The sequence below is a fragment of the Glandiceps talaboti genome, chromosome 8 (assembly GCF_964340395.1).
Source record: "Glandiceps talaboti chromosome 8, keGlaTala1.1, whole genome shotgun sequence".
In the NCBI taxonomy this organism is placed as follows: Eukaryota; Metazoa; Hemichordata; class Enteropneusta; family Spengelidae; genus Glandiceps; species Glandiceps talaboti.
This window is the reverse complement of record NC_135556.1, coordinates 3593932-3697406: the sequence shown is the minus strand read 5'-3', so window position 1 is coordinate 3697406 and position 103475 is coordinate 3593932. Positions and strand designations below refer to the sequence as shown.

The window sequence follows — 103475 nt, the reverse complement described above, 5'->3', positions numbered from 1 at the left end:
AGCACTAATTAAATAGATATCGGATAAATAAGTAAGGATTATCATCACTTTATAGCTTTGTTGCTTTTATGAAAAAATCCATAATAGCAGGTAGGAGAACTTATACGTTCTTTCGGTGTTCGATGTCACCCATATGTTGGTGTTGTTACAGTAAATTAACTATTTACTTTTAGTATTTCTTCATCAAATAGTACCATGTAAATGCATTCTTTACTCCTCCACGTATATAGTAGTGTAAAAGTTAAGTATTGCACATTAGCATATACTAATATAGGTCTACACAAACTAACACTATTCTACATTAGTGTATACTAATATAGGTCTACACAAACTAACACTATTCTACATTAGCGTATACTAATATAGGTCTACACAAACTAACACTATTCTACATTAGTGTATACTAATATAGGTCTACACAAACTAACACTATTCTACATTAGTGTATACTAATATAGGTCTACACAAACTAACACTATTCTACATTAGCGTATATACTAATATAGGTCTACACAAACTAACACTATTCTACATTAGCGTATACTAATATAGGTCTACACAAACTAACACTATTCTACATTAGCGTATACTAATATAGGTCTACACAAACTAACACTATTCTACATTAGTGTATACTAATATAGGTCTACACAAACTAACACTATTCTACATTAGCGTATATACTAATATAGGTCTACACAAACTAACACTATTCTACATTAGCGTATATACTAATATAGGTCTACACAAACTAACACTATTCTACATTAGCGTATATACTAATATAGGTCTACACAAACTAACACTATTCTACATTAGTGCATATACTAATATAGGTCTACACAAACTAACACTATTCTACATTAGCGTATACTAATATAGGTCTACACAAACTAACACTATTCTACATTAGCGTATATTAATATAGGTCTACACAAACTAACACTATTCTACATTAGCGTATACTAATATAGGTCTACACAAACTAACACTATTCTACATTAGCGTATACTAATATAGGTCTACACAAACTAACACTATTCTACATTAGCGTATATACTAATATAGGTCTACACAAACTAACACTATTCTACATTAGTGCATATACTAATATAGGTCTACACAAACTAACACTATTCTACATTAGCATATACTAATATAGGTCTACACAAACTAACACTATTCTACATTAGCGTATACTAATATAGGTCTACACAAACTAACACTATTCTACATTAGCATATACTAATATAGGTCTACACAAACTAACACTATTCTACATTAGTGTATACTAATATCGGTCTACACAAACTAACACTATTCTACATTAGTGTATACTAATATAGGTCTACACAAACTAACACTATTCTACATTAGCGTATATACTAATATAGGTCTACACAAACTAACACTATTCTACATTAGCGTATATACTAATATAGGTCTACACAAACTAACACTATTCTACATTAGCGTATACTAATATAGGTCTACACAAACTAACACTATTCTACATTAGTGTATATACTAATATAGGTCTACACAAACTAACACTATTCTACATTAGCGTATATACTAATATAGGTCTACACAAACTAACACTATTCTACATTAGTGTATATACTAATATAGGTCTACACAAACTAACACTATTCTACATTAGCGTATACTAATATAGGTCTACACAAACTAACACTATTCTACATTAGTGTATATACTAATATAGGTCTACACAAACTAACACTATTCTACATTAGCGTATATACTAATATAGGTCTACACAAACTAACACTATTCTACATTAGTGTATATACTAATATAGGTCTACACAAACTAACACTATTCTACATTAGCGTATACTAATATAGGTCTACACAAACTAACACTATTCTACATTAGCATATACTAATATAGGTCTACACAAACTAACACTATTCTACATTAGCGTATATACTAATATAGGTCTACACAAACTAACACTATTCTACATTAGCGTATACTAATATAGGTCTACACAAACTAACACTATTCTACATTAGCGTATATACTAATATAGGTCTACACAAACTAACACTATTCTACATTAGCGTATACTAATATAGGTCTACACAAACTAACACTATTCTACATTAGCGTATACTAATATAGGTCTACACAAACTAACACTATTCTACATTAGCATATACTAATATAGGTCTACACAAACTAACACTATTCTACATTAGCGTATACTAATATAGGTCTACACAAACTAACACTATTCTACATTAGTGTATATACTAATATAGGTCTACACAAACTAACACTATTCTACATTAGCGTATATACTAATATAGGTCTACACAAACTAACACTATTCTACATTAGTGCATATACTAATATAGGTCTACACAAACTAACACTATTCTACATTAGTGTATACTAATATAGGTCTACACAAACTAACACTATTCTACATTAGCATATACTAATATAGGTCTACACAAACTAACACTATTCTACATTAGCGTATACTAATATAGGTCTACACAAACTAACACTATTCTACATTAGTGTATATACTAATATAGGTCTACACAAACTAACACTATTCTACATTAGTGTATACTAATATAGGTCTACACAAACTAACACTATTCTACATTAGCGTATATACTAATATAGGTCTACACAAACTAACACTATTCTACATTAGCGTATACTAATATAGGTCTACACAAACTAACACTATTCTACATTAGCGTATATACTAATATAGGTCTACACAAACTAACACTATTCTACATTAGCGTATACTAATATAGGTCTACACAAACTAACACTATTCTACATTAGCGTATACTAATATAGGTCTACACAAACTAACACTATTCTACATTAGCGTATACTAATATAGGTCTACACAAACTAACACTATTCTACATTAGCGTATATACTAATATAGGTCTACACAAACTAACACTATTCTACATTAGCGTATACTAATATAGGTCTACACAAACTAACACTATTCTACATTAGTATATACTAATATAGGTCTACACAAACTAACACTATTCTACATTAGCGTATATACTAATATAGGTCTACACAAACTAACACTATTCTACATTAGCGTATACTAATATAGGTCTACACAAACTAACACTATTCTACATTAGCGTATACTAATATAGGTCTACACAAACTAACACTATTCTACATTAGCGTATACTAATATAGGTCTACACAAACTAACACTATTCTACATTAGCGTATACTAATATAGGTCTACACAAACTAACACTATTCTACATTAGCATATACTAATATAGGTCTACACAAACTAACACTATTCTACATTAGTGTATATACTAATATAGGTCTACACAAACTAACACTATTCTATTGTTTCGACATGTTGATATACAATGTAAAGTTCTAGCTATTGAATCGACGTTGGCTTATACTCAATGAGGAGGGTGGCATTTGTTATGATTTCCATGATCTCTCATGACTGTTGGCGACCTCCCCCTTTTTCCACCATCTTGATTACAGGGTGATTATATCTGCACTGCAAAGTTACCGCCATCACCAAATTACATGTGCAGTCTACCACATTAAATAACAATAAGTTTGTGTGTAAGTTGAAAGCACGGTTTCCGCAGTAGTATTTAACTATTTTGTCGGAAAAATACTATTTACACTTTTGCTATGTCGTATAACGCCTACTAAATGGTAAGGAAAACAAACTGGAAATTGCTTCTGTTGAGTTTTCAGTATGTAAAGTGATTATCTACATTGGCCCAAACATATCAGATGAAGACAAACAAATTATCATGCACGCGCGGAAATCTCTACTCTTTGATAAAACCAAACCATGGGTAAAAAAGAATAGCAATGGATCATTTGACGTCACAATGGGAAGCAACGACGGGGCCGAAATATGCGAACTGGTCGGAATATTCATGCTACACAAATTAGCCAAAAAATACGGTAAAGAAAACATAGGTCTATATATGGACGACGGACTAGCCGCCTTCAAGAACATCACCGGAAGTAAATCAGAAAGTATCAGAAAAGACATAACTAAAACCTTCAAAGCCATGGGGTTAAAAATAACCATACTCACCAATCTGAAAACCGTAAACTTTCTAGACATAACGCTCAACCTCAACAACGGTAAATATTACCCTTACAGGAAACCCAACGACAACCCCATGTATATACACACGCAGTCTAACCACCCACCCAGCATCATCAAGAACATATCGTCAGCCATCGGCCGTAGAATTTCCGACATATCATCCGACGAACACATCTTCAACCAGGCAGCCCCACTGTACCAAAATGCACTAAAAACCAGCGGCCACAAAGAGAACATCACGTACACCAGCACCCCGACGCAGAAAAACAAGAAAAACAGAAATAGAAACACCATCTGGTTTAACCCACCATACAGCAAAAATGTAGCCACCAATGTAGGCAAACGATTCCTCAACCTAATCACAAAACATTTCCCAGCAGACTCTAAGTTACACAAAATATTCAACAGAAACAATGTCAAAGTCAGTTATAGCTGCATGCCAAACATGGCTACCATAATCAAAGCGCATAACGCCACCATCTCCAACAGCGAAACTAAACCCACTCAAAAACCCTGTAATTGCAGACAGAAAGACACCTGCCCTCTGAACGGCGAATGCCAAACGGAAAACATCGTATACCAAGCCACCGTCCACGGAAAACAAACAAAAGTATATATCGGTCTAACCATGGATGTATTAGTGAGACTAATACATCCATGGTCTAACAGAGAACAACTTCAAACAGAGATACGCCAACCACAAACAGTCATTCAAACATGAAAAACACGAAAACAGCACAGAACTATCAAAACACATTTGGAAACTGAAAAGAAACAATGAGCCTTTTTCCGTATCCTGGTCCATCAACAAGAAAGCCCAAGCATACACCAATAAAACAAAACGATGCAACCTGTGTTTAACCGAAAAACTAACTATTATTAAAGCAGACAAAAGCTCCACACTAAACAAAAGAACTGAGTTGATATCCAAATGCCGACACGAGAATAAGTTTTATTTGTCCAGCTTCAATAGAGCATCTATCACCTAAACTACTAAACCCGTTAACTAACGGAACATCAAAGCCCAACATGGAACAACCCGCCAACACTTACTTGTCCGCACCCAATAACCCACACAATAACAACCAACACCTCCACACATACAACACCTACCCACCGACATAGACAATAGTGATGGTATTTCTATTGTCTACACTCTATATATACAGCACACCCAGAGAGTAGGCCTCAGAGTGTCTGATGATCGCAATATGCGTGAAACTCCGAGTTACACCCAAGAAAGAGTTCCAGTACTACCAAAACTATATATATATATATATATATATATATATATATATATATATATATATATATATATATATATATATATATATATATATATATATATATATATATATATATATATATATATATATATATATATATATATATATATATATATATACAAATTAATAACATGAATGGGCTCCGTCATACGCGCGTTCGTCCAATACATACGGATGCATTTAGCAGTCGACTGAAATTAGGATGAATATCAAATTTTTAATAATTATCTTAAATAATTATTCACAACAAAAATTATTTAAAACGCTGGTAACATCAGATCTTGACAATGTTTGTTATTTGTGTGATTATAAGTTGTAATTGTCTGCAAAAGCGAAATTAAATTAGTTAGTAATCTGAATAGATGGTAAAGATCTATCTTAAGTGCTGGTAACCTCTGACCCCAGATTTAAATACGAAATCCAGGAATATTTAAATTTGAGTTGCCAAATGAATCTGGAATCTCGATAAGTTCTATCCCGACGGTGGGTTAAGTGCTGGTAACCTCTGACCCCATATTTAATACGAAATCCGGGAATATTCAAATTTGTGTTGTCAAATGAAGGTGTAATCTGGATAGATGGTAAAGATCTATCCCAACGGTGAGTTTAAGTGCTGGTAACCTCTGACCCCATATTTAAATACGAAATCCGGGAATATTCAAATTTGTGTTGTCAAATGAAGATGTAATCTGGATAGATGGTAAAGATCTATCCCAACGGTGGGTTAAGTGCTGGTAACCTCTGACCCCATGTTGAAATATTAAATCCTGGAATATTCAATTTGAGTGGTCAAATGAAGATGAAATCTGGATAGATGGTAAAGATCTATCCCAACGGTGGGTTAAGTGCTGGTAACCTCTGACCCCATATTTAAATACGAAATCCGAGAATATTCAAATATTTCGAGTCAAATGAAGATGAAATCTGGATAGATGGTAAAGATCTATCCCAACGGTGGGTTAAGTGCTGGTAACCTCTGACCCCATATTTAAATACGAAATCCTGGAATATTCAATTTGAGTGGTCAAATGAACATGAAATCTGGATAGATAGTAAAGATCTATCCCAACGGTGGGTTAAGTGCTGTTAACCTCTGACCCCATATTTAAATACGAAATCCTGGAATATTCAATTTGAATGGTCAAATGAAGATGAAATCTGGATAGATGGTAAAGATCTATCCCAACGGTGGGTTAAGTGCTGGTAACCTCTGACCCCATATTTAAATACGAAATCCTGGAATATTCAATTTGTGTTGTCAAATGAACATGAAATCTGGATAGATAGTAAAGATCTATCCCAACGGTGGGTTAAGTGCTGGTAACCTCTGACCCCATATTTAAATACGAAATCCGGGAATATTCAATTTGTGTTGTCAAATGAAGATGAAATCTGAATAGATGGTAAAGATCTATCCCAACGGTGGGTTAAGTGCTGGTAACCTCTGACCCCATATTTAAATACGAAATCCGAGAAAATTCAAATATTTCGAGTCAAATGAAGATGAAATCTGGATAGATGGTAAAGATCTATCCCGACGGTGGGTTAAGTGCTGGTAACCTCTGACCCCATGTTGAAATATTAAATCCTGGAATATTCAATTTGAGTGGTCAAATGAAGATGAAATCTGGATAGATGGTAAAGATCTATCCCGACGGTGGGTTAAGTGCTGGTAACCTCTGACCCCATGTTGAAATATTAAATCCTGGAATATTCAATTTGAGTGGTCAAATGAAGATGAAATCTGGATAGATGGTAAAGATCTATCCCGACGGTGGGTTAAGTGCTGGTAACCTCTGACCCCATGTTGAAATATTAAATCCTGGAATATTCAATTTGAGTGGTCAAATGAAGATGAAATCTGGATAGATGGTAAAGATCTATCCCAACGGTGGGTTAAGTGCTGGTAACCTCTGGCCCCATGTTGAAATATTAAATCCTGGAATATTCAATTTGTGTTGTCAAATGAAGATGAAATCTGGATAGATAGTAAAGATCTATCCCAACGATGGGTTAAGTGCTGGTAACCTCTGACCCCATATTTAAATACGAAATCCGAGAATATTCAAATATTTCGAGTCAAATGAAGATGAAATCTGGATAGATGGTAAAGATCTATCCCAACGGTGGGTTAAGTGCTGGTAACCTCTGACCCCATATTTAAATACGAAATCCTGGAATATTCAATTTGAGTGGTCAAATGAACATGAAATCTGGATAGATAGTAAAGATCTATCCCAACGGTGGGTTAAGTGCTGGTAACCTCTGACCCCATATTTAAATACGAAATCCTGGAATATTCAATTTGAATGGTCAAATGAAGATGAAATCTGGATAGATGGTAAAGATCTATCCCAACGGTGGGTTAAGTGCTGGTAACCTCTGACCCCATATTTAAATACGAAATCCTGGAATATTCAAATTTGTGTTGTCAAATTAAGATGAAATCTGGATAGATGGTAAAGATCTATCCCAACGGTGAGTTTAAGTGCTGGTAACCTCTGACCCCATATTTAAATATTAAATCCTGGAATATTCAAATTTGTGTTGTCAAATGAAGATGAAATGTGGATAGATGGTAAAGATCTATCCCAACGGTGGGTTAAGTGCTGGTAACCTCTGACCCCATATTTAAATACGAAATCCTGGAATATTCAATTTGTGTTGTCAAATGAAGATGAAATCTGAATAGATGGTAAAGATCTATCCCAACGGTGGGTTAAGTGCTGGTAACCTCTGACCCCATATTTAAATACGAAATCCTGGAATATTCAATTTGTGTTGTCAAATGAAGATGAAATCTGGATAGATGGTAAAGATCTATCCCAACGGTGGGTTAAGTGCTGGTAACCTCTGACCCCATATTTAAATACGAAATCCTGGAATATTCAAATTTGTGTTGTCAAATGAAGATGAAATCTGAATAGATGGTAAAGATCTATCCCAACGGTGGGTTAAGTGCTGGTAACCTCTGACCCCATATTTAAATACGAAATCCTGGAATATTCAATTTGTGTTGTCAAATGAAGATGAAATCTGAATAGATGGTAAAGATCTATCCCAACGGTGGGTTAAGTGCTGGTAACCTCTGACCCCATATTTAAATACGAAATCCGAGAAAATTCAAATATTTCGAGTCAAATGAAGATGAAATCTGGATAGATGGTAAAGATCTATCCCAACGGCGGGTTAAGTGCTGGTAACCTCTGACCCCATATTTAAATACGAAATCCTGGAATATTCAATTTGAGTGGTCAAATGAAGATGAAATGTGGATAGATGGTAAAGATCTTAAGTGCTGGTAACCTCTGATCTCATTTTCAAAATTAATACGAAATCCTGGAATATACAAATTTGTCCTGTCAAATGAACATGAAATCTGGCCATGGATAGATGATAAAGATCTATCCCAATGATATTGTAAGTGCTGGTAACCTATGACCCCATAGTAATATGGAATCTTAGAATATCATAATTTGTTTGGTCAAACGAAGATGAAATCTGGATAGTTGGTAAAAATCTATGTCAATGGTGGATTAAGTGCTGTTAACGTTTGATCCCATGCTACTTTTAAAATCTTGGAATATTCAAATTTGTTTGGTAAAAAGAAGGTGAAATCTGAAGACATGCAAGAGATGTATCCGACGGAGGATGGGTCAAGTGTTGGAAGCCTGTAACTCCATATTATTCATAATACACTTTTTATCATACCTCATTATATAAAAATATATTTGTACTTCTCAATCAGTAAAGAATTGTGCATTTCAATAATTTCATGTATTTTTCGGCATCCACATTTAATCAGTAATAAAGACAACTCTGTCAACTTTTGAGCTACATTAATTGTAAATATTGTTGTGATGTGTTTTATTGTATGTGTGTTGGTTATATGCACTCCTGATCACAAAAGAATAACATGAAATGATTAAGACATTGCGAAAGATAAGAATGGATTTGCATTGTGTAATATTGCATGTCAGTATTCATTCCACAATTATTGACTATTACAAATGTTAAAGTAAGACATAGACTGAACATTCTGCCGTTGTGGGCGCTCTAGCTGCTCACCAGTGAGAATGCCAAATTTCAGGCTTTCCGTGTAGGTTTACTATTGATGGGGAATTTATCTGATTTCAAGACAATATCACGATATATTAAGTGTTTTTTTTTTATACAAATAGAGAGTCACCAGATGGAGATTGAAGCTCCTCTCGATTTAGTCTCAACAGTTCTTTTGAAAAATATACAAAAATTCAGTATTTATCAATTGAAAATATACTATAAATCATAATGCTGTGCTGATGTCAAGTATTCTTAAAAGTGAAATATATCATTAAAGTGAGACCAAACAACACTTTTAACTATTAAAGTTGAAACTTAAGTTTTTGCTATGATTCAATGTGGTTTACTACAAGAAGGATGTATTGTTCGACTCCAATTTCAGCATGCCTAAACCTGTAACCACCTGTTGCATAAAATAGCAATTTCTGTTTATTAATTTGTTTGCAATAGACGTTGCCTGAAGAGCTAAATTTTACAACAGGCAAAACTTAATTATCTGTCGCACACTTCTATTTGTATAGAAAACATACATAAACATGGCCATGGAAGTATTTGGTCCAAGAAGTCTGATAACAAAAGGGGATAAACGCATTTTTTTGCATAAATTACGCCATAAAAATTATTTTCGGGGGTGGGGGTGGAGAAGACCCATGAAATGACTAGGTAACAAAGTTAGATTTTATCCAATTATTACATGTAACAAAAAACAATAAAATCGACACAAACAACCCATTCACTTTAAGACTAAAAGTGGTTTATTTCAAGATATGAATGTCCCTTGACAGAAAGGAGAAACGTACACTATATAAACAACACAATATTTCACTATTATGCTAGAACTACGTTAGGACGAAAGTATCAACTTTTTAAAGAGAAAATACACAGTGTTTATATACAGTACATTTCGATAGAATGCCTTCTAACTGAAAGGACACTTTTGGGGTAAACACACTGAACATCAGAACAAATGTTATAATTTTCATTTCAAAAGTGGTTTGTAAAACTGTATATTGATATACTCCATAGTACAGGCTGAGGTTTTTGATGTTAGAAAGTTGTGCTGTTTTCTATTTGAATTCAAATGTTACAGCCATTAGTTTACTGTATGAGCCGATGTGTATCATACATGTATGTGTAGCAGACTCTCCAGGTTTGGCCTTATACAAATTTGTTTAAAACTAACACAAAGGAGTGAAATATTACACGATATTACATTTGAACTTGCCACAAGACAGACAATCTTAGTAGGTCAAATGCTACTGTTTGTATATGTGTTGAAACACATTTATAACAGTAAAAATTGTCATACTTATTTAGAATGAGGATCTTTCTGTCTCAGAATCTGTATACTATTACACACATGGTTGTCATGAATGTGTAATTACTGTGTTTGGGTTTCATGACATGGTATTTAATATCAGTCCATGTCTTGTTATTCACAACTGAATATCTCCTTTACAGGCTTCAGATTCAAGTTTCCCACGTACTTTAAAAAAGTCATTTTCTTTTTCAAAATGTTCAGCAACTACTAGCTAAATTGCTGGCATACAACAAATACACAGACACGTTGCAACAAAAGTAAACAAACCCAGACACGTCTTGTTTGGCAAGGATTGGAGGTGCTTTATTGACCAATAAACCAACAAAAGAACACTGTTCAGTCAAAATAAAGCACCCCACCTTACTGACTAGGCAGAAGGTAGAATGTAAACAATTGTCGACACCTACACTTCTGTCAATACACGTGAATGTTTCTTTCAAACAGTTTAATTTGTAACAAATAAGATAAACGCAAGTTTTAAGCTCATATAATTATGGAGGTGGGAAATTTAAATATGTACAGTATCTGTCCAGAGCAAAATTACAAGAGATGTCTAGAACTGAAAATGGGAAAGAAACATTCCTGTGTATTAGCATAGCCGACCGGAAGTGTAGTTGTCGACATTAGAACGCGTTGTCGCGCGACTTCGTTCCATTTGACTCCACAGTGATGTGTATTGCAGGTAGCGAGAACCAAATTTCTACCTTGTACTAAATTTAACACCATGCTCAAAACCTACCAGGTAGAAAGGGAAAAAACAAACATGGAAAAACGCAATGCTAGCACTTCATGTACATTAACTATAAAAATTGTTCTGTCGAGGACACTTCAAGCTGTATGTGATAATCAGTCAATTCATGGCTTGCTGTCACAAGCACTGTGTAGTGAGATCCCGGGGTGAGTTATTATTGTCGTTGCTGCCAATAGCGCTTAATTACGACATAACGTCATACATGTCATGTATAGTTGGTCAATGTCCAAACACCTTAAGTCAGTGCGCTACCTTGTGTTGTTGTGATATCAATCAGGAAATATAAAAATCTGATAGCAAAGTATTGTTTTCACCGTTTCACGTAAAGTAATGTAAGTATATATCAACCAATCATTTGTCATGAGTATTTCCCTTTTGAAAAAGGTAACCACTGGTAATATCTTGTGTACACAGTTATACCGGTACCATTCACATGTCGTCATTTAGTACTGTGGTAATATCTTGTATACACAGTTATACCTGTACCATTCACATGTCGTCATTTAGTATTGTGGTAATATCTTGTGTACACAGTTATACCTGTACCATTCACATGTCGTCATTTAGTACTGTGGTAATATCTTGTGTACACAGTTATACCTGTACCATTCACATGTCGTCATTTAGTACTGTGGTAATATCTTGTGTACACAGTTATACCTGTACCATTCACATGTCGTCATTTAGTATTGTGGTAATATCTTGTGTACACAGTTATACCTGTACCATTCACATGTCGTCATTTAGTACTGTGGTAATATCTTGTGTACACAGTTATACATGTACCATTCACATGTCGTCATTTAGTACTGTGGTAATATCTTGTATACACAGTTATACATGTACCATTCACATGTCGTCATTTAGTATTGTGGCAATATCTTGTGTACACAGTTATACCTGTACCATTCACATGTCGTCATTTAGTACTGTGGTAATATCTTGTATATACAGTTATTCCTGTACCATTCACATGTCGTCATTTAGTATTGTGGTAATATCTTGTATACACTGTTATACCTGTACCATTCACATGTCGTCATTTAGTATTGCTTTGATTTTTGAAAGAAGGGGTGTGTTGCGCAAATATTTTCTTTCGTATGCATGTTTGCTACAATTGTCAATTTTCATTCATTTAAATAATAAATTATTGTCACCATCCTAACGAATCAGGTTTGTCTTTTTATACCACACGTATCACAGTCACCTTGGTTATATATATATATATATATATATATATATATATATATATATATATATATATATATATATATATATATATATATATATATATATATATATTTATATATACATATACATATACATATACATATACATATACATATACATATACATACACATATACATATACAATGTGTAATCAACTTTGTAATCACATGCCCAGATGACTTTATGGTTGATTAATAATTCAATCAATAAAACCCTGATTTATATTCTATTGTTAGGTATAGAATAAATATGATACAGAACAATGGGAGGAGTGTGCTGTTGTTACCTGTAATGCTTCACAATATGTTGGTAATGTATTGTATTTGGTTAATAATAATAATTTATTATACTTTATTCCAGCAACTAGTCGAGTCCGTACTCCAGTCACTCTTACATTATATTGCGTTAAACTCATTCTGGGCAAACTGTTCATATGTAAATTAACTGATAACTCAAATAAAACAAAAACAAAAATACACATCAACTAAACTCCTGTGAAAACAAAATTATAAAAACACATGAAACAGAAAATAACAACATATATCTTATTCGATAGACTGAAGGTGTTTTTTGTACATATTTTTAAAGTTGTGTCTACACTGTATGTTCCTCATGCTGCTAGGTATGCTATTCCATACTTTTGTAGCAACATACTTAACTGTGAACTGTCCTGCGTTGTGTCTGTATTAACAAGCTCGTTATAAATAACAAGACATTCGTAATAATTGTCTTGTGAGTTCTGTATCAGTCTTATCATAAAACACTTATTAATTTCATACCAATCTCAGTGTATAATTATTAGGTGTTTTAGTAACATCATATCGTTTTTGTATTGATTTAGTTTCTGACTTTATTCTTTTTTACAGAGGGGGCTGCAGATGACGATGTTGTACCTTGTCATAGTTGCATTTATTGCTGCATATTCTTTTTTCGTTAGCTGCCATTATGCGCTCTTCATAGGATGTCTTCGAAATGAATCAACAACTTCAAACTGTGATAATTTCTCTGTCATTTCCGAAAGTTTTACCTATGTCAGTGAAGTGTGTAATGTGATGGCCATAATAGTCCTTGGTGTTCTGTGGATCATACTTGTACTTCTTAAAGAAGATGTTTCCTGCAAAGAGTGTTGTTTATACTTTCGAGATATGGTGAAATATTACGTTACTCGAGTTTACTTCTGGCAATTTAATTTCCTATGGTTTATAATGATCGTGTACTACATTGAACTTATCACTGGGTATCTAGAGGACGCCAATGATCCACTTGCTAACAATCGGAAATGGAATCCCGGTACTGTAAGTTATGCAATCCTACCCTTCGCGCTGCTTACCCATACAACTGTAATGTATTTTTTCAACCGTCGACGAGCTCCCCGTGAACCTAAGTATTTACATGGTGTGTTGTTCTTGATATTCGCAGTTGATAATCTGCTTCAAATTATCAATGATCTGATCTACATCTCATTACAATTAACAACGTTTAAAGTACACGTAACTGAAGACATTATCCCCAAATCGTTCAATTTCGTGGCTTTGGTGGTTGCTCCTGACTACAGGTAAGACAATGTTAAAAGGTTGTAGTCCTTTGATGTCTTCAAGACCTTTTGACACATACTTTTGATACATATAACACTCGATTATAGTAACAAGCATGTTACAGTACACGAGATGACAATTAAATGCCAGGCGGGATAGTCTTTAATAGTACGTTTTTTAAGTCTTAAGAAGTCGTGTCGTATCTCACTGTATAAATATAAACTCAGACCACTAAAAATTAGTTAGTGGTCTGAGTTATAAGATAATATGCCAAGACCAGATCATCCTCTAAGGAAAAATTTAACACACTCGTTCAAGACTGGGTGGTCTTTATGGGTGACTTTAGGCTACAAGGGAGTCTTCAGTACCTACATGGGGGTGGGGTGGGGGTTGTTCAAGCACAGTATGTCACATAAAATGGTATCCTCCCGATTTCATTTCTAAAAGGTGCCCTCCTTCAGTTTTCTTTCTCTAAAACATGACCCCCCACCCCATGTTCAAATAGTTCTAAAAGATGGACTAAAATGCTGTCAGAAATGAAAAAGGTCCCCAGTCTGAGACTTAATGGTAATGTCTAATGACTATTTTCCACTTTCCCACTGCATGTTTAATAGGGTGAATCTGTATTGATTGATCCCTAGCCTGTAGAGCTGGAGGTACAACCCACCCCCACCCCCACCCCCAGCCTAGACAAGTGTGCTAGCGACATTGCCTGGACTCTTCTCTCAGTATCACCAATATTTTACCACACTATTCCCCTTCTTTCCTGTCAGTTCCACTCCCCTCCCCACACTTACAATTATTGCATATTTGTCAACAACGATTTCACTGAACATGTTCTCAGTTGATGTAATGGAAAAATGGTGACAGTGTTGGAATATGGCAAGTGACAGAGTAAGCAATGGTGTGATACAAAAATCACAGAAAAATGCAAAGTTAGATATTAAAGTTAGGAAACGAGTAGATTTTACGGCGGGGGGGGGGGGGGGGGGGGGCTGAGGGGAATAATTTGGTTAATTTTTTTTCTCAGCCTCCACCTTCGCGCTCTCAAAAAATGTCTTGCCTTTCCCGGAAATGAACGCAAGAGTTTTCAAAGCCCCCTCCCCCAGATTACACATATTTTAATAGGTGTAATTATAAATTACCCCCGCCACATACTGGAGATGTGCAATTGTATTGCACACTTCGGTAAAATAACAATGGTAATCGATCGGACTTCACCATCCATGCATGACAATAATATATTTCTTTCCAAAAAATGGGCTTTGCAACAAGAGGTCTCACGTTAGATTGTAACCTGTACTTGGAGATAAGTAGCCAGCAGGGTTTTTTATTTTAATCTTGATTTTTGGCAGAATCGGCATCCCCATGATAGCTAATGGGGAGAATGTGAGAGGGTGTGTCTCAAAGGATATAAAAATCGCGTATCCTACATATCGAAATTGTCACTGATGAGGGAAGCTGAGCTTTCAGCATGACCTAGTAAACAGATCTATGGGTGGGAAGGGGGGGGGGATTATAGGGCACTACCTTTGTAGTCTCTGGATCTAATCTGAACAGCCAATCACAGTGTTTTTGGAACCCGACTTTATTTAGTTAGGCCGGTTATAAAAAAGATATTGGTTTGTGAAATAAAATCTCCTTTTGGGAGGGGCGTTTAGCTGATTAAGGCTACACTAGCGTTAAGGTTTAGTAAGAATTTTGACATCGTATATTATATTCTTTGACACACTTCAGTGAATCTTGTTTTGTCTTGTTTTCAGATACATACTGTGTAACTTCTTTGTAAAGAAATTCAGCCATCTCGTTAAAAATAAAGATTATTATATATATCGTGATGAAGACGATCCAGTAAACATTGCCAATTATGACAACGAAACTGAAGACTTTGTGGATTTTAATGACAACGAAACTGAAGACCTTATGGATTTTACTGACAACATTGAACTTGTCATCGAAAATAATGTCTGAACTGACTTCTAGTTAGTACGTTTTAAAACTAGCGATTTATCACTACCTTAGAAAACTTTTGACATATATATGTTCTAGTTTCCTATATGTGTTTTGTTATATGCATCTAACAATACATAACTATCGCATCATATTGTAAACATATGTTCCTCATTTATCTGTTTTCCTATTACAAACTCAAACGTCATCACATCCATTGCAAACAAGAAAGGGCGTGAAGAGAGAGATAATAATCACTTTTGGTTTTACGTCAGACCTCGTACCTGGGTAGTGTGCCATAAACCATGCCTTGAAAGCTTTTTTGAAGTTTGCTACAAAGATTGCATGTTTTTTAAACACCTTTTCGTTTTAAATTGTACATTGTATATCCGAATCGACTGTGCACGTGTTTGCAGTGCACGTTTGTGGTTTGTTTTTCTGCGAAGTCATATATCTAACTGCGCTGGTATGTGTTTAGAATTAATGATCACGGAGTCCGGTGTTCCACTGAAACACACCGCCACACGTGCACGATATTAACAATTTATTTTCCTGTGGTTTTGTTTACGGTTAAGAATTGTTAATGTAATGGTTGCCAAATGTGTTCATTGAATCTACAAAGATTGTACATGTCCCCGTCATGATGCTGAGTGGGCACTATAATTTCATAAATTGCAGTGATAGATTGAATATATAGTGTCGGGAAATTACTTGTAAGATCGCCCTCTTTAGGCCTAAGTGGGAAATGTGTTCCAGAAAAGGTTTCGCCTCAAACTTTCAGTTCACTTTCCTTGAATTAAAAGTTGTATAATGTTTTAGCATAGGACCTTTTGTGTGATGAATTCCACTATTTCCCCTCATTAATGAATTCATTGCACAGAACGGGCTGTAAACAGGGGTATATGTGGTTCTACTTGTTTCTCCCTTTCATATATTGAATGCAATGATAATCACTATAGCTAGTTGGATCAGAAGTTTACTGTAACATATTGAATTACCAACACAGATGAAGACAATAACAATCAGTGTGCTTAGTCTCTATACTGAATAAACCTAGTACTGTAATTACCTACATTGTCAGCAACCAATACATTTATACTTTTGAATATTGTCAAGTTATAAACTACTAGCTGTATTTGAATCACATGTATTCACATTACCATCTAGCTATTTATATCACTTGAGGTTGTCATTAACCACCTACTCCAAAAATGTAGATTATGTAAACAGCACCCTCTATCATACAGTGAAAGACTAACACTGTAACAGTTTGCAGTCAACAGCTCCCAGCTGATAATAATGCATCTCAATTGATTACATTTCTAATAGTTCGTAGATGTAATATGTATTTCCATCATACCAGTATTTCATCTTATAGTATTGACAGCCCACATTTTAATCAGGAACACAGTGACAGATAAGTTACATCATGCCAGATAGATCAGACACACTGCAATAAGAATAAGGTCCAGACTGTTGTACACTCACACAGTACCAAATGAAGTCAAAATAAGAGAAAGACACGACTTGACCTTTTAACATTAATGTGTTTATTAAATACACTCACTCACTCAATTAAACAGAACCAGTCGTTGTACACCAAGCTAAACAAAATGTTTAGGAATGAAAAAAACAAAACAGTTTTATTAAACACAATATGGTATTCTACTGGCTACTGTACAAATCTCTTCAAGGAGCAACACCATTGGTTAGTCTCTGTCACATGACTTTACTCATCATTAGCATACACTGATGGGTCTTTTCTCTTCAGCTGTGCATTTGTATCCTTGGTCCACTTGTAAACCATGTAGTACACAATGAATGCTGAAACAAATTACACAGAAAAAATTACCAGAAAGTTGAGAAGGTTTAGGGCAAAGGGGTATGTAGTATTTCTTAGATTGTTGTTTTCCTTGTCTACAGGCTAAATATAACAATGTTATGGCTTGAACATAATTTCCCTACAGTTTGGAAAGAACACAAGGGGAAGAGGTTGGGGTGGGGATAAACAGCAAAATGTTGTGTAAAATCATTAATTATTGGATGATTTTACCGTCAATCAGCATAAGTACAAGATAAATAAATCCTAGCTAAAAATGGCACTAAATACATGTAGTACTCTTAACTTTAAAAATGCAATAATTTTCATCAATTGTTGTCTGGAACAAACTCTTCTGTATGCAAGTAAGCATTACGTGAAACCTAGTGATGTAGCCATCAATAGCAGTCTACTGACTGGCTAAGAATGGGGGCAATGGTTAATGACCTCACGATGGTTAAAATGTTAATTTGCATACAGAGGAGTTAGTACCAGACTTTTGGTTCAGTGTCCACCCTTTACTTATCTTCTGGTATAGAGCGTATATTGATACTTTTGTAGTAGCAGGATTCATGAGATATTTTCCTTAGGAAACCAACAATCTAAGCAATAATATGTGTCCCTGGGGTTTAGGGGAGGTTTGTGGGTTTGTTTCTGAATTATCATTTAGGGGAGGTTTGTGGGTTTGTTTCTGAACTATCATTAATAAACTTATATACATACAAGTACATGTATGTAGTTGATGAACATGCTATTGTAAATTTTCTCCACATGATTAAACTGAGCAAAAAATGTCAGTCAATTCACCTCTGAGTCCTTATCATATTTGTATTCCAATACCGTTGAGTGATTGGTCTACAAACATAATAAGGAGATTCTCACCTATTCACATCACATAACTCTTGGATTATACTGATATACTGTATGAAGTTGGAAACAGTCACCTCAGCCTCACTTGCACATGGCTGAAAACATAATATAGTGCATGTGTGTACAATGTATGTTGCAAATTATTGCCTGTATCTTCATGTTCAGATCTGGTGTCTATTGTATGTGGAAACCAAAACAAGAATGAAGGTCTTTTTAAAATGATTTCTGCATTTAGAAAAGTTAAGTTCTGTGAAAGAATACCCCAAACTTACTTAATCCTCTTTCTACCATAGGGCCGAGTATTTGTTTGAATGTATCGAAAACTGGATTAAACATGTCAGTCTTGTCACTGTTCTCACACACCTTCACCTATGATCAATAATCATTTGATGGCAAGAAATAAAGATTTCAAAGTTCTTACTTTGTAATTCTTAACTTGCAAATTCTATAGACACGACTCCAGGAACCCCTTTTTGTGACCTATGCCCTGTGACTTATACTTACGTGGTGCTACTCTGAAAACACAGCTATGAAACCTTCTCCACACATTTGGTAATCCATCTTTAATGACACCAGCGAATGCACGCTGTTCAAATGGTGAGAGGCTGTAGGTGATGATTCCTTTGGCCTTGATTAAGTTGCCGAAGTGTAGCCCCATCTTATCTTTCAAATGACCTGTAAAATATATATGGTGGATAATATACACAAGTAGACAGTGGAATTATAATTGATAATATTACAGAAGTCAATGTTTGGTATCAGGGATGAGGTGATATAAACAGTGCAATGGACATTATTTGACTAGCAGAAATAAAATGTACATTTTGTAATATGACTGCAGTAAGCAAATTAACACTCTAATAAACACATACATTGTAGACAGAAGTGGCAATAATATGAATTTCATGACATTCTTTAGTTTTTGTATGCATGTACATGTACCATTAGTTCAAAAAGTTAGGGAAACCAAAATTAACGTCTTTTCTTAGTATCAACCACATTAGCTACAATAATTGTAGCATTTGTTGTGATTTTGAGGGTTTTTAATTCTGTTTTGTGGTGGGTTTTTTTCATTCTGATGTTTAACTGGAAGCAAACACTACGATTTCTGCTGGGCAAACACAAATAGATGAGATTATGCTGAAAACGTGAGACAGATGTCAGTGTACTACTGTGTCAAAATGCTGTATGTATTGCTACTTTTCCGATTTTGACAGGATTGGGGTACCTCTGAACATTTCTTGGGTCTTGAATTGTTGGAGTTATGAAATGTCAGATTTTTTGGCAGGTAAGGTATAATTTAGTAGAAAAAGTCCACCTAACTTGGCGATTCAGATCTGAATCGCTTCTGTCTATACATGTATTTGCATTAACATAGTAACAGGAATTGTAGCATTTGCTTCCAGTTAAACATCAGAACAAAAAAAGCACAAAAACAAGAAAAAATCTCAAACCATAACAAATTATTGCAGCTACAGCCATATAGAATTATGGAAAACACTATATTAAGCTGATAAATTTGACATCTTAGAATAAATTAGACTGACATCTCAAGGTAATAAAACGTTCAGTCAAATCAGAAAAGTCCAGTCTGTTTCTAATGATGTGATTTGTAATGTGATGATTATTACCTTTTGCGTTTACTATTAGGATTGTACATGTATATGCATGTGGTCACGACTGGTTTGGGTGTGAAAGTACAAAAAAAGCACTTCCATGGTTCTGGTATAGAACTTTTGGAAGTATTAACCATGGATCTACACTATAATAGATCCTGCAATGCAATCGTTTGGGTATACATAATTTCATGGCTAATAAACTGTAAAGTATGTGTGGATCAGGGGAAATAACTCAAAAATGAAGATTTTATCATTCTAATTTCAAACAGATGACTCTTCTTATGTAGTAAATACAAGTTTAATGAATTTTATACGTATCGTGGCGTTGAATGTGTAACCTCTGTACGACTATCACTAGTATCAGGAGATTCAATCGATTCGTGGCATGCATGTAACGTGAACTTCACTCAAAATCAAATAATTTCCACCAAAGACGCTATTAGTATCTACTCGAAAATATCACAGCTAAATAATTACATGTAAAGTTTGATAAATCAATATGATTTTCAACAATTTAAACTGTAAAATGTTTAGAAAAAAGAGACTTTCCTTACCGGCGGCGTCAGAGCATTCGGATTCCTGTTACCAAATCGTCCAAGATGGCGTTGACCTCAGGCCACCTATCCTTTTAGCAAGAATTAAGGTCACGTCTGGTCACTAAAAGAAATAAGAAAAATAAAATAATGTTTCAAACTGATTCTCACTTCTGATCGAATCTAGAAAAATATCTTACCCAGGTGTTACAACATAAAACTTACATAAACTACGAGATAAGACGGAGTAAGTCTGAACAATTTCAATCAAGTTAGAGGTCCTGGTTTACAAAGGATGCCGGGATACCAATGAATATAGCCGACGACGACAAACCTTTCCATGTATCTGGGATCGGAAGAAGTGTCTACGTGCTAGCGACGGGCAATAGCAAGAATTCTTTACATTTTAGAGAACAAACCCAGCCACAGCTCAGGAGAATAATGCTATAAGTACATATACAAATAGGAAGATGAGGAGCCGAAGTAATTCGGGTGTGCGGTTGGATTACTACCAACGGATCGTTCAGAAAGTTATCCTGTCAAAACAGGTAACAACTAACATGTTCTTTACGCGTATGCTACAATGTACCTAACGCATGAACGCGATACGTACGTACGTACAGTGACCGATCTTTTTCTCGTTGTCTACCGTACCCCTCGACAGTAGCTTTATTTAACATATTCTACCCATCTTATTGAATGAAATATATAATATACAAACATAATTTAGTTATATAATAGTGAACCAGAAGTGATTGATTCCATGGATGTATTAGTGAGATCTGACCATATTTTGGCTACTTCCGAAAAATCGGGCCATCATTTGTGGGCGTGTGGTTTTTCTTTGAGTGGATGCGATCGCGATCCACGCCGTAGCTCTCACTGTATCAGGCTCCGTGTACCGAATAGTATTAAATATGACAACAGTATTACCGTGGGTTATACTTCCATGGTATTACCAAGCATGACACACATATATAGTGATCGATCTAATGCAGTACAAGGTATTATCTGACCCACAGGTACCCAAATCAATCTATGATTTTTTATAAATGTATGGTAAATATTTACCATACACATTTTTTTTAAATCATACAGACTGATTCGAGTACTTGTGATCTGACCGATTCATGACGTGAAATGTAAACAGAGCACCAAAACAAGATGCTGTAACAGTGTTGAGCAGCATAACAGATGCAGAGCAGATTTTATTTCAAAACTTGATGTAACAACTTCAAATCATATTTGTAGTGAAATACCTTCAGTTTAATATGTGAAATCAAATATCAAATTATTTTTCCACAAAAGTTACATGCTACTAGTTAATTTCTTAAAATGTAAATTGTTTTTTATGTTCATAATACTTTGATGAGTCATCATTAATAGAATCTGTTAAAGCACAGTCCAGGGTATGAATTAATTTTCAGAATTGTATGCGAAAAATGTTTGTGTGAGCCACAGTAATGTTAGGCGCAAAAAAAATTGTGTGTTTCCAATTATATTCAGTTTTAAAATAGATGGGGTAGGCAGATTATTTATTTTATTTTTATTATATCTTTTTTTTCATGTGTGAGTGTCTAGTTCAGGTTTTCCATTGTTTTCCAAATGGTCTCTGTGTTATTTATTTCTTCCTATCAGATGTACATGTACAGCCATTACAGATTGGAAGAAAAGTTTATCTTGTCTTTTTAAATTGATGTCAGTTTCCGCACCACTATTTCTTGCGAGACTTCACGATTTTCATGATTTCATTATTATTTTTCTTGAATACATAAAAAAAAAAGTTTAGGGTGGACTTGAAAAACTAGTTGGGGTCGGGTAACCCAAACCAAACAACTTTTTTTATTTGGCCTTAGCATTGGAAAAAAAAGCACACGAAAAATATGTGTTACTGTTGCCATACCTAGGCCTTGTGATTCAGGAACATATACATGTACAAATCGTCATTGCATATTGGTAAACAAATAAGTGAGGGAGCAATGTCTTTAATTAGGAGCCTGTAAATGGTACTTGCTCCTGTTGGTTATCCTGGAAAATAAAAGATTGAAAAAAGTCCAACTTAGGGACTAGATTTGGCTACTTGTAATATCTGAAACTTAAACACTGGTTTTTCTTCAATTAGAGCCCTGTGTCAGGACTGTTACCATCAAGTAATGAAGTTAAGCATGCCTGGGTAAGAGATAATGTCTATAGTATTTTGGCTGTATGGGGTCTTGCCTTGTCATACAGGAAACATGCTGAGCTTGATGAAGATAGGGCTAAAGCCTTTGAGCTGGAACAAGTAAGTATGACACTAGAAAAGAGTGGTTTCTTGAGGAAACCAAATATTCTGAACTAGGAAATACAGAACCCAGGGGTTCAGTCCATTAGACAACAGAACTTTCACCCAGGATAATATTACATTGCATACTTGTGAATTTAAGTTCTATATCTAAGATGAGATGAGTCAAATGGCTTGGGCCTATTTTGTAGACTGAAGCATAAATGTCAACAGTACACCCAGTTGGCCAGTTTTATGCACCACTGGCATGTAACACTTTATTATGGTGTACCAAACTTTGGTGTATTCCTACCCCGTACCATACAAAATGTAGTAATAGAGTAGCCTAAATGTACAGGTTACGTATACATCATGTTATTCAGCCCTAGTCTGCAGCATGACGTCACATCTTGTTATTTAGCCCGTCTGCAGCATGATGTCACATCATGTTATTCAGCCCTAGTCTGCAGCATGACATCACATCATGTTATTCAGCCCTAGTCTGCAGCATGACGTCACATCATGTTATTCAGCCCTAGTCTGCAGCATGACATCACATCATGTTATTCAGACCTAGTCTGCAGCATGACGTCACATCATGTTATTCAGCCCTAGTCTGCAGCATGACATCACATCATGTTATTCAGCCCTAGTCTGCAGCATGACGTCACATCATGTTATTCAGACCTAGTCTGCAGCATTACATCACATCATGTTATTCAGACCTAGTCTGCAGCATGACATCACATCATGTTATTCAGCCCTAGTCTGCAGCATGACATCACATCATGTTATTCTGCCCTAGTCTGCAGCATGACGTCACATCTTACTGTGACTTACAAGAACAACCTGTTTGTATCAGTTTGATCCTCAACAAATCTTGTTGTGTTTTATTAAAAGGTTCATTACACTCTATCTTGTATGTGTATAATGTTTTGCATTGTAACTGACCAGAATTTGTGTTTTGTCATTACAATAGGGATATTATACAAACATACAAGAGCACACCATGTGTAGTACTGTTATCCTTCACTTTTAAGTAAAACAAGACAATTGATGCAATCAACTGTGTGGTTGTATTTTTTTAGAGTAAATTTGTTGAATTCTTGAACTGCACTGCACCTTCATCAATTAACAAGTACAAAAAAGTCAATTATTGCATCATTACATGTACATCAGGGACATATGGAAAGAAATTTAATTTATCCTGCATGCATATTGTGTATGACGCATACATGTATGTGTTTAAATTATGTAGTCTTTTAACTAAGATTCAAGAACCCTCGTAATACAGAACAGGAAATCTGGTAAAATTCTTATTTTCTAGAATTAATTTTTAATCTGACTTTAATACAAAGGAACCCGTGAAATCAGGTAGATTTGACAATCTTACATTGATGTGTGTACAATGTATATTGTAGGTGGTAATATTGCATTAATTAAGAGGAGTCCCATTAGATCAGATAGATTTGACAATCTTAGGTTCAGTGATGTGTATAAACAGTAGGTGATAATTCTTTGACATTTAAAGGGTCATACATTGACATTTGACCTGTTTCTTTAAAAGCCTCAAGGTGAGAGTATTATTGAGTTAGACCTCTAAACAATTAGACATAGACACACATTGTCATGAGGTAGAACAACCACAATATATATTCCATATTTTTCTTTCAACTTGACTGTGTATGCCTGGTGTAATGCTACTACTGCACAAAGTCCACTACAGCAGTTGTTGCTTTTACTGTCAGTGCACTGTAATCAGAGAATACTTGAGATTTCAAAAGTGGATACTTCACAAATGTCAAACTTGACACAAACATTGTGTTCAGCTGTGATATTTAAATTGTATTGTGAATGTATTGAATGTAGTTGGTCTCATTTGGTTAGATCATAATGTCAATTATACATGTTTATCAAAACTTTATAAGGGGGTCTGCATAGCTTTATTATTTAAGGGGACCATGTATCTCTAATGAGGCCAATTTGTTTTTGATGACATTTGATGACAAAAATATACATAATGTATAATAGAATATATTAGACATGAACAAAAATTGTGCGTTTCATAGAATATTTCTTAAGTTTATAATAATCATTACTAGGTCAAATCTAGTTTTAGTGTTTGCAATTATTTTGAAAAAATCAGGGAATGTTACAAGTTTTATTCCTGCATGTTTGATTTTACCATCTGTTATGTTTCCTATATGTATGTACATTGATTCTTTGTACTAATTGTATCAACAGAGTGTAGTGAAGCTAATGAGAGGCCTGTTACTTGCTATGATGAAGCAGGTAAGTGTCACTTTCAGGCCATCCCAAGGTCATTCTGAGGTCACACTGAAATAATGTACATCCAGAGAGTTCAAAGTATCACTTCAAGGTCATTCCTAGCTTATGCTAAGGTTATCACAACATCCCAGTGTTCTAAAAATTATGAAAAGAAAAATGTTCCAGTTACAGCTACTGGGGCTATTATGGTAAAGGTGAAATATTAGCTAAATTAATGAACAGATGAATGAATTGATTGTATATGTGATGTGATTGAATGAATTTGTATTATACAGAAAAGGAATATTTTTATTTATTTTGTTTTCAAACGGTATTCCAAAGTAAAGTTGTAGAAAATCAGTACCACAATTGAAATAAACTTATGAACAAACTATTCTGTTACATATACAATGTATAAATTATACTATATAGCAGAATAGTTTTTCATAAGTTTATTTCATTGGGTTCACATCTTTCAGGACTCACTCACAAGACTGAAATAAATTCTGTAATGATTATTTTGTATTTTATATTCTAGGTGGACAAAGTAGAAGCTTTTAAGTCTTCTCAGAATCCCAAAGATTCTCTACATGCAAAGTTTTCCATACACACAGGTGATGCAGTAGTAGGGGATTATGAATGGGGACATTTACAGATTGATGCTACCTCCTTATACATGCTGATGTTAGCACAGATGACTGCATCAGGTAAATGCTATAAGTTTTACCAGTATTGTGGCCCAGGTTTGGACAATCTAAGCTTACACACATTATTGTGGCCCAGGTTTTGACAATCTAAGCTTACACACATTATAGTGACATACATCAATGCATGATAATGGGATATTGGTGTCTTAGTATTATGGAAATAATCATTCAGTGATCAGGGTTAAAAAAGTCACTGAAAATTTACATTTGAAGTCTACACAAATAAAGTGCTGTCAAAAGTTATTTTGTAAAGAGCCATGTTTTCATGTTGTATTGATTGTATCCATGGCTGGCATTGCTATGTTCAATATGCCATATTCCAATTCTGGCCATTTTGCGTACATTAATTGTAAACATGTACAGGTCACAATAGGATGCGTCAAATTTGACAAAGTGAGAACTAAAATTTGGTAATGGCCATATGATAATGCACAAAGTCTTAAACAAAGTATGTGGAAAAGACCGTCGTTATTTCTTAAAGTTCATACATTAGTGGTTAGGCAAGTTTTGATTACTGGTACATGAAGGATCTAATAAACACATTTAGTGTGAACAACATGAAAGTTCAATGGTAACTCACAGTGTTTGCTGTCTTTACACTACTGGTATATGACTCAATTATTGTAGCCCTCACTTCTGGCTCAAAAACAGCTTGTCTGTTGTACTCCTAGTGGCTAAACCATGAAATCTTTTATTTCTTTGATAACTGGCACATGTTGTAATGCATCAAATAATGCTACTTAATCTAATTTTATCATCTTTGGGCTGAATGGAAAATGTAGTCTGCAGAAAATGTACAGATCCTTTCAACAGAAAGTACAATATCTTCTTCCATAATCTGAAATAAAAATTCTATTCTGAAGTGAAATGTTTTGATGTTTTTATGTAATGTTGGAACTTGGAATCTGATACCTCAATATAAAAAGGTATATAGAAAATCTACACTGTTGCCTGCAAATAGTTTGGTGTTATAATCTGTGGTTTAAAAAATGAAAGCAATATAGAGACTAACAAATGTAAAATACAGTAAATAGTCTAATTTTATCTAAAAATAGAAAGGAACCCAGAAAATGTCAAAATACTGTCGTTATGATCTGTGATCTTAAAAAATATAGTAAAGTTTTATCAAATGTGAACTTAAAAATGGACAAAAAAAAATCACAGAAAATATTATCTGCATTCATCAGACAGTCCGATTTTCTGACCCCATCTAAAAAACTAAAATATTGATGAAATCCCTATAAGCATACATGTGTAGCTGCCATCAGATTTGATCTAATAGTTCATTATGTCATGTATATGTATTTCTACAGAGGAAATTGAGAAAATGGAAATAGTGTTTTTGTTAAGGGCGGTAATTAGGTAAATCTACCTGAGTACCCCTGTCATTTTACCAATGTTCCCCAACAAAATTATGGTATAATATATAGGAAACTATACCAGTTTACCCAGATTTCCCCTTTCCTGTTTACCGGTTTCCAGCCCTTAGCAAAACACGGTAAAACCTGTACATTCAATATCTCAAAGGGTAAAAGAACTTTCACTTTAAGATGAGATGAATTTTGAAAATATTTGTACACAGGCATTGTAAAGATATATATGCTTTGACACTAAAAGAGACAATATTGAATAATCTATAAAAAAAAAAAAAAAAAAAAGATGGGGGAGGGAAGATTACAGGATATAAGACTCACAATTGCTGTCATTTTACTAAATGGATATGAAATATTGCTGGTGATGTGCACATATATTTATCTTTTACATTAGAATAGCCACAGGGAATGGTATATAATATATTTAATTTAGTAGTATTTTGAATGCATGCTTCTTATGAATGGGGTCATACATCATATGGTACATGTAGTTGCCATGGTGATATGTCAATGAGAGATGTGTTTGTGTGAATAAATTGTTTGGACATACACATGTACTGAATTTTTGTACCAATATTTAAATGAAACCAAAATCATTAATTTTGCACCAAAATTTAAATTGTAAAAATAACAACTATCAAATGTCATTCCAAGTATATGTACTTTCAAATATATACATTGTACCATGTCAAATTTGTATTCTGTCTAAATTCCTTGATATTCAAGTGAATTACATTTACAACACTTATGTAAAGTACTAACTAAATTATATATAAATCTGCTGAAGATCTTTTTGAAGTGGATTACTAGATTGTGTCATGAACAAAGGACTACTTGTCCAAGTTATAGATAATTGATGTATATTTAGTTAGTCTGAGCTATGTAGTGCGAGAGGCAGTATTACTGAGACTTGAATATTAATAAGACTGATATTGTCCCAGTTGAAATCTCAGTACATTTGGCAGACAGGAATATCTGTACTGTAAACTTATAGACAGGTTTATGGTTTTCATGTTTATTTCAATGTGTAAACACTTTCCATAAGATTGAAAAGTGAGAGAGATCAAAAATGGCAGGCATAACAGGTTGATGGTTGTAGAATAGAAAATTGATAGTTAAAGAATGGCAGGCATAACAGGTTGATGGTTGTAGAATAGAAAATTGATAGATAAAGAATGGCAGGCATAACAGGTTGATGGTTGTAGAATAGAAAATTGATAGATAATGAATGGCAGGCATAACAGGTTGATGGTTGTAGAATAGAAAATTGATAGTTAATGAATGGCAGGCATAACAGGTTGATGGTTGTAGAATAGAAAATTGATAGTTAAAGAATGGCAGGCATAACAGGTTGATGGTTGTAGAATAGAAAATTGATAGTTAATGAATGGCAGGCATACATTGTTTTTGTAACAGGTTGATGGTTGTAGAATAGAAAATTGATAGTTAATGAATGGCAGGCATAACAGGTAGATGGTTGTAGAATAGAAAATTGATAGTTAATGAATGGCAGGCATAACAGGTTGATGGTTGTAGAATAGAAAATTGATAGTTAATGAATGGCAGGCATACATTGTTTTTGTAACAGGTTGATGGTTGTAGAATAGAAAATTGATAGTTAATGAATGGCAGGCATAACAGGTAGATGGTTGTAGAATAGAAAATTGATAGTTAATGAATGGCAGGCATACATTGTTTTTGTAACAGGTTGATGGTTGTAGAATAGAAAATTGATAGTTAATGAATGGCAGGCATAACAGGTAGATGGTTGTAGAATAGAAAATTGATAGTTAATGAATGGCAGGCATAACAGGTAGATGGTTGTAGAATAGAAAATTGATAGTTAATGAATGGCAGGCATAACAGGTAGATGGTTGTAGAATAGAAAATTGATAGTTAATGAATGGCAGGTATAACAGGTAGATGGTTGCAGAATAGAAAATTGATAATTAAAGAATGGCAGGCATAACAGGTAGATGGTTGTAGAATAGAAAATTGATAGTTAATGAATGGCAGGCATAACAGGTAGATGGTTGTAGAATAGAAAATTGATAGTTAATGAATGGCAGGTATAACAGGTAGATGGTTGCAGAATAGAAAATTTATAATTAAAGAATGGCAGGCATAACAGGTAGATGGTTGTAGAATAGAAAATTGATAGTTAATGAATGGCAGGCATAACAGGTAGATGGTTGTAGAATAGAAAATTGATAGTTAATGAATGGCAGGCATAACAGGTTGATGGTTGTAGAATAGAAAATTGATAGTTAATGAATGGCAGGCATAACAGGTAGATGGTTGTAGAATAGAAAATTGATAGTTAATGAATGGCAGGCATAACAGGTAGATGGTTGTAGAATAGAAAATTGATAGTTAATGAATGGCAGGCATAACAGGTAGATGGTTGTAGAATAGAAAATTGATAGTTAATGAATGGCAGGCATAACAGGTAGATGGTTGTAGAATAGAAAATTGATAGTTAATGAATGGCAGGCATAACAGGTAGATGGTTGTAGAATAGAAAATTGATAGTTAATGAATGGCAGGCATAACAGGTAGATGGTTGTAGAATAGAAAATTGATAGTTAATGAATGGCAGGTATAACAGGTAGATGGTTGTAGAATAGAAAATTGATAGTTAATGAATGGCAGGCATAACAGGTAGATGGTTGTAGAATAGAAAATTGATAGTTAAAGAATGGCAGGTATGTATAACAGGTTGATGGTTGAAGAATAGAAAATTGATTGTTGACACCAGGTTATGGTTGTTGGTTTTTACTGTAAATTTTGTATTCTGTTCATATACAGTGACGTTCTGTCTGCATGACTGCTGTATCTTTCAAGTTGATGAATATTTATGAATGATGTTCACTTTCAGTGTAATCTGATATAGTGTATAACTAATACTAGTATATAACTACATGTACTATGCGTTTCTTTGTTTTTAAAATCATGATCCTATCACAAACTTTGACAAAAAAATTTGTATTTTACATTGTTGGCAGTTCATGGAACAGTTTTACTGTTCATGTGCCTTTATAACATGAAAGGTGGTGTTTTAACTGGGTGTATAATTTTATATTGCTTCTAAGAATTGAAAACCTTTCCAGAAACCAGAAACTTAAAATGAAAAGTGATATAATATTTAAGAGTCTTACAATTAAAATATGACTGCTGTAGTTATAAATCTACACTTTAATGTTAATTGACGTGCATGAAAGTTACAATGAAATGATAGCTTGATTCTAACTTGACCTATATCTACATGTGACAAGGTCAATGAAATGACAGCTTGATTCTGACTTGACCTATATCTACATGTGACAAGGTCAGTGAAATGACAGCTTGATTCTAACTTGACCTATATCTATATGTGACAAGGTCAATGAAATGACAGCTTGATTCTAATTTGACCTATATCTACATGTGACAAGGTCAATGAAATTATAGCTTGATTCTAACTTGACCTATATCTACATGTGACAAGGTCAATGAAATGACAGCTTGATTCTAACTTGACCTATATCTACATGTGACAAGGTCAATGAAATGACAGCTTGATTCTGACTTGACCTACATCCATATGTGACAAGGTCAATGAAATGACAGCTTGATTCTAACTTGACCTACATCCATATGTGACAAGGTCAATGAAATGACAGCTTGATTCTGACTTGACCTACATCCATATGTGACAAGGTCAATGAAATGACAGCTTGATTCTGACTTGACCTACATCCATATGTGACAAGGTCAATGAAATGACAGCTTGATTCTGACTTGACCTACATCCATATGTGACAAGGTCAATGAAATGACAGCTTGATTCTAACTTGACCTATATCTATATGTGACAAGTTCAATGAAATGACAGCTTGATTCTAATTTGACCTATATCTATATGTGACAAGGTCAATGAAATGACAGCTTGATTCTGACTTGACCTACATCCATATGTGACAAGGTCAATGAAATGACAGCTTGATTCTAACTTGACCTATATACATGTATACATGTGACTAGGTCACTGAAATGACAGCTTGATTCTAACTTGACCTATATCTACATGTGACAAGGTCATTGTAATGATAGTTTCATTCTAACATGACCTATATCTACATTGTACATGTGACAAGGTCAATGAAATGACAGCTTGATTCTAACTTGACCTATATCTACATGTGACAAGGTCAATGTAATGATAGTTTCATTCTAACTTGACCTATATCTACATGTGACAAGGTCAATGAAATGACAGCTTGATTCTGATTTGACCTACATGTATATCTACAACACAGTGTTAATATGCCCTTACTACTGTTGTATAAACACAGTGGGGATAGTTTTTACAGAGACATGGAAAGTATTTACATAGCAATAGATTTCTTCTTCAAACTCATAAAATCAATAGTTACTACTTTGTTTTTATTACAGGTTGTGAAATATATGACTAGATATTGATAGTAAAATGAATCAGATTGTCAAAAACAAGAATGATAAAAAATAATATAACTACAAATTATTAATGACATTCAAAGCTAGGAAAGTAGAAATATTGATACTATTATGGTAATAAAACAACAACAACATGTATCCTGTCAAGAAATACAAACATTTGAAAACAAGCTGCAGTCAGTCAGTAATTGTTCCCAAACAGCTTTTCAAGAAGTTGCAAAGAGATTGTGATGTTGTCAACGCCTTGATAAGAATAACAACTGATTGAATATAAAGTGAATTACACATACATGTAAAGTTTTTGTGTATAATTCATAACAATATTAAACAATGTACATGTATGGTAACAAATACACACACAATACCTGTACATTGTAGTTGTCTCTGTACCATTCTTACAGTGACTTTTGTTTTTTTCTAGGTCTTCAAATAATTTTCACCTTGGATGAAGTTTGTTTTGTTCAAAATATGGTATTTTATATAGAAGCAGCATATAGAATTGCAGTAAGTATATGATAACAGTATTTATTGATTTACCATCATTATAATGCTATTGAGTATGAAATGTGAATTTTTTGGTGAAATTATATTCAGTCTTCAAATGTTTGGTTACATTTTATCATAGGGATTCAATATGATAAGTTTCAAATATTTTAATAATGGAATTTTCCATGCCTGTACAAATGTCAAACCTATATCTATTGCATATACCGGTATGGCAGCAGTGCAGTGCAGTGTAATCATGGTGACTGGCTAAATTCTCCAAGTCAAAAATACATGTATCTTGTGTAAATACAAAAAAAGAAATATGGAATGGTTGCATAATGGAATCAAAGTCCTTTGCCCAACAAATTTACCCAACAAATCCATCAAATCCGTCAATTTAGGTATTAGAAATGAAGCCATGTATATTTTGATTTTCTTATGATTTTGACTTGTTTCTGAAGTAGCATTGAACTAACTGAACAAAATTGTTCATAATAATGTCATTCATCATGGTTTAATCTGATGGAAAAAATATCCACTATTTGTATTCTGTGAGTTCTGTTGCCTGGTCAGACTGGATATACCACTACTTGTATTCTGTGAGTTCTGTTGCCTGGTTTAACTGGAAATACCACTACCCCATTCTCTGAATTCTGTTGCCTGGTTTAACTGGAAATACCACTACCCCATTCTCTGAATTCTGTTGCCTGGTTTAACTGGAAATACCACTACCCCATTCTCTGAATTCTGTTGCCTGGTTAGACTTGTATTCTCTGAGTTTTGTTTCCAACAAAGTATTCAACACTGATACATGCAATGGAATTGCAAGGCTTCTTAGTCAAAGTCCATTTACTGTCTTACTATATTACCGGTAGGCCTCTATTGTAGTGAAATCCTAATATGTGCAGTGTTTCAGTATGTAACAATACACAGAGACAAAGCTTGTAAGTTGATCTATGTTTAATATCAGGTTTAATCTTTCTTAATATTGACATTGAACATCAAGGTCACAATTCAGTGCTAAGTCAGGGAATACTATTTCCTTACTATATACATCTTTGGAAACCTTCTTTTTTTGTTAAAAATCATATCAAACTTTCCTTTAGTGTAAACCTTGGGTCCACAGTAAAAATGAAATCAAAACAGGAAAATATGGGTCATCCAAACACTTCATGTAGTAATATGATGACCAGTGTGATATTTTAACTTTCAAGTCACACTGTCACAGGCAGTTTTTGAAAAGACATCAAAACCTACATGTACCAAAGAACTGTAACTTAAGGTTATTGTTTTGTGGCTTTGTAATAATGTTACACATACATACATACATGTACACAGAGGACAGTGTGGTTGAAAGGTTCGAAACAACAAGGTTATACTCATGCCTTGGCCTTATATTGGCTTCACTGTATATGTGAATTAAGTGATGTGAAACAATACATGATACTAAACCTGAACTTCAGTTATCAACACTGTAAAAATGACAAAAAAGAGCTAATACATCCCACTGTACAAGATCTTGTGTCTTGACCTTGCTACATGTAGCTGGAATGAATAGAGCTTAAAATAAAGTTGCAGTAGTTGCAAATGAGATGACTGCCTTTGTTAGATATGACTATTATACTGGCAATATATTGTACACCCTTCATAGTATTGAATCAATTGTGGGTAAATTTATTTATGTAGCCAAATGCATAATATGGTAACAATAAATCTGATCAATTAAATTTTGGCCTGCATCATAAAATTAGCAACCCCCAATGCAATCATCATTTCAACCCGTTACTGTACAGTGAAGGGTAGTACCATACAATCAACCTTTATTGAACATGTACATGTATGTATAGTTGTTGGTATTATAATCTTCAGGGAATACGCATCATGTATTATTGGTTGGCCTATCAAAAATATGATACCTCAATTTAGTGCAGCTTTAAAATGCAATGTACATATGTAATTAAAAACATGGTGGAAAGGACAATAACACATTGTCAAATATTACCAGAAGATTGTACTTTTTGGCCATGCTTCCAAAAGTGAGCTAAATATGTATAAATGATTCAATATGGACAATTGTATTAAGTGCTGCAGATATGTATTTCATGAAAGTAAAGTCATGTCCTTCATATGTATGTATGGTATCTGACTGTATGAGGAATCAAATTCCTTTGATATGTTGTTATATTTGAAATGTCAAAAGTTTAACAGCTGTGTTCTGTCGATACTATATCATTTATCATAGTAATTAATAACTAAGTGTCACTTTTTAATATCTAGTTTTGAAGTTTAAATTACATTACTCTCTCAATTGCCCTGTCCCCAATTGAATCAATCAAAGCTAGTATAGTTCTGTTGAATCAGCTTGAAACCAGTTTTTTTCCCCCAATAGAGTTTACAACACTGAGCAGTGGATTTGAATCAATCAAGGTTTTAGTACATGTAGGCACAAAAGAATCAAATTTGGTTTGATTTCAAACTGATTCAAAATTCTGTGTTGGAACCAGGTTATTGTTCATGTCATATTTCAGATACAAACTCTATCATAGTTAAAGTGGCCATATGGATGATAGATTTATTTTGGATAAATGTTTTTATTCATACAACAACTTTACTATGTTTTCCTACTTGAAAAAAAAAATAGTAAAACATATACCAAGTCCATGGTTGTAACTCAATAAATTGCAAAAATTTAAAAATGTGTATGAAATGTTTGTTATTGTACGGACAATAGCAAACTTTTCAGGCACTTTCTAGCTTTTTGCAATTTATTGAGTTACAAACATGGATTTGGTTTATGTTGTTTCACTTTCTTTTGTTCCAGTAGGATAACAGTAAAGTTGTTGTATGAATAAACAATCCAAAATAAATACCAATTTTTCATCCATATGACCACTTTATTTATGATTTAAGCAATATTGGATTCCTCAATTACACTAAAAATAAATTTCATGTTTACCGTCCCTTTGTGTTTTTCTTAATTTAATTTTCATAATAGTTAGACTTCATTTGATATGATATTAATCTTTTTCTGTGTGAATAACTATCGTTCAATTTTCTTGCAATATTTTTGAAATAGAATCTTAAGTAAAACTCTACTGCAGAGCAGTGTTACATGTATGGTCAATACAGTTTTACCCACTCTCAATTAGATTCCATGTATAATTATACATGAACAGAAAGTCAGCATTGAAATGTATAGAGCATCAATTTGAAAACTGTGCTTTTTGTTTTCTTGTGTAGGATTTTGGAATATGGGAAAGAGGAGATAAAACTAACAAAGGAATTCCAGAATTAAATGCTAGTTCTATAGGAATGGCCAAGGTATGTAGGTTTATCAAATTGTGTGTCATGTGTATGTGACAGTGTTGCAATGTTGATATGTTTTATGATTGATCTTTGTTTAAACTTAGACATGAACAGTGATATAACTACATTGTATTTTAAACTTAGACATGAACAGTGATACAACTACATTGTATTTTGATGACAGTTCAATCATTTAATCACCAAAACAAATCTATTGATTGATGTAAATTGCTGCATGATCAGATTTTGAAAATCTAAGGTAGTGGTGCTGTTCTTTATGCATTTTTTTCACAGAGTTTAGTGTACAATGTACATGTACAAAATATAACGCAAAAATAGGAGGAACATAACTCAATGACATGTTATAATGTTTGTCTACAGATTTAATAAGGGTATTGGAAGGTTAAAAAACAAATAGTAATGATACGCAACCAAAATTTGATGTTAATATTATTTAATATGCATTATTTCATTTTTAGTTTATGTTAATCAGGTTTCTATTAATCAAATTTATGATTACTTTTGATTGATAGTTGAAATTGGAATAATTTGTGCTATTTTAATATTTTTCCTATTATTTCCATGGAAACTTGATATGATTTAACAATTGATATTTTGTTGTATTTTCATTGGCAGCTATATTTGATTTATACTTTGTAGTATATTGATTGTTATTGATGATTTCACAGTTAATTTTTGATGTACATGTACATGTATGTAGTCCATCAAAATAACTTGTGTTGTATTCCTTGGGTCAATCTGATGTAGTAATAATTATGTACATGACTGTATAGTTTAGTACGTTTCCATGATTTCTGTTTATATTGCACCTTTAACTAGCAAATTTGTTATTGTTCTTGACCTTTCTGTTGCTGAGTGATCACAGGATTTTAGACAACAAATCTTCCAAGTTGATATATTTGTATTTCATCTAAGATTAATATTTCATGATTTTTGTCATATTCACCAAAAATTTAATATTTAATATTATTTGTGTTGTATTCCACAGGCAGCTTTAGAGGCACTTTCAGACCTCAATTTATTTGGTGCCAGAGGTGGTCCAGCCTCAGTCATTCATGTCTTACCTGATGAAACAGCTAAATGTGCAGCTATATTGTACTCCATGCTGCCCAGGGAGTCAAAATCAAAGGTATATATAAATAACAAACAAAACTGATATTAAAACAAACCAAGTAATATTTATGTCAGGAAAGGTAATCAGGTGTTTGTTACTTTACATAATTATGCGAATGACTGACTGACTGACTGACTGACTGGCTAACTGACTGACTGACTGACTGGTTGGCTGCCTGGCTGATTAGCTGGGTGGTTGGTTGGCTGATTAGCTGGGTGGTAGGCTGATTAGCTGGCTGGTTGGTTGGCTGACTGGGTGGTTGGCTGATTAGCTGGGTGGTTGGCTGATTGAAAGGTAAATGTACCGTTCAATTTAGAGAATTTATTTCAGAGCTGGATGAAATGGTAATACATGTATTGTATACTTTTTAATGCCACTTCAACACAAATCACAGGACCTAGGGTAATTTAATGATATTTTTAATTATATATAACTTCAGTTTCTATATAATATTTGATTTATTTTTGGATTTTCATTTCATGGAGTATTTCATTGTTAATGTCATAAGATTATTGAAATTATATTTGAATAACTTATAAATGTTTTGCAACATGATTTACTGTTTACATTCAATTTACTCAGCTCCAAAAATTGTCGACATAATTACAAAAGTATCCAATTCATGTGTTAAAAAGGATTTCATCTGAAAATTAATTCATTCAGAAGCACTTTTAGTACAGGTTTTTGAATTATTAGATTAATTTAGATATCTATGAAACAAGCAACGATATTTACATTGTACATGTATGTGTTTAATAACAGTTGATATTGTTAGTCCTATGTCAATGATGGTGATCAGATGTTGAAATTGAGCCCTATATCTCTTTCTTAACTCCAGGAAGTGGATGCAGGCTTACTTAGCATAATAAGTTTTCCAGCATTTGCTGTGGATGATGTTGAGTTGGTCAAAATTACAAGAAGTACTATTATAGAGAAACTACAGGGTAGATATGGCTGCTGTAGGTTTCTTAGAGATGGTTATAAAACAGTGAAAGAGGTAAGAAATGTACATAGTTGCTACTTAGTACTATGTTCGTTTTACAGATCAAGTTGAAACTTATCGGAGGATGCAGTTTTATTAAGACAAAAGTAGGGAGGGCTTTATTGGGGTAAAAGTTCAATCATTAACAAGTGCATGGATGCATGATGTATACATCAGAAGAGGTATTTGCCACTAATATATTGTCCCATTGTTATTGAATGGAGAAATCAAGCATGCTGTGGTGTGGATGTAATCTTATGGGAACATTGTGTATTTTTATATTAGTACATACAATGTATAGGGATCATGAAAATAAAGCGAGTGCATAACCAATACTACCAAGGTACAAAATATACTGAAAAAGGGTGCAAATTATTGTCAGTCCAACTAAAACTTTTAAAAGTTAAAAGACCTCATTGAAGACACTGATACAAATGACATTTGACATAGCTGCTGTAAGTTTCTCAAAGACAGTTATAAAACTGATAATTTAAGATGTAGGAAATAGACATGACTACTTGTCTGAAAATACAAAGTGCTTATTAGGTATTGCCACTGTCAGTTTCTCGATGATGGTTATAAAACAGGTAAAGATGTAGGAAAAATAGTGTCACATGATTGCTAAGTTACAAAACAACTTATGAAGGAAGGCATGTTGCTAAGATACCAATTACAAAGTCAAATTATTTCTGTTCATCTTTAATTGTGTATATTATATTAGTGTTACAAATTTCAAATTATTGACAACAGTATGTGTCTTTAGGAATGCCTCAATTTTATATAAAAACCTAAATAGTAAAATCACTCAATATTGACATGAAATTTCTGTGATGAAAATATTGATAACCCATTCAGCTACTACAGAATTAATGATTTGGAGATGATTAGAATTCCACATTTTCATATCAAATGTTTTGTAGCCTACATTTGTTATTTTGTTTTGTTCCTGATATCAATAGACTGAAAAGTTTGTTGTTGTGTACACTACAATTACATATTATTCCCCATATTTTTCTTCATTCAGCCATGGACAATGCGAGTGCCCTATTAGGGGCCTTTGTCACAACAAGTTGCTAGAGGAGTAGTGTTAGGTCACAAGTATTTTCCAGCTGAATGAAGACAATACTGTGGAATAATATACCATTACCAGTAATATTTAGAAAATTGGTAAAAGTAATGGCTCAAAACACAGCAGAACAATGATGTAGACATGCATTGTCATGGCATACAATGTAGATGTATGTTGTCGTGACATAAAATGACCAGAGTATCGTATATAATCCATATTTTTGTACCTTATAACCACTCATGACAAAAGTCTGCATCAGATGATGAATGGGAGCGCCAGCAAGGACAAATTATTGACTTGCATTACTTGACAGACTTTTAAATAGCTAGAACTACAAAATTAATTATAAAACTCAAATCATTTTTTAAAAAACAATGAGAGTTAATGCCTAAACTTTAGGATGTTAGTTTTTATCTGGAAATCATGTAAATTATTTGGTATTTCTCATTATGCAGTGATGTGGTCCTGCAATATGCATCTTCCGCTGCAGTACACACATTTGTTTTTGGTTCTTACAAACAAGAGTTTGACAGTAAAATTCAAAAGTTTCAGTACAAGAGTACAGATAAAACTACATTGTAAGATATGTAACATTGACTTACACATAGTGCTAGGGAAAAAACACAACAAATTTAATTTAATTTTAATGTCAACCCTTGTTTTTAAGTGCCCCAACTTATCTTATCTCATCTTATCTTTATCTTATCATATCATATCAAATCATATACCATACCATACAATATCATATCATATCATACATGTATGATGTATCATATAATATCATATATCATATCTCAGTTACAGCTAAGAAGGCTAAGAGCCTATGAGCTGATCGTGAGTCAAATACCAAAATGCAACAGTCAAATGTTAAATAGACTGAGCAGGTATACAGTTACTACTACAGTTTTTTTATGCACAGTGCCTGACCACTGCACTGTAAGAGAATCCAAACAGCCTATGCTATAAACCATATGAACTGAAAGTTTTTGAAAACATTGAGTATAAATGGCCTAGAACCATATGAACTGAAAGTGTTTGAAAACATTGAGTATAAATGGCCTAGAACCATATGAACTGAAAGTGTTTGAAAACATTGAGTATAAATGGCCTAGAACCATATGAACTGAAAGTTTTTGAAAACATTGAGTATAAATGGCCTAGAACCATATGAACTGAAAGTTTTTGAAAACATTGAGTATAAATGGCCTAATTTCTGGTGTTCATGGTGTATTCATTTTATTAACAGGATCCAAACAGACTATACTATGAACCATATGAACTGAAAGTGTTTGAAAACATTGAGTGTGAATGGCCAGTCTTCTGGTGTTATCTTATGATTGATGGCATATTCCTAGGTGACAGGGAGATGGCAATAGAGTACAGAGAAGCTCTCAATGAAATACTACTCAACTCTGAAGATGGTTTCAAAATTGTACCTGAATTATACTATGTACCCCAAGATAAGGTAAGATAGAGGGTTTGAAAGAACACCTACAAATAGAGTGGAGCGGGGTTATTGTGATCAACATACATAGTCTGTGGGCTTTGGGTATCTCCTAAATGTGTTTGAAATAATTTTCCTTTTCTGTTTTTTAAAATTTATTGTTATCACAATTTCATTAACAATCTTGAATCATTTCACACTCATTCAGCATCATTTCAAAGTGAATGGTTCAAAACTGTTAATACTGTTTGAATCAAAAAGCATCAAAAGTGGCAAAGGTAGCTGAGAATATTACAGTGAAAAGTTATATCACCAGTGTAATACAATACTTTATTTTGACACTATTTCTACAGGTTGAATTAGAATACAAAGAACCTCACACTCAGGAACGGGTACCAGGAGGTAAAATACCTCAAATGTGGGGTACCTCTATGTACATTCTGGGCTGTTTACTACAAGAAAGCTTTTTACAAGTTGGTGAACTTGATCCATTGAATAGGCGGTACTGTACAGAACATAAACCTGATCTTGTAGTGCAAGGTAAAGTTTTATCATTATAATAATCATGATATGTATAGTTAGACCACAGTTACTTTACCAATAATGTGTTCAAAGCTGTGTACAATTATAACTCCTTGCATAGACCCATAATGGTACAACCTGTGCTATTTCCTCAATTCCCTTGGCTACACCCAAATCCTGGTTACCATCATGCTCATGGAATGGAATCCTTCAGAAAATACCATCTGACAATCCCCATTTACAACATTTTAGTAAACTTTAGTAGCGACAGCGATGTTCCAATAAAATCCAGCGACTTCTGTATATCAGAAACAAATATTACCTGTACTTGTAATTTGTATATCTCAAACTGTAAGTTGTTAGAATTTGAAATCCTGATAATGATCCTTTCATGTACTGTTACAAACATATATTGTCAATTGCCTATCTGTGTGTGTAGAGTTTACATCATGTAAAGTAATACTGTTCACTGAAGTAAAAGATGTTAACAAGATGATAGACACAAGTGGAACTTTCAGATATATGAAGTATTAAAGCCCTCCAGCTATATGAGATTGCCATGTGTGTAGATGACGGATGAATTACGTCAAATCATGCTGGGATTGCTGGGGGCTTATAGACGGTAAAGAATAGAATAAGTTGACAGTACTTAAACTACTCAGGGCAACACTTTATTAGTTATCAGAAGTACCCAGCTTTTGTTATAGCATATAATTTGTCTTGATATAACTTATACAGCTGTACTCAAAGTATTAGGTACCCTGAAAGTATTGACTTGTTATACAAAACAATGGTTTTAGGTCATACCAGATTAGTACAATCTGAAGATATTGTTATACAAAACAGTGGTTTTAGGTCATACCAGATTATTACAATCTGAAGAGTTGTTATCTAATAAATATCTCAATGGTGGAAAATACACAGAGACAAGCTGGGTGTTATGATCTGCTTGACCCCAGAGGTCACAGTGTGTCTAGCTTCTGTTTGTTTAATACATGTGCTGTACAGTGACATTGTGTTATAGTTTCTTTCCCCTGGCATTTGGTGAATTGCCAATGAATAGTTGTTTAGTGACCAGTCTGTGTGCCTTATGAATAGAGATACATCCAATTGTAGTGCAGTATATGACATTTCAATAATCTGAATAGTACTCTTAAAAACTCGCATTAAATTGAATATTAAGTAGTGTCTGAAATCAAACATATAGGTTGTAAGGGTATTGGCCTCAGCTATCAACATCATCTTAAAATCCAGTTGGTAAAAAGTACAATGTAGTCTGGTGACCATGGTTATAAGTGTCCTAAAATGCATCAGCCAATGAAAGTATTCTAGTCTCCCTTGTTTAGGCTAAGTACTGTTACAGTATTACTTATAGTAGTAAAGAAATGTATTGGAGATAAATTTTATTGTGCCTGCACAAGATTTAGGGGAAAACAGGGAAGATAAAGGCCAATGTGAATGTTTTAACCACAGAGCCAGGGTTGACCAGAAAATAAAGCTCAGTGTACACGTTTTCTGTTTGAACAACTTCGCCATCATTGCAGCACTTAAAAGATACTGTAACACTGTTATTGTCAGGTGAAAAATATGTCCTGGATTACAAGAAAGAACTTAATTGGCTTATGAGTAATCACATTGTGGGATATAGCAGTGCAATCTGTATGATAATTGGCTTATGAGTAATCACAGTATGTGATATAGCAGTGCAATCTGTATGATAATTGGCTTATGAGTAATCACAGTGTGGGATATAGCAGTGCAATCTGTATGATAATTGGCTTATGAATAATCATAGTGTGGGATATAGCAGTGTAATCTGTATGATAATTGGCTTATGAGTAATCACAGTGTGTGATATAGCAGTGCAATCTGTATGATAATTGGCTTATGAGTTATCACAGTGTGGGATATAGCAGTGCAATCTGTATGATAATTGGCTTATGAATAATCACAGTGTGGGATATAGCAGTGCAATCTGTATGATAATTGGCTTATGAGTAATCACAGTGTGGGATATAGCAGTGCAATCTGTATGATAATTGGCTTATGAGTAATCACAGTATGTGATATAGCAGTGCAATCTGTATGATAATTGGCTTATGAGTAATCACAGTGTGGGATATAGCAGTGCAATCTGTATGATAATTGGCTTATGAATAATCATAGTGTGGGATATAGCAGTGCAATCTGTATGATAATTGGCTTATGAGTAATCACAGTGTGTGATATAGCAGTGCAATCTGTATGATAATTGGCTTAAGAGTAATCACAGTGTGGGATATAGCAGTGCAATCTGTATGATAATTGGTTTATGAGTAATCACAGTGTGGGATATAGCAGTGCAATCTGTATGATAATCATGATAACTCTAAGCCTCGGTGATTTCTACAATTTTGACTTCCTCGCCAAAAATTAATAAAAGTGTGTTCTAATCCTAATTTTCATTTTTCTGTTCTCAGTTGCCATCTTGGCTGAAGATGCTGTTGTACAGGCAGCTTTACATAAACACGATATCAATGTACAAACCATATCTCAGGTAGCTCCCATACATGTCCATCCAGCAAGAGTTCTCAGTCATCTTTACTCACAACTTGGTAAGTTTTAGGATTATTTCAATGAACAATATAATATGATTTTACTTGGATCAGCTGATTACTTTAGTCTCATGAAGGAGACCACTACCATACCGTCAACATAGAATGCATATATTACATATTGTACATGTAACTAGCTTTCTTTAACCATGTCTTCACTTATAAGTATTAAGTTGACAAAATCATCATCAAATCACGAAACTGGAATGTCTCTTCCTGAAATTTACATTGACTGAAATGGTGACAAGAATCATACATATGTACCATACTAGTATATTGTATTTGAATATGTACACACTGGAAGACTGGTGAAATAACACATTGATAGCAACCTACAGTTGAAGCTATTATGATATTAGAGCATTACAAAACAGAACCCTGTGTGAATGCCAGTGTGACACACTTGGGGTATCTGAACAACTGGTTGCAGTGTTCTCTACAGACAAGTTGAAAACACAATAAGTTATAAGTAATTTATCCAAAACATCTAATTGCATCATCAGTGGGTTCACAATTATATACACCATGAAACTCTAGTGGCACACTTGCTTACAAGTACATGTATGCAGTACATGCAATGTTCTCAATATTACACTACAGCAGTACAAATATATTGTGTACCATTACAATGTGTGATATTGCACTGCAGCAGTACAAATACATTGTGTACCACTAATATGTGTGATATTGCACTGAAGCAGTACAAATACATTGTGTACCACTACTATGTGTGATATTGCACTGCAGCAGTACAAATACATTGTGTACCACTACTATGTGTGATATTACTGATTATACTACATCATGTACATCATTGTTTATAATTTAGTGAACCACCCTCTGTGCATGACGTGACTTTATACTACATCATGTACATCATTGTTTATAATTTAGTGAACCACCCTCTGTGCATGACGTGACTTTATACTAAATCATGTACATCATTGTTTATAATTTAGTGAACCACACTCTGTGCATGACGTGACTTTATACTAAATCATGTACATCATTGTTTATAATTTAGTGAACCACCCTCTGTGCATGACGTGACTTTATACTACATCTTGTACATCATTGTTTATAATTTAGTGAACCACCCTCTGTGCATGACGTGACTTTATACTACATCATGTACATCATCGTTTATAATTTAGTGAACCACCCTCTGTGCATGACGTGACTTTATACTACATCTTGTACATCATTGTTTATAATTTAGTGAACCACACTCTGTGCATGACGTGACTTTATACTACATCATGTACATCATTGTTTATAATTTAGTGAACCACCCTCTGTGCATGACGTGACTTTATACTACATCATGTACATCATTGTTTATAATTTAGTGAACCACCCTCTGTGCATGACGTGACTTTATACTACATCATGTACATCATTGTTTATAATTTAGTGAACCACCCTCTGTGCATGACGTGACTTTATACTACATCATGTACATCATTGTTTATAATTTAGTGAACCACCCTCTGTGCATGACGTGACTTTATACTACATCTTGTACATCATTGTTTATAATTTAGTGAACCACCCTCTGTGCATGACGTGACTTTATACTACATCATGTACATCATTGTTTATAATTTAGTGAACCACCCTCTGTGCATGACGTGACTTTATACTACATCATGTACATCATTGTTTATAATTTAGTGAACCACCCTCTGTGCATGACGTGACTTTATACTACATCATGTACATCATTGTTTATAATTTAGTGAACCACCCTCTGTGCATGACGTGACTTTATACTACATCTTGTACATCATTGTTTATAATTTAGTGAACCACCCTCTGTGCATGACGTGACTTTATACTACATCATGTACATCATTGTTTATAATTTAGTGAACCACCCTCTGTGCATGACGTGACTTTATACTACATCATGTACATCATTGTTTATAATTTAGTGAACCACCCTCTGTGCATGACGTGACTTTATACTACATCATGTACATCATTGTTTATAATTTAGTGAACCACCCTCTGTACATGACGTGACTTTATACTAAATCATGTACATCATTGTTTATAATTTAGTGAACCACCCTCTGTGCATGACGTGACTTTATACTACATCTTGTACATCATTGTTACAGTTTATAATTTAGTGAACCACCCTCTGTGCATGACGTGACTTTATACTACATCTTGTACATCATTGTTTATAATTTAGTGAACCACCCTCTGTGCATGACGTGACTTTATACTACATCTTGTACATCATTGTTACAGTTTATAATTTAGTGAACCACCCTCTGTGCATGACGTGACTTTATACTACATCTTGTACATCATTGTTTATAATTTAGTGAACCACCCTCTGTGCATGACGTGACTTTATACTACATCATGTACATCATTGTTTATAATTTAGTGAACCACCCTCTGTGCATGACGTGACTTTATACTACATCATGTACATCATTGTTTATAATTTAGTGAACCACCCTCTGTGCATGACGTGACTTTATACTACATCATGTACATCATTGTTTATAATTTAGTGAACCACCCTCTGTACATGACGTGACTTTATACTAAATCATGTACATCATTGTTTATAATTTAGTGAACCACCCTCTGTACATGACGTGACTTTATACTACATCTTGTACATCATTGTTTATAATTTAGTGAACCACCCTCTGTGCATGACGTGACTTTATACTACATCATGTACATCATTGTTTATAATTTAGTGAACCACCCTCTGTGCATGACGTGACTTTATACTACATCTTGTACATCATTGTTTATAATTTAGTGAACCACCCTCTGTGCATGACGTGACTTTATACTACATCATGTACATCATTGTTTATAATTTAGTGAACCACCCTCTGTGCATGACGTGACTTTATACTACATCTTGTACATCATTGTTTATAATTTCTCATCTTTACAGGCAAGAACAAAAGAATGAACTTGAGTGGTCGACCTTCCCATGACATTGGTTTACTCAGTACCAGTAAACTGTACATGCTGCAAGACAAAATATTGGTTTTTACACCACAGTTCTTAGATCAACATCAGTTTTACCTAGCCCTAGACAACGACCTTTTGGTAGACATGTTTAAAACAGACATTGCATATTTACGTTATAACTGGAATGAACTTGGCAGACCAACATTAACTATGACAGTTACCCACAGTATGCTAGGTAAGTCATAACAACATTAACTATGACAGTTACCCACAGCATGCTAGGTAAGTCATAACTATGACAGTTACCCACAGTATGCTAGGTAAGTCATAACTATGACAGTTACCCATAGTATGCTGGGTAAGTCATAACTATGACAGTTACCCACAGTATGCTAGGTAAGTCATAACCAATCAAATAAACTGTTTCTGTTCCTTTTTTAAAGAGTGAAATATAGTCACTCTAGAAATTAATTAGAAACATTAAAAATGTTTGGATCCATTTACTATAATTATAGTAACATGTTTTTATTCCACAGATTCAAATTTGAGATAACATTGCATAATTAACATAGTCGAGGTCTGTACATGTAGTAGATGGAGTAAAAGAATACAGTTGTTCCAAATGTTGAAGTGACTATATGTCACTGTCCAGTTTGATTACTTGGAACCATTTATTAACACTATACTTTCTATTTCTGGATGTTTTGTATTAACTGGTAACCAATCTGTGATGTAAAAACTTACTTATATCTTGTTGAAGTGTATATCCAGTGATCAAACCTTATTGATTTTTGAAATGTTGATATTTATACTAATTATCCTAAGCTAGTAATTTTATCGTAGAGAAAGATTAGTCCATTTGAATAGGGGTGGACAATCACCATTCTTCCACTGAAGGAATATTCCATTTGAATAGGGGTGGACAATCACCATTCTTCCACTGAAGGAATATTCCATTTGAATAGGGGTGGACAATCACCATTCTTCCACTGAAGGAATATTCCATTTGAATAGGGGTGGACAATCACCATTCTTCCACTGAAGGAATATTCCATTTGAATAGGGATGGACAATCACCATTCCATAAATAATTCTTTGCATGGAAAGTGGTTACATTCTATACCCATCATGCATTGCTGTACAATAGAAGAAAGTCAACTGTTTCCAAATTTTATCATAGAGAATTAAAAGATTATTCCATTTCAAAACAAAACAACTAGTGCAGTATATGCAATATATTAGACTTGAATTTGTTGTTAGTAAAGAATAAATATAATTTGCTGTATAATTTGAAATGTATGTATGTGTGTGATCTTGGATTTGGACACAAAATGACATATTTTGACATAATTTGCATGTCATTGTCAAGTAACTGTGTTTCTTGTATTTCATCAAGACACCCATACAACTTTGTAAGGCTAACAATTAAAATTAGAATTGTAAACTTAATTTGCATATGACTTGTGAGGTCATCTTCTTCTTTTTAACAATATTGAGTTTAGACACCATAGGCCTAGTAACATCTCAACAGTTTTAGACTGATCTGGCTAGTACAGCTGGGTTCTCAGTTTTTGACCAAAATGACACCTTTTTCATGTAATGTGCATAACAATAGTCAAGTGATTTTCCCTTCAAATTTCAAAAGTAGATAACAAAAGTAACAGCTTAATGACAAAACATCGCTACAATAGGTTTTACAGATTATCAGTTTGAGTTGTTAACAATCACAGGCAGAGAAATAGACACATGGAAAGGCAGACAAACACAGACAAAAATTGTATGATAGACAGACAGACAGACAGACAGACAGACAGACAGACAGACAGACAGACAGATGGAATGACAGACAAACTGATAGAAAGACAAACACAGAAACAGATGGAAAGAGACAGACAGATGAACAAGACAAACAAATAGATGGAAAGACAGACAGATAGGTAGGCAGGCAGACATACATGTTACTATAACAATAGTACTAAGTGAACTTCATTTTAGGTGTTGCTAATAAAACTAATTAGTATATGATATAAAAATTATGGTGATGGTAATATAATCATATTGGATCCTGAAATTTATCAAAAGTAAGAATTCAAATAAATAAATAAATGCTTGCCGGTAGAAATTATGATGTCACTGTATGGTCATCTTTTCTAAAACCTATTCTAACTTCAGTCTATTATTTTCTCAACATATTGAGAAGAAAAGAATTCTACAAGACTATACTCACTGGTACTTGCTGTAAATTATTCCTACTAAATCCTTAGAACTCACTTTTCCAGAATAAGACAGTGGATAACACTACAACAAGTAACTGTACACTGAAGTACAAACTTGTTCTATTCAAACAAAGAATGGAGTGACAATGACTAGAAATACCCATGATTCTTTGCCAGTTGAAAGTTACCAAACATGTCATTGCATTCTATTCCCATCATGCAATGCTGTACAATAGAACAAACAGATTTTATCATAGAGAAAGATTATTCTATTTCAATAGAAGGTGGACAATCATCATTCTTCCACTGAAGGTTTATTCCATTTGAATAGAGTGTGGACAATCACCATTCTTCCACTGAAGGAATATTCCATTTGAATAGAATGTGGACAATCACCATTCTTCAACTAAAGGAATATTCCATTTGAATAGAGTGTGGACAATCACCATTCTTCAACTGAAGGAATATTCCATTTGAATAGAGTGTGGACAATCACCATTCTTCCACTGAAGGTTTATTCCATTTGAATAGAGTGTGGACAATCACCATTCTTCCACTGAAGGAATATTCCATTTGAATAGAGTGTGGACAATCACCATTCTTCAACTGAAGGAATATTCCATTTGAATAGAGTGTGGACAATCACCATTCTTCAACTGAAGGAATATTCCATTTGAATAGAGTGTGGACAATCACCATTCTTCAACTGAAGGAATATTCCATTTGAATAGAGTGTGGACAATCACCATTCTTCCACTGAAGAAATATTTCATTTGAATAGAGTGTGGACAATCACCATTCTTCCACTGAAGAAATATTTCATTTGAATAGGGGTGGATAATCACCATTCTTCCACTGAAGAAATATTTCATTTGAATAGGGGTGGATAATCACCATTCTTCCACTAGAGGAATATTTCATTTGAATAGAGTGTGGATAATCACCATTCTTCCACTGAAGAAATATTCCATTTGAATAGAGTGTGGACAATCACCATTCTTCCACTGAAGAAATATTTCATTTGAATAGGGGTGGATAATCACCATTCTTCCACTGAAGGAATATTTCATTTGAATAGGGGTGGATAATCACCATTCTTCCACTAGAGGAATATTCCATTTGAAGAGTGTGGACAATCACCATTCTTCCACTGGAGGAATATTCCATTTGAATAGAGTGTGGACAATCACCATTCTTCTACTGGAGGAATATTCCATTTGAAGAGTGTGGCATAATAGTTTGACCATCACTCGAATGTAAAACAATGATTCTTTGTTATTAAATATTTAGTATTTATATTCTGAAATCAAAATATTATTCCAGAGAAAGGGAACAAAAATGTGGTTTGGTTATTAAAGGAATCTCCTTAATTCATTAATCCTAACTTTGGGGTAAATTTAAATTTTTTGTCTTGAAAGTACAAAGTTTGTTGAAATGGTGATTGCATCAACAACTAAATAACTGTCAACATTTTCTCCGTAGATAAACAAATGAAATTACAGGCAGCAGTAGCAGCAACTATCCGTAAAATGGAGACTGGTTATACCAATGGAGTAAGAGTTAAACTTGGCAGAATACAAGACTTTCTAAGCACTTCATGTTTTTGTCGACTCACTTTCTTAGAAGGTTCACCTGATGACCAAGATGAAAGTGGTTCGTATGTTTTTATATTTATTCTACACGTATAGTAATGGTTGTGTACATGTACATGTATTTGCATGACATTGTGAAGGTAATAGATAGGTACTGATGCCACTAGGAGTGTGGTAGTGCATATTAATGGTACCATTATAGTATATAAAATATAATGGTGGTCAGTGTGCTCTCTTAGTAAGCCAGTTTGACGTGCCACCGACGCACACAATTTCTAGTGACGCACCAAAATTTGGTGTTTGCCTATCTCTTACTATGTGGTGGCTCACAAGAATTGCCAGTTTTTCTCATTTCGACTCACAACAAAATCTGGCTGTCATTAGAGGACACACTGATGGTGGTACTATATGTAGTGGCAGTGCATTACATGGCATGAATTCTGCATTCTTCAAACTTTGTATAGATTCAAGTAGAATATTATATGGTGTTTAATTGTACCAAAGAAAAACACTGATCTTACCTCAATATTGTTGAATAACAGCAAAAGTATTCTTTACATAAAAATGTTTGTGTTAAAATTGCCATTATCAAAGTGAGATGAAAATGATTTAATGTGCCCTTAGCCTAGCTTTACATAATTTTATATAATTTATAACCCATGAAACAGTTAATTTTTTTACCATATTTCATAGGTGTTAATACCACCAAACCACCATAACATGTATTATGCTAGCTTTAAGTCATATTTCCTACTTCAGTTATGACAATAGATTTTATATTGCTTACAATCTGGAGGAAATATATCTGTAATTTGTATCTCTAACCAAATGTATCAGTTCATAGCTACAGTGTAGATCTGTCTAACCAAATGTATCAGTTCATAGCTACAGTGTAGATCTGTCTATTAACCAAATGTATCAGTTCATAGCTACAGTGTATATCTGTCTAACCAAATGTATAAGTTCATAGCTACAGTGTAGATCTGTCTAACCGAATGTATTAGTTCATAGCTACAGTGTAGATCTGTCTAACCAAATGTATAAGTTCATAGCTAGTGTAGATCTGTCTCTATCCATGTGTGTCAGTTCGTAGGTATTATAGGTATCTGTATGTCTGTCACTGTTTCAATTTGTATAATTTATAATATAATAATATAGTTTGTCTGTCTCTAGGATAGCTGTGTGTACATGTCTGTCTGTCACTGTTAGTTTATGTATGTATGTATGTATGTATGTATGTATGTATGTATGTATGTATGTATGTATGTATGTTTGTCTATAACTATATTTATATAATTATATCAATGTCTGCTAGTATATATTTAATAGCTGTTTGCAAATATGTCAGTCACTAGTCATGTCAGTTCATCTGCATGGGGTTTGTATATTTGATTTCTCTGAATATTTCAGCATGTACATGTATGACTGTACAATGTGTGTGTATATATGTGTGTGTGTGTCTGTGTGTGTCAGTGTGTGTGTATGTCTATGTCTGTGTGTCTGTATGTATGTATGTCTGTGTTTATGTGTGTATGTATGTATGTATGTATGTATGTATGTATGTATGTATGTATGTATGTGTGTATGTATGTATGTATGTATGTATGTATGTGTGTCTGTGTGTTTATGTCTGTGTGTGTTAATTTATGTGTGTATCTGTGCATACATGTATGTGTGCACCCATCTCTGTATGTCTGCATTTATATCTGGAACCATGCTATCAATACATGTAACATGTATCAGCTCTGTTTTTGTGTGTCTGCACCCAATATTTGTTTTCATGAAAATATACAAAATGAGTAATACAAACAAAAATGACCAATTTTATATTTTGTGTCTGGCATTTTTATTTGCATGTTATTTTGATTTGAATTAGACTTGGTGTGATATTAAAATCAGTCTGAGAGCATTTGCTTGTTGCTTTGTACTGACTACAATGTAGATAGACCAGACTGTTTTCTTGGTTCATCAACACAATCAATTGTAGATATTAGCTTTCACTGATGATGTTACTGATTCTGAATAACTGATTATCAAGTTCAAGTCCTCAGTGTGAACTTTCAGACATTTCAGAAATGCAAAAAGCCTTACTAGGAATACAAATATAGTACTGTGAAACCAGTCTAAGATTTACATGGAGGTACATATACCAGTACATTATTCACTAAAAAATCTTTCAAAATGTACAGAGAGAATTACAGCTTACAGTTTAGAGACAGACTTTTATTGTTTTCTCATCAAGAATACATCTGGTTGTACAACACTTCACTGTTTTGATCTGATACTTTCACAGTGTGTTTTAGGTTTGCACAGTGTTTTATATGTTTGCACATGTTTACTGTGTATGTAACTGTTAGTGTTAGACTTAAAGTTACTCCACCATGTTTACTGTGTATGTAACTGTTAGTGTTACACTTAAAGTCACTCCATGTTTACCTCAGCACTGTAGTCAACTCACATTAACACACAACGATTATTACCCTAGACTTTAATATTTGATTGCAATTTCCTTTTTCTCTGTTTGAAAGTTCAACAGCACTGTTATTTTATTTCTTATTTTCTTTTGTTTCAAATTTGGTTTGTGTTTTTGCAATAATGTTTGGGAATTTTGTTTTTTGTCTCTTTGGTTGTTTTTGGGCTGATTTCCTTTGTCTGGTGTGTGTCCACAGTGGAAAATCTCATTCAGCGTGAGTAATAATAACAAAGTTAACACAACTACCGTACTATCATCATGGTTACACCACATTTGTCATATCATGAGTGTATTCATGGTCAAATTTCATTATCATTCATCATCACAAGAGTTTAAAGGTTATCTCCCCATCATCAACATACTAGGTCAAAGGTCACAATCATTATTTATATTATATTAATGATACTTATTTGATAATAATCAAGTCCTTGTATATCTTTCTAGTATGCAATATTAAAGTGACACAAGCTGAGTTTATAACATGTTTGACATTGTCTGAGTAAAAATACTTAGTAATAGAGAAAACCATTCCAAACTACAATGTATTATGTGAAGTGGCCAGATGGATGACAAATGGAGTATTCATTTTGGATTTTTAATTGATAAAACAACTTTACTGTGTTTTTCTACTTGGAAATACCATTTTGTAAAAGGACATACATCATGTCTCAGTTTGTAACTCAGTAAATTGCAAAAACTAAAGTGTGTAAAATGTTTGTTATTGTACATACAATAACGTCAAACAATTGACACATTTTTCAATGTTTTTGCAATTTATTCAGTTATAAACAAGGAGTTGTATATATGTTCTTTCACATTGTATTTCCAAGTAGAAAAACAGAGAAGAATTGTTTTAACAATTAATAAAGTTCTCACAAATAAATAGCCACTTTTTATCCATATCTGGGCACTTAAATATGAGTTGCATACCTTTATTGGCACTGAAATCACATGTAGTATTATGTATGATAAATTAAGTAAATTATGTATGATAAATTATGTAAATTATGTCATGTAATCGTTTGTATTTTTCCAAAATACCAGGTTTGAGTTCAGCTAATAGCAAGTGATGGTTACATTTGAGTCAATAATTAGACTACAGCAGGTATCTTTTTATCTACACAGCAAAGATTACCCCTAAAACACTACAACAAAGATTACCCCTAAAACACTACAGCAAAGATTATCCCTAAAACACTACAGCAAAGATTAACCCTAAAACACTACAACAAAGATTATCCCTAAAACACTACAGCAAAGATTAACCCTAAAACACTACAACAAAGATTATCCCTAAAACACTACAACAAAGATTATCCCTAAAACACTACAACAAAGATTACCCCTAAAACACTACAGCAAAGATTAACCCTAAAACACTACAACAAAGATTATCCCTAAAACACTACAACAAAGATTATCCCTAAAACACTACAGCAAAGATTAACCCTAAAACACTACAACAAAGATTATCCCTAAAACACTACAGCAAAGATTAACCCTAAAACACTACAACAAAGATTATCCCTAAAACACTACAACAAAGATTATCCCTAAAACACTACAACAAAGATTACCCCTAAAACACTACAGCAAAGATTAACCCTAAAACACTACAACAAAGATTATCCCTAAAACACTACAACAAAGATTACCCCTAAAACACTACAACAAAGATTATCCCTAAAACACTACAACAAAGATTAACCCTAAAACACTACAGCAAAGATTAACCCTAAAACACTACAACAAAGATTAACCCTAAAACACTACAACAAAGATTACCCCTAAAACACTACAACAAAGATTAACCCTAAAACACTACAACAAAGATTACCCCTAAAACACTACAACAAAGATTATCCCTAAAACACTACAACAAAGATTATCCCTAAAACACTACAACAAAGATTAACCCTAAAACACTACAACAAAGATTATCCCTAAAACACTACAACAAAGATTAACCCTAAAACACTACAGCAAAGATTAACCCTAAAACACTACAGCAAAGATTACCCCTAAAACACTACAACAAAGATTACCCCTAAAACACTACAGCAAAGATTACCCCTAAAACACTACAGCAAAGATTATCCCTAAAACACTACAGCAAAGATTAACCCTAAAACACTACTGTAACAGCAAAGATTACCCCTAAAGCACTTCAGCAAAGATTACCCCTAGAGCACTACAACAAAGATTAACCATAAAAAAACATGTAAACACAGCTTGTGTCCCTTTAATGAAGTTTCCCCACTTACCTGTCACTTTATAGCACTGTACAAATATCAAATTAATTTGTGATAAACTTTTAGCTATATAATTCATTAAAAGAAAAGAACTAATACTCAGTAAAAATCACTACTAGATTACAAACTTAATGAAACAGCATTAGATACTGAACATTACACACACACACACACACACACACACACACACACACACACACACACACAAGGATTTCATGTTGTAGTTGGTCAAGATATACTGAACGTCAGCTTTCAGATTTTCCTCATATGATTCACAAAATGTCTTTTTTATCTGATAATTCAAGTCACAGAACATGAAGTAACCAATTTAGAATGGTTTTCAACATTATTTTTTCACATGACTCAGTTGATTTGTAGATGTGTCAGCTTGTTGACATTTATTGTCAGACATCAAAACCAAGTCATTGTTTGTATGACAGAGATACTTCATGATCAAGATGGATTCAGTCACTGACTTGGTTTTTGATTAAGATTCATGTTTCTGCCTTACACTGTACTCTCATGATGGTCGTGGTGTACATTTACCTAGCACATGCTTTTCACCAATATGGACTTTACACATTAATCATACTAAACTACCTGTAGTGTGTGTGACTCACATAAAACACTTGTAACATTCAAACGTACATTGTAGCACTTGTGAAGGTGTGTTTGCACACATTCTAAATCATACGTATTGGGACTGTTGTAAGGTTTGATATCTCATTAACACATACAGCACACTTCAGTTTCCACCAATACACTGAGTGAAACATTTACCAATCTGACTTGACTTTAACTCATTTAACACAATTCTTGCTTCATCCTGGTTAATATGGTTTTCTTATTTCCTTGTCTTTGGTCTAATTTTGATTAACCACAAAACTGCATATAACAATATTGGATGGCATGATGAGATGTGATGTCTGTTAAACACACTCTTCATCATCTGTAACGTGTCTGCTTCAAACACAGGTGGGGCTGAGATCTCTAAGTTCATGGAGTCTCTACTCTTTCCAACTTGTCCAAAGCCTAATCTTCCTGCCCCTGACAGTCCTGAGACTTTCCTAGATGCTAATGCGAGGCCGCCAAAGTTAAGACGACGCAGGAGTTCGGTGCATGGTATAGTGCAGCGCACTAGATCAATGCATATAGATCCAGCTGACACAGCAGGTACATTGTGAGTTAGGGTTATGTAGAACTAGGCTTTCTCTTGAGTAGTGTTTTCAATGGTTTTCATAAGATGTAACAATAGGGTAAGGGATGTCACTTACTGTCACAGAATGTAGATAACAGAATACAACATGTAAATCTTTCAGTTAATGTCTCACTTTTGTCATATATGCACTTTTCATGAAACCATTATCATTATCCAGTTGAGCACAGCTAACATAATACAAAATTATAAAGAGAAATCCCATTCATCTCATCTTGTGCTGTCAGTTATTTGTCAGTTTCTGTCTCTCTGTCCTTGTAAATGTTATGATCAACAAGGGGCCAATATCATTCATTTTCTCTTTCAGCCATTTCTTTTTGTTTTATTTGTTTATTATTCAGTCACATCTTGTCTTGTAGGATGGCTGTTCCTGGGCATTTTTTTTCATAAAAGGCTTCTCATTTGCTAAATTAAATTATTTGCATCTTTGAAGTCAGCTTCTTCTTTTTTTGCAACAATTCTGGAAGGCTTATTGTTTTGAGTTTAGTGTACATTTTCTCACTTATAAGTGATGAAGATCTTCAGGTAAACAGATATACAAAATGTATAATTTGTACCAATCATGTTTGTGTTCTTTGTTGTTTATATTATGTTATGTTTAGGGTTGGTTTCCCTTTGTCTTTTGTTTTGTATCCTAAAATGGGATTGACTTGTTGTTTAAATTGCATCTTAAGTAAGTTTGACCAAGTAGTTTGGAATAGCTGTAGCAGTGTTGGTAGAGTGCATGGGCTAGAAGTATTATTATAGGTGTAACGTGGTTAAAGTTAGCAATTTCCATTTTCACTCTTTTTGACAATTAAATAACCTCACTGTATATTACATTTTATGTGAGAACCCCCCCCCCCCCAAAAAAAAAAAAAAAAAAAAAAAACAGTTCATGTCAGCAGATACAAGGGGTTGAACTTTGAATTGTGTACATTTTACAAGACTAAGATGATCAACAACCCAGAATCATTTGATTGAGATACAAATTATCACAAACTTGTGGTTTTCATTCTCAGTAGATTATAGACTAAAGATTTATTGTTGTTTACATTCCTGTAACCATAAACACCGAGTTGTTTATATTCCTGTAACCATAAAACACCAAGCCATTGATTACAGTTGTGTACACAACAATCAGTACCAACAAATGATAACAGTGTAATTGATCCACTTAATGTAACCATTCACTGCTACCCTACATTTATGTTAAACAAGTGAAAACAACGAGGGATATCTGTCAGTCTTGTAGTGTCCAATTGCTTTGTATCACTGGTATGTTGGTGAAATGTGCACATGGCAAGATTCACTTGACCCCAATAATCACTATATATGATATCATATTTGTACACAAAAAATGAAACTAGAGAGTGGTTTCATATAAATTAAAATAACTTTGATTTATGCATAGTGAACCAGTATACAAGAAATGTCTGTGGAGATGTTTTAATAACTTTGATTTATGCATAGTGAACCTGTATAAAAGAAATGTCTGTGGAGATGTTTTGATTGTCAGGACTGGAAATTTGCCTCAAAAATTGTTAAAGGGGTGAAAAGTTAAACAGGGAAAGTGCTTGGGAAAGGCAGTAAGAGGGGAGGGGTAGGGAAAATTGGGAGAAGGTAAGTAGGAATTAATGGGAAAGTGGTGAATGAAATTGTAATGTATGGAACAGTAAAAAGAATGGAATGTTCAAAACCAATTACATCCTATTTGTTCCAAGTCAGGAAGTAAGACTAAATGCATTGTAGAAAGACAGAACCAACAGATTAGGACAAGTAAAAGGAAAAAAAATCTCCAAAGTTTCAGACTAAACTCATTACTATGCAGTATGTAAGACTAAACTCATTACTATGCAGTATGTCTGTGAGAAGCTGAGTTTACTGGTTTTAAACAAATATTGTAGAAGGTATAGGTTGACAATAAACCTGGTGTTCAAATTCATCCTTAAATACTTGCATTTCAAATGTACTGTAGTTTTCATTACCATTCAAATCATGAAGGATATAAAATGTTAGCCAAGATTTAACTTGTCATGTCAAGGTACACGATTGTATACTTACAGTAGTCTGTAAGGTATGGGGTGCCCTCACACATCACACATCAATCAACCCCCTCAGCAGGCCAGTGAGGGCAGAGTGACACCACATATCTTATGTGTGTAGCAGAGTTATACATTAAACAAACTTAGTTTCTACACATTGTCAAATCTTTTGACATTGGCACAGTCCCACTATCTGGAGGGAGTATGGTGTTGCTGAACTGTTTGTATGTTATATTATTTTCTAGCCTACACTCTTTACCAAGCTGAGCTTCAAAAAGATATTTATGCCATTTGATGAATTCTTTACCTTATGGAATAATTACTGTGGATTCCAAACAAACAAACCACAAGTTTTGTTTTACTAATTTAGTAAAATGAAATTAATGAACATGAGAAGCATTGCCCTCTCAATCGTTAATTAGTAAAAAAATCATCCATTGCTCAATGTGAGGCCAGTGGTAACTCATGGCTAACTGGTAAAATCATCCACTGCTCAATGTGAGGCAGATTGATATTCATTTACCCCCACTATATCAATTACATTACTGAGGGCTGTTTTCATATTCAAATATGGTAATGACTTGTTATCAATAGAGATGAAGATCCTTGGGCTTCTGCTGATGCTCTATGTAAATAAGTTATTTTTAGAATATATTAATACATAGTTTGACTTTGAATCTTTCACACAATAGTTTGATATAGGTTATTGTGTCTATTGTCAGGCTTATGTGAAGTCTTCAAAAGTGTAAATCATATTCGTAACAACAACAACAATAACTACAACAACAACAACAACAACTACAACAAGAACAACAACAACACTTACTTTCTTATTGCAGGTAACAGGATAGGTGTCATTTTTGCCCAATTGTCTTCTAGCCAATCAAAACAAACCTTGTGAAACTCCTCACATTATACCATGCTTTCCATGTGACACTTGCATACTTATAGTAATCAGTTTAAAAGGATAAAAAATAGACTCATATGGCATAATTGATTGAAGTGTTCAGTCTACCGGTAGCTGAGTAGCGTGTTACTGTGGCCGACTATCTCAGTATAATATCATTTAAACTTGATTGATAACCCAGATATAAAGATCCCAACACCTGGATCTTGGTCTCCAACCCAATCACCACGTCTACGACGTAAATCAACAGCTGGTAGCCAGTCAGCATTTGATGTTCAAGAGAAACAGTCAGACAGACCCAGCTGGAGTGATGACCAGAGTGTACTTGACATGTACAAAGGTGTTGAAGCTGCAGAACTAGTGGAACAGCTGAGAGAGACAACATCATTGACAGACCAGGCTGATATTGTACATTTCTTATTTTGTACAAAGTAAGTTTTTAACAAAACAAAATCAGTTGGTGAAATTCCTGGGATGAAGTTGTGTGTGGGTCAAGTTTCATTTAATTGATGCAGCAGTTTTTGAGATAACGTGTCCACAGACAGACAGACAGACAGACAGACAGACAGACAGTTAAGCTATAAAATTGGAAAGATAAAAATGACATCATAGTCAGTTAATGACATCAAATTTAATCATTCTGTAAATACTTCTTACGATAATCTACCCAGAAGTGTTTGCAATTAAATATGTTTTTGAAGATGATATTGTCATGTAAATGTCTCTGTCACTTATAAATTACATTAAATCTTTGGAATATATCAATTGGATTTCATTTTGCCTCTCATAGGGGTCCGAAATGGGATACAGAAATCACAGGACAACCTGGGAGTACAGTGGAAAGTTTATTGATTGAGCTTTACTATAAGGTGAGTTCATGTCAAATTCAGTGATCTTAATGCTGTGTCATGCATGGCAGAGCTGTGATAAAAAAAAATTGAAGCACATGCTGTGTTACTTTTCAAAGTATATGACTTGGCTGGCATCATTTACTCACTGCTTTCTTCACAGCTACAAAGTCAAAGCTGCTGTTTGTTGTGCATTTTTTATTTCTCACTATCCTAGAAAACATACCAAAGTTGAGATTTTGTTGAAGTTTATGTTTTTTTACCCATTCTTCAAGTGTTGTATCTTGCACAACATTCTAACACTGCATAATCAAGTATCCAGGTACACTCCATGCCTTAATATACTGTACAGTGTTTTGTAAAATGCCATCAAATTTGTAGTTTGATCCATACAGACTTATCGACTAAATTATTCAACATTGTGTTGAAGTTACCAATGGTAAGGTCTTGTAAAAGTCAACAAATTACCCTATATAGGAATGCATGTGTTGTTTAATTTGGTAACACAGATAAATCATTATGGCATTCTTTATTATATTTATGTAATGTTTTCTCAAAATGAACAAACTGAAGAATTATATGCTGTATACATATCCAATACTACCTAGTTTGTTGATATCTATCATTGATTCTCAGACCACTACATGAACAGACTAGTTACGCAGCTTTTTCCTTGTATTGGTGTGAAGTTGTCACTTATTTGCTTTTTAGCAATAATCTTTCAATCCTAATTAGGGGCTGTTTATGTACGAAGTCCTGATCTTATGTTTGATCATGACTGTAAAGTAATACGTTATTTGGGCCCTAGATCCATCCCAACCAGATGTTGACAGTCTGTCAGACATCTCTAAACGTATTCCTGTTTGTGTACTATAGTGTATACATGCATAATAACGTAATGTTTGTTGACATGGATTTTGACAGTGAAATGATAGATTTTGATGACTGTGAATGAAATGAAATTTTTTTAGGAATAGACTTTTATGACTCTGAGAACAAGGATGACCATTATTTAAACAATAATGTATGCCCTCCCAGCCCATAATGGACGAAAGCAAACTTTGAACGACGTAATGGCCGAGCCCATTATGGAGTGCAAAGTTTGCTTGAGTCCATTATGGACTGGGAGGGCATACATTATTATTATTATTTTATAGTTTTGCCAATTCCAGTGAATTTGTAGACCGAGAAACGCAAAACAACGTATAATATACACAGCGCTGAACATCGTCTGCCATGTTCGGCCCGGAAGCTGAATACTAATCATAGCGACACACGTACGTACATAAGCTTGTATTGTTATGCTCGTTCCGGGGCCGCGATGCCCAATAACGGAGTACATTATCAGTAATAATGTACAGCGATGACGTCACAAAATTCACTGGAATTGGTAATGCTATAATATAATATGGTATATCGATGATATGATCAAAGATGCATGACTGATCAAAAACTAACAGGCTACAAGGAAGGGAATAGAGTTGAAATGTAGTTTGTTCTAATCCCTGGCCTACACTCAGACCACTACTAGTTAGTGGTCTGAGGCCTACAGTAGTATCCATTTTTCAACTGAACTTACCGTAGCATATGTACAAAAATAGCATAAAAAGTACCATATGTACAACGGTGCAGCAATGGACAATTCAATAATTCACGTTCTGACTTACCCCAGGAAAAAAACCAATAGTCTCACAATGTTTGAATTCCTATGTCAAAATACTTTCAAAATCACTTATTACATATTTATAAATAAAGATTGCTAGGAACAAACAACTTTAACAGAGCATAACTGAAAGTGCAGTGATTTTGATTTTGACTGTGTGACGGTCTTCGTTTCCAGTTATAGATGACACTTACTAACCTTTGACCTTTTCCACACAAAAATGTCAAGACCCTCACTATAATTTTGCACAACGTTCGGCAGTCTTCACAGAGAGTTGAACACAAAAGGCGTGCTTGAAGGGTGATCTTGACAGTAAGAAGTGGGATTAAAAGCCCCATTCACACCTAATACAATAGGCATTGCTAGTCTGTTCTTTTAGTGGTCTGAGATTGATTCAATCATGATTCAATGTGGTCTGATCTTTATCGTCAAGTTTCATCCACTTACTAGGCATATGTACATGTGCAGAGTGAAGCCATAACATGACACAAAGCTGGATACACACATGCAATTAATATCTTGTACTGCAGTGACCTGCACATCTTGTAACTGTACTGTTTTGCTGGAGTGACAGTGTGAATGTGCAGTTAAAGCATTTTGACTTTGTTTATGATGTTATGATGTGTTACATGTACATTAAATCTCAAATCACTAGTGTACAGAAAATGGTGATCTGAGATAAAATGCATGATTATGGCAAAAAATAAACTTGGTTTTTGTCCCAGTTGCTATGATGGAAGCCCTATATATAGTTCATATGTACACGTTGTTCACACTTGCATGAATTCAAAGGTCAACCATAGAAAGGAAAGAGAATTCATTTGAAATGGATAAACTGTAAGTTCTTGAGTAATTGTTTTTGTTTATGGCATAGAAATAAAAAAAATCAACAAAGTGATAACTGTTATTTTGGAACTTCTGCAAAATCCATCATAATTTCCGGTGCAACCAGGAACCATGTGGGGGTGTGGGTTGAGGAGGTGTTATATGTCTCATGAATCTTTCATATGAGATGTCAGTAACATTTAACATAATTATGGACATAAAACCAAGTTTATAAATGCCAATATTTTCATAATTATTATAATACTGAAACTAAATCAGTATAATAATGCTTTATGTCTAAATTTCTCCCAAAATCTATATCCAAATAGCTTTTTAGTAAGTACTGCCTACCTACCCCACCCCTTGATTTTATGTTTCCCCCTTCCCCTTAACATGTTTTTGTAAACATTAGTAGGTAAAGATTATTTTATTTTGGTAATGATATCTACAGGCGGCACGTGAATCTAGTAGAAGTCAGGTAATACTGCTATCAATTCATTCCAGCAAACTCTTAACACAGCTTCTTTATACAATGTATCTCACCAAAGTAATTCAAAAAGCCAACCTAGCTAGCTAACAAACTGATTGCTGCAATGTCACTCTTTTTTTTTAAATGTATTTTTGTCTGTTTTTTGTGTGTGTAATAAAGAGTGTTTACACTTACACTACTGTGAGATGTGAGTAGTTTTAACAAGTTTATTGAATTGTAGCTAAAATGCAGTTACTATGGCGGATATTTAAAAGGTTGTCAGATACAATATTCAAAAAAGTTTTTTAGATTTGAACTGTGCATGATATCAAAACCAACTTGACTACCTTTAACTATAGCTGTAAATGTAAACACCTCAATAGTAATATAACATGCCAATCTGATTAAAATCTGATGTGTTGTACACTTCGCAATTTCTTTTTGGCTGTTATGTTTACTGTCGTTTGTTCTTTTGTGTGCACTCGTTACATACATTCGACACAATACCATAGGCGTTCCCGTATCAAATCTCGGCACTGAGTGAATTCACTCAACAAATGAGAATGCGTAATGCGCCAAAACATACGGGTACAGTACTTCAGAGTGCTCTGTTCAAAAAGAATATGAGCACAGAGTGCAGACAATGATGTTATCGTTATTGTTTGGTGGTTCTCTTTCTTTCAATTTCAAGTGTTGAGTGTATATATTGTAAGACAGATTCTGATTGGCTACTCGTAAGTACGAGATTTGGAACGGGAACGCCTATGGTGTTGTGTCAGATGTATGCAACGAGCACTCACAAAAGAACAAACGACAGTAAACGTAACAGCCAAAAAGAACAAACGACAGTAAACGTAACAGCCAAAAAGAAATGAAGTGTACAATACACTGGATTTTAATCCTATTGATAACAGTCTAGGTGTGACAGCTATTGCATGGCAGATCTTTAATATAATGTTACCCCAGTGTGACGGTGACTTAATGTTACCCCAGTGTGATGGTGACTTAATGTTACCCCAGTGTGACGGTGACTTAATGTTACCCCAGTGTGACGGTGACTTAATGTTACCCCAGTGTGACGGTGACTTAATGTTACCCCAGTGTGATGGTGACTTAATGTTACCCCAGTGTGATGGTGACTTAATGTTACCCCAGTTTGACGGTGACTTAATGTTACCCCAGTGTGACGGTGACTTAATGTTACCCCAGTGTGACTGTGACTATAGGACACTGTCTATGCTGTAACTTAATGTTTGGTGTACTACTTGAATGGTCTACTGTGGAAAACTTACTCTAACCTATGAAGCAAAAATAGACACAAACAGAACTAGTATTCAACATACAGCATTTTACAACAGACTGTCAGAGATAAAGTACAGTATACATGTAGGTAGTCTAGAGGAAGATTAAAGGGCCGTTGTGCTGTTCTGATATGAGTCAGGGGTAATAAATGTCAAACGTTTTGACCACGGAGTGGGAAAGTGCTATATAAGAACCCAACATTATTATTATTATTATTATTATTATTATTATTATTATATGAGTACATGTCGGTGATACTTTAATTTCATATTAAGCATATTTTCACAGTCCAAGTGACTTCTAGAAATAACAATTAAAGTAAGAAAAAAATACATTATATAAGCCATTTGTTTTATTAAAGTTCCTAAATTTCAGCAATAAATGATAATTTTCACTGAAATACACACATGGGGTTGTCATCATGCAGTCAGTGACATTGTGATTTGTCTGTCATAGAGGGCATCTCATGTAGTCAGTAACATTGTGATTTGTCTGTCATAGAGGGCATCTCATGCAGTCAGTAACATTGTGATTTGTCTGTCATAGAGGGCATCTCATGCAGTCAGTAACATTGTGATTTGTCTGTCATAGAGGGCATCTCATGCAGTCAGTAACATTGTGATTTGTCTGTCATAGAGGGCATCTCATGCAGTCAGTAACATTGTGATTTGTCTGTCATAGAGGGCATCTCATGCAGTCAGTAACATTGTGATTTGTCTGTCATAGAGGGCATCTCATGCAGTCAGTGACATTGTGATTTGTCTGTCATAGAGGGCATCTCATTTTATAATTTAACCAAGTTGAAGAAATGTAGGGTTGGTTGGGTCACGAGAAACATAGAATTAAGTATGACCACACTCACCAACAGCAACTGTGACTATATAAAATTATGAAATAATGAAATGACTTCAGAACCCAATGTTTATGAAAATGCCTTTATTTCCTGGAGTGACATTCATGAAGTATTCATTTAGTGTTGGAAGTATCGAGCCTGAAATATCAGAAGATAAACAGAACTTATTACTAGGTACATTTGTATACCAACCTGACAAAGACTATCACATAACATGACAAACTTTATGAAATGGAACACAGACCTGACTGCAGCACCAATCCAATCTAATACACAATTGATGAGTTGGAGAACTACTGAACACAGACTGACTGCAGCACCAATCCAATCTAATACATAATTAATGAGTTGGACAACTACTGAACACCAGGACTGAGTGAGAATCATCATTAATCTATGTGAAGGAAAAAACTGTAGAATCAGCTATAGCCACAGCCATAGCCACATCCATAGCCATAGCCATAGGAATAACTACAATCAGAACATCAACTGGAACTGTGCATCTGTTATTAACAAAGCCGACATGACTTACCTAAAAAGATCAGGGTGGCTGTCAATATGAGATTCTACTATACAAAGATCAGGGTGGCTGTCAACATGACATTCTACTATACAAAGATCAGGGTGGCTGTCAATATGAGATTCTACTATACAAAGATCAGGGTGGCTGTCAACATTAGATTCTACTATTCAATGATCAGGGTGGCTGTCAACATGACATTCTGCTATACAAAGATCAGGGTGGCTGTCAACACGAGCTTCTACTATACAATGATCAGGGTGGCTGTCAACACAAGATTCTACTATACAAAGATCAGGGTGGCTGTCAACATGAGATTCTACTATTCAAAGATCAGGGTGGCTGTCAACATGAGATTCTACTATACAAAGATCAGGGTGGCTGTCAACACGAGCTTCTACTATACAATGATCAGGGTGACTGTCAACATGAGATTCTACTATTCAAAGATCAGGGTGACTGTCAACATGAGATTCTACTATACAAAGATCAGGGTGGCTGTCAACACAAGATTCTACTATACAAAGATCAGGGTGGGTGTCAACATGAGATTCTACTATACAAAGATCAGGGTGGCTGTCAACACAAGATTCTACTATACAAAGATCAGGGTGGCTGTCAACACGAGCTTCTACTATACAATGATCAGGGTGGCTGTCAACACAAGATTCTACTATACAAAGATCAGGGTGGCTGTCAACACAAGATTCTACTATTCAATGATCAGGGTGGCTGTCAACATGAGATTCTACTATACAATGATCAGGGTGGCTGTCAACATGAGATTCTACTATTCAAAGATCAGGGTGGCTGTCAACATGAGATTCTACTATTCAAAGATCAGGGTGGCTGTCAACATGAGATTCTACTATACAAAGATCAGGGTGGCTGTCAACATGAGATTCTACTATTCAAAGATCAGGGTGACTGTCAACATGAGATTCTACTATACAAAGATCAGGGTGGCTGTCAACATGAGATTCTACTATACAAAGATCAGGGTGGCTGTCAACATGAGATTCTACTATACAATGATCAGCAGAGATGGGACATCATATAATTAGTAAAAATCTGTTCTTTGGTTGATCATACTGCCACCAAGAGGTCAGCTGTATTACAGTCTGTATAATTGTCATTCCAATGAAAATCATGAACCAGGACAGATTGAAAGCTCAATGTCTCCGTAAATAAACTAATATACTGAAAAATATAATTGCATAATTTGTGTACTTCTATGAAAGATTTTAAGTTCAGATTGTGGTTTAAACAATTCAAAATATAATTTCTATCCATTTGTTGTACAGCAGTTATTTACCAGTTTAAAAAAACATTGGACAGTCTAGTAGGTACTCTGTAAAAATCTCTGCTATGATAATATATCTTGTTGTAAATACTATATAAATCTAACCCTTTCTTTTAATCTCTTCCATTGTTTAAATGATTTTCATACCCTGAAGGTAAAAGAACAGAAAGAAACAACAAAGTACATTCAATATCTCTTTTAATACTTTATTTTCAGGCATGCTGTGTGACAAATCTTGTTTTGTACTTTTACTTTAAATTTAAAGGCAAAATGAATTCTGTACATACTCTGAACTTTTGTATGGTCTCTCAAGTGTGTTAATAACTAATATTGTACCTTTTATTTCTGTATTATCTATAAAGAACAGGTGGACTTCCTATAGTCATATACCAGAATACAAGGCAACATTTTCCCTGTTTGTCAGTGAGAGATTTAAAGTATAAAAAGTCTGAATTTACATACCATAGTGATTCAACAAAATAACAAAAATACATTTATTCCAATGTTTAAGCTTATAAACTAAATTCTTCTGCTGTTTTTAGGTAAACTGTGTCTCAACAGTTTTGATGTTTGCTGACAGTGATAATATTTGTAGCAACTATTGTTAAACTGAACTGCTTCCAATTTCAGGCTGCCCATGTAAAACACTGGTCTATAGTACGACATACAGCAGGTATGCTAGGAAAGAGAGTTGAAGACTTAGCACAAACAGCTACAGATTTGATTGTCAGACAAAAACAGTTGACTGTTGGCATGCCTCCAGAACCACGAGAGAAAATCATCACTGCACCATTGCCACCAAATGAACTCAAAAACATCATCTATGAGGCATGTGGTGAAGATAGTAGTACAGCTGTTTTAACACAGGTATGTATATGTATGTATATTGTAAACAGTTGTCTTTTGCATGCAATCTTTATCTGAGCAATAAATTTATTAGTTACATCTTTATCAAGACAATTTGACGCTGAAGTGAGAAATACCAGATATGTTATATAGGTGCATAGCCCCCAAAAAATTTAAGTGTGTAAAATCATTGTCTGACAATGTTGTATAGAAAAAGTACTGTACCAGTATCATAAACCAAAGAATAATGCTATCTAATCCTTATATATTGGCCCACTGGTAAGATAGCCAATAGGAAATGAATATGGGTGTTCTGATTGAACTATTCTACAACTATTCTGTTCAGAGTTTACACCTGTCTGTAATATCAATGAACCAGTACATCTACACCCTACATTGACATGAGGCATATCTCAAAGAGTGATAGCATATTTTATACTTATGCCAAGTCACTATCACTGTATCAGTACTCATATAGGCCTATAACTAAACACGGCAAAGAAACCTGCAGTATGTACACAGTCTCTAGATTTTCAATTTCAGGAATACATCTGTAATTCCTTCCCAATGCATATGAAGTTACAAATCATGGTCCTGTGTGATATCTTACAGGACTATCAGTCATTGACTGTGTGATATTGTACAGGACTACCCAAGTCATTGACTGTGATATCACACAGGACTATCTAAGTCATTGACTGTGTGATATCTTACTGGACTATCCAAGTCATTGACTGATACCTTACAGGACTATCCAAGTCATTGACTGATGTCTTACAGGGTTAAGTCATTGGCTGTGATATCATACAGGACTATCTAAGTCATTGTGATATCTTACAGGACTATCTAAGTCATTGTGATATCTTACAGGACTATCCAAGTCATTGTGATATCTTACAGGACTATCCAAGTCATTGACTGATGTCTTACAGGGTTAAGTCATCGACTGTGATATCATACAGGACTATCTAAGTAATTGACTGTGTGATATCTTACATGACTATCCAAGTCATTGATAAACCACCACGTACATTGTAGTAACAGCATAGGAGTATCTTTGTAGATGCTCAACAACATACATGTATGTTTATACTATTGTCTGTTATTTGTTTTCTCAGGAAATCCTGTTTTACCTGGCTGCATTCATTAAGACAGAACCACAGCTATTCCATGAAATGTTACGTCTTCGTGTGGGTCTCATCATACAAGTGATGTCATCAGAGTTAGCAAGGTCATTAGAATGTTCAGGTTAGTACCAGCTATCTATCACTTTATCTCTACAATCTGGTAATGTTACAACCATTACAGTTCTGAATGCCTGTTTGTTCTATCTGTACAAGTTTACCAGTAGTTGGCCTTTCAGATATTCTTTGTGCTGAGAAAGACAACTAATTGTAAGATCACACTATGAAAAAGTGTTTATTTATCAGACTTTCTTTAGATTGATTCATTTCCTCTTGTATTGTGAGTTGTTTTTGTCAAATTATTGCATATTTAAAGAACTCAATTTCCATTTTTGTTGACTGTTAGCTGAAGAAGCATATGAACATTTGATGAATCTGAGTCCATATGAAATGAAATGTCTACTACATCACATTCTAAGTGGAAAGGAATTTGGTGTCACAAGTAGTAAGTATACTTATAAGAGTCTTTAGTGTAACAATGTCTTTGTCAACAGATGCCATTTGATCAAGTCAAAACTTGGGGGGGGGGGGTTCAGATGAAAAAATAATGATGTACAGAATTTCAAAATATTTTAGAGATGTATTTTGTACACTTAATTTCAAAAGTGATATATTGTTAGGCTTTACACTCCTAGATATATAATAGATAAGTACATGTATGTATCAGTCTGGCATTTTGACAAAGTGCTGGACATGGCATGTACCTGCCAATAGGTGTCCAATGGAATCACAATGTGTTTGAACATTTCTGGTGATATATGTAGTCTATGGCTTCACAAAGCACTTGTCAATAAATCTTTTCAAGTACTCTTTTTTACAGTTAGTGTCCTGTTTGTACTATGCCATTAACAGTCCATCTCAACAAATATCAGATAATTGCCGTTAAGATCTGACTTCACTTACCTTTGTCCAATGTATTCCTACTACATGTATTTGTCTCTTACATCCTAAAATTGGTCACATTTTATAGAAATGTGAATTACCACCAACATGATGTTTATGTCAATATATAATCACCATTAATTATCATACTGTTTGTTTACACTTAAATACCACAATGGAAATAAGTTTTAATTGATTCCTTGTGTTATCCATGTAGATGGGGGGGGAGGGGGGGGCTTTATATGTCTATTTTGACAACATTTTATTGTCAAAGAACTCTAAATCTAAAATTGAAATGTGTACACTTAGTTACGGAAAGTTTATCTGTAGGTTGTGTACTGACTGAATGTTATTTGTAAATCATATACAGTATTGTGTTGCTATTATTGTAAGCTTGAATGACATGCAGCATGCAGCTGTGGTAGGGAATCTTGTTATGATTTTTGAAATGCCAAAATGAAAATGGTTGAATCTGCAAAAAAGCCAAGTTTGTGTACCAGTATAATGCTGTGTTTACATTACAATGTTACTTATTCTAGCTCTGGATGGGATGCATCGTTATGATTCTGGTATGTCATCTTCAAATACAACATACAGCAAACTAACAGTCATTTGCTTTAATTGTCATGTTCTCTTGTCAGTTGTTATGCTACAAAGCTGTGACAGCTCATTTGTATATTTCTCTTCACCTCTGCCTTTATGTCAAGTCACAAGTGTCACTTCGCTGACAGTGTGTGTGTAATGTTTGAATGTACACAGTGCAAGCTTATATGTAGCTTTACCTACATGTACATGTACAAAGTCTTGGATACTGATTGTGATTTTTTTAGAAATGGATATTGTTGAGGCATATGATGCCATCTTGCATTAACTTGAGACTAAATATTTAAGTGTAATCATTGACAAAAATAACAGACAAAGATTGAAATCTAACTGCTGTAGATGGTGTTTGCTTGGTATTTGTGTTTGTCGTCAGTTGTAGTACATGTGTAGAGCCTTGTTAGGCTACATCTTCACTATTATCTGAGGCTACACCTTCACTATTATCTGGCATATCATACCCGTATGAAACTTACAAGCTTTCATCATTGTATTGTGTTTTCACAAAACATACTCCAGTCACCTTGGTGATCATAGAGATGCATGGATGATGTGTTTATCAGAAGTCAGATACATCATATCAACAACAATCAGACATGAATTTAAATGTGTAATCTTTGTTGCTTTACAGTTCATTTTTCTGTTGGCCCAGACCAGAATAGACAACTATCGATATTTGGATTACCCAAGGATGAAATTACTGGCATTGCTAGACTCAAAAACCAAGTTAAGGTATGTGTGATATGTTTGATAGATTCAGTGATTTCATTTCAAGGTTAGATCAGAGACATTTCTGTGTCAATTTGGTTAAAACTATCCTCACACTTCTATATGTGAATTCTCCTTTAGCATCATACATTGTTATTTGTATGTAGTCAAGAAGTATATGACTTAAGGTGTTCAAGAACCGTGGTGGTATGGATGTTTATATGACTTAAGGTGTTCAAGAACCGTGGTGGTATGGATGTTTATATGACTTAAGGTGTTCAAGAACCATGGTGGTATGGATGTTTGAATGGTTATGTTATGACTAGCTGTAAGGTGTCAGTTTGGGCATTCAACTGTCATTGGTTTCTGAAGTCTCTAGCCAAGATTTTATAAACAATTCTTACCAATCAATCAAGCTGTATAAATGGGACCCCATATAGGACTGAAGTTGCTATAAAACATAGATTGCAATGGATTGTATGTTCCCCATGTAGTTCAAGCTGTGTGAGACTGTAGCCAATATAGGTCTTTGCCAAGAATAATGAAATGTACAGCGCTTTGATGCTGACATTCATTTGTGGAAGGTTGTTTCAAAAGATGTTTCATAATTATAATTCAAATTCAAAGTAAGTGAATGCGTTTTCCATTTTACTACAGTCAAGGAGAGCCAGTACAATCAGTCCTATATCACCACCTGGAAGTGATAGCATGGAAAGATTGGAAGAAGTGATGGCACCAGATAGACAGGGTCAGTGGTTACGTAGACGACGTTTAGATGGTGCTCTCAATAGGGTACCTGTAGGATTCTATGAGAAGCTATGGAAAGTCTTAGAAAAGGTCTGTACATCTTTAATTTACATGCATTACTTTACCATCCAATAAATCTAACTACAGTTTGTATTCAGTTCAGTGGATTCTCAAAATTATGTTTCCAGTGCATTATATGTTTGCAAGAGTGTAACATTATTACCATCATTTCACATTACCATGTTGTTGTTCTGGTTGACTTTGTCTGCTTCAGTGAAATGTGTGTCATTCAAGAGTAAATAACTAAACAGTGTCTTCATCCTCAATACAAGGAAATCCATTCAATATATTATTCTTATCCCTTTTTAAACTCTGTGTATTTCTTGTGACGATCTTGCTCAGATCTCCTCAGAATTTTAAACGACATAGTTGTGAAGTAACAAGCTAGGATAGTGACCATTCATTCATGTATTTGTTTTGCTAAGGTTAGGGTGTAAATAACCCAACTACAATCCCAAACCTAATACTAGTGCTAACTACATGTATTTTAAGTCTTTATCTCCTGTATCCATATCTGTTTGAATGTACATGTAGTATATAATTGTCTCTTGTACTCTTAGTCCACTGTGTTACATTTTTGCTTTCTTCATAAGTTATTATAATCCAATAATGTTTATTGCAGTGTCACCTGTCAGCATGTCAGTGGAATGTGGATTTGAAACCTAATATTGCACAACTGTTACATATGTTTTCATTTCAAAATAAAGAAACCGACTGACAGTGAATTCTTCCTCTAATTAATCTAATTTTGCTGTTGATTGCAGTGTCAGGGTCTATCAGTTGAAGGTCATATGTTATGGCAAGGAATGACAAGTGAGATGACTGCCGGAGAGTTTAAGTTTGCATTGAGTGTTGAAACTGTATTGAATAGAATACCACAACCCGAATATCGACAGTTGATGGTAGAAGCATTGATGGTGTTATCTCTGATTGTGGAAAATGACTTTGCTAGCAATCTAGGTGGTGTCATTGCCATTGATAGATTGGTTTATGAAGCCAATGAAATCTTCCTCAAACAACAGGTTAGAATCATATCTAGACTAATACAGTGATAGATTAAATGTTTGCACTCCATGCAACGGTTTCAATTGACAGCAGTGTGGATTGCTTACAATTGACAGCAGTGTGGACTGCTTTCAATTGACAGCAGTGAGGACTGCTTACAATTGACAGCAGTGTGGATTGCTTACAATTGACAGCAGTGTGTATTGCTTACAATTGACAGCAGTGTGGACTGCTTACAATTGACAGCAGTGTGGATTGTTTACAATTGACAGCAGTGTGTATTGCTTACAATTGACAGCAGTGTAGATTGCTTACAATTGACAGCAGTGTGTATTGCTTACAATTGACAGCAGTGTGTATTGCTTACAATTGACAGCAGTGTGGACTGCTTACAGTTGACAGCAGTGTAGATTGCTTACAATTGACAGCAGTGTGGATTGCTTACAATTGACAGCAGTGTAGATTACTTACAGTTGACAGCAGTGTAGATTGCTTACAGTTGACAGCAGTGTGGATTGCTTACAATTGACAGTAGTGTGTATTGCTTACAATTGACAGCAGTGTGTATTGCTTACAATTGACAGCAGTGTAGATTGCTTACAATTGACAGTGTAGATTGCTTACAGTTGACAGCAGTGTAGATTGCTTACAATTGACAGCAGTGTGGATTGCTTACAATTGACAGTAGTGTAGATTGCTTACAGTTGACAGCAGTGTAGATTGCTTACAGTTGACAGCAGTGTAGATTGCTTACAGTTGACAGCAGTGTGGATTGCTTACAATTGACAGCAGTGTGGATTGCTTACAATTGACAGCAGTGTAGATTGCTTACAGTTGGCAGCAGTGTAGATTGCTTACAGTTGACAGCAGTGTGGATTGCTTACAATTGACAGCAGTGTGTATTGCTTACAATTGACAGCAGTGTGTATTGCTTACAATTGACAGCAGTGTGGATTGCTTACAATTGACAGTGTGGATTGCTTACAATTGACAGCAGTATGGATTGCTTACAATTGACAGCAGTGTGGATTGCTTACAATTGACAGCAGTGAGGATTGCTTACAATTGACAGCAGTGTGGATTGCTTACAATTGACAGCAGTGTGTATTGCTTACAATTGACAGCAGTGTGGACTGCTTACAATTGACAGCAGTGTGTATTGCTTACAATTGACAGCAGTGAGGACTGCTTACAATTGACAGCAGTGTAGATTGCTTACAATTGACAGCAGTGTGTATTGCTTACAATTGACAGCAGTGTGTATTGCTTACAATTGACAGCAGTGTGGATTGCTTACAATTGACAGCAGTGTGTATTGCTTACAATTGACAGCAGTGTGGATTGCTTACAATTGACAGCAGTGTGGATTGCTTACAATTGACAGCAGTGTGGATTGCTTACAATTGACAGCAGTGTGGACTGCTTACAATTGACAGCAGTGTGGATTGCTTACAGTTGACAGCAGTGTGGACTGCTTACAATTGACAGCAGTGAGGATTGCATACACTTGACAAATCTTTAAGGGGGGGGTTCACTGTCATACTGATAAGGCTTGATTTCACATTTCAAAATCAGTCTTTAATACACAGAATACTGTCATATAAGACCAGGTCCTGTATTTGTTCAATTACATCAACAATGTCTGATTTTTTTAGTCCCCGCGGACGAAGTCCAGAACGGGGACCTATGGATTGGGTTCCGTCCGTCCGTCCGTCCGCAGCTGTTTCCAATATGGCTGCCTGCCAGCCATTTTGTTTGCGAAATTTCATGTCCAAAGCCATAACTCAGACATGCTTGAACAGATCTCATTTAAAGTTGGTATTAGGACAGTGTTCTATGACATACATGTGCATATCCATTTTCGTCGTGATACGATCCAATATGGCTGCCTGGCAGCCATTTTGTTTGTGAATTTTCCATGTCCAAAGCCATAACTCAGACTCCATTTTCATTGTGATATGATCCCCCATACCCAACCAATCCTTTATTGTTGGAGGCATATTCCATGTCCAACAAGCACACACAACATATCTAAGTCTGTTTGTTTTAGGTTCACAAATGTTGTTGCGTGATCAGAGTAGTGATAATTCCTTAAAACCCAATTATAGCGGGGACTATGTCATTCTCAATGACTTGTTGAATATATATTTTTTTTTATTTTTTTTTTATTATTTTTTTTTTATTATTTTTTTTTTTTTTTTTTTTGGGGGGGGGGGGGGGGTGGCCTGAAGTAATAATTATGTAGACAAGACCAAGCACATCCATCATTTTGACTGGAAAGCTATTTTTGTGAGTAGTTTTCTCAGAACACCATATTGTAGAAAGACAAATCTGGTTCTGTCTGTATAAAGATGACAGATTTGACATTTGCAATCACATGTCAATGTTCCGTTATATGTTACAGGCAGAAGATGATGGTGATGCAACGTTATGCTGTGTTCGTCAAGATCCAAGCTTTGCCAAACCTAGCATCCTGAAATGTGGTGGAGCCTCTGGTATTTGCCAGCATTTTTATGACAGTGCACCTAGTGGACGTTATGGTACTATGACTTTCCTGGCTAAAGCCACAGCAGCAACACTACATTTCCCTCAACAGAAAGATGAATGTGTTATCAGCTAAGTTTACATAGCCGGTTACTGTGACTTTTCTGGTTAATACCACTACTGTAGTACCTTAGGCCACAACAGAAAGATGAATGTGTTATCAGCTAAGTTTGCACATAGAACCTCCACCAACTCACTATGCAGATATCCTTTGATGTTTACCACATTTGCGTATCCTGTTGATGGAGGGTATATGGTTTGCATAGCTTAGTACCGTGACTCTCCTGGCTAAAACCAAAGTATGGAGTAACTCTGCATTTCAGCTTAGTTTGCAAGGCTACCAAATATATCTCAATCTAAACCATGTAGCTAATAAATTAGAACACAAGATTTAGCCAACCCTCTGATGTTGATGATTGTAGGTTTTGATTTGATTACATTGATTGCATATACTTTCAAGTATAAGTCTTGTCAAGGCTTACTTTATATGTACATCTACAGTGTAAACCTGATACTTTTAAGGAGAATCTTATCAGGGGTAACTATGACAACTTAGATATGTACAGCATAGATCTGTTGTGGTCAACTTAGCTGAGAAGACTGAGTGTTCAAATTTGTGTTCATATAGGCCGGTAAATCAATTAGACCTGCAAAGAAGAAAGAAAATGAAAGATACTGCAATCGATATACTGTATTGAAATGCTGATTCAGAATTTTATCATCAAAGTTTAGATTGACTTTTGGTGCAGTCTAGCTCTTCCAATTATAAACAGATCATGTATATATGCCACATTGCAAGGAGTTAGCAATCTAAAAATGGCAGCTAGAATTTGTCTGTCTGACACACGAGTTGAAGGGCTGACAAACTCACACAACCTGTGCACAGTTTCTGGAGATTTCTCAAATCAGAACGTGTTTTGTCAGTATACAATTAAGAATGGCTTTGTATAGGTGTCAAAAAGTCTTCTCCTTGTCACACTATCAAACTGACATACATTGATACACAGTGCCTCTATCAGCTAGAGGGACTCATGATTGATACTAGCAACATTGGGTGCTTGTGATCTATAGGTTAACTAGTGTTCTTATCGGTTTGTTTATGTCTATGCAGGTCAGTCATATTATCAGATACCAGATAACTAACTTTCAGAGACATAAAGGCATCTTGTGAATCTACATTTTGTAGATTAAAGGCAACCATTGTTGTTTTTGTATCAATGTATTTTATCAGTTTGATGGTGTGATAAGGAGAAGACTTTTCAGGACCTAGAAAGCCAGCTTTCATAGAACACCACTGATAAAGCAGTGTTCTTATCAGCAGCATCTCTAGACAATTGCTGTAAGTGTTGTAAACTACATCCCTAAATTATTTGACATGCATATTTCAGCTGTAAATGAGAACATATTTAAACAATTTAAATCTCCCACTAGTGTCACACATAATGAATTTTCTAAATATGACAAATCTCTTCTGCAACTACACGTATTATGTGAATATCAAAGATGGAAGCTTCCAAAACACAGCATCCTTGCTGTGATGAATCATTGAAAAAAACAACCACTTGATAATACTAACCCTTCACCCTTACCTCACCCTGTGTATTCCATCTCAGCCCATTGGCAGTGTCAGCAAAGTCCTAGATAACATTATATTAAATAGATTCAAGTGTTTACAATGAAACATGAAATAGTACTTGTCATGTTGATTTGTGTGAATGCAAAAATTAGAATTTAATCTTTAGTGTGAAGTGTAAAGTAATTGTATTTACTAAATGTAGGTGTTTCATATTGTTCCACTGTGATACAGAGTGGTACAAAAATAGCTCCAAGTACCACCTACCAATTCTCAATGATATTACACCAGATGACACTCAATGAACCACACTCCTTATACATCCATCACCTTTGACTTTATCAATGTCTACAGTGTTGAGATGAACAGAAACAGAAAGATTATAGCCTATATTGTGTTAATTTGACATTTCTACATTGTGTTAATTTGACATCATTGTACATTGTGTTAATTTGACATAATCGTACATTGTGTTAACTGGACATAATTGTACATTGTGTTAATTTGACATAATTGTACATTGTGTTAATTTGACATTTCTACACTGTGTTAATTTGACATCATTGTACATTGTGTTAATTTGACATAATTGTACATTGTGTTAATTTGACATTTCTACATTGTGTTAATTTGACATCATTGTACATTGTGTTAAGTTGACATAATTGTACATTGTGTTAACTGGACATAATTGTACATTGTGTTAATTTGACATAATTGTACATTGTGTTAATTTGACATTTCTACACTGTGTTAATTTGACATAATTGTACATTGTGTTAATTTGACATAATTGTACATTGTGTTAATTTGACATAATTCTACATTGTGTTAACTTGACATAATTCTACATTGTGTTAATTTGACATAATTGTACATTGTGTTAATTTGACATAATTGTACATTGTGTTAATTTGACATAATTCTACATTGTGTTAATTTGACGTAATTCTACATTGTGTTAATTTGACATCATTCTTGCTGATGATACCTGCTGTACATAGTAATCACATTTGTTACATTATGTCTTGTTTAAATGTTCATATATATTTCATTTATTTTTATTTATATTTTGAATTTAGTAAGTGTGATTATTGTTGGCACTGATCTTGAAAATAATTTCCTCAGGAGTTTTGAAGATATTATGATGTTAATCAACATGTGTGACAGTTATACCCTGAAATCAATACCATTTCTACTTTCAGTTTTAAGTACTGTTTGTAATATGTCTGGCAATGAATTTATCCGATAATCATTTGCATGTAACTTCAGTAAGTTTCTTGAGCTCAGGTTTTTGTATGTGAATTAAATAGATGATGAATATTATGGCAGCGGCAGTAGTGATGGCGACGAGGAAGATGATGATGATAGACATGTAGGACTGTTGAGAAAATAGTGCAAAGTATGACATGTTTACCATGTGTGCATTTTATATACTGAAGTGTACATCATCTGTTTAGAATGATGTAAGGGATTAGTGACATGGTCTATCATTTCATTATTTTCCATTTTATAAGCAAGGCATATGAACTTACATATCATTGCTTTCTTTAATTTTCAACTGATGTGTATGTGTACCTCACAGTTTGGTTTGGAATCTATGTCTCACCATGTGTTGGACTTCATTTGTACAGTGTAGAAAACATACTTTTAACTTTCCATCCTTTTTTTTAGTTATTCAGCATTTAATGTTGATTTTCTATACCATATGCTGCCATTTGTGAAGTGTTAGTAGCACACTTACTATCTCTTGCTGTCCAAGCTATATCCAAGCTAAGAGTGAATAGTGAATACTTTTATGCCCCTTAGATCAAGTACTGAGGATTTATGATTTGTGACAAATCATACTGGTGCAGTTACAACTCTTGTGACCTCAACTTGCCTTGAAAGTGAGAAATGGTCCAACAGTTATATTTACAATAATCATATGTTGGTGAGAATTTAGTATTCATAGTGTGTGTTTGATTATGTTTTGATATTGTTCATATTTAATTTGAAGTGAAATCTTTCAGTAGAGAAATTTAAAGTAGGACCCATAGAAATTTTGAAACTGTGTTTTAAATATGTAAGTTTAATTTGATGTGAATTTTATTTAATTATTTTTTATTTTTACTTTTTTAGTGAAAATTTGTTAGTCTTTAAAATAAATATTATTTTGACATACTATTGGTCTACTCAATTTGCAGAAAGGAACAGATACTGTAATGTCAGCATAAAATGATACAGTGTGTGCTCTATGACATCATGGAACAGTATGTATGTATGTATGTATGTATGTATGTATATGTATGTATGTATGTATGTATGTATGCATGTATGTATGTATGCATGTATGCATGCATGTATGTATGTATGTATGTATGTATGTATGTATGTATGTATGTATGTATGTATGTACAAGTATTTAAAGTTTCTACTTTGTAGAAATGTAGGCCTGACATTCCAGTAGGTACAAAACAAGAAGAACTAGTCATGATAACTTTCTCATGATTTCATTTCTAGCCAATGAAATGATGAATTTTGGACATTTCCCACATTTTTTTTAGCTTATGAATCCATAAAGTTTTCCATACTGACAAACAAGTCTGCAACTCTTCCTTCATTTTTCAGTTCCCTATGTTGTAGACAGCCTAAAATACACTTGTTGTTGGCACTTTAGCAATCTATGCTACCACAAAACCATTGCCAGAGTGCCACAATGTCTCAAACCCCCCCCCCCCAGTGATTGTTGTGGATGAGAACAGATAAGGAAGAAATAAGGTTGAACTCGCAATTTTATGAAGTTGAGTATACTTTTTGCAAATACTTACTGTCATAGGTCTGTTAAACTAACGATATGATGTTCATCAGATTGAGGTTTTGAGTTTGAACAAAAGGTCATTGACCTGTAGACGGAATGACTGAGTGAGTGAACTTTTTAATGTCAAGAATGCTGCAAAGCTAGCATTTAGGAAAGTCTGAAATACTTAGTGTGTATAATTTAATGGATAGGCAACACATGTACATTGTGAGATTCAAACACACAATGATAAATGAATAGTTCTTAGTGATTCTCACCTTCAGAAATTCAATTTTGTAGATTTGTATACTTGGGATGACACCAAATCACTTTGTTTGAACTGTAGTTATTTATAAGTGTCATAGATTTAAACTATTATGTAGATTTTAGTAGTTTTGATAACAAAGAAAAAGATAGTTATTTTGATGCGATGAAGGCCATGTCTTTATTCAAACCACAGTCTCTAAAAGATTGTTATACCAACTCCAAATCTGAAAGTTCTGGGTTTCTTAAGATTTCACTGATTTTGCTGGTGCAATGCATATAGAATCTGTTCAACAGAATAAATATTGATAAGTTTGAACTTTTTTGGCATAACTATTCTCAGTGGTGCAGTTATGAGTGAGTAACTTTCAAGATCTATGAGAGGTGCAAGATAGAAACTACTCTAGCAAGAATGATATCGTGCCTGCTACTAAAATGGAAAATAACATTGATTTAAGTACTTGGCAAGTCTGTAAGGTAAGCTGTGATAGGGTACCCTTACACATTGGTCAACCCCTTTTACAGATAGAATCGCCTGGTGAGGGTGAGGTGACACAACGTAACTTACAGAACCTGTGTGAGCATTTGATGTATCAATTATTTAAGGTTCACAGGCATAGCACCAGAAAATCAGGGAATATATGGGAAACTTAATGCCTCTGGACTTGACTTGGAGGTCAAACAAAGTGAGGACTACATTCATCACTGGTTTTTAGCACAACTGAACTTGTTCAGTAGTGCTATAGGGATCGCCCGGCGTCTGTCTGTCTGTGTGTGTGTGTGTGTGGATGTGTGTATGTGTGTGTGTGTGTAAACAACTTAAAGTCAAAAACCGCTGAACCGATTGCCACGATATTTGGTGGGTCCATTACTTTGGGTGTCTAGTTGGGAAATTGTTCAAATCAAAATGATCGCATCACAGGTGTGTGATTTGGGTCAAAAAATGTGATTTTTGGTCAAAAAACTTAAACTCAGAAACTACTGGGCAGATTGGTGCGAAATTTGGTGGGAACATTCTTAAGGGGATGTAAAGTAAGATTTGTTCATGACAGGATGATTCCATCAGTGATATGCAAATTAGGGCTAAAAATGTGTCTTTTTGGTTAAAAATCTATAATTCTAAAACTACTGAGCAGATTGGGCTGAAATTTAATGGGAATGTATCTAGGGATGTATGGACGAAGAAATATTAAGCATACCATGATTCCATGAGTGATATGCAAATTAGGTGTAAAAATGTTCATTTTTGGTCAAAAACTTATATCTCAAAAAGTACTTGGTCAATTAGTCTGAAACTTGGCGAGATGTTTCTGAAACTGTTATTCTGCAGATTTTCTTAAAAACATTTTGACAAAATTGGCTCTAGCGACCATGACCACGCCCTTTAGCAACAACCAAATGGCAGTATATTTTGGTCAAATAACAACATCATCTGGAAAGCAAGTGAGTAAACATTCAAAAAATGTATGCAAATACCCTAGCAACCATGACCACGCCCATAGCAACAGCCAAACGGTGGTGTATTTCACAAAGATAACAACAGGGTTTAATAGATAATTGAATAAACATCCAAAAAATGTATGTAAATTTGCATCAAGACCATGCCCATAACAACAGCCAAATAATCATGTATATTGCAAAGATAACAACAGGAATAGAAAGACAGATGAATAAACATTCAAAAAATGTATGCAAATACCCTAGTAACCATGACCATGCCCATAGCAACAGCCAAACGGTGGTGTATTTCACAAAGATAACAACAGGGTTTAATAGACAATTGAATAAACATACAAAAAATGTATGTACATTTTCCTAGCAACAAGACCACGCCCATAGCAACAGCCAAATGATCACGTATATTGCAAAGACAATATCAGGAATTCATACACAAGTGAACAAAAACATACACAAATGTATGCAAATATATCTAACAACATGACCACGCCCATAGCAACAGCCAAATGATAGCATTTATCGTAAAGATAGCAACATGGTTGGATAGGCAACTGGATAGTTATTCAGCAAATAAACACCTATTGTTAGCATAGACTAGCATATGGATAAACATTTTTAAAAACCAGTTGTGCTACAACGCCATTGGCGGTATTTTTATAGACAGTGTTATTATAGAAAATCCACCTTGCAGCTCGGAAGCAGTTGAAAATATTTGTTTAGCAAGAGCATGATTTTAAATTTTGGCCCTAATCATTTGTATTTACTGTGAACAAATTGTAATGAAGTGATTGTTTTTATTCAGTCGATTAATTTATTAAATGAAATAAAGTTCATTGCAAGATAGTTTTGTCTACTTACTTAGATTGTAATACAAAGTCATATGGTGAGTGTGCATTCTTGCAAACAATACCGCTCTTATGGAACAGTATACCACTTGAACGTTGGTTATCACCCGCTATCGATAAATTCAAGAAGGATATCAAGATGTATCTAACCTTTCTAACTTTACTACGAACTACTATTGTTCCTGTTCAGCGCCATAGAACATTACATCATAGTGGATTTTGGTGCTATGCAAATTCTTCTACTTCTACTTTTATACTGTGTATTAAACATCCAAAATGGATTATCAACACTTAAGTTTCGTATGAGGGTATCTCATCATATCAGTAAGTCATAATGAAATTCTTGAATCAAGCATTGCAGTATTTCATTTTGTAACTGTGTACAGTATGTCATTTTTGCATTGAAGTATTGTATACTATAATAGGCGCATATTGGCAGACGTACGCCATGTACACGATGGCTTGAACAATTTGAGTGGATGAACATCCATACGCAAGTACCTAATAGATGGCAGTATTTACAGTGTCGATATTGCACATTCTCGAAAGATAAGTCTGATTTCGCGTTGGAAGGGGGAAAATAGGTTGAAAAACAAACAAACTTTAATGCCGTTATTGGAACACTACATGGTGAATGGGGTTGCAACTTGACTATGGTAGGGAAGTTTCTGGAGTGTTATCTGCACTTTTTGTTCAAAACATTTTGTCACAACCGGCCCTAGCAACCATGGCCACGCCCTTAGCAACAGTGAAGTGATAATGCATATTATCACAAGGATAACAACAGAGACAGGTAGGTAAGTGAATAAAGAATAAAACATATATATATGTCAATATGCCTAGCAACATGACTGCGCCCATAGCATCATCCAAATGATTTATATTGCAATGAAAACTTTTACAAACATTATTTTTTTCCCTAGACTACAAGGTGTCATATAATAAAGTAACGATTTGAAAAGCTGGCGGTTTTCTTCTATAACAAAATTGAATATTAAATGTTCTTTTGTTGGTTTTAGTGGACATGCTTTACCATAGCTACCTTATTAACTATATATTAATGAGTTACTTCTACCCAACTACCTCAAGCGGCGACCTAATGGGAATGTGGCGACCTGTGTAACTAGTCTCTTTCTACGGTTACATGTTACAGGGGTCGCCAACATCCTCTAAAGGGTTGCCGCCAGCCAGTCATTCACAAACAGTCAATTAACCATTTGACAGCCAATTGCCAATTACTATATTAATCAATCAACGTGAATAATTGGATTATAAATCAAGCCATAAATCAATCATATTGTATGCCAAACCTGAAAACAGTCAATTTTGATCTGTATCACACACAAGGCCTGGTTGGATGTAGCTTTCCTGTCGGCTAAGACTAACGTCCATCATTGTCTATCTAGGCTTATGAAAATACAGAAATACTTATGTACACAATACACATACCTCATTTACCGTATGATATGACCACATACTCATAAATATTTTATTTTCATTATCAGATAACTCCAGTCAGTGTTAGGATATATTTTAATGGTACGTTTGGTGAGGTTCAAATAGAGCCCAGGCTTATAGCTCACCCATAGTTATGTTTACGACAAGGCAAAAATAAACAACAAACATACAGACAAAACAACAACAAAACATCAACACTGACAAACATGACAGTACACGTTGGCAAATAATATATGTTATTACGGGAGTGTGTCACGGTGGTGTATCAGACCTAAATATCTGACCGATATAATGAATGGCGATTTATCGTTGCTAAATATTTATAACCACCTTGGAGGCAAGATCCACAATGTCATGTAGATGATTTGAGTTTCAACTTTCACCTGTAAATACACAGTTTTGTCTAATTAGTCGACCTATTCAAGTACATTCAGTGGATAATGTTCTGGCGTGCATTTTCCTTTGCATCCAACCTAGCACTGGAAATATATACAGTCCGAGGACAACCCTTGACATGTCTTCCGAGGACAACACTTGACATGTCTTCCGAGGACAACGCTTGACATGTCTTCCGAGGACAGCGCTTGACATGTCTTCCGGGGACAGCGCTTGACATGTCTTCCGAGGACAGCGCTTGACATGTCTTCCGAGTCATACTATAAAGATTTGCACAGTTCTAAAACACATATTTCCAGAACTGCATATGGAAATAGATATATATGCATTATATTCTACTTAATATGCGGCGCCAATTAATATGCTTCTGTTTTTGTTTATTTAGGAGTGTGTGTGTACATGTGTGGGTTTTTTTGTATTGTTCCGATCCAGTTAAACTAACGTCGTTCATGCTTGTACAATAGTAAATGCGAAAGAGCTTAGGGATATGTTTACAGTTCAACATTGATATTTCCACAATTATGGTTTTCATAATTAGAGCTATTAATCCACAGTTATGATTTTAGATATCGCCATTTTCATTCGCATTGCATATATTATATTAGACCAGTATATTGATGGCGCAAATCGAGAGATCTGATTATATGTATATATATATATATATATATATATATATATATATATATATATATATATATATATATATATATATATATATATATATATATATATATATATATATATATATATATATGTATATTTCAATATACATATGACAATACTTTCTTTGATCCAGTAGAATAGTCGTTTTCCATGATGAAATGACGTTCTTCTTGTTTCATAAGCTTACGATGTCCCTAGAGACATATAGACACGGGTGTATTTTAAAATCATTCATCATTGCCAGGGGCGCGTTCGATTTGCACAATCATGATCATGATTTATCAATCACAATCATGATTTTGCGTTTGATAAATACCAATCACAATCATGATTGGTAATCATAGTAATCATGCCCCGAACCATGATTGCCGTGATTACAAGATGGCAGACAACGTAATCATAGGGAATCTCTCGCCCGTGGCTCAGTTAGAAATGACGGAAAACATTATGTAAATAAATTGTGTTCGGTCCGATTGGTAATTTATAATCATTGTAATCATTTTGACGATGTAAAATCATTTAATTTATCGGAAATATACAAAACTTTAAAAAAATGTTTACATGTAAGTAATCATGATTGTGATTGAGCGTTTTGTTTACAACCTCGTTTCGAGAAATGACGTCAGATTAATCACAATCATGTTTGGGCAAATCGAATGCGCCCCAGGTATGCCAGGGCGCTCTCACACATTAGTTAACCACTTCTGAGAGAGGAGGGCGGAACGACACGACATATAACGTATAACTGGTCTAGTCTGGTGATAGTTTAGCCATATAGACTCTACACGTGTACAGTCTATCGTTTAGTGGAGAGCCATGGCAATAAATAACTGACATCAACTAACAACAAATCCAGTATTATATTAACTTTTAATGACGACATTGACAAATGTTTGACTTCCTTCCACACTAAAATCCGATGTATTGTACACTTCGCGATTTCTTTTTGGCTATTACGTTTCCTGTCGTTTGCTCTTTTGAGAGCGCTCGTTCCATACATTAGGCTCACATAAGAACAAACGACAGTAAACGTAACAGCCAACAAGAAATCGCAACTTTAAAGTGTACACTTCATCGGATTTTAATCAGATTGTTCAGCACCTTACCATCACGTTCCGTCCTGCACTTTCGGGCCCAGGAAGCAATGCGGATTTATCAAATTAATCCTCTAAAAAATTACATTCGTTTTTTGGCATTTCATGTTTCACATTTCAAAACCATAATGTTCTTGTACACAATTGTGCACAATCATCATGCACTGGTCAGTACATACATACTAGATACAATGTATTGGAAATGTCACTATGAAGTTGATCCAATTAGTTAAATCATCTCTGTATACGATGCATACAATCTGGGTTAAATGTTAAATAAACATTCTCTAGGTTCGGGAGGGGGGGGGGGTAGTTATATAAAGAGCTTCAGTGAGCAATTGCATGATCGAAAGATATTTGTATTTTGGCCCAAGTTGTACTCATTAAGTATCGCTAACTAAAAGTTACACTCTAAGGTATGTAGTTGACATTAAACGTCATATTTAATAGATTTATTCTAATATATATGTATCAATAAATAATAAGATCAACCAAGTACAGTTATGATATTAAAGTTAATTGTCACTTCATGTGATGTCCTCGACTGAGTAATCGATGGCTTAGTTTCTCACTGCCATGTAGTCTGTCTTAAATTAAATATATACAAAGAGTAAATTAAACTAAACTAAACTAAAACTAGAATAAGGCCTATAAATAAAATCATAAAGACATTAAAGAAACCATTTATTAACGGGACGACTTGAAAGCATGAATAAAAGATAAGTAAAATATTTAATATATATGCTGATTTTTACACGAAAACACAGAAAACATTGGATTTGATAATCAAATTTTAAATATGGGAGTTATGACTGCCATTTTAAGTAACTTGTGAAATGTGAAATGTCATTATTTTTACACTAAATACACTTTAGGTAAAACCTCATTGTAAAGTTAAACTCTGTGTACACTTTAAAACGCAAGAACGTTTCATAGTTGTTGGTCAGACTTTTTCAAATTGTGGTGAGAGGAGACAGGAATTGCTGGAGAAAACATGCATACTGCAGTGATAATAAAGACTTAGGCAAAATCACTGAGTTCGGTTGATGAATATGCAAAATCCATAATAAACGTCAATAGGGTGATTCCTACTAAATCAACAATAATCAATGTATGACATAACCAATTGGACATAAGGGACAGGTCAGTTTCTGCGGCCGGGGTGGGGGGTGTCAGTGTATTTTTACATTGGGCAGACGAAAAGTCACTAACCCCCCCCCCCCAGTCTGTTAAACCGAAAGCAGGCTGACCCCCCCCCCATAATTTGTAAAACATACCCCCCCCCCGATATATCGTATTTACATGACAAGTATCTGATCCTGAATCAGAGTGAACTGCTTGACTAAATACTTTATAAGATAGCATCATTCTAAATTAGCGACTACACAGGGTAAATATATTGAAAAAAGGAATATAATAGCATCATGACTGTAAAAGGTAGGGGAAAGTTTAAGTCTACATATTCTCATATGTTATTCACATATATGAGAATATGTAGACCTCTCATGGTGGCCCAAAGGTCTCCCTCTAGAAGCACTGGAGGTCTTCAGACACTTAAAGCCAATTTTTAGGCTAATCAGACCCTTTGGGGCAACACAGCACCAACATGCAATTTGTAAGGCATAGGGTTGAATTTGTTTTGATAGTTTAACAGAATGCATCCTTACAGTAAAAGGTAGGAGGGAAGCTTGAGATGGGAATATGTACACCCATCATGGGAGGGGGTCCTGGGGTGTCTCCCCTAGAAGCCCTGGAGATCTTTTACTCTGAAAGCCTTTCAGACAATAATTTCCGAGCTTTACAAGACAGCACCAACATGTAAAAAGCAACTACAAAGGGTTGAAACATTAAAAGAAAAGTTTAATAGCATCTTGTAAGAGGTAGGGGGAAGAGTTTTAGATTTGTCAACCACTTTTTACTCTTAAAGCAAACTTTAGGTTATTCAGAGCCTTTCAGACAATAAATTCGAGACAGCACCTTCAAGTATCCCAAATTAAACTATTCTTTATACATAGCATTGAACTATGCTCTTAAAATCTTAAATGGCACCATTATAGCAAAGGTTAGCACATCTGATGGTTGTATCATTGGTAGGAGAGTTGGAGAGTTTCTTTACTTTAAGAGTCTTTTAAGGCAAGTTTACATTACCCTGGCAATAATTTCACATCTCTAAAAGAGAGTACATCTAAAATTAGCACTTAATGTTTAAGAAAAGCTTAATAACATTATGACAGTACAAAATTGGTGCATCTGATTATTGGTTGACTGCATGAGTGACCTCTGGGGTGAGGTACTCCTAGCAGGTCTCAGATCTGTAGATGTCTTGGCTCTATTAAGGCAATTTTAGGTTATTCACAGCCTTTACATGTAAGATAATATTTCACAGCTTTGAAAGGCTTAAGTTAAGGTACGTTGTAAATGAGTTCAGACAAGGGCATGCCACTGTAGATTCATGGAATTTTTTTCTTTCATCAAAATCCAAAACACAATGCCCCCCCCCCTCCCCATCCAAAATTTTCAAAACAGGATGACCTTCTATTGCCAATTTCTTAAACAGGGCGACCCCCTAGTTATCCACCCCCATCCCCCGGATGAAGAAATTGACCGGTCCCTAAAAGTGGCCTTCATTCACAGAGCGATCGCAAACGTTGAATTGAGGGCGCTGTAAATCTACCAAGACTACAGAACAAACGCCATGGGGTACGTAAACTTGTAATTATCTGCACTGTAAATCTACCAATGGAAAGAATACAGAACAAATGCCATGGGGTAAACTTGTAATTATCTGCACTGTAAATCTACCAAAGAATACAGAGGAAACGCCATGGGGTAAACTTGTAATTATCTACACTGTAAATCTACCAAAGAATACAGAACAAACGCCATGGGGTAAACTTGTAATTATCTGCACTGTAAATCTACCAAAGAATACAGAGGAAACGCCATGGGGTAAACTTGTAATTATCTGCACTGTAAATCTACCAAAGAATACAGAGGAAACGCCATGGGGTAAACTTGTAATTATCTGCACTGTAAATCTACCAATGGAAAGAATACAGAGGAAACGCCATGGGGTAAACTTGTAATTATCTGCACTGTAAATCTACCAAAGAATACAGAACAAATGCCATGGGGTAAACTTATAATTATCTGCACTGTAAATCAACCAAAGAATACAGAACAAATGCCATGGGGTAAACTTGTAATTATCTGCACTGTAAATCTACCAAAGAATACAGAACAAATGCCATGGGGCAAACTTATAATTATCTGCACTGTAAATCTACCAAAGAATACAGAACAAACGCCATGGGGTAAACTTGTAATTATCTGCACTGTAAATCTACCAAAGAATACAGAACAAACGCCATGGGGTAAACTTGTAATTATCTGCACTGTAAATCTACCAAAGAATACAGAGGAAACGCCATGGGGTAAACTTATAATTATCTGCACTGTAAATCTACCAAAGAATACAGAACAAATGCCATGGGGTAAACTTGTAATTATCTACACTGTAAATCTACCAAAGAATACAGAACAAACGCCATGGGGTAAACTTGTAATTATCTGCACTGTAAATCTACCAAATCAGTCATTACATCTTCACGGATTGTTTTCACTTATTTATGTGTCATTATTTTTCTTCATCTTCAAGTATATCTAGCGATTTCCCCTCTGTCACAGTTTTAATTATTTAACCTTTGTCATTTTACTGGTTTTCGTTTGTTTGTTGTAACGATTTCCTGGTGAGTTCTGTAACCATATCATGCCAATCGTAATAACTGTACACTGGGGCATAGTGTTTATCACCATACATATATTCATCATCATCTTTGTCGTGGACTTCATTTGATCCACTGTATACATGCTTAAACTTTGGATGTGGAAAGCCTGCAGGAATGAAGAAATAGAGAAAAGGAAATCAGGGAAACGTGTGTGCATTTTACCTATATTATTTAATTTCATAATGATACATTGAGGAAAAGTTTTCTCTGTTGAATAGTTATGATTAAACTATCCATGCATTCATAACTATATTTACCTATTTTGCATGTGTATATATTTCTAATAATATGACATAATATGCATTTTTTTCCAGAGACAAATATCTTGAAATATTACTTCAATTTCCCACAAGTATATAGCTCGAACTAAACATTTTCCCTAAAATGAGCGTCTGTTGCCCCAATCAGTATATGATTTATAATCATTTGATTAGTGAATGTAGTTCATTCATAGACATACCTTGGATGGTTTCATGCTGGGCATACAGACAGTGAATGGGAATTGTACCAATCACCACGGGTAACATCAAATCCATATCGAATGGAGTAGCAACAACGTCAGCTGTGAACTATGTATAGATTGAATATATTCATAAGTTAGATTACAAGATGGTATGCAACTTGGGATTTCACATTCTGTGTGTGTGTGTGTGTGTGTGTGTGTGTGTGTGTGTGTGTGTGTGTGTGTGTCTGTCTGTCTGTCTATCTGCTTCTCTGTGCCTGTCTATCTGTCTCTCTGACTGTCTCTGTCTGAATGTCTCTGTCTCTCACTCACACACGCACGCACACACACACACACACACACACACACACGCTCTCTCTCTCTCTCCCTCCCTCCCTCCCTCCCTCCCTCCCTCCCTCCCTCTCTCTCTCTCTCTCTCTCTCTCTCTCTCTCTCTCTCTCTCTCTCTCTCTCTCTCTCTCTCTCTCTCTCTCTCTCTCTCTCTCTCTCTATATATATATCTCAAACTCAAACTCAAACTCAAACTCAAACTCAAACTCATGAATGCTAACACCCCTTTCCTGATTGAACTTGTCTACGGGATATCTTTAATGACTTCCCTTTAGGTGACTTGTTGGTATATGAAAATGTCCCTTATTGGTCCAATTGACTAATTTCCCATTTGGTTACATCCAAGACATTTGTTGATGGTGATTGGTGATTCTGTGAATAGTAATGTGAAGTAATTGATGTTGTTATAGTAACATGTTAGTGTTTGACTCACCTTTATGAAGTAATTGATGTTGATAAAATAACAGCCATGTAGACCAGTAGGTGGTGTTGGTGGAAGTTTAAATTTTTTGTTGTTCCATGACACAGTACTATTGCGATCACAACCATCACCTTTTAGTGACGTCACCACGTGTGACACTGTTCTGTTATGCCTGACACCATAATGTCCACCACGATATGCGATGTATGTCACCGACTGTACAATAGAACAGAAATACAATAGTCACACTCAGGCCACCGTACACTCGACAATATATAGCGAAAAACCTATATTCGGCATTGATTTGATTCTTGGCAATTATATGTAAACCTGGGTTGCAATGTTTTCTAAACACAATTGACAGTGGTACATGTAACGTTATGCTATCTTTAGCATGTGTTTGTTTGGTTGGTTGCGCGCCCGCGTGCGTGCGTGAGTGCGTGCGTGCGTATACGTGTGTTGTTATTGTTGTTGTTGTTGTTGTTGTTGTTGTTGTTGTTGTTGTTGTTTGTGAAATACCCATGTAAAATTAACAAACAATACTCCATGTAAAGCTTACTAAATTATTGATTTGACTTATTTTAATGATTTGTTTATACTGTCTTGACTATTATCGACGTCTTACCATCCCTCATCTTTCTGTGGACTGTTTAATCGTCCCTCTTCAGTTTTACGCATTTTTTAATTCGTTTCTGCACGAAAATGTGTGTCAACAAATTGTTTACTGCGTGTGACATTGCTGGACACTAGTATCCACAAGGTGTGGTGTATTCATAATGGGGACTCCGTGGCAAGGTATATTAGTATGTATCTCTTTTAAAGGGGCACAGACTGAGTTTATACGTTTTTAGGCCAGATTTATGCTGAATATTTTTAAGTTACTGATAGTATTTTACTGACTGAAGTATACTTAACTGTCACTTAATTTGACTAAATTTAAACCTGGTATTAAGATATACTAGTAACACAAAAACTATCCGATGACGTAATTTTTCATACGTATTAAAACATGTCGAGGAACTCATACAAGGGAATAAATTATTCTAACAATGCCAGAAGGCATAATGTCATATAGAAGGCATGCATTGGCATTAATATCATCATTATATCATGATAGTTTAATCAAGGTTTTATGTAAGTATTTTTAGTTAAAGGTTTATAAAGCCAGTGTGTGGCACTAAAATGAATTAGGCGGACATACTTTATGGACGATTATCATGACTATTGAGATTTTTATTTGGATACATCATTCATGGATTCGTCAATACATGCACACTAACAACAGCACCAGTATTTATTCAAAACCATCAAAGTGAACAGTATATAAAGTGAGAAAACAGAGTGAGTTTAGTAATAGCTAAATGTTACAACTACCGGTACCTGTATCAATTCTGCTTCTGTGCTGTGAATCCGTCTGTTACTTTTGTTCTCTAAAAGTGCTGAAATGCACACATTTTCTCCTGGAACATATGCCTTTCTGTCTGTATTGGCACACAGTGATATGGGACCTGTGGCGCAGCATAAACAACACACTGTCTTTTGTTCCTCTGAACGAATCGGTGTCTGTAAATATAGCGAGCATAGTAATTATTTAATAGTCACACACACACACACACACACACACACACACACACACACACACACACACACACACACACACACACACACACATGGAATCAAAAACACAACAAAAGTCTAAATGCCGACTAGTACCAGTTCCTTGGCAGATTATTTTTTTGTCTCAGAATCTTCAAATGTTTTGAATTTGTTATGCATATCACATTTTACGAAGGACAATGTGGTTGCCAGTTACTGTATATATAGGCCTACTAGTAATCTGCCAAGACTAGTATTCACCCGACTGTTCGCAATCACGTACGTCGGGTCGCTAATTCACACAAGAGAACACTATCGTGTTTAAAAAAGTCTTCAAATAAAGAGTGAACAAGTCAATAGATTTTAGTAAGTCTGGGTTTAACACTGAAATGTTGAGTTTGTGACTCGACATATTCATAGAGTTTTATTGTCGTCCTAAAAATGTGTAAACAGTGTCTGCCTTATGCGATGTCACGTTATGTTAGGTTTTATACATTTAGATGCTCAAGAATGACTCTTTGAACGAATAATTGATAGATTTAGTAGTTTCTGGAATTCATATACATCTTAGACCGATTTTCGAGTTTAACTTTTCTCAATGAGACTATTACAAGAATGCTCTCAAACTACTTCTACGATTACGTCATTTTACAGAAATATGTTGATCTGTATAATTATGCATATCCCAAAGTGTAAAATAAGAAAGATTTTCTTCAAGCGGTACTAGCTGCAACTGGAATGTTTTTTTGAAAATGTTTTGTTAGGTGCAATAACTTACTCGTAATAACATATACAGTGAACAATATTGTATTATCTGTGGATGAACGTGTTTTTGTAGCCGTATGTACGATAAATCAAATCAACTTCATTTTTTCCCCCGCACCATAAAATCAGCGCCCTCAACGGCGATCACGATTTCAAAGATGCAGCCAGTACAGCCAGGACATGTTTAATATTTCTCGATTAGTGTAAGACGTCTCTTACCAGGGCGTGTTGTTCCTTGTTGAGGTCATATGGGACGCCACCAACGGTGAACATTTTTTTTGAGGAGTGGTCGAATTTCCATGGTCGTTCTATTATTGCTTTGATGTAATACCGCACAAACCCAAGTTCACCTTCAAAGCTGCACGGTAATGGTTTTGTTGGCATTCTATAAGTGAAGGGAAACCGATGGATTCCTTTTGGTAACTTCAGTGCTTCTTCCTTTGCCGTAGGATTGCGGCCTGAATCTGTCGGGAATAGAAATATTTTTATAGCACGCAGCACACCAAGCTAAGTTGAACGCGTTCGAACAGAGGGTGTGGGATTTCTATCCTGTTCTACATCATGACAACGCTTGTCTACGTCATCCGTTCTGTGGCGAAATATGAATCAAAATGTTCGAAGTCGCTATTACTTTCACGATTTTTCATACATTGTGCTTGTACTGGTATAACTATACGATTCTCCAATAATTTTCATCATACAGCTGGAAAATATTCGTACTCTAAGGGTTTTATTATTTTGAGTAGATAGACGAGAAATGACTTAAAGCCTATTCCATCGTCGCAAACCACGGCCTGTTTTACGGCAACGTTCTTAACGAACCTCGAAGTGTAGTGGTAGAAATAATAACAATTCCGGTTTGCGAGAATGCGCCTAGTCGTATTTTCCTTAGCTGAAAAGCATCAGAGAATAAAGTGTAACTGTTTTCTTGAATTATGCAGACAAGATAAGATTACCAAGAGTAATTGAATTATGCGAGAATGACGTCACAGGTGAGATTGACGCCATTTGTATGTAAACGAAGTAAAAACATGTGTGGTTTTACCAAGTGAACCGCGTCACATGAAAGATTTTAAAGAATGTGACTGTATAATATTGAGAACCGAAAATAAATTCTGATAACCACAATAATATGTTGAATTCTCTGATAACCACAATAATATGTTGAATTCTCTGATAACCACAATAATATGTTGAATTCTCTGATAACCACAATAATATGTTGAATTCTTTGATTAATTTGAAGTCTACATTTATTAAGTTTAGTATGTGATGAATAAATAAAAAAAACACGTTTTTCAATAGTATTATATTGAGTATTAGTCTTAGTCTGTGATTCATGTTATGATGCGTGATTACGCATAAATTTGAAGTTGGAATGTTCTCGGTTTTATTTGATAGCCATGCTTGATATGAACGTCACAAGCTCCTACGCATCAATATCCCATAATTAATATATTGCTGCAATCAGTGGCGCCATGTTTGGCTTATCACAGAGTTTATAATACATGTTGGCCACCTTTCGGAAGTGGATAATGTGACACAACTTTCGATAATAATCAACTGGTTCAATTCTGAAATATATCGTTGAATTACGATTCCACCAAACGTTAGTGCAGCATATATATATATATATATATATATATATATATATATATATATATATATATATATATATATATATATATATATATATATATATATATATATATATATATATATATATATATATATATATATATATATATATATATATATAGGAAGTCAGTGGTAAGATTTGTCCGTAGTACAGTGCTCGATACGTCTGCACGCAGAGCGGAGTATATGTTGAGGGTAGAAGAAAATCAAGTCGGGTTTATATATATATATATATATATATATATACAAAGTAGTTGTACGTCAACCAGCGTAAATATACAAATTTAGTAGTTGTCCGTCAACCAGCGTATATATATACAAATTTAGAATTTAGTAGTTGTATGTCAACCAGCGTATATATATGCAAATTTAGTAGTTGTACGTCAACCAGCGTATATATATATATGCAAATTTAGTAGTTGTACGTCAACCAGCGTATATATATGCAAATTTAGTAGTTGTACGTAAACCAGCGTATATATATATGCAAATTTAGTAGTTGTACGTCAACCAGCGTATATATATGCAAATTTAGTAGTTGTACGTAAACCAGCGTATATATATGCAAATTTAGTAGTTGTATGTCAACCAGCGTATATATATGCAAATTTAGTAGTTGTACGTAAACCAGCGTATATATATATATGCAAATTTAGTAGTTGTATGTCAACCAGCGTCATGTACATATCTTGTTAAAATTTGTTCCATTGATCTAGAAATTTCATCAAAGATGAATTCGTATCTTTTATGAACACCTCTGCTTTTAGATAACTTTCTTACTATTTATACTTGAACACTATTTTATGATAACATCCAATATGGCCCCAACTGAATGCAGTGCTACCTTGGAAAGTTAGACCGGAATTTGTGGAGGTCAACCTTTTACGGTAGCGATAGCGCTGAGTAGGCCTAGGAGCTTGATTGTATCAGTTACCTGGGATATAGTCACTCTTGACCTGATACTGGCTCTACTTAGATTTATGCAATAGATATAGAACTCATTCATTCACATGAAATAAAGGCTGTGTAACCAGCAAAGGACATACATATGCCAACTATAGTTGAAATTTGATTTCAAAATAGAGATACTGTAACTGTAACAACAGATTGAGATGGCTGCCTCGCATAACACATACGCTTACATGCGCGTGCATGGCCTGGACAGGTGTGCGTTGGGGGACGGATGCAGATTTGGGCTGGGCCAAAAGACACGTAAATCAATTTGAAACGATAGTTAGCTTTTAGTCACTTACCAACACCCCAAATAACCCTTTTATCATCGAAGTAAGATTCAAATGCTGAATAATATATAACAAGTTTCTGTTTTCCTCTGTTCTCCTCCTCTGTCCAGTAAACGTCAGCTTTGCCAACAAAGCGCATAGAAATGGCTGTAAAAAATGAATGATACTGTAACACTTGATGTACTCATTGAATCAAACATTATAATCAGTCTACTTTGAATTGTCGTTTACAGAATGAAAACTAGAACAAATCTAAAAAAAAATCTAAACTCATATCATGCAGTAAATTTTGATAAATTGTAGAAATGTATTACTCTATGTTATTTTCATTTGATACTTTCTGGCAATAAATTGTATTTAAAGTAAAATGTATTGCATACTATAATACTTTTTAAAGCTATTAAGAAAACAAAGCAGTGGTTTAGAAAACAAACCCAGTTTTTTAGAAAACAAACCCAGTGGTTTAGAGATATTTGTTCATGTATGTTATTCAAGCTAGAAATGAACGTTGATTATTAGCGACTACTCTAACACTACACCAAGGATTGCTAATTATCTTTTCAGACGATGGAATTTATGGTTTGGCCAGGTCTTCTTTGATTAATGTCGAGAACGTCATTGATTTCTTGTTTTTTTTCTCACCAATGTTAATGTTATATGTTAAACAATCGTTATACATACATATAGCCTCTGGATACTTCAAACAACGCACATGATTTTATATGTATCCTAAAACTTATGCCCGTCACTTGTCGTGTGTGTACCCTATATGAATATTATTACTACGATAGACAGAAACTAAAACTACTATTGTTCGATGTGGTAGAGTACACCAGTGGGTGATAGCCAAGTTTCTGTTATGCGAATAGAATTATGGACGTCCCCAATGTATTAGAATTGCCACACTACTGTGAGTCAAATCTCAGACCACGTCCATTCAATAGCTTATATCAATATGTCTCAACAATAGTTTTAGTGTGTCTATCTTAGTTAGCTGAAAGTTCAGTTTCCATCGTCGTATTTTATTACTGAAACGTGTATGAAATCATTACTAGTAACAGTGGGACCTGATTTAGGCTATTACTATCAACTCGGGGTAATAGACCAAATAAACAACAAAGATAGAATCTAGGCTACATGTAGAAAAACAAAACACTTCGATAGCATAATGTTGGTGTACCAAGCATTGTTGAATGCCAGATGATGTCGACATCACGAAACAAATATTTACATAAGCCTATCAACACAATATGGATATACTTGTTATATTCACATAAAGCTCAGACAACTAGAAGAATTCTCTATAGCGGTCTGAGTATAAACAAATGTTGACAAATACGATATTAAATGAGGCTTATGTAACTGTCTGTGTACTGCATGAAGTTGATCCACGTCATTTTCATGATAGTGCACAAGGAAAGACGTTAATGATGTATGTGTGTATATATGTATGTATGTATGTATGTATGTGTGTATGTATGTATGTATGTATGTATGTATGTATGTATGTATGTATGTATGTATGGAAGTATGTATGTATGTATGTATGTATGTATGTATGTATGTATGTATGTATGTAATTCGAACCTGATGGTGTTGTTGTGATTTCGTCTGAAGCATACTCCTGAATTTTGATAATTACATGAAGGGTAATAGAAAATTCTTCTACCAACACGCAACAGTGATACTTTAATATACGACGAAAGGTCACTTTGTCATATATTGGCAACGTTTACATATAAATAACCAGAACAAGTTTAGTTGTGTGACAAAAATAGATTTAAAAAGTTATTGCAAAACTGTCTAGATCATACTGAATCATCAATAATTGTAAATCACAAGCCGGCAACGTATACATCTTGTCTGTGTATGACTACATTCCTGGACAAAGGATGACATTAACAGAAGGATAGAGATTGATGTGGTTTATTCTTTAAAGTAACGTCCATAAACCATTTTATCAAATACTTGTTTGGCATCGATGTTGTATACATTGTATGTGTATCATAAGGTAAGATTAGGGAACGAGCAGAATTTAAGAGGGAAGGGGTGCCTAGTGAAAAAAATATTTTGGTCAAAAAAAAATTTCGAAACCCCCTTAGAGCTCGCTAAAAAAGTCATGCCTTCCAAAAGGAACCCAGGAATTTTTATATAGAATTATGTGGTAACCCCCCCCACACACACACACACACACCCGAGATGTTCGATACACTACACATTGGGCTGTAATCTATACTTGGAGACACTAGTAGGGCTTTCCATTACAATCTTGATGTGCGAGAGAAACAACATCATCATGATCGCTACGGGGGGTGTGGGTGGTGTGGGAGGGGGTGTCCCACGATGGAACGTTTCAACAAATTCCTCAAATGTACTACTACTGAAAATGAGCTATCAGTAAACTAAGATAGACACAAACTAAACTACTGCTGTAACATGTTGGTAAGCTATCAGCGGATATTTATGTCACCGTAATTACACTTCATGACAATTTTTCCTCAGTAGCACACTTTGCATTATCTAGGGATCTTATAACCAAGGTACCACTATCACCTACTCATGTAGTCTATCACATTCAGCAACATTAGTAGTTTGCTGAAAGCAAGTTTTCCATCGTAGTATTTCACTTTGTTTCAAAGTTTCACAAATATGTTGAAGTTGCCGATAATGAAGGTAACTTGAAAATAATAAAATAAAAACAACAGCCGTAATTGATGTCAATTCATATCAATTTAATATTCTAATATTTTCATGTCTGTGTGTCCGTCTTCTAACACTGTCCTAAGATATGAAAACGGGGTGCAAGGTATGCATTGGGAATTCTGAAGGCTAATTGGAAAACTAAAGATATCCCGGAAAGCAAGTTTCCCTGAGTGGCCCCATAACGGTCGTAAATTACGACCAAGACATAATTTGACATATCTATTTGCTCAAAGTATGGTTTGTAATGAGGTCTGCAGTGAATTAATTGTTAACCTTGATGTGACTTATTAGTGTGCTTGTAAATCTTCATTAAGACTTACAGCAAAACAGCACTCAATTTCCCTTCTACTTATCTTCGGGGTATACATTGATAATAACCAATATAAGATTTAACCACGCTATCCTGACAAGCTTTTCCTTTCTGATTAATCCAACATGACTGATTACTCTTTTCATTAAGTGTGCTTTCGTGAATTATACTATTCAGCTAATAACAAGATAATCAAATTAAGAATTTGCTGATCGTTTGCAAAGGTAAACTTTCAACGAATCGTTTTTTTAATGACACAAAACACGAGGAGTAGATCAATTTTACATGTATGCCAAAATACACTCTATTAAATCAATTCAAATTTACCTATGTTGCGTTTAGCTGACAAGCTATGCAGTAATCTAATTGGGAAATTTGATGGCGTTTTCTTCCCTCCCTTGGAGATGAAATGACAATTTGAATTAAAATATTCTCATCTTGTATCCCAAGTAAACACGTTTGTGTGTAAACATTCAGTCCTGCACAACAGTGCAAAAGTAGAATTTTGGACTTGAATTGTAATTGACTTGAATTGTAATTGACTTGAATTGTAATTGACTTGAATTGTAATTGACTTGAACGCGTTTATTGACATATCGTGTATATTTGTAGACTGGAATTAAACTTTGTCGAAATGCTAAACGTATTGAACTTGTACTCGGCTCTGATAACATGTCGTCCCTCATTGAGATGACAGGGGAAAGCGGTGGGAACCTGGTTGATGCCGTAAAGGTCTGACTACATCTATGAATAGTCTACGTGTGTGTTTATAAATGATAAGACTGAATAATATATGCACCAATGGACTGAAATGTAAGACGTTAAAAAGCCACAGTACACTGTACATCCATTAAGGCATAGGATAATATTTACTGTAAGGCCAGATTAATTTAGGTGAAAGTAACACACAATATGTAAGACAAATGTCCCTTGTGTCAGGGGTGAAATGTACAAATATTTGGCAGGATTACTGGGATGAACTTGCCCCCCTTCATCATCCTGATATCTACCCGATGAATGTACTAACATTACAAGGGAAATCAATTAGATACATACTGTAATGGTTGGTGGGAAATGAAAGGAATGTTTATGGAATTTACTCGATAACAGACAAGAAGCAAGCTGGTGAAATACACATATGTACCTACATCGTGTTGGGTCCAGCATTTTGACGTTTACTATTAAACTACTACTACTACTACTACTACTACTGCTACTGCTGCTGCTGCTGCTGCTACTACTACTACTACTACTACTACTACTACTACTACTACTACTACTACTACTACTACTACTACTGCTGCTGCTGCTGCTGCTGCTGCTGCTACTACTACTACTACTACTACTACTACTACTACTACTAATACTAATACTACTACTACTACTACTACTACTACTACTACTACTACTACTACTACTACTACTACTAGAATTGTTCTTGCACACATGTCTCTCAAGTAGAATTATACTGTCCATAATTCCATGATCATAGCAATCTAAACTATTCTTTGTATTGTCCAACACATTTGTAATCAATGTAAAAAAGACAGTCAAAATGCATTTGATTAATACAAGATTGATGAAGTAATTGTATATCTAGATTACGTATGTGATCTAGCGGTTCGTTCGTTCGTTCATTCATTCATTCATTCATTCATCCATCCATCCATCCATCCATCCATCCAGCCAGCCAGCCAGCCAGCCAGCCAGCCATCTGTTCGTTCGTTCGTTCGTTCGTTCGTTCGTTCGTTCGTTCTTTCTTTCTTTCGTTCGTTCGTTCGTTCGTTCATCCACTCTTCCTTCCTGCCTTCATTCCTTCACTCGATTCAGATCATACAATACTGTTCACCTCTGAGTGTATGACTGCTTTAGTTTCACTCACAGTCGACGTTTCGGAAATTGCTTGCTTTTAAAGAATAGAAGTCTGTATGAAGGTTAATTGACAGAATATGTGTAACAGGGCTATTACCCTTAAGGCATACCCTACCACTCGTTTGCAAAGCTTATCATGGCGATAATGTGTATGTAATGACGATTGCAATGAATTTAGTATCCATAATATCAAAAAGTGGTGATAATAGGAAAACTAACATTTTATTATTTAAAACTATTAGCAAGTATTTTCTGTGTATAACAAAACAAAATATAAGAACATAATATTTCGTGTTCATTTGGTTATATATAGGTAATGTCATCATGGCTGTTTCCTATGTGTGTGAACTATCAATGAGTTGATGCCGTGCACATAGTCTCACAACGTTTTGATGTTATTCCCCAAAGGTTTCATAGAAAACCTTGCTGATACATATTAGCCCTGACCTCATAAGGAAATCGACCCGAAATCATCATCATTCTGTCCAATACCAGAGGAGGGTTATATTCATAAGTATATATACAATTACACAAGTGTGTTGTTATATTAAATGTCTGGTTGATAATACTATGATTATGAAAAAATGCCAGACGTTTCAGTCATCTCAACGCACGTGTATCAACTTAGGTTACATTCTGTATATGAAAATCCTACAACCAGAGGAATAATATTATTAAACCTACATGATATGTAGTTATGTACAATAGTCTGAAATAAATGAACAGATCTTTAATATGCCTGCAGCCTTTCACAGTACAACATATACGCTATAATGCTATGCTATCTCTAAGAATTCCAGCTGCGTCGAGACTGAATATGGACCATTGCAAAAATAATCAATGCCCAGTGAAGCTCATTAAAAAGACAAATGGATATGAAAGTAATATGTTCTAATCATGTCGATATCTTTTTTTTCAAAGTCGAGGATTGTCAAAAGAAAAATATACTGGCAGCGATGAACGGCTGTTACAATATGATACAAAAGGATTCAAACTGTATGTGTATAAAAGATACGTGATTGTAATCTAGTTCGCTAGTTAACGTTGTCTAGAGGCAAACACGACATAAGAGGAAAATAGGAGAATAACAAGAGAATAATCATTCTTACCACTCAGCGTCTTTTCTTCTGTCAGGTCAATTACAACATTTCCCGAGATCACGTCCCCGGCATTATACACATCCCGTTCATCTTGAAATTCAATGAAGAACCCTCGTAATTTACCCATATCCAGTCTTAATGTGCGATGAGGATGGAGTTCCATCAAACTACATGAATTAATGGGAATTATATGAGCTTAACAAGCTCAACGCTTACATAAATACAGAATAAAACTCTTGTTACAGAGACAGTCATCTACATCACTCGTAGATATAGTGGTACAGATATGACATTCCAGAGACGATCGATGTTATGACATTTGAGAGGGGTATATGCCCCTGCCATATAAATGTGACCTCAAACATTCCGGACGACGTACGTCATTTTGGAATATTCTATTTCAAGTAGGGGACAAAGGGTGACATTGAAATGGCGTTAGAGAGGAATTGACTCGTTGATAATCGGAACTGCGTGATTGAATCGTTCCGTTACGATTCGTTGAGGTTATTCTGGTTCACGATGGTAATCCCATACTAACCAAGTCCATATATTTATTTAGTGGTTCAAATCTGTCCCGGCGGTACTGGCTGACTTTGACTATATAGTTATATCCATACACCATAACAGATAATTAATGTAAATACATATATTTCAAGGTCCATAATTGTTCATTATCAATGACTCTAATCCATTCAAGTTAATAAAAAGTCTCATAATTTTAATCAATATTCAATTTAATATCCCAAGATTTAATCATAACCGACAGTTTTCTGTTTTTGAAAAAAAATATTCTCGCAGTAATGATTATTGAATGTATTTTCTTTCTCTTCTTATTGTAATTTCTTCAGTTCACGTATACCTTACTCATGTCTAGGTCAGTCCCATTAAAGTCGATACGAAACATCTGAAGTGTGTAATTAGATTAAAGATGCAAATATTTTAGTATATTTCCCAGGTTTGCCCATCCAAACCATTTCAATATTTATGATAGAGGAGTGGTTGCATATCATTAATTTGACGCTTCA

At 34.6% G+C, this 103475-nt stretch overlaps 3 protein-coding genes across 6 annotated transcripts; 1 reads left to right on the top strand and 2 right to left on the bottom strand.

Annotated features, from left to right (window-relative positions):
• Window positions 1–17788: 17788 nt before the first annotated feature.
• LOC144438986 (cytochrome b-c1 complex subunit 8-like) lies at window positions 17789–21211 on the bottom strand. The gene is made up of 3 exons (XM_078128220.1): window positions 21124–21211; window positions 19455–19625; window positions 17789–18085 (listed from the first exon to the last, which is right to left on the bottom strand). Exons 2-3 carry the CDS (start codon window positions 19606–19608, stop codon window positions 17991–17993), a joined length of 249 nt encoding a protein of 82 aa, XP_077984346.1. The 5' UTR covers window positions 19609–19625; window positions 21124–21211; the 3' UTR covers window positions 17789–17990.
• A 197-nt stretch (window positions 21212–21408) lies between these two features.
• LOC144438786 (phosphorylase b kinase regulatory subunit alpha, liver isoform-like) lies at window positions 21409–77744 on the top strand. 4 transcript variants are annotated; one of them, XM_078127954.1, is made up of 24 exons: window positions 21409–21650; window positions 23225–23383; window positions 25607–25654; window positions 26169–26337; window positions 32587–32669; window positions 35892–35972; window positions 36967–37107; window positions 37931–38089; window positions 40390–40608; window positions 40941–41127; window positions 43569–43703; window positions 46636–46890; window positions 50354–50524; window positions 56164–56361; window positions 59517–59766; window positions 60126–60204; window positions 63123–63149; window positions 67749–67985; window positions 69083–69212; window positions 69495–69593; window positions 71262–71362; window positions 71996–72175; window positions 72910–73167; window positions 75555–77744. In XM_078127954.1, the coding sequence occupies exons 1-24, from the start codon at window positions 21573–21575 to the stop codon at window positions 75768–75770; spliced, it is 3660 nt and encodes a 1219-aa protein (XP_077984080.1). In that variant the 5' UTR covers window positions 21409–21572; the 3' UTR covers window positions 75771–77744. The 4 variants fall into 4 exon arrangements, with proteins under 4 accessions (XP_077984080.1, XP_077984082.1, XP_077984083.1 ...); XM_078127956.1 differs by having other exon boundaries at window positions 75559–75745; XM_078127957.1 differs by lacking the exon at window positions 56164–56361.
• An 11875-nt stretch (window positions 77745–89619) lies between these two features.
• Window positions 89620–102783, bottom strand: LOC144439049 (arrestin domain-containing protein 3-like). Its single transcript, XM_078128298.1, has 7 exons — window positions 102460–102783; window positions 96478–96612; window positions 93806–94050; window positions 92606–92788; window positions 91238–91441; window positions 90473–90581; window positions 89620–90118 (listed from the first exon to the last, which is right to left on the bottom strand). The coding sequence occupies exons 1-7, from the start codon at window positions 102611–102613 to the stop codon at window positions 89937–89939; spliced, it is 1212 nt and encodes a 403-aa protein (XP_077984424.1). The 5' UTR covers window positions 102614–102783; the 3' UTR covers window positions 89620–89936.
• Window positions 102784–103475: the final 692 nt, after the last annotated feature.

Coding starts and splice junctions, on each gene's coding strand:
- LOC144438786 (XM_078127954.1), top strand. CDS start 21,573: ATGAGGAGCCGAAGTAATTCGGGTGTGCGGTTGGATTACTACCAACGG. Junction 40,609..40,940: donor ACTATGTACCCCAAGATAAG/GTAAGATAGAGG, acceptor CTATTTCTACAG/GTTGAATTAGAATACAAAGA. Junction 67,986..69,082: donor GTACAGCTGTTTTAACACAG/GTATGTATATGT, acceptor TTGTTTTCTCAG/GAAATCCTGTTTTACCTGGC.
- LOC144438986 (XM_078128220.1), bottom strand. CDS start 19,608: ATGGGGCTACACTTCGGCAACTTAATCAAGGCCAAAGGAATCATCACC. Junction 18,086..19,454: donor TGTTTTCAGAGTAGCACCAC/GTAAGTATAAGT, acceptor AATTTGTTTCAG/CATTCATTGTGTACTACATG.
- LOC144439049 (XM_078128298.1), bottom strand. CDS start 102,613: ATGGAACTCCATCCTCATCGCACATTAAGACTGGATATGGGTAAATTA. Junction 91,442..92,605: donor CAGAAGCAGAATTGATACAG/GTACCGGTAGTT, acceptor TCTATTGTACAG/TCGGTGACATACATCGCATA. Junction 90,582..91,237: donor ACATCAATTACTTCATAAAG/GTGAGTCAAACA, acceptor ATCTATACATAG/TTCACAGCTGACGTTGTTGC.